Source organism: Gastrolobium bilobum, unplaced genomic scaffold (genome assembly GCF_033153095.1).
Source record: "Gastrolobium bilobum isolate Gb01-03AN ecotype WA unplaced genomic scaffold, APGP_CSIRO_Gbil_v1 utg6770, whole genome shotgun sequence".
NCBI classification, from domain to species: Eukaryota; Viridiplantae; Streptophyta; class Magnoliopsida; order Fabales; family Fabaceae; genus Gastrolobium; species Gastrolobium bilobum.
The window spans coordinates 38556-182734 of NW_026897575.1; the positions used below are offsets into that span (position 1 = coordinate 38556).

The window sequence follows — 144179 nt, forward strand, 5'->3', positions numbered from 1 at the left end:
ATACCTCCGTACTTTTCTAAATCCCTTGTTATATCCATTTTTGGTTGTTATGATTCATTGTTGTAGATTTACATATGAGTGAGCCATTGGGCAGAGTGATCCTCCAGAACCTCTGGGTTACTGAGATATATTTGTATATCTCACCGCGCGTTATGGGGCATTATTTCAGGTGGTTGTAGCGGGACAGGAGCTACAGGCAAGAGGCCCATTGGTTGAGCTATGGAGTTGGAGAGAATTTTGCATTTTGAGGCCACACTTGGCATAGGCTAGACTTAGAGCATGAACATTGTATATTTCATTAGGGATTTATATCATGTCATATTTGTTCATGCTTCATTTTGGCTAAGTTTAGTTGATTATACATCTTTTTGTATTTTGAGATATTTCATTGTAGTTATGTTTACCATTTGGAGAATTGTAATGTAATGCTTATGGACCTTGTATAATATTGTAAAGTATGTATGTGATGAAAGGGCAATAGACCAATTTTAGGTGATGATTACATGTCAATTGTTAAGAATGCATGAAATTGGACAATGTGATTGTAATGAGTTTAAGATTCAACTAAGTTAAATAATGGATTGTAAATTGATGAGAATATTGCAAATTGTTATGAGTTGTAAGAGCACCAAGGAATTGTTGGTCCTTGTGTGCCACCCTTGTCTATTAGGTACCCTTTAGGCTTTGAAACACACTTTTAATAAAGTGGGATAGGTTAAATAACCAAAGGAGGTGTCGTCAAAATTTATACTAAAATGATAGTTTTTAAGTTGACTTTGGGAGAGTATATCTCCCTTCATAGAGGTCCAATAGGGATGTGCCATATATAATTTTGAAGCTTGAGGTGTCAGCTATGTTGTGTCAAAATTTGATAGCATTTGAAGCTGTGTAGCGACCTGTAGGTACGTTTGAGTGGAGACTGCCCAAAGGGCCCTGCATAGGGGGTTGTTCGGGTCACTGGATTCCATAAATTATTACTCAAATTAGGCTCATGATATGTCAAATTAAAGCTTAAGGTGTCTAATATGCTGTATAAAAATTTGAGAGATATTGGTTGAGTGGTTTGTTCAGAAAAACAGCAATGGTGAGGTATGTTTGGAGTCCTGTTTTGGGTTGGCTGGCAGCTTTGCTTGTCCAACTTTAAACAGTGATAACTGGAGCTAGAGAGAACTTTATAAGGTGTGTGATACCTTGTTGGAAAGATAATTGATTATAAAATAATATACTAAAATATGAGAGGTTCGTAGCATGGAAATGTCGCTCAGCGTCCAAAAGACTGAAGCATGTTCAGTTGTAGAAAACTATAAAAGTGAGATTTATGCTAAGTGAGTTTATGGGAACCCCTTAGTGACTTAAAATAAGTAATGTATGATAGTTAGGCTTTTATTCTATTTATTCCGTGTTTAGAATTCAATTATGATCACAATTCATGTCATTACATTTTATTATTGTTTTAAACGCTTACATAATGAAAAGGAAAAGTTTACTCGTATTTTTTAAATGAACTGCTGCGATTGTAACTGCACTTAATATCATAATCAATGTTAACAATACCGATGTATAACAGGTTGTTACATTGATGCTTCTTATGTCAATAGTGGGGAAAAGTTATTTAAGCTATTGGATAACTTTGTGGAAGAGATTGGAGAGAAAAAATATTGTTCAAATGGTGATTGACAATGGGACCATTTATGTATTGGCTAGTAAGATACTAAGATTTTCTCATTTAATTTTTAAAGTTAATTTTAATTGTTACTCATTTTTGGTTGTTTGATTTGATCTTAGGGAAACTTTTACAAGCAAAAAGACTGTTTTGGACTACATGTGTTGCACATTGCTTAGACTTGATGGTTGAAGACATTGAAAAAATTCAAAAGGTTTAGGAAAGCAATACAAAAAGGCATCAAGCTTGTAGGATTCATTTACAATCATTTATTGGTATTGAACACAATGAGGAAGTACACTGCCAAGACTGAATTGGTGAGGCATGGGGTCACAAGGTTTGATACAACATTTCTGACGTTGCAAAGGTTGCATAAGCAAAAAAATTAACGTTGGAAAGATGTTCAGTTCTGATGATTGGGCAAAATCCAAGACAATAAAAGACCCTAAGGGTAAAGGGCAACTTGTGTGGTAAAGATGCCTTCGTTTTGAAATGAAGTTAGCTATTCTCTCAAGGTTATGGGGCCTCTTGTGGGTGTGCTTAAACTTGTGGACAATGAAAAAAAGTCAGCAATGAGTTATATATATGAAGCAATGGATAGGGCTAAGGAAGCTATTGAAAAAGATTTCAATGGAAATCATGATAAGTACAAGGATGTGTTTTCTATAATAGATAGAAGATGGGATTGCCATCTTCATCATCCATTGCATGTTACAGGCCATTATCTTAATCCCGAATACTTGTATGGCAATCTGACGTGGACTTTCGAACCCATGCAAATTACCGAGCTTTAAGATTGTAGTGATAGGGCAACTCAGATTGTCTCTCAAAGAACCTGCTAGAAATCAAAAACTCTCTGTAACAATAGAATATAAAAGGAAAGGGGGATTTTGTTGATTCGAAATTTAAATAAGAACAGAATTCAAATTGAGATTTAAAAAAAATCAGAATTAAAAGCAATCAACCTAAGGACTTTGGTTTCATTAATTTATTTCATCATTGGATAAAAATAAAATTATCAATTTGTGATTAACCCCAATTGAATTCGGAATCCTCAAATTCAATTGGAAATCCTCTTTAGACTATCGCCTGGCATTTGGTTGAATACAGTATTTAAACTATGCAATCGCAGTAACCTGTCAACTTATGTTCATCGGGTTAATTAATCTGACCATTAGATCTAATGATCAATTTTCCTTTATAGAATGCAATAACATTATTCAGTTTGAATACCTATAATCGCATGATATTCAATCTGAATTGGAAAAAAATGAAATTGATTAGAATGTTAAAACAGATCCTCCGAAATAAACTAACGAACCCTTAATCCTTAGATTGATTAAAGGTGTTTAGCCTAGCATCGCGAGGTTAAACATCATTCAAAATAAAATAAAAGGAGAAGAAGAAGATGAAGAGAAAAGAGTGCAGAATTTCGAATTCTAAAGAAAAACTCAAAAAAAAATTGTCTGATTCAAAATCTGACTGCCGAAGGGTTTTCTAAAGTTTCCCTTAAATAACCCACATTCAGAAAGGGTTAGGGTTCCACCACTTCGGCCCATACATAAAATAAAAATTTAATAAAACAAAATAAAACATTAAAACATGACCTTGGGCCCTAAACACATTGGATTCTAATTTAATTTACAAGTTCAAATGTCAAAATAAATTTCCACCAAAACACGTCCATCTTGGGCTCAGGTTTCGACCATCTTCTCGTTCGAATTGGGCTTCAGTAGCTGAAATAGCGATTGTAGCCCTTTCTGTTAATTGCAAAACGCAATAAGAACGGAGTCAATCGAACATCTGTATAGTGGGATATGGCCAAAATACGAAAGTAGTGTATATTTGGAAAATTCTGACGAAAATCAATTAAACCCAATTAAAATCTAGAATTCTGATTGATCCAAAAGACATTTATTTAACTCAAATAAATCCTAAAAATACTATCCAAGTATAATAAATAAGTGTAACAAAATATGCAATATCACAATCCAAGAATTGATGATAATGCAGAATTGATAGCGAGATTGTATATATGCTTTGCTAGGCTTAATGAAAATGTGGAAGAGGTGGATAAAATTTCAATGCAATTAGAAGCATTCAAGACTGCATAAGGCCTCTTTGGAATAAGTCAGGAAATAAGACAAAGAACTACAATGGCTCCTAGTAAGTCACTATAAGTCTTTAAACTTTTATATTTACATGAAATTCATGTAAATATTAATCATAATAACTTGTTGTAATTTGCATGACAGCTCAATGGTGGAAGATGTATGGAGCACGTGTTCCAAATTTGCGGGACATTGCCTTAGAGTATTGAGTTTGACGTGTAGTTCATCGGGTTGTGAGCGTAATTGGAGTACTTTTAAGCATATAAGTATAAAATTGAAATGGTTTTGGTTTATAGAGTTTCTTACATTGATTGTCAAACTAATATTTTTATGTTTTTAATTATATACTAGATTCATTCCAAGAAGAGAAGTAGGCTTGAGCATCAAAGGTTGCACGACATGGTCTTCATTAAGTACAACAAGCTCTTAAACAACATTTTGAGAGACGTGATTTGATTGACCCTATTGTTTTAAAAGCCATTGATGAGAGTAATGAATGGTTGGTGGGAGAAGAGGCTAAAAATGAAGATGATGAAAACGATGAGTTAGCTTTTGATGATGATATATTGAATAGGTCTCTAACATACACTAGGCAAAATGCAAGATTGAGGAATGAAGCTTCTTCTATGCCTACAAGCTCTAAGGAAGGGGAAAGGCACCTATGCAAGTTGAAGAAGAAGAAAGTAGGGGTGAAGAAGTTGAAGAGGAGGAACAAATCTATAATTTGAATATTAGTGAAGAAAGTGGGGTGGTGAAGAAGACTTGGAAGAAGAAATATTTAAGCTACTAGAATTTGTCTAGTGGTAAGGGGTTTGGGTAGATTATATAAATTATGTGTTCAATTTCCACTTGTATCAAAAAAAGAAGAAATATTTGATGATGATAGTGATTAGATTACTAGTGAAGAAAGTGAGGGTGGCGAAGAAGACTTGGGAGAAAAAATGTCCAATGATGATTTTGAATTTTTGTTTGTTTGGTACATATGATTTTGAATTTTTGATTAGTTCCTTTCCCTCCTTTATTTTGAAAGTGACAATGAAAATTTGTATTGACATTTTTAGATCCTTTATGTTCTTAGAATGTTTCAGTTAGTTTATTTGAATGAACTAGCATGTTGGTTGCTTCCTCTGTTACTTGAATTGAATCATTGTTTGGAATACGTTATGTCTTTTGTGTAGTTTAATGCTCATCCCTTTTATTTTGGATGAATTCCTATCGTTGAGCATGTATATGTGTATGTACTATTTAGTAAAAATATTAATATGGACTTTGCAATAGCAACTTTACCGCAACATGTATAGTGCTATACCATATTTTTGGGGTCGGCCATTACCAATCGTTATCTGCTATTTAAAACCTAGAAAACTATATACCATAAGTAGTTGAATCAATTACAAAAAATTCTAATATCGTTTTTTCAATTGCAAAGTGATTTTTTAACTACATATAAAGCACTCAAAAGTGGTTTTTTTAAGGGTGCAAAATGGTCACATTAGTTAAATTATATATATATATAGGGTTTATTTTTTCTAAAGTTACTTTAGATAACTTTATCTAATGTTCATCAAAACGACGTCGTTTTGAGGCAGAAATTATGGTATATTTATAATTTTAATTTATTTCGGGTTATAATAGTCTTTATGATTCTAATTTTTTAACTTTTCAATCCTAAAACGACGTCATTTCGATGAAGATTAGATAAAGTTATCTAAAGTAACATTAGATACTTTTTTCCCATATATATATATATATAGGTTTTATAATTCTAATTCAACATGGGAATTGAAATTTTTCTACACACCCTTCGATTTTCGTGCTGATATGAGTCCTACACATATTTTTTTTTTACATATAGGTCTCACATGCTTTTTGTCTCTACAACATAAGATTTCAATTCTCATTTAACATGAGAATTATAAAATCCTATATATAAATATATATATATATATATATATATATATATATATATAATAGTTAAATTTTTAATAGTGTTAAACATGTACATAAAAAAAATTACAAAGAAAATAAATGATAAAAAAATACGAGGCAAATAATTCCAAGGAAAATCATATGGGATGTTTGAATTTTTTTCTTTTTAAAGTATTTTCAGAATTTTGTCTATGCTCTCTATATATGATTCAATAGTAATCTTTTCCTTAAATTAAAATAAATAATATTTTTTTTTTGAGACAAAAAAAAATTTCAATAAGAGTAAAGGTATGCAAAAGTTTAACTTGAAAAATTATATAAAATGATAAAATTATATAAATACAACGTAACGTGTGTCTGTGCGACAGCAACTTTATTCATTTGTTTTGTAGATACGTGATTGATTGAGGACGTCATCATTTGATTAATTACACGAGACATTTTCGGAGGTTCCTCGGTGCTGTCGGTGACATGCTACCAACATATTCCACTCACCGACCTCTTTACAATTTTTGAATTTTAAAGTACAATGACAAGATGCCATCACAAGCAAAACAAATGAATATATTAATAAACAAAAATACTATTATTAGATGAGATAATTAATTTTATATTCTCTCACATCGAAAATGTCATCTTATTTTTTGTTGGAAAAAATGTTCTGCAGTTAGATAAGTTTTCTGTATTTATTTTCAAAACGACATCGTTTTGGTATTGAAATCTTTAAAAATTATAAATATAAAGACTATTGTAACCCTGAAATAAATTAAAATTACAAAAATACCATGATTTCCGTCCCAAAATGACGTCGTATTGGTTTACTGCAAATAACTTATATGCAGTAACGCTAACTGCAGAAAAAGCGAACTTTTTTTTTTACCCTTTAATAATAGATCTCATTTAACTCTACTTTCATATAAAATAATTGTTAATATTCCCTATAAATAAAGAGAAAATTATTTTTGCATCAACCGGAATTATCATTTATGCTGTTGCTGTCATATTAACAGGTGGTGCTATTTTCTTTTTTTTAAAAAAGTAGGATATTATCTCAGTGACAGAGATTTTTTTTTGCATCAACTATAGAAACGTAATGCCCAATTGCCCATTAATAAAAGGGGTTTGATTTTCTCATGTTAAATGAGAATTCAATTCTTATGTTGTAGAGATAAAAAGCATGTGGGACCCATGTGTTAGAAAAAATTATATGGAGGACCCATGTCAGCACGAAAATCGAAGGGTGTGTAGAAAAATTTGAATTCTCATGTTAAATGAGAATTATAAAACCCGTAATAAAAAGTATAAATTATCAAAATTACTTTCAAAAATATATCTCTTCTTTTACGGAAGAGACCAATTTTATCCTATATGAAAAGATACGTCACTTATTTTGTTTTTAATGATGGAGCCAACATAAATTTTGTAAGTGCAATATAAAATGAGTTAGGATATTTTGATTACTATTTTTTTTACTACCACTTCACTACCACTCTAATCACCATAGGATTAGAGGAAAAGTTGAATGAAGAGAGAGAAAAGAAAAATAACTTTTGATCCAATGATAATTAAAGTGGTAGTAAAGTAGTAGTAGAAAAAATTAGTAGTCAAAATATCCTACCTCATATAAAATATCTTGTCCAAAATATACCCCCAATTACTTTTCTTCTCAATTGATCCAACAAAATTTTGTGCCTCCCATTTGATTGACAGTCCACTTTCTTTTTTCATCCTGATTGAAAATGATGTTTTCGCATAATTTTTTTTATATTTTTCTTTACAACATATTTATTTAGGAAAAATAATAAAAAGTGTATTAAACTATGTATTTTTCTTATTTTATTACCAAAAAAATAATGTAAAATTAATTTAATTAAATAATATACAAATAACACTTTTCTTACATTTTAAATGCTAATAACATAATACATTTCCTTTAAAAAAATTGATAGGTTACTATTCTTTATATTTTACTTTTTATTATTGTTGCCCAATTATTGTACAAGATAATCGCTGGATTATTACTAAATCAAGTTTGGGTTGATAAAATCAAATAAAAGTACACTGTAAATAAAGATGTGTCCCTTTTTTTTAATAATAACTCTAATTTCTTCGCACATCATCTTGTTTGGTTTTTCTGTTTCAAACAATTAATAAAGCTCATCACCAAATTTGGCTTGACATAAGCATTATGCTACTTAAAAATTAAAATGCGAGTGAGATGGTCTATGAAATCATTGGCCAAAACACCAGTTACGTTCCTTTGTAAGTTAGTAATCTTACAAGCTGAGTAAAACAAAAAAAGAAAAAAAAGAAAAGAAGATAAGATAAGATAAGAAAAAAGAGTAATCTGACTAGTGCTAAGCCATTATCATTATCTTCTTGCCAGTTAATTTTTGCGACAAGTTGATCGTCAATTCGTCATCATTTACATTTGATAAATCTCTCAATACTTAATTTCAAAATGGACACATTGGAGGTGTAAAAAAGTGACCCCACATCACAGCAACTTTAGCTATTTTTTGAATCAAAACTCATCACAAGATGGATAGATTTTGTCACATTGGCACACAGCTTTAATATATCCCCAACGTCACTGCCCAATCTAAAAGAACTAAGCATAAAAGGTTCTATTCACACTCTCCCAAAATGTACATGCAATAGTAAAGAAGAGGAGACTGAACAAAATCAGCACCTCAAAAGCCAAGAAAACAAAAAAACATTTGCCTCCAGCCATGGATCTTGTAGAGTAACTGATGTCTAGATAACCTTGAGACAGAAAATGACATGCTGACTTTGAAACAGCCTAGGCTCCACAACCAAATTCAATCAAGTACAGTAAACATATGCGTTGTAATTGCTTTAATGAGTGTATTGAACAAATTTTTGGGCTAGGAGATCAAAATGGAATTGAATTATAGACTAGGTGGTAGCTACCCTTTGCTTCTCCTAGCGATGATATATCAAATGTTGATGTTTGCCGAGCCAAACAATAAGATATTATCAACATTTGTTATCATGAAACCATTATGGTTAGTGACATATCATGTTTCTTCACTCCAAGTATTTACAAGATCTGTTTGAAGCAAGAAACAAATGTATTCCTTCTATCTTCTTAACTTAAACTTTAATACATCAATATACCGCGACCAATCATCACAGCTTTAGATTAGCATACCAAAAATTTGAAGGGATTTTAAGGCAAGGAAAAAGCTTTAATCAATGGATTCAAATGAATTCAAATGGGGAAGGGGGGAAATGTCAGAGGAGAATACTGCGGATACCTTTCATGTCCTTTGTGTTTCCTTCATCCAAGGCAAGTCTGTGTTAAGAGAAGATGGCATGCCCATCTGAGGATTGGAAGAAACTGAAAATTTACCCTTCTTTGACCACAGCCAGATTTTGGAAACAGAATAGCTCTCACCTTTACTTACACTCCTAATCTTCTTCGCTTCAATATCCTCCACAACTGAAAACTTGTTGAGGTTTTCAGTTCCTTTCGCGAGGTTTACATCCCGACATTGAGGGTCATGGTTCAAGGTTATCTCAAGGTCAGAGTTGCCAAACACATATTGGTAAGATCCCATGGAGTAACATCTTCTTGCATCCAAATTACTGCTACTAGTCTCTCCTCCACTCTCCACTGCCTCCACATCCAGCCTTTTGAATTTACCAAGTCTTACAGGGAAAACCCCCTTCCCTACAGTTTCTTCAATTTCAACTGTTTTTTGTCTAGTATTGAATTCATTTTCACCATTACAGGGGCAGCCCTCATCTTCCCTCAAATCATCAAAATCAAATATTGGGTTTTCAATGGAAAAGCCTTGAGTAAGGAGGGTTCCCCTACAAAGTGGGCATGTTGAGTTTGATAGAAGCCAGGTATCTATACAATTGATATGAAAAGCATGGCTGCACATAGGAAGCAACCTGAGCTTATCCTTTTCAGAAAATTCAGTGAGACAAACAGCACAGTCAAATGCCTCCTTCAGTCCCTTTATCTCCTTATAATGGAAAACAGGAAGTGCATCAATAAAAGCCTGGTCCAGACCAGAGTCATGGAGATGGAAAAGCTGTTGCAGCTGTCTTTGAAGAGCATCAGAGTTAGAAATTTCATGGTGTCTATTAGATTGAGCAGATGATGAGGAAGTTGGGTTCTTTATGAGAAATCTAACAAGCAAGTGGAGCAGGCCCGAAATGAAAAATAGAACAGCCAGAATCACTATGATAAAAAGCACAGCAGGACTAATTCTAGCACCAGAAGCTGAAGGTGGCGAGGATGATGATGAAGAAGACATTGATTCTTTGTGGAAAGAACCCGAATATGGAGATGAAGTTGAAGGCAAAACCGGTGGTGGGTAGCTCATGTAAACCATCTTTTTGTTAGATTTGATGCTGAATCCAAACCATCTTCAAATGGGTATGGTCAAAAGACCACTTACCATACATGCTTTCAAAACATTCCAAATATCATGAATGCAGAACCATAAAGGATGCTTTTGCTAACCTCATCATACAACACAACCCTAGTAACATTTTGACACAACACACACCACACAAAATCACAGCTTTCGCACTCAGATTCCAGAGAAAATACACTACAAAGTAGTATTAATTCAGCACTATTAACTTTTTTTCTTATTTTTATATTGGGCAAATCATTTCAAATGAAAGGAAAAACCAGTGATGGTACGATAATAGGACAGAAACCAAAGCCGCATATGATGTTTTTTTTTTTTTTTAAGCATAATAATATGTGGAACTTAACTCACCCAACTAGTTCCGGGGGGGGTCCATTATTTGAAAAAAAAGCTCTTGAAACTGTGAAACTGATGGATAATGGTCTCTTCTTTCTTTGTCTTGAGGCTTCCAGGTACAAGAATAAACCCTAAGGAGCAGGCTTTTTGAGTTGCTCAAGCCTTAAATAGAGCTTAGATTCAGAGAATAGGAAAGCGAAGTGTGAAACGCTTTTCTCTTTGCTTTGTCTCTCGCCCCAAAGATATATCTCTCTCTCGTCCTTGTCATGTTTCTGGTTAGAGCCACAGAAGTCAAGTGAGAAAGTGCCACCAGTTCCCCAAGCGCAAGGTAAAACTCAAGAACAAACAAAAACAAACACTAAAATAATAATAGCACTCGCTATAATGGCGCGTGAATATCAATTCATTGTATTGCATCTAGAGTTTTCCGAATATTGAGTTTATTGAATGAGAAGATAAATTTATATTGTGTTTGGTTGATGAGAAATTTTTTTTAATCAGGTAAATGTAATTTTTAGGTAAACGGTGGGAAAGTAAATTTGGTATGGAAGTTTAAAAAAAGTTGTTTGGTTGACCAAAAAATTACTGGAGAAATTAAGTAAAAAATTATATGAATCTATGTTTGGTTGAAAGTAAAATATTGATGGAAAAGTTGGTATTAATGACCAGAATAACCTTTATTTTAAATTTTGCTGTTGTTACAAAAAGCTTTTCCTAGTGTTTCTTCAACAATTGCACCATTTCGCTATGCATCCTGAAATACACCACTTTTTGCCATTTTGCTATGCATTCTGAAATACCACGTGAAGATTGGTCAAATTGCACAGTAACTTTGCTTCCTTTTTGCACGCGAAAGACAGATGGCAAGGCAACTGTGAAAAGTGGATTTATTTTTGGTTCTCCTGAACCAAATGAAACAAACACTTATTCTCATTCATGGTTTACTGGGGATCTTCACAGATCTCCTGAACCAAATAGCCCCTTATAGGCTTTTTCATCACTGTAGCTTTTAATTAATAATTAGTTATATTTTTGTTCTTCTACCAAAACATATCATCCATGTGTCCCTGTTTTATTATTGACACCGTAAAATACTCGGATACATAGGGTTATCCGGGTATAATTCGAAAAAATAACACTACCCGAGCACTCAGGTGGGTTACTCAAGAATTGTTCATAATCTGATAAATGCTATGAATTATTTACCCGGGTAGGGAGGGGGCTACCTGGATAAATGTCGCGGGAATGGTTTTTTAAAAACCCAGCAGCTTCCATTTGAAGACCCACAAAAGGGTTACCGGGTAGAGCTGCTGGAAAGGCAAATTGGGTGATTCCCTCACCACATTGGTTGGACCATCTTCTTCTTTTACGATCATCCTTCACGCACCATCATTTCTTCCTTTAACTGATTGAAAACCAAGAAAGGTACATTTTTTTACTTTTTAATTTTTGATAAACCCTAACCTTGCATTCTGATTTTCGTTTGTGTACCACCTTTCAAGTGCACAAATATTGTTTAATCGTTGATTACATTTTGCATTTTGATAGTGATTGGACTATTTGCTAAATTAATTTTTGATTCTTGAAATTGACTTTAATTTTCTGTGTCCATGATTGATGTCTGATCTTTGAGTGTTAATTATTTTGCGATTGGTATTAATACATGTGTATTTGTGTTTTTTTCAGTTTCACATTATGACAAAAAGACTGACTGACACATTTCAAAGAAGAAAGGGGTGGATACCGAGAGGAGGACCAAGCACCGACATGATGGGTCATCATCCTCTCAGCCACAGGCTGCTATTCATCAAGCTCCGGACATGCCTTTTGGATATTTATTTGAGGATGACATTGATGCACATGAGAGATTTGTGAAGTCCTTCATGAGCCAAAAAATATGTGAGCCGAAATCGCTGGATTCGGCGTTCTTCAACTTGGAGCGGTTCGACATTGTGCCACTTCTAGATCAAACACATCTCCTAGTGCTTGCGGAGATAAAGTGCCCGTATTCAGAGGTTATGGTGAGGGCTTTCTACCAGAACCTTATGGCGAGTTGACTTCCTACGTCTGCGGGATTGATATTGTCCTTACTGCTCCTATCTGGACAAAGCTCCTTAGGTTTAACTTTGATGATATACCAGACACAGCCTTGTATGACTAAGACTCGCATCATATATTTGGTGGTTATGATCGGGAGGCGATTATTGCGGAGACCAAGAGAGCTAATGCAGAGGCTGGACATTTTGCTCATTATCCTGATATCAATTTATTGGTGTCTGCCCGCATACTACAATATGTTATGACACATATTGTTTTCCAGCGCGGTCATAATCACTCGAAGGTGCTAGAAGGTGACTTTGTGATTTTATGGGCCCTCTTGCACCATATTCAGGTCAACTGGAGGCACTACATATGCATCCTTATGTGGAAGGCTTCCAAGTCTAGGAAGGCTGAATTGCCTTTTGCATTCCTAGTACAGAAGATTTTGCACATATTTGGTGTGCCTATGGAAACTGAGACGCTTAAGACAGCCACGAGATAGAATGCCATATTGGTGAGTGTCTACTGAAGCAGTGTGGGATTATGCATAGCCGCGCGAGTGTGTTACTGGAGGAGGGCACCTGAACCACCTGAGGTCCCCCTTACCATGATGTTGAGATGGAGGATGCACCTGCAAGTGATGTTTGTGATCTTTAATATTTAATCAATATTTTTAACTTAACCAAATTTTAATATTTTATATTGTTGATGTGGATGCAGGCCTTGATGATGATGACGATGATGATGATAATGTTGCAGCAGATGAGGGACCTGCATGTCCTACCCGCATTCGGTAACCACCACCTCCTCCATTTCTTGAAGGTGGATGGACAGCTCCTGAGGGTGGATGGACAATTGATCATATCATGACGTCCATGTATAACTTCACATGTGACCTTGACGCCTTGACCGGTGAGTTTAGCGACTTTAGATAGAGAACAGGCAAGTGGCAGACTCAGATGGACAACAGGGTGACACGCTTGGAGGCTGACTACAGACAGGGTGCCGCAATATGGAGGAGCCTGTTGTTGCTGTTGAGTCTGGTGATAAGGAAGAGGAGGAGGATGATGACGGGGAAGAGATGCAGTCAGATTCTAGCCATTAGGTTTTTTTATGTACTCGGGCCCTTTTTGGATATCTTTAGCAGGGCTTTGGATGTTTTCATCCCTTTTTCGATGTATTGAGTGACTTTTTGGATGTATCGAGGCATTTTTGGATGTATTTAGTGGGGCTTTGGATGTATTTTGCTTCATGTATGTAGGACTTATTTTGAACTTGCAAGTGTATTCCACAAGTCCTTATTGTTAATGAAATGAGTATTTAAAATTTACATTTTTGCATCATTGTTGTTTTTCCACTACATGTAGTTCGAATAAAAGTTGTGTAGTTTAGAATGAGCAAACCTCGTACGTAGGACGACAGTTCATTCCCATCTGAACCCATTTTGTTGATAAAAATTCATCTGTTCCGTTACCTAATATTCATTTTTGCTACTAAAAGATGTTTTCCAAATCATGAGAACAAAAATACCATAAGGGAATGGATGTTGATATAATCACTGATAAAGGAAGGAAAAAGGGAAACAGATTGACTTATTTCTACACCTGTTCCACTAACCTCTCCTCTGACTCTTTTGTAGGAAAAGACTGAAAAGAAGCTTCTAAAAGTAGAGAGAGTTCAGTGATCAAACAGGAAGAAGCATGTACAACAGAGAAGGAAGAGTGCTCATTGGCCTAAAGAAAGGAAAAACATATGGGTTTCAGAATAAAAAGGCAAAAATTCAACCCTAAGCTTCTATTCAAGCAACTTGTTTCATCTGTCAGAGCAACAGTTCACCGCCTCTCCATACAATCACGGAACAGCTGAGGAAAAATTGCAAGATTACCATAATCTCCCTCAGCCTATAAATAGGAGAGTCTCAGACGAAGAAAATGATCGAATTCCTTAAGAAGAGATCATAGCCGTTATAGTTTAAGTTTCTACTTTGTAAATTATATAGTTTTAACAATAGCTAAGTGACAACAACCCTTTCCCCATTCTCCATCACCATTTGAGACTTATCACGAGCAGATTTTCATATTTCTCCATTTCATTTCTTATTGTTATAAGAACTGGTGTTTATTAATATACGTCTGTTATTTCTTTTCTCTTCTATTCTTTATCTTTAACCTGAATCTCGGGTGTATGGGATTTCAAATTAAAATAACTATGTTGGTGTTTTCAGCCATCAGCTAAGTTATTTTGAATGGAAAAATTGTGAAGTTCGTAAAGAACTATGTTCAAAACTCTTGCACTGAACCTTTTCTATTTTTATGATTCAAGTAATTTTAATTCTTTGGGTATCAATGGAAATTGAACGCAAAACTAAGAAAGGAACTCCCCTAAGGGAGGGATTTCAGACAACTTAATCATAGGAGGAAGGTAAGATTGTGAAAGCAATCTTACTGGTTTCCTTAGGAATAAGGGACCACCTCATTCCCTGAAGGTTCTGAACTTAGTAACTGTTTGAGTCAAGGGAGCCATAGGAATATAGAAACTTACGAGCTATTTAGTCCATAAGCTGAGGAATCAGAGTTGGCAGTGAAAAGACCTGAACAAATTCAGAATGGTTAAGTCTTGAGTTGAGAACATAGCTATTTAAGAATGGAACAATGGATCCGTTCTGTGTAAAAGTTGTTTTTGTCATTTCACCGTGTTGTACCTTAATTATTGTTAGTTTTACAATTTGCATTTAATATTCTGTTATCACAACACCAAACCTCCCATGATTTTGTCATTCCTCTTGAAATCAGGAAGGATTTAATATATAACGACGCGAGGAGTTGTTTAGAGTCAACCTGAACCTACTATCTTAAGGGAACGTCCTTAAGATACCAGGGAACAAAAGGCCAAAAAGTTCAAAACTGTTCTTTTATTCATTTCAAATTCTTTTAAATTAGTTCAAAATATTATTTAGAGTTACTATCCTCGTGTGAATGATAATTTGGGCACTAGTATTCTCACTTATTACTTGATGTGTGCACTCGCGCGACTGGGTCAATATCTTGAGAAGGGATGCATTTTCTCTTGATAGACTAAGTAAGGGAACGTTGTAACACCCTGTATATATCCGGTAATGTTATCATACTATCGTATTAAGCAGCGCTTAATTAAAAATGCGGAATATCTTTTTCTTTTCAATTATGATGTCATTATCATTACCAACTTGCTTATTAATCAATTAATAAAACAACGCCTGTATGTAATTGCAATAAAAATGATGAATCAAAGTGATGATGTGGATACAACGTATACTTGATGATTCCACGACAACATGGTTTTGATGATAACAAAGAGGAATGATTCAAAGACGAAGCAATATCCAAAAAGCAAATGTGAAAGCATGCACCAAGTCTCAAGCATCAATCCAAGTCCAGAATCTCAAATGGTATACTCATTTAGGACTTAGGATAAATATGTAAAGATGTATAGATACAAAGCATTGCATGAGCTCAAGGTCATTCATCAATCATATATTTCAAAAGCATGCATCCTTAAAAGAAAAGTCAAGACAAATGGTTTCATATGTACAATTTTGGTTTGGAAGAAGTACCTATGTGATACAAACTTTTCTAGATAATTTCCATAACCAATAACATGCATTACACGTCAAAAAAACCATTTGGAAAGAGTAGAAACTCAGAACACAAAAAGGCTGCTGCTATGAAATATCCGGATATTCCACTTTGAATATCCGGATATCAGATATCCGGATATGGAACCAAGAATATCCGGATATACAATATCCGGATATGTGCCTGACAAATATCCGGATATGTACGGATTACAACGGCTATAAACGACTAGAAATGGCTAGTTTTCCTAAGAGGTGTCATTATAAATACCCACATCAGCTGGGATGAACAGTAACGACCCTAGATCATTTATTGAAGCTTTATTACTCTTGCTAGCCATTTATTGCTCATTAATTACTCACTTTAATCATTGCATACACTTGAGCTCATCTTTCCTTTGAAGTTATACATCTCTTAGTTCTTCAATTTGTTCAATCTGTACTTTGAGAGTACTTAGCCACTTCTAATCACCTCAATATTACTTCTTGATTTGAGAGGGGAGTGAACCCTATGTTTGAGAGGTTACCAAATTCCTAAGAAAATTTGGAGTGAAAAAGTGTAAGGCATCAAGAGCCCGAAGTCTTAAAAAGTTGTAGTGGTTTGTCAAGCACCCTCAAGCTTGATAGTTAGTGAAAAGAATTGATCGAGCGGCTTCAGTCTGGACGTAGGTCACGGTGGTGGTGACCGAACCAGGATACATCTAGTTTGCAATTTCTCTAACCTTAATCTCTTTATTTAAGTATTAAAATTGCATCTTAGATTGTCTTTATATATACGCTTGCTTACTTTGTTGATCATTACACTTGCTTTTACAATTAGACATTTCCTTATTAAATCACTTTATTGAAGAAATAGTCTTTAAAACATCAAAGGAGGTACTTTGCGAAAAGATTTTGTAAAACTCAATTCACCCCCCCCCCCCTCTTGAGTATTGAAGCCACATGTCCAACAAGTGGTATCAGAGCTTGAACTCTTGTGTAAAGAGCTTAACCGCTTCAAGAGAAGGGATGACTTCTTTGAACCATGATATGCTCCTTGAGGGATCATCTAGTACTAGACCTCCATTTTTTAATGGTGTCGATTATTCTTATTGGAAGAGTCGGATGAAAATATTTCTTCAATCTAATGATTTAAGAGTATGGAGTGTAGTTGAAAAAGGATACACACCACCTACTATAAAAAATGAGAAGGATGAAGATATTCCTAAAGATATAGATAATTACACTGAAGATGAAATTAGGAAAGGAAATTGGAATGCTAGAGCTCAAAACTTGATCACAAATGCCTTAGGTCGTGATGAATACTTTCGTGTTTCAAATTGTAAGAATGCTAAGGAAATGTGGGATATTCTTCAAATAACCCATGAAGGAACGAGTGATGTTAAATTTACAAAATTAAATGCACTCACTAGAGAATTTGAAATGTTTGAAATTCATGAGAATGAAAGTATTCAAAGTATGCAAAAGAGATTCACACACCTTGTCACTCATCTAAATGCTTTAGATAAATCTTTTACTAACCTTGAGTTAATTGCTAAGGTGATGAGAAGTGTGCACAATAGGGAATGGCAACCCAAGTTGACGGCTATTACGGAATCAAAAGATTTGAAAACCATGGATCTTGCAACCTTGTTCGGCAAGCTCCAAGAGTATGAAATAGAGCTAACTAGAATAACCTTGAAGGAACAAGCCATCAAGAAAAGCAAGGGAATTGCCTTGAAAGCCTTAACACCAAGCAAAGAGAAGGATGAGGAAAAAGAAGATGGAGATTCCGAAAATGGTCTTGACGAAGCTGAGATGAGTCTCTTCGTAAAGAAGTATGGAAAATTCTTTAAGAAGAATTTTTCAAAGAAATCCACATTTCCTCCTAGAAGAATATCTAAAGATGAAGGATCCTCACAACTTACCATCACTTGCTATGAATGTGGAAAAACCGGTCACTACAAATCGGATTGTCCAAATATTCAAAAGAAAGACAAATATGAAAAGAAGCAAGGCAAGGATAGAAGAAACTTCAAGAAGGCTTATCTTGCTTGGGATGACGAATCTAGTTCTTCCGATGATGACTCCAAGGAAGAAGCAAACCTATGCTTCATGCAAGATGGGAGACCACTGGAGAAATCAAGCAAAGGAACTCAACATATATGTCTCATGGCAAATGAGGACAAAAATGAATCTGAAACCGAGGTAAACTCATCTTGCTCTACTCTTTCCCCTTCATATGATGAGTTGTCTGACATGTTTGAAGAAATGCTTAATGAAACACTAAAACATGTTAAAAATCTTAGAGCATCAAGGAAAACTATTAGTTCTTTGGAAAAACAAATTACATCTTTAGAAAAGGAAGTAAAAGATTTGAAAGATGAAAATGAAACTCTCAAATTACTTGATGCTAGCACTAGTTGTATCAATTGCCTATCTTCAAATGATCATGCATCTTCATCATCATGTACTTCATGTAAAAATCTAAACAATGAAATTGATGATTTAAATGAAATTCTAAGCAAATTCACATGTGGAAGAGATAACTTAAATGTGTTGCTTGGTAAACAAAGATGCATGTTCAACAAATTCGGTTTAGGCTTTGACACTAGCACACAAGAAAAATCATATAAAAACTTTTTCATTTCTCCATCCTATATGACAAGTAGTCCATTCATTAAATGTTTTCATTGTGGTGGAAAAGGTCATAGTGCATCCACATGTAAAGTTAGAAAGGATGATATTATTGGGCAAAAGAAAGTGTGGGTTCCTAAGGGAACTAAGCCCAAGACTAACACAGTAGGACCCAACAAGGTTTGGGTACCAAAGATTAAATCTTGACTTTGTGATGTAGGTTTGCTTGAAGGCTAAAAGCTCTAAATGGTACTTGGATAGTGGTTGCTCAAGTCACATGACGGGAGATGTAACTAAGTTCCAATCATTCACCAAGAAAGAGCATGGACACGTTTCCTATGGAGATAACAACAAAGGAAAGATCCTCGGTATTGGAAAAGTTGGTAACTCCTCCTCCGTTTCTATAGAAAATGTTTTGCTTGTTGAGGGCCTTAGACATAACTTGCTTAGCATTAGTCAATTATGTGATAAAAATTATAAAATTATTTTTGACTCAACCTCTTGTAAAACTGAAAGTCTAATTGATGGGCAAGTTAAGTTTCTTGGTCATAGAGTGGATAACATTTATATGATAGACTTAGATGGTATGCCTTCAAATGACGATAAATGTTTGATTAGTAAGGAAGATGACTCTTGGTTATGGCATAGAAGAATATCACACATTGGCATGGGTCAATTGAGCAAATTGATATCCTTAGACTTAGTGATTGGGTTACCAAAGCTCAAATTTGAAAAAGATAAAGTTTGTGACGCTTGTCAAATGAGAAAACAAGTAAAGGCTTCTTTTAAATCAAAAAATATTGTTTCTACCATAAAGCCTTTACAACTTTTACATATGGATCTCTTTGGACCAACTAGAACCATGAGCTTTGGTGGCAATTACTATGCCTTGGTCATTGTGGATGATTATTCTCGCGATACTTGGACTTTATTTCTTACATATAAAAGCGATGCTTTTAAATCATTCAAGAGACTAGCCAAGCTTATTCAGAATGAACAATCTTCAAATATTGTTTCAATTAGAACCGTTCATGGTGGAGAATTTGAAAATCAAGAATTTGAAATGTTTTGTGAAGAAAATGGTATTGAACATAATTTTCTCGCTCCTAGGACTCCACAACAAAATGAAGTTGTAGAAAGGAAAAGTCGTGTATTGGAAGAACTTGCTAGAACGATGTTAAATGAAAATAATCTTCCAAAATATTTTTGGGCGGAAGCCGTTGGCACCGCGTGTTATGTTATGAACCGTGCTTTAATTAGACCTATTTTGAAGAAAACTCCTTATGAACTTTACAGAGGAAGAAAACCCAATATTTCATATCTTCATGTCTTTGGTTGCAAATGTTTTGTTTTAAATAATTGAAAAGAAAACCTTGGCAAATTTGACTCTAAAGCCGATGAAGGCATATTTCTAGGATATTCACTTACAAGTAGAGCTTATAGGATCTATAACAAAAGAACAATGGTCATTGAAGAGTCTATTCATGTTGTATTTAATGAAACTAACAATGCCTTGCCTAGAAAGGAACTTTGTGATGATGATGTTATAGAAAACATGGAAAACATAAACTTGAATGACAAAGAGGAAAATGAAAGGCAAAAAGAAAAGGAAGCAAACAATGAAGAAACACCAAGTCAACAAACCAATGATGGAAACAATCTACCACAAGATTGGAGAGTAGCTAGAGGACACCCCATTGATGCGGTAATTGGTGATATATCCAAAGGGGTAACTACTAGAAACTCAATTAGAAATATTTGTAATCACTTAGCATTTGTTTCTCAAATTGAACCTAAGACCATAAATGAAGCAATTATTGATGAACATTGGTTCTTGGCAATGCAAGAAGAACTAAATCAATTTGAAAGAAATCAAGTTTGGGAACTTGTGCCAAAACCAAATGATTATCCAATAATTGGAACCAAATGGGTCTTTAGGAACAAGCTTGATGAAAATGGCATAATAACTAGAAACAAAGCTATACTTGTTGCTAAAGGATATAATCAAGAGGAATGTATTGATTATGATGAAACTTGTGCTCCCGTTGCTAGATTAGAAGCTATTAGATTACTACTTGCATTTGCATGTATAATGGATTTTAAACTCTTTCAAATGGATGTTAAAAGTGTCTTTTTAAATGGTTATATTCAAGAAGAAGTATATGTTGATCAACCTCCCGGTTTTGAAGATCTTGATTTACCTAACCATGTCTTTAAACTCAAAAAGGCCTTATATGGTTTAAAGCAAGCTCCAAGAGCATGGTATGAAAGATTAAGCAAATTTCTTTTAGAAAAAGGTTTTTCAAGAGGAAAAGTGGACACAACTCTTTTTATAAAGAAGAAAGATGATCATTAATCAAGCAACACAAGGATGGGATATTCATTAATCAAGCTAAATATTGCAAGGAGTTACTCAAAAAATTTGGAATGGACAACTCCAAGGCCATTGATACTCCCATGGGTACATCTTGTTCTTTAGACAAGGATGAAGGAGGTAAATCCATAGAAATTACTAAATATCGAGGTATGATCGGCTCACTTCTATATTTAACCGCAAGTAGGCCCGATATCATGTTTTGTGTGTGCATGTGTGCTACATTTCAAGCTAATCCTAAGGAATCACACTTAAGTGTCGTAAAACGAATTATCATATTTTTCTTATAATTTTTTGAGCATCTTTCCGGTACGCGCTTTTCAAAGCCAGTACCGGTTTCTAGCACCAGTTCTCATTATTTGAACTTGAAACTCGTTTTACAAGTCCTACATATTATTCTAGTAATTATCATGCACTTATTATAATTTTCCGGGATACTTTTTCGGTACACATTTATACCGACTAGCAGAACCGGTATCTGCACTTTTCTTCCGAAAAGCGACTTTCAGCATTATTATTCACTTACTATATTATGAAAGCCTCATAATAATTATTAGGGTCAATTATGGAATCATTTCCTATTTTCTCATAATTTATTAATTAAATTCCTTAATTAACGGTGCGGGTTCTTACAAACGTCCTTCAAAGCACCTAGCACCCAACAAAATGCCTACAACAAAAGGTCATTTCCATCATCATTAAGTGCCACAATGATAACCCATTTGGTTATCTAAACAATCATACAAACAAGTGATTCAACACTTACCAATATCCTTTTGGTCAAGGACCAAAGGCAATCCACAAGATTGAAGCTTTAATCTTCTATGATTTCGTCTGAGGGAGGAAACTTACAATGATCACATACACATGATCATCAATCAACTTGTTAACAAGTCATAATTCAAGACAACATACTCTCCCCCCAACATGTTTATAATTCGGCCATTAAGGCCAATATGCCCAACTCTTGTTGTTAATTTTATTTAATCATCCCAATGGTTTCCTTGGCCATCCACAACACCATATTAATCCCACAATTGCAACAAATCATAACTTAGTATAATTTCTCCCACAACTACCCTATATGGCTTAAGGTTATGTATCCAAGTGGCTAGGGAGTTTTCTTATATTTTCTCAAGATGCATTCCTATGTCCACCTTAGTTGATGCAAACACCCACTAATTCAATTCATCAAGCCAATCACTAGCTTGCACAATTTTTCTCTAAATCCTTCTAAATGGCCGAATGGATACCCTAGAGAAGCCAAGTGATTTTGCTCTCAATCCACATGCATTACACTTGAACACAATCCATTTGTACATGCTTAAAATCATCAACAAGTCCAATTACACAACTTTGCTCATATTTTCCCTAAATGGCCGAACCTACACACCACAATAGCCAAGGGATTTTCAATTGATTTTCAAATATCCAATGCATCATTCATCATGTTATTAACCATTCTTACTAATCCATAACTCAATTTCACAATTTTCCAACAATTCATTTTCTCAAATGTTCAAGCTCATCCATCAAAATTTTCACTAAGTTGTCAACTTTTTCACAAGAAATTTTATGAGTTCAATCATCATTAATCATCATTGTGAGCATTTAATTACAAAAGGACACTACCATTAAAGGTCCCCAACCACACATAGGCTTAGGTCACAAATTTTATGATCTCAATCAAAACTTAATAGAAATGATATTACATACCACTAATGGCTTCCTAAGGTCCAGGGGAATGATATACAAGCTTTCAAGCAAGCCCAACCTCCATTAATGGCCACACCAAGCTCAAATTTGTTTCCAAAGAGTGCCAAGGATCTCCTCACACAATGGTTTTCAAGGGAATTACACAACATGAAAGTTGTTCATTGGATGATTTGGATCAAGTTTCATGTAGATTGCTAAGTGTTTTGATCAAAGGATTGGAAGCAAGATTTTCTCCCCCCTTTGAAGATGATGGCTCGGATTTTGGATAGAGAATAGTGAAGAAGATGATTGAATAGTGGCTGAAGCACATGTGTCGTTGTTGCGACTCGGCAAGTGCACCGGTCGTTAACTAATAAAGTGTACCGGAGTACGAGATCGTTCCCACGAGGATTGGTTTTCAAGCATTAGTTCACTAATTGCGGTTTAGTTGGACAACCAAGATTGAGATGAAATTTAAATTAAAAACAATTAATATCATGTAAATTCAGAATAAAAAAACAAATTAAAAAGATGAGTTGTTTACTTATCAAAACAAGCATATTTAATGTTTCGATTTTCCCTAATTTCCTCTTTATGCTATGAATTAAACAGTCAAGAATCTGCTCTTAATATAATGCCAATCAATTCTTTCTAAGTTAATTAGGGCTGAATTCCTTGTTACCCTAAATCTATGTGATCTTAGAAGAACCCTAGTTCCCCGGTTATTCTCCAAGAAAACATGCATTAAGATCAAGAATTCAAAGATTGCATAATTACCCTATGTCTATCCCTAGATCATAAGGATTATGATAAATTTATCAATTCGAGGTTCATGCACCAACATTCCTATTGTCATACAATTCCCCTAAATCAATCTATAAGGAGCAAACTCATAGAAAGCATTAAAGACAGATAAATTTATTCAAATATAGAAAGAGAAGAATTCAAAGACAATTTAATTCAAAACATAAAGATTCAATTGGGTTCCATCTACCCCTAACTACATAAAAAATCTAGCCTATCATATTTAATTCAGAAACAATTGAAAAGAAAATAATTCTCCAAGACTCCATTTGTGTGATGTTGTCTTGACTCCTTAGTGCTCCAATACTCCGCAACAGGATTCTTTCTCTTGGTCTCTGTGTATCTTACGTTGTGTCTATCTCATTCAACTTACCCCAAGCTCCCTTTTTATAACCTTGAAAACAAATCTTATAATTCTTTACAGAATATCTCGATGATTCCATATCAAGTTGCAATCATATCTTTTTAATCCAGTTTTCTGTAGACTGGGCTTGTTTAGGCTCGCGTTGGGCGCTCAGGCGCACTACAGGGTCTTGAGCGCGCTTCCATGTTCAAAACTTTTGTAATTGACTGCCTCATAGCGCTCGAGCGTCCAAGTGACCGCTTGAGCATGCTCCTCGATGGGGAATTTTGCCTTTCTAGAGCGTTTGAGCGCCCTGAATGGATCAATTTGACTATTTTCACTGTCTTAGCGCGCTTGAGCGTCCTTCCTCACTCTTGAGCGCGCTCCTTTGAGTCTTGGTTTTGACTAAGATTGAGCTTCAACTCTATGTTATGATCCCTTTATCACATTTTAGCACCAATCACTGTGGGTTTACCTTCAAAATGAACAAAATATCAAAACGTTAGCTCAATCCCCAATCTTACGATTTTATACTGTAAATCCCTGAATTCCATGCAATCTACTATATAATTCTTGTATAATTTAACTTAAAAAAACATGGTAAACCAAGGGTTTATCAGCCGTAAGTCACTCAAGTGGGGTGGGTCCCATATGCCACCTCACACAATTCAAATCATCCACTTAACCCACTAATGTCCAATTAATTCATGAATTACCCATTAAATTAAAATTTTAACATTCACCAAAGTCCTTTAATTACCTTGAATAGATGAATCCAGAGTTTTCCGGTAATTCGGTGAAATCACTGTTTTAGCCTGATTTGTGCACCGTTGGCACATTTTCCTAAAATCCTAAAATCCATCAAATTTCACCAATAATCATATTTCTTGGTGCTAAGTACCTTTTCCAACATATATTCAATCCTAGAGCACTAATCTCACTTTGCACATTTTTCGGTGCAACTGTTCCGCAATATTTCATCCGATAAAACCATTATTCATCAATTTTTCAGAAACTTGCCTAACCACTCAATTTTTTGTTCTGAATCCATTTCCAGAGTTATTTTTATCATTTGAGGCCTAATTCTATTATTTTACAATTTAGGGTTACATATTTATTGATTTATCGTTTTACCCTTTTACGTATTTTGACCCAGAACTTAGGATTTTCACTAATCATATGGTGTTATAGGTTTGATAATTACCACTTATGACCTACATCTAGATTGTAGGTTGTTCAAATGTTTCTTCTCTATTGGTCAAACTTCACGGTTGCTTGACAAACCTCTACAGTTTCCAAGCTTCTGAGTGCTGGAAACCTTACAACCACCAAGTTTCTGAGTAACCTTTTAACTTCACAGGCTCTTAGATACTTTTTAACTTGTGAGTCTCACTACCCTCAAATACGTGATTATAATTTGGAAGTGTTTAGAATACAAATTTACACTCTCAAAGTATGGATATACAACTTGAAGAACTATAGGTATATAGTTTTTCACAATATGAGCTTAAAAATGTGTGATCTTTGAAAAAAATTGAAAGATATGTAATTGATGATCAAAATACTCTCAAAATATGCTTAAGATGTGTAAAAATGACGCCCAAAATATTTTAGAGTCGTTGGGAATGCATATATATTGTTTCAATTGAAAACTAGTCATTTATAATTGTTATACGCATATTGGCTAGTAAGGATTCAAATTCCTTTTGTTAGGGATTTGAATCCTTTTTTGAGGGATTGAATCCTTGCACAGGGATTCAAATCCTTCATGAGGAATTGGAATCCTCCCTTGACAACAATTGAAAGATGGTCATAAATACATTTTTTCACTTACTTTCATTTTAAAATGATTCCTAACATTATAGGAAGATATATTGGCAATATGTTTATAAGGTTAAAATATGTCCAAAACATATTAAAAATGTGTTGAAATAATTTTCCAAACTTCTTGACTCTTATACATGAATTTCACAAATAGAAATCAATTTAATTCAAAGAATCATTTCATGAACATTCTTGGCTCTTATAAAAATTATTATAATGTTTAGCATATGTATGTTACTTTCCTTTGTTAGAAAAGCATACCAAGATGATTTGTATAAGAGTCATGCAATTTTGAGAGATAATGCAATATTGAGTTCATGCAATGCAATTCAATATATACCCTTACAATTAAATCTAAGTCCTAAAAGTATAATCTATAAAAACAAGGACTAATTAGCTTCTTGCGTCGATTGTTGGATCTTGATCTTCACTTGAACTTGATTATTGACTTGTTGGTTTTGCAATACTTTGAAGCTTTGTTTGATCTTACCATAATTTGTGAGATTAAACTTTTCTTAAAGGTTGTCCATGTTTTACTGTCTTTGATCTTGATTTTGTTCCTTTTATTCTTCCTTGTTGCTCTTGTTTCATTGCTAGTTTTCTTTACAATTCATGCATGTTTTTCCCACTTTAATATTTCATTACTTCTCTTGTGTAGCTCTATCATATATATTCAATCTCCACATATGATTGATGTTTTTCACTCTTAATCAATGCACTTATCTTTTTGTTATTATCTCTTTATTATAATATAACATCTTGTATCCACAATTCTCACTTTGATTTCAAAATTTTTAAATGAGTTCATCGATTACCATCTCCAACTAGTTTGAGATAAATATAACGTTTATGTATAAATCTAAATTTATTTTAATTATCATTAAATAGGTAATTTAATATTTTTTACAAATAGAATATTAATATAATATCTTACATATATTTTTTTTATAAGACTAAAAAATATTTATTTTAAGTCAATAATTGAATATGAGTATTTTTAAATAATTTCTTTTATAAATATCGTATGAATTTACCTGCACGGGCTGAATGAGAATAGTTGAGAAGAATATCCACCAAAAAAAAAAAAGAATAGTTGGAAAAAAAATTGTATAACGACCATCACACGTTCAATAACCCAATCTCACATCAAGTGAAAACCAATAAATCATAGCCACCTGATTATAGCACTAAAGATTCATTTCACATCACATTTTCTTATTTTCAATAATGTTTATATTTCTTTTCTAAATAATAATTGCTTATACATTTTTTTTATATACAGTGTGAAGATAGATAAACAATTTATATTTTATATTTATATTATATTTCTAATATGAAAGATAATTAAAAAATAGGGGTAATAAGAATCTAATCTTAAACGATTTGATATTATGGAAAACACTTGACTCTCCCAAAAGTTTAAGTTGTTAGACGAAGAAAAATAAATTAATTTATATTTTATATTATAATTTTAATATATCAGATAGCATAATCAAATATAATAAGTTTAATTATAATAAGATAATAAAAATTTATTAAATATAAAATAGGAGTCCACTTCCATTTTTTCTATAAAAGATATATTATATTACTTTTATTTGTAAATTAAAAACTTGATAATAAAAATAATAAATTGAGTGACAAAAGATTTTATTATTTAATTTAAGATGTTTATAATATAATTATGAGAAAATATTTTCTCCAATTTCATAAGATAAGTCTCTCTCCTGTACTAATAAAATGGTGGGCCTTTTAAATTTTTTCTTTTCTTCTTTTTTTATAAAAAAGGGTCACACATGGTTTGTCTCGGTAAGATAAGACAAATTATCTTCTTGTTGTATAAGAATAGTAAACCCCTAAAATTATGAGGGAGAATATTCTCATTATTAAAAATTTTCACTATTAATTTACTACCTATTTAATCATCATTAGATCAAAGAGAGAATACTAAAAAGTTTTGAAAAAAAAGAAAATAATAATCCAATAATAATTATATAGATAGCAAATTGGTAATAAAAATTTTTAGTAATTAGAATATCATTTCTCAAAAATTATATACGATTGTTTTTATTGGAGAGTACAGAATCGATGGCGTGTAAAGTTTAATATGTGTTTAGCCGGCATTATTGTATCATTCATTCTCCTTGTGTTGTACGTCACCTGTGACTAAAGCACCAATAACGATGCCAATTGCCAAATGATCTCAACTTGGTACAGCCTTTTTAGCAAGAGGGCACTCGGTACTTCCCTAATATTAAAGAAATTTTTCTCAATGGAAATTTTTTTGGTATAATAAATATAGGTATATCTATACTAAAAAAAATATTTAAACTTACAAAAATTATAAAAAAAAATATGAGTTAAAATAATATCTTTTCTTTTTTAATAAAAAAAAATACCGAGTTCAGTATTCTGTATTATCAAGAAATTAAAAATAAATATGATTCCCGCTGAATGCATTCTTGGGGAGGGGGCTGAATCTTTAGCCATCACTGTTCCCCCGCACTCCGGATTAGTCCCATAGCCGGCTCAAAGAGTCGAAGCTCGTGGGGATACCGGAGGGAGCCAACTCGTCTCAAAGAGATAATTAGGGTTGGGTAACTCCAAAAAAAAAAAAAAAAAAATTAAAAATAAATCCTCTTATATTTAAAAAAAATTATTTGATTATATGAAACAATTATAATCATACAAAAATAAATCAATAGTTATAATAGTAACTATTTTTTTTAATATTTTTTCTTTCCTCTTTTTTATTATTATTAATCTATCTTTATATTGTTATAATTACCCAACTAACCGTATTATATCTTTTTCAATATGAAAAATTTCCCACAACTTGGCATTATCTTGAAAGTGATGTGACCAAAATGATCATTATCACACCCCACTCTCTTGCCAATCAATTATTGTCGAATTTTAAGCATTTGATGGTATGAACGTTCCTAACTCAAACCCTGTTTGGTCCCTAGCAACGTAGATATCAATATCAGTTACCTTAACCTCACTGAACTTTACTCTTATCTAGTGAGAAGAAGGGAAGTAAAGGGAATACAGGGGGATGGCAAAAAGGTACTGCTACAAGGATTTGCTTCCTTTTGGGGCTATGGTGACCATGGAATGCACCAACGTTGCCTTGAATACTCTGTTCAAAGCAGCTACCTTGAAAGGGATGAGCTACCATGTCTTTGTTGTTTATGCTTATACTGTTGCTGCTGTGGTACTCCTTCCTGCACCCTTTATCTCAAGAAGGTGGAGAATCATTTGATTATAAAAACAAAGACAGAATAAAAACATCTAACTATGGCAGCTACAATTGAATCTTTTTTTTTTTAATTTTTTTTTTTCATGTTGTGTTTCTTTGTCTCTTTGCAGATCAAGAGTGCTTCCTCCTCTCACTTTCCCCATACTATGCAAAATTGGTCTTCTTGGGCTAATAGGGTACACACTTAATTTTATAAATTTTGATCCAAGGGAATCACAAGACATGGGACTTTATTTTGCAATTCCTGTGTGATTTAGTTTTTTTTTTCTTTTTTTGTCAATGACTTTGATTGGTATGAATTGCAGGTGTTCATCTCAGATCATGGGCTACACAGGCATCAGTTTCAGTTCTCCCACTCTCGCCTCAGCGATCAGCAACTTGGTGCCAGCTTTTACCTTCTTGCTTGCCATCATTTTCAGGTTCCTCACCCTCTCATGTTATACCCATGTGCATGTGTTGAAGAGTCAGCGGCAAGAATAACGGAAAATATACAAAATTTATTCTAATACTTTTAAAAAGAAGCAATTTATAGTTATATTTATATATAAGGGGAATGTTATACTTACACCCTATTTTCCTTTACAATCTCTTACAACCAATATCTTAACTGTTGATTTCCGTTAATCAACGGTTAAGATTTTTGCAAATAAAATTTATTAATGAGTAGTTAATGAGTTTAAAACTTGGTAGGGATAGTTCTGCTGCCCTTAAGAGTCATTGCAGTAAAAAAATCTCAAAATTTATATAAGAAAAAATAAGCCTTATCAATTTTTGACATTTTTATTTGCGCATAATTTTGCATGTACAAGTCCACTGCTTTAATTATTACTTTTATACATTTACCCAATTTTTTCACTTTTGAATTAATTTTATTCGTGTAAAGAACTCTGGAATACACCACCCCAAAAGCTAGCTCAAGGGGTGGGAATGCCCAAGGCCTTATAAAGGCCATATTAGTTGTCCATCCAATCAATATGGGACTATATATTTCAACACGTCCTCTCACGCAAGAGCCTTTTAGGCTAGAAGCGTGGAATTTTTTATTTTATTTTAATTCCACTTTTTAAAACGGGGGACAGTGAGGCTCTGATACTATGTAAAGAACTCTGGGATACACCATCCCAAAAGCTAGTTCAAAGGATGGGAGTGTCCAATGTCTTATAAACTCCACATTAGTGGCACATACAACTAATGTGAGACTATATATCTCAACAATTCGTTCTTTAATTACCTGTTGAATTAGTAACAATTATCAAGTAATTACTTCTGGCATATTTCTTTTCCTCCAAAATATTTAAGAAACAGGTAGATCTTATATGGTAGCATCAAGGTTGTTAGAATTGGACCCAATCAATCGAATCCAAAAATCGTTGACCCAATGCAATGTTGAATATAAAACTTAATATTGACGCCATTTACTATTCGCCTTTCCTCACATATGACCTTATTCAAACAGTTAATGATTTTGCAGTGGAAATGGGTTTAAACTACTCATAAGTTTTATCTTTATGATTCAATGTGTTATTATGTTATGTATTCTCATTTAATATTTCTCTTGACATATTAAAGTATGGAAAAGGTGGTTGTAAGAAGTGCAAGTAGTCAAGCCAAGGTCTTGGGTACCGTAGTATCAATATCAGGAGCATTTGTAGTGACTCTCTATAAAGGACCACCAATCATCATTGCTCATTCACCTTCCTTTTCACTTCAACAAATTAACACTCTCAATTCAGTGGATGGAAATTGGGCCATTGGTGGCCTTCTTCTGACTGCTGAGTATATACTGGTTCCATTATGGTACATTGTACAGGTACACATTTTTTATGCTACAGAAAGATTCAATTAAGAAAATGGGCGAGCCTACAATAGTGCTAAAGAAAATTATTGTAAGGTCACGAATTCAAATTTCAAAAATAGTTTCTTTATAAAACTTAAAGGTAAGACTATTATAAAAATTGTCAGGGTTTAACAGGGAGTGAATTTTCTTTTCTTTTTTTACATAAAGCTTGAATTAATTAATTATCAAAACAATTTTTGATTCCAAACTTAATCCATTCTACAGGTGCAAATCATGAAGGTGTACCCTGATGAACTAACTGTGGTCTTCTTTTACAACTTATGTGTCAGCATCATGGCTGCAATTGTAGGTCTAATTACAGAGAAAAATGCAAGTGCTTGGAAAATTGGACTTGATACAGCATTGGTTTCCATCGTTTGCTCTGTAAGAAGCACACAGAAACTACTACAGAACTTTAGTCTATAGTATATTCTAATTATTCTAAAGTAACCTTATGATGATGCATTTCATATTTTTAGGGAATTTTTGGGTCATTCTTGAACAATGCAGTTCACACATGGGTGCTACGTATAAAAGGGCCTGTCTATGTTGCAATGTTCAAGCCACTCTCAATTGCCATAGCTGTTGCCTTGGGAGTCATTTTCCTTGGTGATACTCTGAACCTTGGGAGGTATGATTTATTACTTTATTTAATTCTAAATTCTCAATTTTCCTTTTAAACAAGCGAAACACATGTTCATGCACAAATGTATCTAACCAAACAAATTGCTATTCATAACGCAGACTTCTGGGATATATGATTTGTGTAACAATAATAAATGAAATCTTTGAGAAAATTGCTTCATTCTCATACAGCTCACCCTGATTAAAACACTTCTGATCACTGTGTGCGCGCGTTCTTTCCCCACACTCCATAACTTCGAACATCAAAACTCCCAATGCAGTTGTCAGATAAGTCTAATATATAAATAATTACAGTGACCTTCGCTTAACATCTTGATTTTTTAGGTGAGATGGTAGTTTAATATGGTATGAATGCGTGGTCATGAGTTCGATTCACGGTACCCTCCATTCATTTAATAAATATTTAACTGAGATATTTTTTAACACGGGTGTAGATAAAAGTGACCATCACTAAAACTTTTAGGTGATATGGTTGTTTAATAGCAGCTAAGTCAAATCTATTTATTATCTGTGATTTTTAACTGATCTTTGCACTTTTAATACGTTATTGTAACAGAGAAGAAACTAAGCAATTTAATGATTTAGTTTGTTGCATTGTTCATTTTCCTGAATTCTTTCTGTACTTTGCAGTCTAATAGGAGCTACAATAATATCGATTGGGTTTTATACTGTAATGTGGGGTAAAGCAACAGAAGAGGCGGATGAAGATGTCCCTGGCCAGGAATCACCAACTACAGAGAATGTTCCTCTCTTGCAAAGCTATCAAACGGATAGAGCTGAAAACAAAATGCATGGAAGTGTATAAAAGACGAACAGAACTGTTCACAACTCCTAACAATATAAAAAATCAGAGAGTACCAGTTTGTTGTCATAAAATAGCAAAGAATACATTACTATGAGGATCAAAAGCATGCTTTTGTTGTCCCACAAGCTGAACTTGTGATGCCAACAGCAGCATAGCTACCCCTCAAGAGGGACACTAAATATAAGACTAGTCTCCTTTCACCCTGAAGCAAGGAACTTGAACCAATCTTTCTACAGAGGAGGGAGCAACCTATCTGCAAGTTGACTATAAGACAAAGGAGCAACTTTTCTGTCTCTTGTAAAATGCCATCCACAATAGGTATTCAAAAGCTTCTGGAAAGATTCTACCAAAAATATGTGTAATGCCACAAAGTATGCTTAATCAGAAGATCACAAAAGTGCAGTAAGTAAATTAAGCTAACTGAAATGAAACGTAAGTTGACACACAACAGAATATGAAAAGCAAAGCATAGTCATTAGTTCCAACATAAGAAAGATGACATGTAAACAAATAAGATTTAAGGGGGAAGAAAAAGCTGAGGACAGGAGTTTTATTCTAGCTGGGGTCAAGGTCTAGTTTGGCCTTATTCAGATAGTTGATCATTGATAACCATGGCATTGTTCGTATGCTTCTCTCGCTACCAGTCTCTTCATGGTCATCTCTAGTTTGACATACCTTTGACTATTGCATGATTCTTTACTAATGCCTACATCGTATTAAGGGGGAGAAATTCGTTCCAATTGCAATCTGGCCCCATCGGACTTTACCTCGGTTCCAATTTGATCCGGTGGATATTGTCCTAGTTGTGAAATCAAAGTGGTGATTGTGGAACCATGCGCACTTGATTATAGAGTTTTTTTTATGGTACCACACCTTCATGATGTTTCGATGATTATAAACATGCTTGATGAACACAAGCAACATGTAAAAATGTTAAAAGGGAAGAAGAAGAAGAAGAAAAAAGCAACAGTCAATCCAACATAGTGAACAAAGAATGAAGCTAAGTTGAGCATCAAGTGAATATGGAAGATTCAAGAGCCAAAGAGTAAAGCTAAGTGCAAAAGTCCTGGTCAAATATATATATATATATATATATATATATATATATTTGGAGATATTCCAATTGGTTTGCTTTGTGACTAGTCCGACTCATGACGGGTTTCGGAATTAAGGCTTTAAACTTCTTCCAAAGACGATACTGAAAAAGACAGAACACCACGTACTCTCACCTCCTCCTAACGCCAACTGACCATCATTTAATTGTTCAAATATATCTTTAAGAATTTTTAGAGATGAATGCAAAAATATATGATTGATTCTTAATATAAATTTTGAATTGCATTGCTTGATAGTCTTCAAAATGGATATTTTGATGAGACATCCGGCCCAAGAGATCTATTGCAACTTCTGAGCGGATCAAATCACTTGTAGTAGGGCCAAAAAGTTCAAGGAAGGCCTAAATAATTTAGTTCGGGACTTATGGACTGAAATGGAGCGGGAATATTTGACCTAAGTCTTAAGCACCGTTTAGATCAATAGCGTGGCTGAAGGTTTCATATCAACGAGTTAGATTGTATCTTTCTCTTGCTAATTAGATTTGGGCCACAAATTTTTTTAGTTCAAGGTATTGCTTCAACGAACAAAATTGTACATTTATTTTATGAGGAGGGATATTCTTACTACCAAAATCTTCTACTACCAATGGTAGTAAGAATATCCTTCCTCTTATTTTATTAATTAGATTTGGACCGTAGTTTATTGGACTTAGTTCTTTTATTGTATTTGTTTAAATACACCTTTGATGGTTTGGTCAGAAGATAAAAATGTTATTAGATTAAATTTGGAGACGTATTCCCTTCTTTGCGTGTTTGTTTTTTTTTAATCCAACCCTAATTAATTCTTTGAGGCGAATTGACTTCCCACAATATCATCACAAATTTCGACTCTTTCAGCCGGCTACGAGACTAATTCGGAGTGCAAAGTGGATCAGGAATAAAGATATTTAAACTTCTCTCAAATGATGGCATGTGGGTATCGAGCTGAGGTCCTTTTCTTTTCACTTACTCAGCTCCCTTGCTATCAATTGAATTACCATTATTTGATTCTTTTTTGTGTTCTTAGTTCAACTAGATTTGTATTGGTTAGCTATCCATAAACTCAGGGCTTATCAATCAAGTTCCGAACATGGTTGTGGCAACATAGCTTAGGGCGTTAGTTTGTTTCTTTTGCAAGCAAGAGTTGTTGTGAAAATACCAAGGGTTCTTATATCATCGAATGCGGGGGTCTAAAGGTTTTCACATTCTATCCATCCAGATTTGATTTGTGTGAGTTTTCGGATTATGGATATATCCTTCTTACATAAAAAAAATGGCAATAATTGTTTTCTTTCCAAATATAGGTCAAACCAAATTTGGACCTACATAGGCCAATAGATCAAGTCAGACATATAATTTTTTACACAAGTCTAGCCTATTTCAGTCAAAGTTCAGCCCAGTCTAGCCGATTTACACTTTAATGTAAATCCCTCAAATTTCATACAATAGTATTTATTTAATTGAGTAAAAACATCCTTAAAATATATGGTTAAATTTATTTCATATGAAGCCAGTGATTTTGTGTTTCCTTTATTTGTCCTTTAACAATCATAACCATTATTGATAAATTATTAACAAAGCTCGCAAAAATATAATGCAATTATAAAATTTCAACAAACAAAGCTCCAAGAAATCTCACATGAAAATTCTCATTGTTATTATTATTGTGAAAATATTATTTAACTATTACATTACTAAGTTTGGCAAACCCATGACAAAGTTTTCCTTATAGCAAGAGACGAAGGAAATCATTTGCCATTGCTTCAAAATTATGAAAAAATTAAAGAGATAAGGGTCTTGAAAATTTTGGAGGAAACTCCACTGGGCAAAGGAAGAGAAAGAAAAAAAAGAAAAAAAAAATTAAGAGTGAGAAATATTTGTAAACAAGGAAAAAAAAAACACTATGGTAATTATAACTCCTTTCTTTTATGAAAATATAAATTAAATGTCAGTATTATTTTCGTTATTTTGTGTTATATTTAATTTGTAATTATAACTCCTTTCTTTTATGAAAATATAAACTAAATGTCAGAGTTATTTTCGTTATTTTGTGTTATATTTAATCTTTTTTTCCCTCTAATTGTTGCTAATGGAGCACTGCACTTCGGTTTCTTTTATGTGTTTTATTTATATTTTAGCACTTTATATCTTTGCAACTAATATTTCCGTACGCTATAATTTTATGTATATTTATTAATTTTTAATTCAGTAATTTATATTTCAACAATTTATATTTTTGTGAGTATATATATATATATATATATATATATATATATATTCAATTCAACAATTTATATTTCAATAAATTACATTTCTACAATTTATATTTTTGTACATTATAAAAATATACGCATATATATATATATATATATATATATATATATATATATATATATATATTCTAATTTGTTTCAGCAAAACTTACAATTTTGCAACTTATATATGTATATAATTATAACAAAATAAAATTACCATGGTAAATTTTGTATATATAAATTTCATATAATTTATATGTTTAAGATTTTTCATAGTAATTTAATTTTCCTTAATTCCTTATGAAGACAAATTTAAAGAATGGTATGTTATGTATTACAATTTTTCAAGAAAAATATGGAATCTTTCTTAAGGTATCCATGTGTATTGTCTACCTAATAAGTTTATGGGATTCCTACTAAAAGGTTAATCCAAATATTTGCATAATTAAGAAATTGTGTTTCTTAGGTCAAGTAATTCATTTCCATAGATAAGACACAATAGAGGTAAGTAAGGAACTCATGCCGAGGCCATTAGGCTGGATGTTGCGTGGTATTGGCATCGACCATTCTAGCTTCATCATATTTTTTCCTATGCTTCCCTATTTCACTAAATCCCTTGCTTTATCCCGTTTTAAATGTTGTATTATATTATTGATATGCATCGAAGTGACCCATTGGGCGGAGTATTCTCCGGAACCTCTGGGTTACTGAGATATATTTGTATATCTCACCCCGCTTTGGGGACTTTATTTCAGGTAGTGCCAATGGCGTGGGAGCAGCGGGCAAGAAGCCCGTAGGATGAGCTTGGACATAGGATTATTTTGCATTTTGTGGTCATTGGGCCTAGGCTAGACTTAGGACATGAACATTGTATGTGAGCTAGGATTATTATTTGTCATCTTTGTTCATGTCACATTTTGTCTAAGTTTAGTCGTCATTCTCATGATTTATTTTGAAGATTATGATTTTGTATATTGGTTATGCTTTCTGGAAGTTATTGTAATATTTGTAAAGAGGCATTGTAAATTGTATTATTGAGACCTCGTGTAATATTGAAGCATGTATATGATGAAAGGGCAATAGGCCTATTCTAGGAATTGATTTATGTTTTATGTCAAAGAAATGCATGCAAAGGAATTAATGTGATTGAAATGATTTAAGATTTGATAAGGTAAATGTTGAAATTGGAAAGTAAGCTTTGATATAAATTGTGAAGTGTTGTAAGAGCACCAAAGCATTGCTAGTCCTTGAGTGCCACCCATGTTTATTATGTACCATTGCTGTCCGGCTGGCTCGTCTCACGGCTCGTACTTGCGCATTAAAAATTGATTTTTATTAAATTATTTTATTAATTTTTTGCCCAGAATACCCATGTCCCTATCCGTTGCTTCCTTCCAGATTATTCAAACTGAAACATTGCTTCCCTCAAGATTATTCAAACCAGAACAATGTTTATCAGATTGAGGATCAAAGCATTTTCTCTAACCAAAACATTGCATTTTCCCTCCAGCATTTTTTTATTCATTCTGAAATTTTCGAAATTGAGGATCAAAGCATTTTCTCTGAAGCGTTCTTCATCTTGTTCTTCTTCTTTTTATTTTATTTTAATTTTTAATCATGTTTATCCTAGTCATGCTAGGCTAAAACCCCTTTAATCAACCTAAGGGGAAGGATCTGTCTAGAGGATTTGCGATCATTCTCTAACCAGATTCGTTTCTTTACCCTAACTCAGATCGATATCGTGCGATTGTGGATATTCGATCTGAGATTCGCGATTGCGATTATGGAAAAAGAATGATTATCAGATGTGATGATCAGATTATTTTCAATTGGGAATAAGAATTCTGATTCAATTGAGATTAATCACGAATTTAGTAATTTTTATCCAATGAAGGACAGCCTAGGAACCCTAACCTTAGGTTGATTAATTTTTAATTACGAATTTTTAATTCCAATTTTTATATTCAGCAAAAGCACGGCCAATTTCTCTACTAGAGTAAATCTCTACAGGGTGACCAACATACCCATAGTATCTAGGGGTATGCAAAATAACCAAAAAATTGAACCGAACCATGAACTGAACCGAACCGAACTGCCCCTTAAAATAACCGATTTTTAAAAATCAGTTCATAAACCGAACCGGTTTTTAAAGAACCAGTTCATGAACATAACCGATTTTTATGACCAGTTTAAGAACCGAACCGATTTTTAGAACCAGTTTAAGAACCGAATCGTTTTGAACCAAACCGAACCATTTCTGAACCGAACCGAACCGTTTTCAAACCGAACCAAACTGATTTTTATAACTTTATTTTTTAAATTTTAAATTTTTTGTCTTTTCAAAATAGGATCGACCCGAACCGTTTTCGAACCGGTTCCAACTCAACCGAACCGCTTCCGAACCGAACCATTTAAATCAATTTAGTTCGGTTTTTCAAAAAAACCGGTTTGGTTCGACCCATGCTGGTATCCTTCCTATAGTCACTAGACAACATTCCTTTCAATCCCCAGCAATGTGTATCGCACAGAGACACGGGAACCCTGTCTTCATAATCGGAGGAGACTCAAAAATGCTGTTACGGTCCACAGAAATGAATCCAAACCTTTTTTCAATAGCAACACTCTATCATTGAGAACAACAAAAGGATATTCCCCTCCATTTCCATGAAAGCATTTTTTTTATAACAAATCAACCAGCTCGTGAATATCAATTTTTTGCTGATCCATTATTCTACAGATGAAATAATACTTCCAACAACCCCCCCCCCCCCCCCCCTCTCTCTCTCTCTCTCTCTCCATCCATTCTTCAACAAGATTTGAATTTTTGTATTAAAAGGGGGGGAAAAATCGAAAATGATTGATATAATACCTTTCACTAAAACTTTCTATGTCATTAGGTCATCAGACATTGCAGAAGGTATACAATGTGTTGTGAGGATATCTAAGGCTGCTGCCTTAGCAGTGCTGGTCTTTAACACAACTATCTGCAGAAAAGGATATTCAAAATTTCAAATCAGTATTCATAAAAGCTAATATAAGACAAATTTATAGAACGAACCTCACTAAATTGATAAAATTAATTTGTAACATGCAGAGAAAGATTCAACTTCTAATAGATAAAACCAATTCAATAAAGATTAAAATAATATATGTAAACTCGTTATATATATATATATATATATATATATATATCATATATAGGTTATCGTTTATCAAGTTGTTGGACGTCTAGCTAGAAATCATAACCATAACCTTGAGAGAAATAATTTCATCTATATTCCCCTTTGATTAGTTTCACAAGATTTTCATTTGTGCAATGCCAAAAAAATAAAAAATAAATAAAAAATGCACAACTTATGCAATATGCATAGGGTTTGTCTTAATATTAAATATTAATTCATAATAGTAATACCTTACCTATAACAATTGTGTTACTCTTATGGACTGACAATATGAATGGTAATCATAATGAACAATTTTCTTCCAAATAAAATATTTTAAGGGTTAGACCGAGTAGAATCAACCCTTATCCCTAGCCTCTTGAGTCGGGACACTCTTTATGCACCGAGGCTTAGCCATCTTTTTTATTTGTTTATTTAAAATAAAAGAGGACATTTCTTTTTTCTATATTCTTTTTTCTTTTTTCTATGTACATTAAGGGGACATTTCTAGTTAACACGAGACAATGAACCAATTAATATGTCAACGAGAGAAAACCTGTTGGTATTCCAGATCAAACTTTAGATATTCATCATCACATCTCTCAACCATGCTGGCCAAGTTCTTCAGATTCTTCACAGGCTTACCATTGAAAGCAAGAACCTATATACATACAATGAACAAAGTTTAACAGACACTTTATTTATACAGAAATAAAATAACTACATAACATTATCTTACCTGAATGTTAACTATGTCCTCATATCCAATATTAATGTCAGACACCAGAACCTAACAATAAGGTAAATTTCAAGTATGAGCACATATCTCAATGTAGTACAAAAATGGTAATATATAAGCAAAAATTTTGGGGAAAAATCAATGCAAAAACCTGAGAAACAACAACAAGCTGCTCATCACAAGACTGTGCCATAGCATGTAGATGTTTGTCCAGAAGCTTGACTGGAGCATCAAATTCATATTCCTTACCATACTGGATATAAGTACAAAACCAGAAATTAAAATTAGCAATAATTATAAACTCAAATACAAGATAGTTTTAAAACACACAAAAATTCCAACAAGAAACCAAAATATCATTGGTTTCACATTCTTATATGCAATACAGCCATAAATATTATGCATAATTGCTAAAAACTTGTAATATTAACTATTTCAAAATTTGCACACAGCGAAAAATAGATAGTGAATTGGGAATGCAACCTTCAAATATGAGCACGAAACGACAACCATAAATGAAATAAATCCATGCATCCAATTTATAGTAAGGTAGAATTCCTTTAGGATTTAGTCCACATAAAATGCTCAAATAAACAAATAAACGGATCATGCCATCACCTAACCTTCCATTAAACAAAAGGAACCCCTCCCTAAGAGCTGTAAATTCAGGATAAGACCAAGTCAAACAAATGATTAGAAAAAACAGATGAAATGAAAAACATTAGATTTTAGAGCTTTTTCCAGTTTACATGCAATCTAGAAGTGCTTCCTCAAGGATCTTTAAATTGCAAAATAAATAAGTTAAACAAATTAATGGACCAAGTTTCCACTTTAGAATTTCAATTATTTCAAAATATACCTTCATTAATACTTAAAACCATGGTTGAAAAATTCACAAGTATGCTTGTAAGATAGGACAATTTTAAGAGTTTCACTCTCCCTCATGATCTTGCTCATACCCTGGATTGCAATTTGGTAGGATCAGGTGGGATTAAGTGATGAGGTGATCCCACCGATTATGAAAAAACCCAGACCCATGCCCACCCAACTGAAGAAAAAGTGTAAAGAGTAAAGACACATCATTTCTGTTCCTATTATGTTCTGAAGCCCTAAAACCATGTGTAACAAACAACTAATCTCACACAGCAATCAATTAAGAAATACTTCAGCATTTATATTAATTCAACAACAAATTCCTATAAATCGTATCTCTGTGAACAATAAACTGTAATGACTTGAATTGAAACAGCATGACAAAAATTACAATGAAATTGAATGACAGAATATTAAAGATAGTCCAGGGGAATTATAGAGCTCCTGGTCTCTCCCATTCACCAAGAAGGTGCCCAAAGTCCTAATTTCCAAAGATCCAGTCTTCGTGTATTTTTCCTCCTTTAAACATGCACTCCGTCGTATAACATTCTCTCTCCTCCAACCGCATGCACAACTTCATCTGCTGACTCAGCTCCCCCATATAATAGAATGGCACCAAATAATCCCCTACGGCACTTCCTATGATAAACCGTTAGTTTAGGAGGGTCTTTATCAATACTCCCTCCCAAAACAGACACCTTGTCCTCAAGGTGGAAGGTAGGAAATAGTTGATTGATCATAAAGGATTCCTCCCAAGTACTTTCTGTAAAGAACCTTGGAATACACCACCCCAAAAGCTAGCTCAAAGGGTGGGAGTGCTCAAGGCCTTATAAACTCCACATTAGTTGCACATTCAACCAATGTGGAACTATACATCTCAACACGCCCCCTCACACAAGAGCCCATTGGGCTTAAAGAGTGGATGATGCAACAGGTCCAGCCTACCTGTGCTAAGAAATTCCACAAGAGAAAGCGGGGACGGCGAGGTTTGAACCCGGAACACGAGGCTCTAACCCGGAACACGAGGCTCTGATACTATGTAAAGAACCTTGGAATACACCACCCCAAAAGCTAGCTCAAAGGGTGGGAGTGCTCAAGGCCTTATAAACTCCACATTAGTTGCACATTCAACCAATGTGGAACTATACATCTCAACACTTTCGAATTCCGGTAAGTTGGACCATTTAATAAGCACCTCAGTAGTGTGATGCAGAGATCGACGCCATTGCAAAACGGCTACTGGAGTAACCTGCAACTCCCAATTTTCCTGCAATACAGAAGGGATTGGTTGAGGTTGAAAAGGAGCAGAAACAGATTTCTTCAACAATGAGACATGAAACACCGGGTGAATTGTACAGTAATCTGGCAATTTCAATCGATAAGCAGCTGCCCCAACCCGTTCAATGATAGGATAGGGACCATAATAACGCGGGCTCAATTTTTCATTCATCCTCCTAGCCAAGGATTTTAACCGATATGGTTGCATTTTCAGATACACAGCATCTCCTACCTCAAAGTGAATATCCCTTCTATGCTTGTCTGCTTGTTGTTTCATGCGATTTTGTGCCTTTTCCAACTGGTCTCTGAGTTCAGTCAATACTAAATCACGCTCCTGCAATGGTTTATCTACCTATGCTACTCTCGACATCCCATCAGCCCGCAACAATGTAGGGGGTCACAGCCATATAAATTTTAAAAGGAGTCATACCTGATGATTCTTTATAGGTAGTATTGTACCAAAATTCTGCCCAGTGCAACCATGTGTGCCATTGCTTCGGTTTGGGGCTGCAAAAACAACGTAGAAATGTCTCTACACTTTTGTTGACAATCTCCGTTTAACCATTCGATTGAGGATTGTAAGTTGTACTGAATTTAAGATAGGTACCAGCCTGGCGAAGTAGAGCAGCCCAAAAGTGACTTTAGAAATACTCTATCGGATCAGAAACAATAGATTGAGGAAATCCATGTAATTTGACCACATTTCTCACAAATAAATCAGCAACTTCAGGTGCAGAATAAGGATGACATAGCGGTATAAAATGGGCATACTTAGATAATCTATCAACCACCACAAAAATTGTATCAAATCCTCCTGCTTTAGGTAAACCACCTATAAAATCCATTGAAATATCAGACCAAACCTGAGATGGGATGGGCAGCGGTTGGAGCAAACCGGCTGGGGATAAAGCAGAGGATTTATTTTGTTGGCAGATATGACATCCAGCAACGTACTCCTTAATTGCGTGTTTCATTCTCTGTAAAACACCAACTGCACAAGCCTCTTGTAAGTACGAAAGAAACCAGAATGCCCACCGGACGGTGACTCGTGGAATTCTTTAAGTAACAGAGGAATTAACACTGAATCGGAAGGAAGGATTAAACTTCCTTTATATAGCAATTTTCCATCCCGCAGCTTGTAATCCGGATAGTCAGAGCTTCCCATTAATAAATCTTGAATGATTTTCTTCAAGCCAGAATCTTGATACTGCTCATTTTCCAGCTGCTCCAACAATGGCAACGATACTGTGGTTAGTGCAGTAAACTGCATCTGCCGTGATTGAGCGTCGGCAACCACATTAGCTCGGCCCGGTTGATATTGTACTTCAAAATCGTACCCCAACAACTTCGAAACCCATCTCTGTTGTTCCTCCCCTAGTCCTCGCTGTTCCAACAAGTACTTTAAACTACGTTGATCTGTTTTTACTATGAAATGACGCCCCAATAAGTATGGACGCCATTTTTGAATAGCAAACACAATCGCCATGAGTTCCTTTTCGTAGACTGACTTCCCTTGGGCTCTAGTCGAAAAAGCCTGACTCACAAATGCTAACGGACGACCATCTTGCATCAACACTGCTCCAACTCCCTTTCCCGAGGCATCAGTGACTACCACAAAGGGCTTCACAAAGTTAGGCAAGGCCAAAGTAGGTAACTCACACATTTTCTGTTTCAACTCTTCAAAAGCAGTCTGCACCTCATTATTCCATTGGAAGGCATCCTTCTTGAGTAAGTCCGTAAGAGGTTTGGCAATTTTACCATACCCTTCCACAAATTTCCTATAATAGCCTGGAAGTCCCAAAAAACCTCTTAAGGCCTTGATGTTTTTAGGGACTGGCCACTCCTTCATTGCTGTAATTTTAGAAGGATCTGCCATCACTCCATCCTTGGTAATCACATGACCGAGATACCCTATTTGTTCACTGCCAAAGGAACACTTCTTTTTATTGGCAAATAATTTGTGACTACGCAATGTTGTTAGGACTGCCCTCATACGTGCCAAATGATCAACTCAGTTCCTGCTGTAGATGAGTATATCATCAAAAAATACCAACACAAACCTTCTCAAGAAAGGTTTCAATACTTCGTTCATCAGTGCTTGAAATGAGGATGGGGCGTTAGTGAGCCCGAATGGCATAACCAAATACTCGTAATGTCCCTCGTGGGTACGGAACACAGTTTTGGCAATGTCTTCAGGCTGCATACGAATCTGGTTGAATCCGGACTTCAACTCAAGCTTTGAAAAAATCTGAGAGACCCCTAACTTGTCTAATAACTCATCAATCACTCGGATAGGGAATTTATCTGGTACTGTCATCTTATTAAGAGCCCTATAATCCACACACATTCGCCAACTTCCATCTTTTTTCTTTACCAAAATAGCTGGGCTAGAGAACGGACTCACACTTGGCCTTATAAATCCGGACTCCATAAGCTCCTGTACTGCCTTTTCAATCTCCGTCTTCTGATAATATGGATATCTATAAGGTCGTATATTGGGAATTTCATTATCAGACTTCAGAATAATTGCGTGATCTTGTCTTCGCTCGGGTGGTAACTCCTTAGGCTTCTGAAAGACTTCTTCAAATTCTTTTAACAATTCCTCTATTTCCTCCCATTAGTTATTCTGCTCTGACATGGTCACATCTCCAGGTTGCTGCGAAATCCAGTACCCTTGTCCCTCATCTGCTAGTGCCTTCACCAAGGACTTCAATGAAGCTACCGCCTTGGATAAAGAAGGTTCTGCCTTGATTATGACTTCCTTTTCATTTTTTCTGGAAGCTCAAGGTTAAATCTCTGAAATTAGCTTTAATATTTCCCAACCCTTGCAGCCAATCCAACCCCAAAACAACATCAGCTCCCCCTAAGGAAAAGAGGAAGAAATCTTCTTGAACTTCGTTACCCTGTAAGAGTACCTTGACCTGTTTGCAGACCCCCTGACACTCCAGCACCTCACCATTCCCAACTTCCACCTGATATTTGGGTGTCGCCTCTACTTCCAACCCCAGCTCTTCAACAAGAGTGCATTTAATAAAATTATGAGAAGCACCACAGTTGATTAGTATAATTACCTGTTTCCCGTTGATCTCGCCCCACATGCTCATCGTCTTGCTTGAAGATAACCCCAGAAGGCTCTGAGTCGATAGTTGCAGTGGCGATACCTCCGGAAACTCTTCCCCGCCACCTACCATATCCCCTTGCCTCACGAGTTCATCTTCCTCTGCTCCGTCATCTACGATCAACAATTGTAGCTGGCGCGAACGGCAACGATGCCCTGGGTACCATCGTTCTTCACAATGAAAACATAACCCCTTCTTAGATCGATACTGTAACTCTTCTTGTGGCAGTCGTCTACTTTGGGTCCGATTATTACTCCCCTGAGATTCCTCTCGCTCAGCTCTTTGTGTTCCATTGGTACGACTTTGCAAAGGAGCCATTCCTCCTTCTGTTGCCCTAGATGGGTTTGTGAACATATTTCCGCTCTTCGGGTAATTTTGACCCGCTAAGGTACCCGAATGGTTTTGGGTAAATGAACGTGATGTTGGATTATAGTTGGGCCTACGGTTTAGCCCATCACCTTTAGTAACTTCATGGGTCAAGGCCCAATTTCTGCTCTCAATCCTCTGAGCCTTCATCATCATCGTCTCCAATGAATCTTCTGGAGACATCAGCAATTCCTCCCTGATTGAATCTACCACACCGTTCAACCATAATCCACGAAGAAAAGTTTCATCAAGCTGCCTCAAGTTGCTACTGATCTTCTCAAAGTCTCGTCGATATTCCAATATGGATCCTGATTGTTTCAATCGAAAGAGCTCATGGAACGGATCTCCGACCAATTCTGGTTGGAAACACCCCACTACCTCGTTGCAAAATCCTTCCCAAGTTGCATTTCGAGTCGTTCGTTCCCAACGTTGGTACACCAGTGGAGAGCTTCTCCCTCTAAAACGATCATCACAGCAGGTAATTTCACACGCTCCCTCATCTGATTTACCTCGAAGTATCGTTCTACACGAGCTAACCAACCCTGCACCTCTTCTCCTGAGAAAATCAGCATCTCTAGCTTCTTCTCTTGATTATCATTTCTAAGGTCTCTGTGTGCATCATTACCATTGCTTCCTGTCTCGTCATTTTCTCCCGAACGGCGATTACCCCTCTCCAAGCTCAGATTTTGTAATAGTCGGAGTATATCAGCCTGTCCTGACTCTAATCGACGGATTCCTTCTTCCGATCTATTAATCCTTTCTTCTACTGATTCAAAACGTGCTTCCATTTTTCTCGTCAATATCATATAATGCTCCCAGGGGAAGCTTTGATACCAATTTGTAACAAACAACTAATCTCACACAGCAATCAATTAAGAAATACTTCAGCAATTATATTAATTCAACAACAAATTCCTATAAATCGTATCTCTGTGAACAATAAACTGTAATGACTTGAATTGAAACAGCATGACAAAAATTACAAAGAAATTGAATGACAGAATATTAAAGATAGTCCAGGGGAATTATAGAGCTCCTGGTCTCTCCCATTCACCAAGAAGGTGCCCAAAGTCCTAATTTCCAAAAATCCAGACTTCGTGTATTTTTCCTCCTTTAAACATGCACTCCGTCGTATAACATTCTCTCTCCTCCAACCACATGCACAACTTCATCTGCTAACTCAGCTCCCCCATATAACAGAATGGCACCAAATAATCCCCTACGGCACTTCCTATGATAAACCGTTAGTTTAGGAGGGTCTTTATCACCATGTTGCTGCTCTTGCATAAGAAACATCTTCCTCCAAAAGTACCCAGTGTCTATAGGACAATATGACTCAATTGGGTAGGCCCAAAGCAGAAAAAGTGAAAAAAACTAAAAGCAATAAGATACAATGAACGAATCCTCAAATAGTGTAGAAAAAACAAAATCTAATTTACAATATATGTTATTTGTAGTGTATATATTCTATTATATCTATATAGTGGCTTAAATGATTAGCTAGAGTTATAATAGTTTTATGTTTTTTTTTTTTAAGTTTTGTAGAAAACAAAATCTAATTTACAATATATGTTATTTGTAGTGTATATATTTTATTATATATAAATAGTGGCTTAAATGATTTGCTAGATTAGAGTTATAATATTTTATTTTGGTGTTTTAGTTTTATGGTTTTTTTTTAGTTTTATGTATTTTGTTTATGAGATTGTGAGTTTGTGACCTCCATTAAAGCATAATTAAATTTTAGTAGTGATTTAAAACTTATTTTTCTTATTTATGTTATGCTTTTAGATATTTGGGATCAATATTGCAAAAGGGAGGGATAGATTGATGAGGATCTGAATCATAGAATCAAAGCAAGTCAGATGAAATGGCACAGCACATCAAGATTTTTGTGTAAGGAGTTGTTTGCCTACAGTACCCCATAAAGGAGAAGATGAATGAATCAAAAAGAGAAGAGATGGGGGCAGACAAATTGGAAGGGTAAGGATCACAGCAGAAGTGTAACAATATGTGTGAAAGATTTCTACTCACCTCAGAACGAAGATAGGGGACAGAAACAGCAGTAAAAACAAATCCAGCAATAATGTAGTAAGAAGGAGGCCTGCCTTTGATGTGTGCTGGAATAAGCCGCTTATGAGTCGAAAGTTTTATCTTAAATTCAAGTATCTTGGAATTACGGAGAACCTTTACAACAGCTATATCCCCAGTGTATTTCTGAGAGACAAGGTAACTGAAACCAATGCGCTCCCCATGCCTGAATGGAACTATAAATATATTCCAGAAATAGATGTTAGCTCTAAAACCAAGAAAGCAATACAAACAAAATTTCAAAAAATTTACCATTGAATGAGTATAATTAAACAAAACACAATAATAAAATCTACTAACATTCATAAAAAAATGGTCCTAGTAGATAGCAATAAAGACAGTTTATGTTAAGCCAAGCATCAACAAATCATGATGATATGCATTGAATGCAGACAAAACACTATCAGGTTTCCACCTAGACAATAAAATTCCAAGATAAGAGAAATCAGAGTAACCTTTTCAAATACTCTTATTGTGTCAAATTCAGGGTCACAAATGTCCCAAACCTGATAATAAATGTTAAGACTAAGGCTGACATTTGATGCCCAAGGGAAAGAAAATCATACAGATCAGCGGCATTCATCACATGTTACCCCTTGTTCTTAGTTATAGTTTTGGACAAGCCCGTTCATATCCTTCTCTACCCTTGACATCTGTTCTTTATGTTCCTGATTGTCCTTTTCATTTTACATTTGTTGGCCAATTAACTTGTTCTCTTTCATGCTCCATCAATTCAGAAATGGTGAAAAAGTTGGTGCATATCACTTATATGCTCCAGCTTCAGGGGAAAGTGATGGAAATAGTGATAGTGATTAATATATCATTTAGAATTGTGGAAGTTTATTGGAAAGATTAGGATCATAGGAAAAAGTTTAATCCTTTACTATTCTTGTAAATATAAAATGCATTTATTCTTTTATCTATATAAATATCAAGGATGCTAAGTACTCTTAATCAAGCAATTCAGAAATCTCTCCTCTACAATACCCACACTAAATCTTGAAAAGGTAGTCATTTGTTAGAAAACCTAATTTTAAAGTCAGCTATTAGTCAAAAAAATACAGGACAAAGCAAAAACCGCATGCATATATCATCTTAACGGGATAGTTTCCAAGTAAAAACATGGTATATTACCTGTTCCATCATTGGCAATGTTGACCCCGTCAAAGCTAAGAATGACATCAGCTGGCTTCAGAATGTAAGATTCTGGAGCAGTGGGTTCAATTCTTCTGATACGCACACCTTTCTGATCTGGTCCCATCCCCATTGACATTCTCAGATCAGGATTTTCCATCTTCTGCCACTCAACTCCAAGAATTGGAAATCCTGACAGGCAAGAAATTAAAGACAAATTTACTTAAAATCATTGTAGGAAAGACAAAGTAAACTAAGAACAAAATTGTAAAAGCCAGACAGGGGAAGGAAGGTACACTATGAACAATGTAATAAACAAAACATAACAGTCCAGCACAAATTGTCAATGAAGTTCTCCACTTAGCATGTATTTTGCAATGCTTAAATTATGGGAACGGTTTTTTTTTTTTTCGAAAGCTCTTTTAGAAAGCTGCAAAAAAATGTGTTATTTCCCCAAAATTAGCTAATACAAACACGCACTTAATCTCTTTATTTTACTGTTTTCCATCTATTTATTATTTTATCTCTTTCTCCTTCTTTTTTCCCCTAAGAAAGGAGGGGGCAATGATATGGACAAAGAAGTAAAACATCCCCCTTAGATACCTGTATATGCTCCATTATTTTCATAATCTTGGATAAAATGCAGAATAACAGGGGTGGGTATTACATATCCTATATTCTCCACATCTTCATTTTTCAGAGACTGGAATGCAATCCCAACACATTTTCCCTTATCATTAAAAGCAGGTCCACCAGAATTCCCAGAATTTATTGCAGCATCTATCTGTGGAGGAATTTGAATAGACAACAGCAAATTTTAATTTATCATATATAAATGGATAACTCGGGGTAAAAGGTTAAGAGGAAGAAGGACAACTTAGAATTTCCATCACCTGCAGTCCCAGGAGTTCAGTTGAACCATGAACATAAGAGAGTATCTCCATACGTGAAACAACACCACTTGTCACAGAGATTGTGTCACCTCCAATTGGATAGCCAACCACAGTTACAGCATCTTGCAGTGCAGGCAAATCGCCAAACTCTACAGGTGAAACTCCCTCCCAGAATTCATCATCACTCACCGTCAACAACGCTGAAGCATCATCAAAAGAAAAAAAAAGGCATGACAAAATAAATAATCAAATTTATGTTTAAATCAATATCTGATATGAATATTAAGGGAAAAAATATAAAAACAGAAACGGGATGGACTGAAAAATATTAGAAGAAACCATCCAAATCTCGACTGGGCGGCAGGTGCATCGCAATAAAAGAAAGAAGAAAGCTAAGAGTGGGCAGTATTCCCAAGGAACGTATTTCTTTTTTCTTTTTTTATTAACTTCTTGTTCCTTCCAAAAGTGTAAAGAAAGGAAACAGAATGGCAAGGTTTTAAATGAAATTGTATAAGACCTTTTTTTATCAGATTTTAGTCACTGATACGATTAAAAGTAAAGAAAGTTAAAAAAAAATAATGTTAAAATGGTAATATGATATAAAAGCTCTTCTTTTACATCCCATTCCATTGAGTATGCATATCTCAATATCTTTCCTGTCCCTGATATAACTATCTAAAATCTAAAAAAAAGGAATGATCATTAGTATCATTTCCATATTCCCATTCGTTACTTACTTCAGTAGGCGTTCAAAGGATCCCATACTTATATATATATATATATATATATATATATATATATGAGGTAGGATCCTTTGACACCAGTGTCAAGTTTGAATTTTGACATCTCATCTAGGAGCCATTAGATCAAAAAAGATCAATAGTGTCACATGCTTACAAATCAGAGTCGTTGATCTTTTTTGATCTAATGGCTCTCAGATGAGGTGTCAAAATTCAAATTTGACACCGGTGTCAAAGGATCCTACCTCTGTATGTGTATATATATATATATATATATATATATATATATATATATATATATATTATAGAATGGCTTCTGGCCTTGATCTTAAAGGAATCTCATAAAAATTAACAAACTGAGGGATTATGAAGATATATATATATATTATAGAATGGCTTCTGGCCTTGATCTTAAAGGAATCTCATAAAAATTAACAAACTGAGGGATTATGAAGACTCCAGCCTTTTGGCTGCAAGATGGCGGGGTGTCCTCACCGGTTCAAACCTCAAAGTGCCAAAATCAACACCCTTGCATGTTGTTGTAACTTATAACAGACACAAGCCATGAAATGAAGAACAATAGAACAAAATGTAATCTACCATATGATTAAGATACATTTGGCTTATTTGAATTATTTTAAGCATGTCATATAGGTTCCATCCTTCGTCGAAAACATAATCAATAAAATAATCACATATCCAAAAACATTATTAGGTTTTACCAAGTGAAAATTCATCAGATAGGAGAAAACAAAAATCAAATACCAATGTCGCACTCGGTCCCAATAGCCAGCACTGTTGCCAAGTATTTCGTATCAGAACCACGTTTCTTGAGCTTGACCTGGGTGTGATGCTCCACGGAATGCGCATTTGTAAGCACCCTCCGTCCCGCGATGACAAACCCACTGCTGCTGGAGCTGTACTGTCTCTTCCTCTGCCATGGCAGCGAGAAATTCGGCTCTGTGTGCACGCAGAAAACCTTCACAACGGCGTCCATGGACGGCACAACCTTCACCACGCTCTTCCACTTGGCCTCCATCGCCAAGCTCGTCGGAGCGCAATCGCCGTTCAACTTGGCGAGCCGAGAGCTCCGGCGCTCCGGTGATGCCGCCTTAAGCTTCATCTTCTTGGGTCGGTTGCGACAGTGCCCTGCGGAATCCGGATCGCTGGTATTAGCAGCTTCGGAGGTGGTAGGGACTGAAACGACGTCGTTTTTGGAGGCCGCGGTGGCGTTGATAGTGGTGCAGTCTTGGGGCACGGTTTCTTCATCAGTTGCGGTTTTGGGTTTTCGGCCACGCCTTCTCTTAGTTTCACCCATTTCCTTTTCGGGAGTGTGTGTTAGCTTGTTTTAGGAGCTCAGAAAGATGAGTCTAGGGCTTTGGTTATGGCAGGGAAAATTAAGATGCCACCATTTTCTTCCTTGCCAATCACCTACCAATCACCGACGCAGAGGAGAGCCGTGACGGTTGAGGAACAGTATTGGGCCTGCAGTTACCAGAAATCGAACGTGAACCAAGAACCCAAAATCATTTCTTGGTTTTTTTTTTTTTTTTTTTTAATTTACATTTCTTGATTTTCATTTCCCTCCCTTCTCTTATGTTAGCTGCCGGATCGACACAACTAAAATAGAGTAAATACTCTTTTTATCCTTAACAAAAAAATACGATCTCCGTTTTAGTTCCTTACAAAAAAAATTAGTCGGTTGGTCCCTACGAAATTCAAAGTAGACCCATTTTAGTCCTTTTGAGGGACTAATGTGGGTCTTTTTTGAATTTGTGAGAGACCACGATTTCAACTAAATGGATCCACTTTAAATTTGTTAGGGACCTCAGACTAATTTATTTTTGTAAGAACTAAAGTGGGAACTGTGTTTTTTTGTTAGGGACCAAAATGAGTATTTACTCACTAAAATATGATACAGATTTGAAAACAGGGAAATTTTCAATATGAACAGCTTGTTTTGTGTGATTTTACACAACACTATCAATAACTAATTAATCAGGGAAATGGATCTTCACATATGAAAAAAAAAATGACATGATTATGTAGAAAAATCACAATTATAAAAAAGTAAATAATTAATGGTTATGATTTTGTAACTACCTATTATAATATATTTTTCTCTCTCTTCCTTTATTACCATTAATTTATCTTTGTATGTGTTACGATATGATAAATCGATATGTCCAATCAGAGATTGGTATGTTAATATAGGATTTGTTTATCCTCCCTCAGGTACCTATAGGAGAGGAACCCTAAAGATAAGTGGATCACTGTGCACTATAGTATAACGACATAGTCAAGCATGGGGTGTGTGCACAGTGACAAGCTAAGAGACAGGGTTTAGAGTGTGTTTACCTTATTGGTTTAACCCCTTATTTATAGATGGGTTACCTGGCAGAAGTGGACTTTTGAGCCTCTTAGGAGTATTGGGGGTCCAATTGTTGATCAATTGCTGCCGTAGTAGGATTAATATAATTAAGGAATATTTCCTTAATTCCCTCTTAGCTGTTAGCCTTATTTGGGCCTTCTAGAATGTAGGTCTTTGTCAGGTCCATAACAGTTGCCTCCCAGCCCGGTAGTTTGGTTGTCCAGGCTGCCGGGGTGAATTGTCTTGCCTTTTGCTTCAGGTTTTCTGCTAAGCTGAGAGCGTTTGAGGTTTTGTAAACTTTTTGCATATATGTTCCTTACATCTCAGGCTTTTAAACTGGGGTCCTCATTGCCCCTTATCTCGGCGGGTTGATCATAAACCATGGAAAATATTTCACGTGTTCCTATATCGAGTTTGGGATGAATTTGAGTGGTTGGGATCCAACTGCCGAGTTGCCCCCAAGCATCATTCCATACGCACACGTCCTGAGCTTGTAGCTTTCTTCTGGAATCCGGGAATGATTTTCCCTTGTCAATTATGTGAACGGGTTATGCATGAACCCAGCAAGATATTCTGCATGTGTAATTGGGTAACGAATGTGCTTGAGTAGTTGGGATCCAACTGGCGAGTTGCCCCCAAGCATCATTCGCATAACCCGGATAAGAGTTGACATATACTTGCATGTAATAACAGTAATCTCTGCATTTGATTTTCAGGTTAGTAGTCGAATTCTTGCTTTGACTTGGCATCTTCATTTAAGCAATTTTCTTTGGGTTGGAACTTTCCTTGGCCAACTTAATTGGGTTAGCGATTGTAGTTATTATCTCTGTCATTTATTCAGCCGGTTTTGGCGAATCGAGTATTGAATATGTTATTTTCGTATTTCTCCCTCAACCTTTTTTGGCTGAGGTGGTAGTTTGGTGAAGCAATGTTTGCCTCCTTTCAACATCGAGCTCGGCTTCTCCTTCCGAGGATTTCGCTTTGAGCCCAACTTCTTGAATTGTAGCATTATTTATTCAGATTTATCTTTTCAGCATTAACTGAACAAAATGACCTAGCCATCATGGTCTTTCATGCAGATTCCGCTTTTTGCTTTTAACCCAATTTAGGTTTTCAAATTTGAGGCATCATGGTGACTTGATTAAGGTTGTACCAATCTGCCACTTATTTTTCAAGCCTGATTTCATTTGTCACAGCTTGTACACATGTTGTTTATTTTGACAACATTTAGGATTCAGAAGTGTCCTTCCGTTTTCTTATGCCTCAGCTAGAAGCCACAGTCCTGCAGTGTGCTTTATATTTTTAACCCGTTTTCTATCCAGGTTTTTGCACGTTGCTAGTCGTAGGTTTCCAATACCTTGGCTTTATAATATTTAACTCGGCTTCTTTCCAAAGTGTCATTTTTTGACTTTGGCTTATTTTAACTTTCCCATGCATTCTAGGCTTTGAATTTTTGGAACAGGGAATGGTACTTCATTGCCCCTTATCTCGGCGGGTTGAGCATGAACCCGACAAGATACTGCGTACATTCCATATAACCGGGTGATGAATGAGCTTGAGTGGTTGGGATCCAACTGGCGAGTTGCCCCCAAGCGCATCATCCTTGTAACTCGGCTTAACATTGTTGTGTCCAGGTGTCCATTTCTTGGATCCCGGATGTGAGTTTTCCGTTCTCCTTACCAACTTTCTTGTCAATAATCACGAATTGGGGTGTGATCCTTTTTTCCAGGACCACATCTCTCCAAACCCGTCTTCATTTTATCCCGGATTGGGGTGTGATCATTTTTCCAGGATCTCATCTCTCCAAAACCGTCTTCATTTAATCCATTGGAGTGCGATCCTTTTTTTCCCAGATCTCATCTCTCAAAATCCGTCTTCACTTTGTCCCGGATTGGGGTGTGATCCTTTTTCCAGGACCACATCTCTCCAAATTCGGTAGTCTGGTGTCCGGGGTGCATATCTGATAAGTATAGTTGGGTTGTTGTGCATTGCTCTTGATCAAATTTTGTGAATATTTTATTCTCAGTGCCTAGAAGTCGGCCATGTTCATGGTATGAGCTTTGTTTTAGCCTTTATTTTGTGGTGTATGGCTTTAACTATCTTGTCATGTTGATTCTTACTTCAGACATCCTCCTTTGTTTTCCTACCCGGTAGTTTGGGTGTCCAAAGCAAAGTCTGTTGAACCATAATCTTATTGGTCAAACTTCCGTGGCCAAGGGATCTATTGGAAGTAGGAAAGTTTTTCCCTTTGACCTTTTTCCCGAAGTTTTATTGATTCATTGATCCATGTTCTAAATCCATGGATTCTTGTCGATTTGTATTTCGGATTTATTTTTTCTTATTTCGTTCTTTCTTCGGTGCCGGGCTTCATGAGCTGAATACCGTGTATGCTATTTCAACATTTCTCCCTCAAAGTTTTTGGCCGAGGTACGTAGCTCGGACTAGTTGACTAGTCGTTTTAATTGTCTTAACGAGATCTTGAAGTATGAAGATTGCTGTTTTTCTCTTTTAATTTTGGATGCATTCCTGCACTTGCCCCCCAATCCGGAAGTTAGAAAATCTGGGTTGTTGGGCTGTATTACTTTAATCCAAACTGTGTATGTCGGAATACCGACTTTGCCTTTGAAATTTCTTTTTTCTGATTTGGGGATCTTTGAGCCTCTTTTTAATTGATATTTTCGGGCTTTGCTCCCGATTCTTTGCATGTTTCGTTTGCAGAGTTGAATTTTTCCTTGCTATAATTAGCCCAGTTTTATATATTGTAGCTTTATTTATTTGAGCTCGGCTTTGTCAGAATCTCGTTGTGATATCATCTTCTATTTCAACCAGGTTGTGCATACCGTGTCTTTCACAGATTTTAACTTAATCAGAATCATTCACCTTTTTGAGTCCGTCTTGCAATGTCATGACGTTCAGATGGAACAGGGTGAGACTTCCGCTGAATTCATGGTCGGGATGCCTCTTATCCAGTTCTTAGGCTTTTCATGCCTTTGAATGATTTTGCCTTTATACTCGTATCTTGAGTTTTATGCCTCCCTGATAACTTAGACATACTTTTCTAAGTATTTGAGGTTTATCAGATTCCAGATACTTTTCTAAGTATTTGAGGTTTATCAGATTCCAGATGCCTGAAGTATTTGTTAAATACTTCGAAGGACTTAGCATTCTCTTGATTGTGATAACAAGCTTGTATCCTTGTTATCTAGGTTTGTAACTTAGTCAATTTTCTAAGAATATCAAACCTTACTCGAGTTGTTCCTTATCCGAGACGGGTTATTTTTACAACTCGAATAAATTCTTATTTTCGCAACTCGTGCATTTTATGAGTTCCGATATATTGACCTGGCCGAGGTCAAAGCATTATACGGATTCCGCTTTTTGTCACTCTTTACCGAGAACTCACAGCCATCCCACTGAAACGCTACATCGCGATGAACAGTGGTAGAATCACACATTTCTCTGGTGGCGGTGGTCACCCGCAACGGTGGAGAAAGCACAGACATAGGTACCTCAAGCCCCACAGCAATCGGGGTAGCAATGAAGGAATGCGTAGCCCTGGAGTCAAACAATACATCAACCGAAGATCCACCAATAGAAACAGTACCTCTGACAAGGTTCGGAGCTCGGTCTGACTGCTGCCGATCCAAAGTGTAAACTCGCTCCGTGGCAGGTGGCACAACAGGTGCCGCTGCAGGTGGAAGGGGAACCATCTGTAATGGAACTGCTCGAACTGCTGCAGCTCTCGCCGTCGATGACGGACAATCTCTAGAGAATGACCCTCCTTGCCACACTGAAAGCATATCAACTGGCCTGAAGAACACGGCCCAAAATGAGTTTTCCCACACCCCGAGCATCTGGGAGCGGGAGGTCTCGCTGTACTCCCCTGAGTAGAAGTCCTCTTAAACTGATTTGGCGCTTGCCGAGTCGCCATCTGATTTCCCTTGCCTTTGCTCCCAAACTTAATGTCCCTCCAGGAAGTGGAACTACTAGTTCCCTTCGTCTCAGCAATCTTGGCCCTCTTGGCCTTACTCGAGTTGCAGAAGTCCTCGATGTCCCGACACTGCTGCACCAGTGTCCCGAAGTCTCTCGAAGCAGAACCATCGAGGTAACCAGCAATATCCTCATTAAGTCCCCTGTGGAACTTAGCAGCCAAGAAGATCGGAGTAGGCCTCTCCATCCGAAAGTGAGCGAACTTAACCAGCTCATTGAACTTTGCCAAGTACTCGTCAACAGACAACGAGCCCTGCACCAACCTGTCGAATTCCCCTTGCTTCCTCTCCTGAGCATTGTAAGAACCTGCACCGTTGATTAAGGAATTTTAATTAATTAATTATGCAAAATTAGGAAATGATTCCATAATTGACCTTAACAATTATTATGAGGCTTTAATAATGATAGTAAGTGAGTAACAATGCTGAAAGTCGCTTTTCGGAAGAAAAGTGCAGATACCGGTTCTGCTAGTCGGTATAAATGCGTACCAAAAAAGTATCCCGAAAAATTATAATAAGTGCATGATAATTACTAGAATAATATGTAGGACTTGTAAAACGAGTTTCAAGTTCAAATAATGAGAACTGGTGCTAGAAACCGGTACTGGCTTTGAAAAGCGCATACCGAAAAGGTGCTCCGAAAATAATAAGAAAAATATGATAATTCTTGGAAAAATGTGTAGTTTCAGATTCCAAATTTTGGGATTAAAATGCTAAGCGTAACAATTAAAGTTAATATTGTGTGTTAAGTGACTTAACTGCCTATATAAGCCTTAGTGGGCACTAAACCCTAGGTGCCACTATTTTCTCTACGTGAGTGTTGCTGAACTTGAAGTCAGCCACCCCTTTGTCACCCTTTCTCCTCCATTTGTGAGCCAAGTTGCCACATTTGCTCTATTTCTTCTTCCTTTTGGTTGAGTAAACACTTGGGTGAGTGTCTTGGGAGGTTGAGGTCCCATCTTCTGAGTTGTGGGAGCTGGTTTGAGTCAAGGTTTGGGGCTGAGTCCTTGTGTTGGTGTGGTTAGAGCTTTGTGTTGGTTGTGGGAGCTTCAAGGAGTGAACTTTTGTGTGAAAAGATCACTCTTGATCACCATTTTCGTGTGCCTTGAAGGTCAGACCTGTAGAGGCAGATTTGAGAGCTCCAAGAGCCTTTCTTCCTCTGTTTTGAGCTTTGGTGAGTTGTACCAACCTTGATCATGTGTTTGATGAGTAAAAGAGGTGTCTTGGTATGTTTAAAAGAGTTAAACAAGTAACCAACAGTAGTATGACCCTAAATCAGTATAAAGATGCATGCTTTAACGTAATTAAATGTTAAAAACCCAACCTTGGAAGGATATCTTCACGAAATTCAATTTCTGCATTCTGTCGTGAAATATCCGGATATCTGCCCGAGAAATATCAGGATATGTGATATCCGGATACGGGATTTGGATATCCGGATATTGGATATCCGGATACGGGAATCTGGATATCCAGATATTGTATATCCGGATATGTACAGTGAGATATCTGGATATTGCATATCCGGATATGGTCCCGAGGAATATCCGGATATTCTGGGATTTCGAAGAACAGTAGCTGTGTTGTGTGTACGGTAGGCTATTGGGGGTTTGTGGACCCTAGTTTGATGAAGTTGAACTTCTGTAATTAATGAACTAAGTCAGAATCAAGTGATTAAGGGCTTATGGCTTGGTATGGAGCCTTATGACGTAAAACGTAAAGGAAAGGCGTTGTCTTTAAGTTAGATGCCTGTGGTGCATTATTATTGATATAGTATTGGTCCATAACAGATTGTGAATCTGCAGTGTTTGGACTTTGAGCTGTGGACTCTTGGCTTTGGGTGTTAGCTTGCAAGGTAAGCTTTCGTGTCCTCGGTTTAGCCATGTTGTGGTTCCACAATGTCCCATGGGGGTGTGGTTATATGCATGCTGTGTTACATGCTTTGAATATTCGAAATGTTGTTGAGCTTTATGTGTAATGGCTTTTAATATGCATGTGTTGTTTCATCTTGACGGTAAGCCTGAGTATGTGGCGTCATACGATATGGTGATCCGGGGTGAATGCAAGTGGGTCTTGCACTATGTGTGGGTTTTTGGCGTATATAAATGTAATATCCCGAGCGGTGACGAGAGCAGGGAGTGATTGCCAGTGCGAAATGGCACAAACAAGGAGCGGCTCCTGGCAGGCTTCTAGGGACGGGGGTACATGAATGAATCAAATCAACACCCGAAAGAGAGGGATTCCAGAGACTGTGCTGGTATGGGATGGTACAGTTGGGAATGGCTTATAAGAATTAATTGGTACTACCTATACTAATAAGATGCATCTACTTTTCGGTAGCTCGGAACGGAAGAACTCCATAGTTAAGCGTGCTTGACTTGGAGAAATTTCGGGATGGGTGACCTCCTGGGAAGTTTTCCCGGGAAGTGTGCGAGTGAGGACAAAGCACGCTGAAAAGTCTCGTGTTAGTGTGTGGGGACAGTCGTTGATCCTTGTAAGTTGCTAGGCGTTACAAGTGGTATCAGAGCTGGGCCTCTCTTCCAGTACGGTATAGTTCGAGGACGAACCAGGCGGAAGCTGGTGGGCATGTAACATCCCGGGCGCTGACGAGGGCAGGGAGTGATCGCCGGTGCGAAAGGGCATGGTGCGAAAGGGCACAAACAAGGAGCGGCTCCTGGCAAGCTTCTAGGGACGGGGGTACATGAATGAATCAAATCAACACCCGAAAGAGAGGGATTCCAGAGACTGTGCTGGTATGGGATGGTACAGTTGGGAATGGCTTATAAGAATTAATTGGTACTACCTATACTAATAAGATGCATCTACTTTTCGGTAGCCCGGAACGGAAGAACTCCATAGTTAAACGTGCTTGACTTGGAGAAATTCCGGGATGGGTGACCTCCTGGGAAGTTTTCTCGGGAAGTGTGCGAGTGAGGACAAAACACGCTGAAAAGTCTCGTGTTAGTGTGTGAGGACAGTCGTTGATCCTTGTAAGTTGCTACGCGTTACAATAAATCCTGCATTTCTCTGGTCAGTAGAATAGAATTGACACACATGACATGATTATCTGCTGCATTGCACTGTTTTAGAAATGATATTGATGAACTTCTTTTAAACTTATATTGCACATGTAAGTGAGCTTGGGGTGGAAGATCCTTGAGGACCCCTTGTCTTACTGAGATTTCTTGTTTAGAGATCTCACCTCACGTTTGGGGAATGCTTATTTCAGGTTCAGGTAGTATGGTGACTGATGCCTCTGGCGGCAGCAGGCCAGAGCTTAGCTGATTATAATATTATGTTGTATTGCTGCCATGACTGGATTTGGATGCTGTTTATGTTTTCCTCTATTTATGATTATGTTGTTGTTGAGACTGATGTTGGGCGTGTTGCCTTATTTGAGTGAGCATGAGGATTGTCTATGACACTTTATGTTAGTACTTTTAGATTGGAGTTGTATAACCTGCTAGTTGGTCCGGCCTACTTGTGGTAGTTCCGTGATTTCTAGAGACACACTTTTATTATCTATGTTATGATGTATTTCAGTTAGCTGTTTTATTGCAATTACACACAGGCGATGTTTTATTAATTGATTAATAAGCAAGTTGGTAATGATAATGACATCATAATTGAAAAGAAAAAGATATTCTGCATTTTTAACTAAGCGATGCTTAATACGATAGTATGATAACATTACCGGATATATACGGGGTGTTACAAGCATCATATGGGAAGTACCGACCCAGAAAGCAATCCTCGAAGAATGGCCATGTCATAACATGACCCTGCATCTCAAAAGCATGAGAGGTGTTCATCCACCACTCATGGGCATCGCCCTCCAGCATATAGGTAGCAAACATCAGTTTCTGCGGATCTGTACACTACATGACCCAGAAGATCTTATCCAGCGCCTGTAGCCATCTAGCCGCAACAATAGGACCATAAGACCCATCAAAGAAAGGTGGCTTATGCTTGCGGAAAGCATTAAGCCGGCGATCAATCATATCTCTATCTTCAGCAGGCCCCACAAAGGGTTCCATCACCCCGGTCAAGTGACCAGTGCCCTCAACCTGACTCTGGCTCTCGTACTGCAGACTAGGTGGAGGCGGCGGCGGTGGTGGCGGTGGGAACTGACCAACAGCAGGACCAACTCTAATCTCCTCCAACATGACCCTCATCATGGTCATGTTCGCCAAACGGTTCTCCTCTAGAGCATCCTCTGTGGCCTTCTGGTTTGCCTCCCGAGCGGCGTCCATCATTGCCACGTTGGCCAATCTAGCGGCCTCCTACATCTCAGCTAATGCAGTCAGGATCGGGTCGGGTTAACCCTCAGCAGTCTCGCGAGTTCTCCTGGGTATTACCATGACTCTGCACAGTTACACAATTTATGAGTTGATCAGGCCCACGCAATGTGATCACATATGCATTATCATAATAAAACTCAACGGAGCAAACACACAAGACAAGACATCACAAAGAATCTTAAGCTATTGCAATACATACAGGCTTTTCCCAAGAAAGTGCTCTGATACCATAAAATATAACACCTCGTATATATCTGGTTTGTTATCATATCATCGTATTAAGCCACGCTTAATTTAAAAATGTGGAATATCTTTTTCTTTTCAATTATGACGTCATTATCATTAGCCAAGTTGAATTACTCAATTCATTTCATAAAACATCGCCTGTATGTAAATTGCAAAAGACAGCTAACTGAAATACCGCATAGAATGAATAACATAATTATGTCTCTAGTCACAGAACTACAACACGTAGACCGGACAACCCTGATAGTTTATACAACTCAAGCTAATAGTACTAACATCAATATGGCATGGACAAACCCCATGCTCACCAAATAAGGCAACAAAGCCCACAAGAGTCTCAACAACAACAACATAATAATAGCAAGCTAAAAGCATAACATCAGCAGATATAATCCAGCATCCAAACATGTCAGCATATAACATCAATATCAGCTAAGATCTGGTCTCCTGCCGCTAGAGGCATCAGCCCCCAAGTTACCTGAACCTCAAATAAGCGTCCCCAAACGTGGGGTGAGATCTCTAAACAAGAAATCTCAGTAAGACAAGGGGTCCTCAAGGATCTTCCACCCCAAGCTCACTTATATGTGCAATATAAGTTCAAAAGCATTTAACAGTATAAGTTCCAAAACTATGCAGTGCAATAGATATTCATGTCATGTGTGTTTTAACTATTCTACTGCTAGAGAAATGCATGACGTATGTCTATAACCCCACAATAAGTACAAGGAACACCGCTTGCACCTCATCCACAGCCTCACCATCTTGTATGTCTCCACATACTCAGGCTTACCGTATAGGTGGAACACCACATGTATATCATACATGCACTCGCATATAACAGCTCAATCGCATTTACCAAAACAATACATGAAAACAACATCATGCATATAAACCATCCCCCCATGGGACATGGTGGAACCAACAATGGCTAAACCGAGGACACGAAAGCTTACCTTGCAAGCTAACTATCCAATGCCAAGAGTCCACACTAGCTCAAAGCCCAAACACAGCAGAATCACAATCTGTTTCGGACCAACAATATATCAATAATCATACTTAACAAGCATAAGACACAAAGACAACGCCTTTTCTTTACGTTTTACGTCTTTAGGCTTCTCACAAAGCCACAAGCCCTTAATCACTTAGATTCTGACTTACATTAATCATTACAGAAGTCCACAGTAGCCAATCATGGGTCCACAAACCCAAAATAACATTCTGTATGAATAGTACCTATACTGTTCTCGGAAACCCAGAATATCCAGATATTTGTCAGGGGCATATCCTGATATCTGTCTGACAATATCTGGATATTCAGAACCCTATATCCGGGTATCAATATCTGGATATCCATATCCGGATATCAATATCCGGATATTTCCAACCCAATATACGAATATTTCACGGCAAAACCCAGATTCTGGATTTTCGCGAGATATCATTCCCAAGGATCCATTTTTACCGATTACAGAAGCTAACACATGCATTTCTAGGTGTGTTTAAGCTTACCCAACCTTAAGTTATGATCTTTAGCTTGTTACATGCATCAAGGCTTCATTTTTAGCAAATGAAACACAAGGTCATGGTTAGTGACACTTACCCAAGACTCAAACAGAGGAGCAAAGGCTCATAGAGCTCAACAAACAGCCCCCAAAGTCCAGACCTCAAGGGTGCACGAAAATGGCACACAAGACTTGGTTTTTCTTCACAAAGGTTGACACTTGGAGCTTCAACAACCAATATAATGGCTTCACACTCCTCAAACCAAAAGTCAGCACCAAAAACTCACCAAGGTAGTGGCCACAACCCAGAAACAAGTTCCACAACTCACCCCCAATGGTATACCTCACTCACATCAAGTGTTTAGGAGAAGATTTCATGAAAAAATGGCCTCTAGGCTCAAGAAATGGGGAAGGGAAGGAAATGGAAGAGTGGGGAAGGGTTGATCAGCCACCAAGTCGCGTAGGGATATTGTATGGACTAGGGTTTTGGGCCAACAATGCATATATATAGTACTTTAAGTCTTAATCGCACAGTATTGTGTTAATTGCTACGCTTAGCATTTTAATCCCAAACTTAGGATTCTGAACCTACTCATTTTACTAAGATTTATCATATTTTTATTTTATTTTTCGCAGCACCTTTTCGGTACGCGTTTTTCCATAGCCAGTATCAGTTCTGACACCAGTTCTCATTATTTTGACTTGAAACTTGTTTTACAAGTCCTATATATTATTCTAGTGACATATACACACTTTTTATAATTTTCTGGGATACTTCATCGGTACGCAATTATACCGAGTAGCATAACCGGTATCTGCATTTTTCGTCCGAAAAGCGACTTTCAGCATTCTTAATCACTTTCTATATTTATTTAAGCCTTCTCATAATTATTAAGGTCAATTATGAAATTATTTCCTAATTTCACACATTTAATTAATTATTTTCCTTAATTAACGGTGCGGGTTCTTACAGTAACCATTGAAATCAATTATTGATTGATAAGATAATCCTTGTATAGGTTATCATGTGTAAAGTTGTTCTGATTCATGTACTCCATATCTCCCTCAAATGAGATGTGTGAACTATCATTTTAAAGCTTAAGATGTCCCCTACACTATCCTAAAATATGGGACCATAATGTATTATATAGCATGCCCATTTTACAAATGGGTGAGGACTGCCTTGTTTTGCGAAATTCCCAACAGGCTCTGTTTTTTATTTTAGAAAATTCATATCTCATTCATTTATTACCTAAATTAGGTTTATGATATATCAAATTAAAGATCAAAGTGTCAACTAGAATATATTAAAATTTGGGAGCAAACATATTAGTAGGACATCTGCAGTTTCAAAAATATGAGGGAACTTGGTGAACCCGAAAATGCAGTGTTGACAGTTTTGAATACTTATCTTTCGAAAAGGGAATAATGCCCAGTTTTGACATACCCGAAGCATACTCTGTGCAGTAGAATGTAAAATTGTGAAATTTATTTTGTTAGTTTATGAGAACCACCTATCAACCTTAAATATACGTTGTATGATGTTAAGCAATTGAATTTATATTTCTGCAATAGTTTTTGAATTATGATAATAGTTTAGAGTTTTGTTAAATACGGTTGTTTTAAAAATGTAAACGCTGTCAAAAAAAGTTTTATCGTATTTTAATTAATTGTTGTGATTGTAACTGCGCTTAATATCATAATTGATGATAACACACTGGTCCGATAACGAGGTGTTACATAATATATCATTCACATCATGACTTATGAACTTGAACCCAAATTCCAGCAAAATGATTATACGAGTGCTATATCTCAAAATTACACCATGTCACTCTGAATACTCTAAGAGGGCTAAATGTGCTCTGATGGTCCTCAAGAGTTGAGGCCCATTAAGTGTAAATTGTTCCACAAAACCCATGTTTTGGTTATAAATCACTCCATTTAACCGTCTTCTTTCCATATAGAGCAACTGTTTTGAATAGTGGACCAGAGCAATACCGAAAGTGGGAATTAAGGACACCTAAGGCCCATCAGAAGGAACCACAAAATGAAGAGAGAAGAAGGAATGTTGCGCAGAAAGAAAAAAAAACCTGTTGTAGTACAACAGCAGTCAAAGGAAGCAATGGGAAGCCGCCACGTCAGCCACAGCAGAGAAGGTGGAGGTGCTACCTCTGCTACAGTACGGAAGCAAAGGAGCTGAGCAATCAAAAACAGCCACGTCTGCTGCAGTAGAAGGAGTGGAGGTGCCTCCCTGAATCCAATACTCCTACTCACAAAGGGAGCCAAAAACAAGGGGGACCACTTCCATTTAAGGCCAAGCTGGCAAAAAGCAAGGCTACCATTGGAGAGCATTTCTATTCGAAGCTGAGCTGGCAAGAAGCAAAGCCACCATTGGAGAGGATTTAGACAAAGCACGACCCTTGATGAAAGGAACAATGGAGATCAAATGAAGAACCCTATAAAAGGAACAAGCAATCCTCATAAAGAGGATCATCCGCGCTCATCCTAGGACTGGTTATCTCTTTGTTTTCTTTTTGTAAAAATGCTCACTAGGAGCTAACTTCCTCTAAGTAGGTGAGGGTTCCATAGAAGTAATCCCTTTTGTCTTAGGATAACTTTGTAAGGAACACATATTTTATAAATGAATTTTGAGTTGCTCTTTGGTTTAATTTATTGATTTTGTGAAACCCTTTGGGCTGGCAACCTCATCCCGGGACCACTCGGTTGATGAAACACTGACAAAGGCGTGTGGAGCATTATCAAGATCCTGGGGTAGTTTAGCCTGAAGAAAGGAGGGAGAAACACCTGAAATGGGGAGCACTGCCATGTGAATCCATGCTCTTTTGAGAAGGCAACATGGTTTCCTTGCATATAACTCCAAGTACTATGGAGTAACGTGGAGAGTAAGGCCTTACCCTCTGCTTACCTATAGCAAAGCAAGGGAAGGAGCAAAATCCACTTGTAAACTATGCTACCAAGCAGGGTTAACCAAAGGGATGAAAACATGGAACCCGTAACACCTACTTGACTTTTTCTGAAATTAATCTTAACTCAAACTTCTATCACAACCTTTTCCTCACGATAACTGAACTGCGTTTTACCAGCTGATGCTCTTACTTTCATTTCGTTGACTGCTCTTGAAGTTACTTAAATTGATGCCTTTTTATTCGATGACCGTACTAAGTCATTCACTGTTCTCATCTGGTTCAGAATGGTTAATATTGTTTAACTAGCTGCCCAGAGATTGCTCTTTGTGAAGCTTAGCTGAGAATAGTACTTTCTTTATTTGCTCCATTTTACAAATTATGTTTCCTTTAGCGCTTCTTACTTCACAACTGCTCCCTGAGGACGATAAATCTGGGGCTACAACACCCTATATTGCTTGACACGTACGCTTGCGTATAGTTGAAGAGGGTTGCTCTTAGTCAGAGTAGATTGCTCCTATTGGCAATCCTGATTATTACTCTACACTCTTGCTCTCTAAAAAAATATTCCCGAGCAGCTCTCGGTTCGACCAAGCATGCTCATTTCTTCTTGTTGAGCTAGTCCATCTTTCTTAGGAACCTGGAACATATCCCCAAATAGGGTGAGATATAAATCTACATAAGCTAAGAATTCTTGTAGATCATCCCACCCTTAAGTTCATTTTTCTGCATGAAAAGTTAGAACACAAGGCATAATAGCAACATATAAATAGAAGCAATACAAAATTGATTGAACTTGTGCACCTAATATACTATGATCACTCTAATAAGCCATTCCTCAAAGTGAGTATATGTATGGAACTTTCAAGAGTCATCATTCTTGACATAAATTCCAAATGGAAGTCTTTACACATGTTTAATTGGTCAAAGAACTAAATAATCAATTCATCACATTAAACATTCAATTGCATATTAGTTTGATTATTAATAATATAATCTAGCCCTTACTACTTGTCCATTGGTCCGTCCCCTAATGAACATTAAATTCTATATGAATGTAATTATACCATTCTTCTAACAATGCTCGTCCTTTTATGGGTGGATTGAATTGTGACATGACAAGTTAACACAGAAGAGGCTATCCATATAGGACTTTGTTTGACATCTAAGCCTAAAACAAAAAGTGTCATACATAGAGTTGACAATAAGAACTAATCTCTTAACGGTCCAATACTCTAAGGACATGGGCTTTTTTTTCTTCAAAAGCTATTTTTTTTAAAAAGCACTTATCGAGAAAAGTCTGTCTGAATGTCTGCTTCTAAAAAAAAGCAGAAGTCATAAAAAAGTCAAAAATCTGCTTTTTTCGGAAGCTAAAAATTTTAGCTTCTAAAAAAAGTAGAAGTCAAAAGTCAAATATTTTTTTAAAAATCTAAATAGCTGTAACTTTTATAAAATGTACTTTTAAAATAAAAAAGTCATAAAAAGAACTTTTTTGATAAGTCAATACAAATAGACTCAAACTAACTTAAATTGGTGTAGACTACATAGACAAATTACATATTTTAACCTCTATTTATTTTGAGTCACTTAATGTATCAAGTCAATATTTTAACAATCAAGATGCTAAAAAGTACAAAAGTAGTTTAATGAAACACACAAACACATTCTCCGAGTTGTGCTTGAGTTACAATAATTTTTTTTTTCTATAACAACTTTATTTTTCTCTCCACTTGAATGATGACCATCCCTTTCTTTACTGATCAATAGTAATTCGTAACACACTGAAAAGTCATTTCTATTTAATATTTCCCTTTTTCCCCTAGTTTTTACAGAATATTTCACACTAAGTAGTGAATCACTCACTCATCGCGGAATCAATAAACATACCAAATTATTCGGTAAAAAATTTAGACAAAACATTTTTGGTTTCTTAATATATATATATATATATATATATATATAGGCTTTAATGTTTCTAAAGTGAATGTAGATAAGTTGTTTACATTCGCTGCTAAAACGACATCGTTTTAAGCTAAAAAAATAAAAAATTATGATGAAAAGACTATTATAACCCTAAAATAAATTATAATTACAAAAATACCTTGATTTCCGCCTCAAAACGACGTCGTTTTGAGCTCAATGTAGATAAGTTATCTACATTAACTGTAGAAAAAATGAACTCATATATATTTTGGGAAAACATTTTCTCATGTTGCATGAGAATTCAATTCTCATGTTGTGACCCTTCGATTTGTGTGTAAAATTTTTCTTTTCTTTTTCTCATTTTAATAAATATGGGATTCACCACTAATTGAGTCACAACAAAAGAATTCAATTCTCATGCAACATGAGAAAATCAAACTCCATATATTTTATACCAACTCTAATTATTTTTTTTAGGTGAGTAGATTTTTTTGGATATTCCAACAAACCTCAACTCTTTGAAGTGATTAAGAAATTAATTCTTAGTGCAGGACATATCAAAGATTAAAATTTTATGCTTATCCCAAAATGATAACGGTGAGAATCGAAATAAGATATTTTTGTTGTTTGCCCCCTCCCAAGACAGCGTTGTTCTTAACATATTTCCATAATCATAAGGATTTGATGTTTGTCATTTTAAATGATGCAAGTTATGTCATTTTAAGAGAGAGATAGACACAAAAAATTATTATGTGTCTATCTCTCTCTTAAAATGATATAACTTTTATGTCATGGATTTGCTTTTTCTGCAGTTACTGCAGATAAGTTATCTGCAGTAAGCCCAATACGACGTCGTTTTGGGACGAAAATCATGGTGTTTTTATAATTTTAATTTATTTCAGTGTTATATTAGTCTTTATATTTATAATTTTTTAAGATTTCAATACCAAAATAATGTCGTTTTGAGAATAAATGCAGATAACTACTGCAGAAACATTTTTCCATTATATCATTTAAAATCACAAATATTTTTCCTTAAATATAATGTAGTAGAGTCTCCAGATAACCGTTGGTGAAAAAGGATATTCAAATGGAAATAGTTTCTCCATCTGCTAACCTATCCGTGGGCAAGTCGAGAAAAGAGGTCCACAATCAAGTAGTAAAATTCAAAGAGAACCAAAAGAAGAAAGCAACTGCATCATCTGCTAAAGTTCATCGGCTGGTCCAGAATGCTAATATTAGCAAAGGCAGATTAAATGCTTCAAAATATGCAGATTCTCAAAAGAATAATTTTAAACTTGATTCTCAGAAGAATATGTCGGAGGATTTCCAAGATAGACAAATTGTCTTGCACCCTTCTTTATCTAAATTCCAGAGGAAGACATCTCATGTGGTTAATGATCAGCAAGAGACTCTTCTTTCTTCTAGTGGCTTGGACAATGGAGGTAAACATGGAAGACCACCAGATGCTCTTACGTTAATGAGGAATTTTTATCACACTCACAAGGATTCTATCCCTTTGGATAATTTGGACGTTTTGGGTGCGACTTCGGTTTATACCAATGCTCTTTCTTAGGGCCGGTTTCTGTTCGGATAAATTTAAGATTGTTTTTATGAATGTTTTGACCTGGAATTGTAGAGGGGCTGGGAAAAGGAGTTTTCTGCCTCTGATTCGGGATATTTCTCATAGATACAGTATTAAAGTTATGGCTTTGTTAGAAACCAGATTGAGTGGTGTTATGGTGGATAGAGCTATTCAGCGTCTTGGTTTTTCTGGTCACTTTCATCGTGATGCTATTGGTTTTTCTGGCGGTATTTGGGTGCTTTGGAATACTGATGAAGTTTCAGTGGATGTTCTTTTTTCTCATTACCAACTTGTTCATACTAAAATTTGTTGGGTAAAAGAAAATAGAGAGGAGTTCATGACTTTTATTTATGCAAGTCCGCGAAGACAGAAACGTATTCAGCTGTGGGGAATTCTGTCTTCACTGTTTGATCAGTCCATGATGAATGCAGCTTGGGGGATAGCAGGTGATTTTAACACTTATTTGTATGAGTATGAGAAGCTAGGTGGTAATGGGCATAACTGGAATATCATGAGGGAATTTCGTGATTGTTTAGATGAATGTAGCTTGTCTGACATTGGCAATCAAGGTCCTATTTTAACTCGGCAAAGAAGAAATCTTCAGGAACGTCTTGATAGGGTTTGCGCTAATGATAATTGGAACTTGGTTTTCCCTAACCGTGTGGCTTTCAACTTGCCTTTCTTTGGCTCAGATCATCGACCAGTGTTATTATGGGAAGGTCAACCTGCTATTTATCCGAGAGGGGAGCGTCCTTTCCATTTTCTAGCGTCCTGGTTAACAGAGAGCACTTTTCATTAGGTGGTTAATGGATGTTGGTCAAACAATGTAAACTGGATGCATGCTATGGAGACATTTCGGATTAATGCTTCGGAATGGCATAGAAATGTTTATAGGATTGCTCTGAAAAGAAAGAATGATTTGCATGCAAGGATTAGAGGTATTGATAGATCTCTTAGTTATCAGTACAGTCATAGCCTTGAGATATTGCAAAAGGATCTATGGAGGGAACTAGACAAGATTTATCTTCAAGAGGAAATCACTTGGTTTCAAAGATCGAAATTGAATTGGTTTGCTCTTGGAGATAGGAACTCGCGTTTCTTTCATTCTATGACGGTTGCCAGACATAGGAGGAATGGCATAGATACGTTGAAAAACTCGGAGGGAGTTTGGATTGGTGATCAGCAGGTTTTAATGGAAATGGTTGTTTCTTTCTTTGAAAATCTGTACACAAAAGATCCATTACCTAAACCGGCTTTTCCAGTTCGTGGCTTTTTTCCAGTTATTGAAGCGCATGCTTTAGACACGACGAGTATTATGCCAAACAGTACGGAGATCAGAGATGTAGTCTTCTCTTTTGGTTCATACAAGTCGCCTGGGAAGGATGGGCTTAATGCTCTTTTCTTTCAATCTTAGTGGGATAAGGTGGGTGAGTCAGTTGTCTCTTTTGTGAAAGGTGTGTTCCTTCATCCGGATAATATCAAAGAGGTTAACCAAACTTTGATTTGTCTTATTCCTAAGATTGATGTGCCTGAATTACTTAAAGATTTCAGACCTATTAGCCTTTGTAATGTTATTTACAAGACTGTAACTAAGATTGTGGCTAATAGGCTGAAATTTCATATGGCTCACTTGGTTATGCCTAATCAATGTGGTTTTATTAAGGGTAGACAAGGAGTGGATAATATCATTATGGCTCAGGAAATCATCCATTCCATGAATAAAAAGAGAGGAGGTAAGGGTTGGATGACTGTCAAAGTTGATTTAGAAAAGGCTTATGACAAGATTTCTTGGGAGTTTCTGAAAGACACGCTTGTGGATGTTGGTTTTCCTGAGAATATAATTTCTCTGATCATGTGTTGTGTCTCGTCATGTACAATGAATTTGTTATGGAATGGATCAACTACGATAGAATTTTCTCCTAATCAAGGTCTTCGTCAGGGAGATCCTTTGTCTCCTTATCTTTTCATCCTTTGCATGGAAAAACTTGCTCATTTGATTAAGGTAGCAGTTCAGGAGGACGTTTGGAAGCCTATCAGATTGAATAGAAGGGGACCACTACTTTCCCATCTATTTTTTGCAGATGATCTTCTGCTCTTTACAAAAGCCACAGAAGGGGAAACTGTTATTATTAATAAGATTCTTGATTGTTTTTGCAGGTGCTCTGGTGAGAAGGTTAGCAAGGAAAAAACAAAAGTCTTCTTCTCCAGAAACGTTAATCATACCCGAGTGCATAATCTAAGCCAGTTGATGGGCTACTCTCCTACAAATGACTTGGGTAAATACTTGGGTATTCCTCTTCGTCATAGCCGAGTTACAAAGAGTACGTTTGGCTATATCTTAAATCGGATGCAAGCTCGTTTAAATGCCTGGAATCAACGTACTCTTTCATTGGCAGGAAGATCAACTTTGGCTAGGTCAGTTCTTACTGCAATTCCTCAATATCCTATGCAAACTTGTATTATTCCTAGTGGTACGTGTGATCGTATTGAGAGTGCAACTAAGAATTTCATTTGGGGATCAACTTGTGAACTAAGGAAAGCTCACCTGGTTTCTTGGGAGACGGTCTGTTTGTCGAAGAATGTAGGGGGTCTTGGTTTTTGTAAAATTAAAGAGAATAATATAGCTTTTTTCATGAAGCTAGGTCACCGTATCAAGACTGATCGTAATTCGTTATGGGTTCGGGTCCTTCGTAACAAGTATAAGGTGGAGGAAAGGCTCATTCCAAGTATCTCGGCTTCAGCAAATGATTCTGGTTTATGGAAGGCTATTGTTAAGTATTGGCCTCAAACTCTAGAGAATTCTCGTACCATTTTAGGGGATGGGGTTCATACGTATTTTTGGATGGATTCGTGGGTGCCAGGATGTTCTCAACTTGTTTCTCTGGCCGTTCAACCTATTCCTCCTATTATGACTCATTGGTCTACGTCTCAATTTGTAACTTGTTATGGTAATTGGAACTGACCTTTATTCCAGCACCTTCTTCCTACTTCAGTATTAGACAAGATTCGTAGTGTGCTCCCTCCTACAGTGGATCCTTCTCCGGACCGTGTTATTTGGGCAAGTAGCCAAGATGGGGTTTTTTCCAGTGAAATCAGCTTATAACTATCTCATGGGTACCTCGCATTATCATCAAGATAGGATTTGGAAGGTAATTTGGGCTTGGCCTGGTCCTGAACGTATTAGACAATTCTTAGGGCTTCTCTACAGAGGTTCTCTTTTAACTAATGTTCGTAGAGTGCATCGTCACATGGCTACAGATGCAGCGTGTCTGAGATGTCATTATAATCTTGAGGATAGTTTACATGCCATTAGAGATTGTCCTGGTGCCAGGGAATTATGGGAGCATTGGGTTCCTTCTAATAACCGTAGTGACTTTTTCTCCTTGGATCTTCACCTATGGATTCAGACAAATCTAGGATTAAAAGGTCCGTTTCAAACTGATCGAACTTGACCTTTGTATTTTGGGGGGATAGCTTGGTGTTTGTGGGGGGAAAGAAATAAGGCGATCTTTGATCAAACTAGCACCTCAAAGTATGGTCTCATTAGGCGCATTACCTACACTTGTGGTAATATTCAATTGGCTAATGAAACCCTTATTAAGATTGGTCATCAGGAGCTTAGAAGAGAGGAACATCTTATTCACTGGAATTTTCCCTCTGAGGGTTATGTTAAACTTAATGTGGATGGTTCCAGCATAGACAGTGGGCAAAGACTGCATGTGGTGGAGTCATATGGGATGCTACTTGGAATTGGTTAACTGGTTTTACAAAATTCCTTGGGAGTGGTACTTCTACTTCAGCGAAAATTTGGGGGTTCTTGACAGGTATAGATCTGGCTTGGCATAAGGGATTTAGGAGAGTCTTTGTGGAGGGTGACTCCAAGGTGGCTTTGGAATTTATAAGAAAAGGGTGTGACGTAAGTCATCCTCTTTCTGCTTTAATCATCCGAGCTCGTTGCATGCTTCAAAGAAACTGGATTATTCAGCTTAGTCATACTTATAGAGAAGGCAATTTTGTTGCTGATTGGCTTGCTACTCATGCACCTCATCAGGATGGACAACTGATTGGGCTGGATGTCCCTCCAACGACTTGTTTGGAATTGTTTCGTAATAACTTGAGGGGAGTTAGTCTCCCAAAATTATGCCCAATATAAGACTTTTTTTGATATTGCTTTAGTTTTTATTGTATTTCCAAAAAAAACAAGTCTCAGAGATAAAAAGCCGGTCATAAGCCCGTTAACGTCGGCCCGTACTGCCATAAATTTCCGAGCTCGGGCCCAATAATAAGTAAGCTTCATTTCTGCAAGTAGAGGTAGAAAAAAAAAGGCCTATGGCGGGAACGGGAAGTGATCCGCAGAGACAACTCTTGAGCCTCATCAGAAATTTCGCCACAGAGAAATCTCAAGGAGGTACCATGGTTGCGTTCTCTAATTTTCCTTCCCTGTTGTTTTTATTTTCCCGAGAAAATCGACTTTATTTCTCTCTGTCTCGTTTCATTTGATGCTTTGCTCCTTAATTTCTTTTGAAAGAAGAATTAACAAACTCAGCTAGCCTTTTTTTCTCTTGCTTTTGCCATAATAATGTTTCTACGGTCAAGAAACGTTTCTTATTACTATCTCTGAATTCCTTGAATGGCGAAGAACGAAGAGTGGTTAATCTGAGAAAGCAGATCGAGAAGCTTATATCCGATTTGAGCGTGGCTAATGCTGAGCTTGAAAATGCGAAGCGCTGCAAAGAACTCATCGAACAGGAGCTTAAAGGCTTTGAAGTTCAATTGTTCTTGAGTGAAGCTTCGGCTCAAACGCTAGAGGTCAGTTAATAGTTACCTGTTGCTACTTTCACTCGGTTTCATGTCATTTTAATAGAATTTCTTCGCGACATTTGTGTTTTCATCCACTCAACTTGAAAATGTGTTCACAGGCGAGGGTATCATTAATTCAAGATGAGATATCTGCTGTGGGAACTGATTTGGAAACTGTCAAGGTACTCACAAATCACAACCCTGTCTTTTGGTTTTCGATTCTTATGATGTTTGAACTTCTCATTCGACGTGTATCTTCTGGAAATTGTGGCTTCGTGACGGAAGAATGAAGAAGCAGCTTTACGGTAACAGATTGCCACTCTTCTGTGCTCATTTCAATCATTTTGGAAATAAAATCTGTTGGTTAAATAGACTTACAAGTCTTGCTAGCGTGTTCAGTTTTCTTACATTTTTTGCAGTGAGCAATTCATCCACAACATGATTGATCTGAATGTGAAGATAAGGTTCATCTCGTTGATGAAAATATTATGCATTTTTCAAATATATCATCGATTTTATGCTATTCCTCATAATGTTGGGTGGGGCTCATCAATAAAATAGCAATTATCAATTTTAAAAATCAAATTATATCAAAGTGTTTCAATTACTGTCTTCGTTTCTTGCCACTGTATTTTTTAACTTTTGATTATCTTCTGAACCCATATTGCTGATTGTTCGTGGGGTCTGAACATGTCTTGTAGGTATCCGTTAGTACAAATGTCTATTCAAATTCAAGTTATTAAGAGGTTGCCTGCCTAATATATAATGTGTGAAAATTCAAGTTGCTTTAACAAATCATGAGATTGCATTATCTTGTGATTCTTCCTTGTATGTTCTTAATATTATGATAGTTGTCTATTCCCTTGGCTGTTTACAAGAAAATATGTGCATTTGTCCGCGGAAAATTCTTTGAGGCCTTTGACATCAAATTTGCCTCAAACAAGCACGTTAGACCCCCCAAAACAACTTAATACTTCACCGATAAGAATGCACATAAAGTTTATTTTTGGTCATGATATGTTGTGAAAATCCCCGCACTAATTGCATATTTATTGAAATTTGGCCATATCAAAAACTTGATTGTTCATGAGCCGTGTTGTCAACTTATCTGATAACTTAATGTCGTGTATCTTACACCCAGTAACTTATAATATGTATTATTCTAGATATTCAATGTAGAAGTCGGAAGGTGTCAAGTTTAAAGTGTATCATTATAGATGCAGGTTTAACAACCTTACAACATAGTTACTAATCCCTCATGAAATGCAGGAAATTTCAAGAGAGCATCATTACTTGCGACATTGATGCTGTAGATTGTGCAACTTCTAGAGGTTCTGTGATTCTTTTCACTGTTATAGATGATCATTGTCAGCCTATGCTTTGTGGTAGTAAAAATATTAGGATATGAGCAGGGTGGAACTGGAAAATACTTACGTTGAAAGAGATGGAATTACTTTTTTACTTTGTTTCCGTTCCTTTTGACAATGTGCATTTGCTTTATGTGGACAAGATTAAGCAGTTTGTCATTTCCGGTACTGATTTTAGTGACCTCAGCCACTTTTTTCATTAACTAATCATTTAAAAATTAAATAACTTCTTTCATCCAAGTTTTATGCCAGTCTAAATACATGTTTTTATTACATAGAGAAGACATTGATACAGTAAACTGATAGATCCCAACCAGTAACAAAGATGAAGAAGAAAACAAAATAGAAACATATATTGATTAAATCTGAGCTCAAGAGAACTCTGTAAGTTCAGTACACTCAAAGAAGGACAATAGAGATGGAAACTTGAGATAAAAGCAATAAAATACATGAATGAGGCTCGGAACAATTAGAGCATAGTTATTAAATGCGGATTGCGGCCTGATGCGGCCAATCCTCAAAACCGCTATAACGTTATTGCGGGTTGCGGTTGCGGAAATAGCAGAAAAAATATATTTATTAAAAAACAAATTATATGTATATATATGTGAGTGTGTGTGTAACATAATAAATTATTAAAAAATAATAACACCTTAAAAAATACAAATAATTGAATCTGAAATATATTGTATATTCAAGTGTGTAAGTCTGTACAAGGAGGCTCTCTATTTATAGAGACTAAAAAGACCTAATGGGATGACCTAATGGGCCAAGCCCACAATCTAGACTATTCTAGACTATTCTAATAATAATAAAATAATATTATTTCTAACACTCCCTCTCAAGCTGGTGCGTATATATCAAAAGCTCCCAGCTTGTTACAAATATGATCTATTCGGGGACCTCTAAGAGCTTTAGTGAATACATCCGCAAGTTGATCATTGGAATTGACAAATGCTGTCTCGATCTCCCTTGACTGGATCTTTTCTCTAACAAAATGACAGTCAATTTCTATATGCTTGGTCCTCTCATGAAAGACTGGGTTAGAGGATATATGCAAAGCGGCTTGGTTGTCACAAATGAGCTTCATAGGCCTTTGTTCACAGAGATGGAGTTCCTTCAGCAATTGTCTCAGCCAGATGAGCTCACAGGTTGCATTTGCCATTGCCCGATATTCTGCCTCCGCACTGGATCTGGCGACCACAGTTTGCTTCTTACTCTTCCAAGAGATCAAATTTCCTCCGAAAAGAACACAATACCCTGAGGTGGATCGTCTATCTGAAGGAGAACCTGCCCAGTCAGCATCTGAATAACTAGAGATCTCTGAACTCCCTTTATTTGTATATAATAAACCTCTTCCTGGCGCCTTTTTAATATATCGGAGAATTCTAATAACTGCATCCCAATGGGAGTCACAGGGAGAATCAAGAAATTGACTTGCAACACTAACTGCGAAGGAGATATCTGGCCTTGTCACAGTAAGATAATTCAATTTTCCAACTAGTCAGCGGTAGCGACTAGGATCTGGCAGTGGCTCCCCCTGTCCTGGTAATAACTTAACATTGGGGTCAATATGTGTATCAATGAGTTTACAGCCTAACATGCCAGTCTCATCTAGGATATCCAGTGCATACTTCCTCTGACAGATGGAAATGCCCCGCCTAGACTGTGCAACTTCGATCCCCAAGAAATATCGAAGTCTGCCAAGATCTTTGGTTTGAAATTGATTGAATAAATGCTCTTTCAACTGATCAATCCCGATCTGATCACTGCCTGTAATGATAATGTCATCAACATAGACCAGGAGATAAACGCACTGGCCAGAAGAGCTATGCCGGTAAAAGACAGAATGATCGGCTTTGCTTCTGATTAAGCCAAAGGATTCAACAACTGAACTAAAGCGGCTAAACCAGGCCCGAGGAGATTGCTTCAGGCCATATAAAGATTTCCGAAGTTTACATATCATTCCAGAATTCTCCCCCTGAGCAACAAAACCTGGTGGTTGCTCCATATAAACTTCTTCCTGCAAGTCACCATGTAGAAAAGCATTCTTAATATCAAGTTGGAGAAGAGGCCAGTGATGAATGGCGGCAAGGGCAAGAAACAAGCGAACAGAAGCCATCTTAGCAACAGGAGAAAAGGTATCCCCATAATCAAGACCAAAGATCTGTGTGTATCCCTTGGCCACTAAGCGAGCTTTAAGGCGATCAACAGTGCCATCAGGACCAACTTTAACTGTGAACACCCATCGACAACCAACAACAGACTTCCCGGGAGGAGCACGAACAAGATCCCAAGTGCCATTAGAGTGAAGTGCCTGCATTTCATCAAGCATCGCCTGGCGCCACCCTGGATGAGATAGTGCTTCACCTGTGGTTTTAGGGATGGAAACAGAAGAGAGACTAGAAATAAAAGTAAAATGTTGTGAAGAAAGTCTGTCATAACTCAAGAAAGAATAAAGGGGATGAGGATTTCGAGTGGATCGAATACCTTTCCGAAGGGCAATGGGAGGAGTCTCTGATGGAGGATCCGGAGGAGAAGAGCCGACGGGAAAAGGCGATGAGTCATCAAGAGGCAAAGTCGGAGGAGGTGCAGGCTGACGACGCTGGTATGTGAGGAGAGGACGATCTGCAGGTATGGAGGTAATTGGTTGCTCCTCTGGAATAGGGGCACCTGCAGCTGGTAAAGACAAGTCAAGAAAAGGAACAAGAAGGACCTGATCAACTTGTGACACTGGAGACGGAGTAGAGTGAAAAGGCTGCTGATCAAGGAAAGTGACATCAGCAGAAACGATATAACGCTTGAGATCAGGTGAATAGCAACGATACCCTTTTTGAAAACGGGTATACCCAAGGAAAATACATTTGAAGGCCTTGGATGTCAACTTGTCTTTACCTGGAGTAAGATCATGAACAAAACAAGTACAGCCAAAAATATGTAAAGGCAGAGGATAAGAAGGTGCTCCGGAAAACAAAATACTGTGGGGAACATCATTATTTAGCACAGAAGAGGGCATGCGGTTGATAAGGAAACATGAGGTGATAATAGCATCTGCCCAAAAACGAAGTGGGACGTTCATATGAATGAGAAGAGTACGTGCAGTTTCAACTAGATGTCTATTTTTACGTTCAGCGACTCCATTTTGTTGTGGAGTGTGGGGACAAGTAGTCTGGTGTATCGTCCCATGTGTATCCAAAAATTTAGAAAATTCAAGAGACACATACTCTTTTGCATTATCACTGCGCAAGATTTGAATAGAAGCACCAAATTGAGTTTTTATTTCTGCACAAAACTTTTGATAAATTGAAAATAACTCAGAACGATTTTTCATTAAATAAACCCAAGTGCAACGGGAGAAATCATCAATAAAGGTTACAAAATACTGAAAACCCAAAACTGACATAGTCCGACTCGGACCCCAAATATCAGAATGAACAATAGAAAAGGGAGCAGCAGCTCTTTTATTGACTCTACTAGCAAAGGAAGAACGAGTATGCTTTCCCTGCTGACAAGACTGACAATTCAAAGACTTAAGACCTGACAAAAAAGGAACCATATGCTGAAGCTTCGAGAGACTTGGATGACCCAGACGGCTATGGAGAAGCTCAGGAGACTCTGTGAGAGAGCATGCAACTGGAGCAGAGGGTGCATGCAGATAGTAGAGACCTCGTGACTCACCGCCCGCTCCAATCGTCTTCCCCGTACTCGGATCCTGCATAGAAAAAGACTGTTTAGAAAAGGTGATAGAGCAAGAAAGAGAATGGGTCAATTGACTAACAGAAATTAAATTAAAAGGAATGCCAGGGATGTAATAAACAGAGGTTAAAGTCAAGAAGGGAGTTGGTTTGGCTTGCCCAATGCCACGAGCAGGAGCCTTGGTGCCATCAGCAAGAGTAACAGAGGAAAGATTATTAGAAAAGGTAAGGGAAGTAAAAAGATCCTTATTACCACAAAGATGATCAGTAGCACTTGAGTCTATTATCCAGGGTCCAAGAGACGATTGAGAAAAACAAGCAACATGATTACCAGTATCTGGAGCAGGTGGCTGAGAAGAACTCTTCTGGAGAAGGGCCTCATAGTCTGCAGCGGAAATAGTCACTGATCCGGTAGAGGGCGGCACAACATCTGTTTGAGCAAAGTTCATATGTGGTGGCTTCAAGTGAGGGTACTTTCTATAACAACATTCTTCAATGTGGCCCAGATATTGGCAATAATTACACCGAGGCCTTTGTCCTCGGCCACCCTGTCCATACGACATCGTCTGTCCGCGCCCGCCTGGGCCATATGAAGTCATGGGCCCGCGACCGCCTTGTCCGCGGCCACGACCACGACCGCGACCACCATTGTTCCAATTACCACGAGAGACTAAAGCAGCAGAATCAGACAAGAGAGCAGTAGAGTCAGTAGCTGTGACGTGTGCGGGAGCCACCTTATCTTGAAGATTCAGAAGGCGCTGAAAGGTCTGGGATATGCTGGGAATCGCAGTACTGGTTAGAATGTTCTCACGAACACTTTCTAATCCGTCAGGGAGACCAGAGAGAGTCACAACCGTAAAGAGACGCTCCACTTGCGTCCTGTACACTGTAGCATCCGCAACATGAGGTAACATAGCCAAAAATTCCTGCATCAAAGAACGAATCTTACCAACATAAACTTCCATACGAGCTTCGGGTGATTTGCGCAAATCCATCATCTGGGAGACAATGGAATAAAGTTGTTGAATATCATTGGTGTAGAGGTTTTTGGCTTCCGTCCACACATCATAGCAGGTCTCAAAAGGAATGAAAATATTGAGAAGAGATGAATCAATGGATTGCCAAAGAATACTGAGGAGCTGAGCATCAACTTTCTCCCATTCAGTCATCTGATCTTGGGAAATATTAGTCTTCTTAGTGGTGAGATGTTTGTCATGGCCTTGACCGGTAAATCAGATCTTAACGGAGGTAGACCAGGTCTTGTAAGTGGCAGATCCGGTCAATTTCAGAGTTGTGATAGATGGAATAGCACTTGAAATGATGCCGGAAGAATGTTTACTGGTTCCTTCCATCAGGAACAGCGATCAGACAACCAAAAAACTGTAAAAATTACGCGAAAAAGGAACAAAGTAGCGACTTTTGCACTAGAAACCCTCGAACGGAAGAGACCCACAACGATCGGTCACTGGATCTGGAAGGAGGAGGCAGAGGCGAGCCTGTCTGCCTTGGTTTGGTCGGAAAAGGTGGCCGGAACAGTGCACACGCGCCGGAGAGAGGTGGCGCGTGAGGCCCACGCGCATACAGCTGTGGTGGCGCGTGGAGGCGCGTGCGGCGGCCGTTTGGGACGGGTCTTGGACAGAAATGGTCGCCGGCGTGAGGGGATCCTGATCGCGTGGTTTCTCGCCGGAAAGGTGGCCGGAACAGTGATGAACAGTGACGGAACAATGTTTCTTGCGATGTGAACAGTGTTTTCTAGTCAAATAATGAAGGAGGATGACGATCTGAGATCGAAAAAAGGGTCTAACAATGTTCGGAGGGTTGAAAAAGGTTGCCGGTATGATGCACGACGGTAAAAAGGTTTGCCGGTATGATGCACGACAGTACAACGAAAGGAAAAAAAATATATATGCGGAAGCAGAGCCCTCAGATCGAGAGCTCTGATACCAAATTGAATCTGAAATATATTGTATATTCAAGTGTGTAAGTCTGTACAAGGAGGCTCTCTATTTATAGAGACTAAAAAGACCTAATGGGATGACCTAATGGGCCAAGCCCACAATCTAGACTATTCTAGACTATTCTAATAATAATAAAATAATATTATTTCTAACACAAATAATAAAAAAAAATAAAGATAAATAATAAAAAAAATTTAAATAAAGGTAGAGTTGACATGTTACCTCTTAGCAATAAGTGTCCAAACTTTAGCTATAGTTGTACTACCTTTAGTTGTAACTATACTTTACTGATTTATCAAATTTATCTTAGTTACTTTAGTGTTTTACCTTAGTTACCTTTTAATGATGCATTCTTTTTTTTTTGGGATATAGAAATAGTTTTACCTAGTATTATTATAACCAGGTTGCTTGTTTACCATGACTTGTGAATCACTTTTTTGACAAATGTACTTTTCTTTTCTTTGAATAAAGATAGATTAGAATCTCTTTCTTTCTCACTTTCTCTTTCATCCGTTCTCTCTCTCACACTTTCTTTTTTTCTCCTTCATCTGTTCTCTCTCTCTCTCACTCTTTCTCACTTTTTCTCCTTTTCTCCGTCATCTGCTCTCTCTTTCTCTCACTCAAAGCTTTGCTTCTTCGTTCATGGCTTCCACATTGAACTTCAATACTATAAGAGAGAAGTAAAGAAGGGAAGAAATGAGCGCGATAAAAAAAGCAAGAGAGGCAGTAGAGAGATGCACAACAGAGGCAAAAAGGCAGAAAGAGAGAGTGGGTTAGGGTTAAAACCATAAAAAGAAACTGTTGCAGCGAGATTTGGCCGCAAATGCGGCCGCAACGGTCGCTATTGCGATCTGGTGCGGCGCGGCGCAGATGGTTGCGGCGAAGCTGCGCAAAGCGCAACTGGCGCGGCTTGCAGTGCAATAGCGCCGCTATTGACTACTAGGAATTAGAGGGGTTCTGAATTCTCTCCCAAGGTCCAATTCCAGTCCCAAATATGCCTAAGCTATTCCTCCTTATCCTTTTTATAATCCCCTCCCCTGGATAACTAATCCCACTCTCACTTTGATGCCCCTTGGAATGTATGGGCAAGTTAGGAAAGTGTTGATCCCCTGTGGGCATAAGCCCATACCTATGATACACCATAGTGATGGGTGTCATCCTAACATAAATATCAAACAATGTTTCAGTATTTCACTTCACTCCAATTAGAAAAAATCTAATGCACATATGTTTTATGGGTAATATATTGTTATTAGAGCTTGAAGAGCGTGAGACTCGAGGAGTGGTAAGGTTGTTCATTTGTAATTGAAAGATCACGGGTTCAAATCGGGAAATTGTCTATTTGTAAATATGCAAAAGTTAAGTTGCGTACTAGGATTGCTCTCGTTGGTCAGGATTTATATGGAGTGATTTTTTATTGTTATTAGACTACAAAAAGAGGAATTGATTTAATCTAATAGCTGTTAAATCATCTGTTGGAAAGTATTTGTTATTTAAGGTTAATATATCCTATTTAGGGGCTATATTATTGATTTGGATTTTATTTGTATTATTTTTTTTTATGGGTTATATCTATCTCTTGCTACAAGAGAAGAATTGTCTCTTGTAGCAAGCACAAAATATAAGTGGAGCCCATAGACAAAGAGGAAAGAGAAAAAAACATTGGTGGGACCCACCTGTGATATGTGTCTGCATAAGATACAATTATCTTCTGTAGTAGGAGAGATATATAACCCTTTGTTTATATTCACATTTTCCTTATTTACTAGTTTTCTGATATTATAGGTTGTTTATATATATATATATAGGGAAAAATGTTTATGCTTTTAAATGACACAACTTATATCCTTTCACTCTCACATAGAAGTGGGACCCACACCTTTATTTTTTTTGTCAACTCTCTCTCCTCCTTTATCTATCTCTTTCTCTCTCTTAAAATGACACAACTTTACATCCTTTAAAATGACACACACTTTTCCCATATATATATGACAAAAATATTTCTCAAGCAGCTTGAGATATATTTATCTTCGTCCACCCCAAAATTACATTTTTTTGTTTATTTATTTCCTTATATTAATTGATTTACTTTTAAATGGTTATGATTCCCTTTTTCTCTCTTCCTTTATCACCATTGATCCATCTTTATATAGTATGATTTAGCAGCCGGAGATAAAGTTATCTCAAGCAGCTTGAGAAATGATAAGCCATATATATATATATATATATATATATATATAGGGCTTTGGATTTCTTCAACAACTGAAGATTATCGTTTTTCCTACAGAGAGTAAACAAATTGGGACCCACCAGATTTTGTAAAAAATAAAATAAAAAATGTTTGGCATGTTTCTCGAAGTATGAGTGACAGGAGATTAACACATTCCTGTTACATAAGAATTTATTTTGCCACACACATATATATATATGTAAAACAAGGGGTTTTTTGAATTGATACCATTTGATTTACACTGACAGGGGATTTCTTACAAGCGTAAATGAAAAAAAAGGGAAACAAATTCAAATTCCTATTAAAAGAAAAATAAATCTCTAATTAATAGGCTTTAAATCAGGGATATGATTGTATCCCAAAAAAAAGAGAAAAGATTCTAATTTTGATTTTCTAAACTCCCCCTCAATTTGGGGCGTAAATGTTGATAATTCCCAACTTGACAAGCAGGTCTTCAAAGGCTGGCTGGTATAGGCCCTTAGTGAGGATATTTGTAGTCTGCTCTTTGGTAGGAATATATATCATACACACACTTCCATCATCTAGTTTTTCTTTGATGAAGTGGCGATCAACTTTCACGTGCTTTGTTCAATCATGGTGAACAAGATTTTGAGCGATGCTGACAGCTGCCTTGTTGTCACAATATAGTTTTATTGGTAAGGAATATGAGATCTTCAATTCTCCAAGAAATCTTCTCAACCAGATTCCCTCATAGACTCCATGGCTAAAGCTCGAAATTCTGCTTCAGCACTGCTTCTTGCGACCATTGTTTGTTTTTTGCTTCTTCAAGTCACTAGATTTCCCCACACATAGGCGCAATAGCCTGAGGTAGATCTTCTGTACATTGATGAACCTGCCAAATTTGCATCAATGGATATTTGAATCATCCTATTATACCCATTTTCTAAAGAATAATCCTCTGCTTGGGGTGTTCTTGAGGTATCTGAGCACGGTATAGACTGCACTTAGATGTTTCTCCTTGGGTGAGTGCATGAATTGACTAACCATACTCACAACAAAAGCAATATCAGGTCGCGTGTGGGATAAGTAGATTAGTTTGCCACCAGTTTTTGATATTGCTCTTTGTCCACCTCGTTCCCATCTTCAATACCTAACTTGGTGTTAGGCTCCACAGGTGTCTTGGCCGGATTACATGCTAACATTTCTGTTTCTAGCAAAAGATCTAGAACATACTTATTTTGTGTGAAAGTGATGCTTGTTTTATTCCGAGCAACTTTCATACCAAGGTGATATTTAAGGGCTGCAAGGTCTTTTAACTCGAACTGAGCTGCTAGATACTCCTTCAAGGAGTTAAATTCCTCACTATCGTCACCTGTAAGAACTATATCATCCACGTAAACAATGAGAATAACGACTTTACCATCCTTAGAGTGTTTGTGGAAGAGAGTGTGATCAGTCTGTACTTGGATGAAACTTCTTCCTTTGACAGCTTGTGTGAATTTTTCGAACTATTCTCTAGGGGAATGTTTCAACTCATAGAGAGACTTCTTCAGTTTACACACCGATCCATCTCCTTTCTCAAAGTCAGGTGGGGAATCCATATAGACCTCCTCATGTAAATCACCATTTAGGAATGCGTTCTTCACATCTAAGTATTGCAGAGGCCAATCTAGGTTGGCAGCAAGAGATAAGAGAACTCGGATGGTATTGAAGATGGAAAAAAGTCTCATGATAATCTATCCCATGAGTCTGGGTGAAACCCTTGACATCCAATCTTGCTTTGTATCTGTTGATGCTATTATCTACATTGAATTTTATTGTAAGCACCCATTTGCATCCCACTGGCCGTTTTCCTTTTGGCAAGGTCACTGTCTCCTAAGTTCCATTTCTTTCTAGTGCATTCGTTTCTTCAAAGATAGCATTCCTCCATTTTGGATCATTGAGAGCCTCATGTATATCTCTTGGTATCTTTGTACTGTCCAACTTAGTGTTGAAAGCTTGGAACCCTGAGGACAACTTTGCATAGGAAATATGGTTAGAAATAGGTTGAGCAGTACAAGATCGAGTACCTTTTCTAAGAGCAATAGGCAAGTGTAGATCAATTGTGTTATGACACTCAAGTGTTAGTGTTGGAACTAGAACTCGGTTTAGAATCCTGGCAATGTCGAGGCTATGGGTTATTCATACTTGGAGGAGGCTTTTGTCTGCTATAAACTTGTCCCCCACTTTGAGGAGGCTCTCCTTGTCTCCAATGGTGAAGGTACTGTAGCTCCCCCTGTCTCCAATAGTAGAGGTAACACACTGTTGCGTAAATAGGTTCCCATGATTGATCTTCATCTGCTCCTATAGACTCCCCCTGAAGAGAAGTCAGGGGAAAAAAGGGTTGGGTCTCAGAAAATGTGACATCTATAGAGACAAAGACCTTACGAAGAGAGGGTGAATAACACTTATAGCTACATTGGGTAGGAGAATAACTAATAAAGACACATCGGAGAGACTTAGGATCAAGCTTAGACCGTTGATGAGAGGGAATATAGACGAACATGACACAACCAAACAACTTGGGAGGTAGGGGGAGATGCCCCAGAAGGAGGGGAAGGTGCGAAAAAGGCTAGAAATAGGAGATTGAAAGTTGAGAGTGTGATATGGCTTTCGATTGATAAGATGCGAGGTAGTAAGGACGGCTTCCCCCTAAAGGTATGTAGGGACACTCATAGTAAACATAAGAGCTCGAGTGTAATGCCCTGTATGCATCCAATTTATTAACATACAATATGGTAACAACAACGATGCATACTTGATTAGAGTAGCAGAAGACTCAATATAAAGTATCACGATAGTTCTTTGTAACTATGTGACATAACTTTTTCCTTTATGTTTACATTATGTACTTTGTCATGCCTAACCTATCTATCATTTATAATAAACTGTACAGTCTTATACCTGCACAAAATCCATTCTTGACAACCTTGACCATAATTAATGATCAATTAACTATCCAAAGATAATATCTAGTATTATTTCAGACAGAGTCTTACAGACAACATAATGGCTGAACATTGGACTTTCTAGGGATCAAATCCCACCATATATGTATCTTGTACTTGATATATAGAAAAGTCTCATACAACTATATTCATAAACCATCATATTCCTCCGTGCCATTACTGATGTCTGTTGAGATATATAGTCCACATTGATTGGATGAGCGACTAATATGACCTTTATAAGGCCTTGGGCACTCCCACCCCTTGAGCTAGCTTTTGGGGTTGTGTATCCCAAGGTTCTTAACATGGTATCAAAGCACAAGTTCAGTCCTCACCGTCCCCCACTTTCAAGTGGAATTAAAAAATAAAAAGCACAAAAAGGTAAACCAAAAATTGGGCCTGTGCAATTTCCACGCTTCTAGCCTAAAGGGCTCTTGCGTGAGGGGGCGTGTTGAGATATATAGTCCCACATTGATTCGGTGGGCGACTAATATGGCCTTTATAAGGCCTTGGGCACTCCCACCCCTTGAGCTAGCTTTTGGGGTGGTGTATCCTAAGGTTCTTATCATGGTATCAGAGCCTCGCCGCCCCCCACTTTCTCTTGTGGAGTTTCTTAGCACAGGTAGGCTGGGCCTGTTGCATTGTCCACTCTTCAAGCCCAATGAGCTCTTGTGTGAGGGGGCGTGTTGAGATATATAATCCCAATGTGGAGTTTATAAGGCCTTAGGCACTCCCACCCTTTGAGCTAGCTTTTGGGGTAGTGTATCCCAAGGTTCTTTACAATATCACATATCAGGATGTAGATAACTACATACACATAATCATGTCCTCTATGTACAAATATAGTAGGCTACATATGCCCTTCAAAATAGACATCAAGATATAATTGTATAAATGCATGATCATATACACATCATGCTATACAAAACATAGCTATACGATCCTCCAAAACATAAACTATAGAACTGCTCCAGCTGGATAATCTTGCTACTCTGCTCGGTTCCCTTGCCTCGAGAAGCTCACATACTACTGGAGTACCTGAAATATATATCCCCAATAGGGGTGAGATTAACCATCTCAATACGCTATGGGTTTATAGAGCAATCTTAACCCAAGAGCTCACTTCTTGCATGAAGGATTAGATAACATAGCATAGAAGAAATCATATATTCCATCACACACATAAGACAGTCATACATGAAGATCCACAGGCTTGTCGCCCATCGGATTATACACTTTCTGGCACCGTGAGTCCAATAGAAAGGTATTATACTTCCCAGCACCATGAGTCCGAATGGAAGTCATACGTAGAAATCCATAGGCTTGTTGCCCATTGGATCATACACTTTCCGGCACCGTGAGTCCAATGGAAAGGTATTCACATCATATCATAACATATACATCACATTATATCATAACATATCATTTCATATACATGATCTATATGAATGCAACTATACTAGTATCTAATATTTATTAGTCATACAATCATAAAACCAAAGTCCCACTGGACCATGGTGAAACAAGTTAGGAAATTACTCCTAAACAAAGAGCTTACCTGTAAAGCTTTTATATCACGCTTACTTAAAATCTTCAGAATCTTGATTAAGAATCACCGTATCACTTGATTCACATATGGTCTACCAACCAATAACAATGAATATATGCATGTCAACTTGACTATCACTTACTCCCATCATATAACAATACTTATTAACTTATCATACTTCACAGTTCATGCTCCAAACACAAGTCAGAACTAAAAACCCAAAATTTACCATTTGTTCACTTAAAGTTAAACCTACATAACAATATCACAAACTAAAGGTTTAACCCTTTCACAATACTTGCAATACACTCAAAATAGATTTCCAAATTTCATTCTTAATTAACATGGTTTCCCATTACACACACACACATGGCCGAATTATAACTTGGCCAAATCACCCATTTGCCAAGCTTTTATTCTACTATTTCATGGTCCATTTTAAGGTATTAATTATAGTTAAATGTAAAAGAATATGTTGTATATTGATCTGTGTCAGAGAGTTACAATATATAGAGACCCTTGTTAGAATATTAGATATGATATGATTAGATTTGATTAGATATGATTGGATTCTGTCTTATCCGTAAATAGTCTGACTGTATTCTGACTGTATTAGGATTAGGTTTGGATTAGGTTTGAGCCTTACACTTAAGCCCATTAGGGTCTCTATATATTGTAACTCCCTGACACAGATCAATACACAACGTATTCTTTTACATTTAATTTGGTACCAGAGCTATTTCGTTCTGGGAATCCTCGCTTCCGCTTAGAAATCTTGTTCTTCGCTTTAAAACCTAAGCCCACTGCTTAGGAGTCATCTTTTCTTTGCCGTGCGTCCTTCCGGTAAGACATCAAGGGCTGTAAGTCCTCTCCAGGCATCTTCTGCACGTGTCCACATCCCCAAACAGTCACCGGAGCACCATCAGCCACCGTCAGGCTGCCAGAGTACTTTTCTGGCGAGTTTTCAGTCTGGAACGAACCCTCTCCTCTCGGCGACCTGCTCTGTGGAAGTCCGGCCACCATCGGAGTTGTCACGCGCTCTCACGCGCCTCCAGTCTTCTCTGCGCGTGGGCTTCACGCGCCACCTTCTGCCGGCGCGTGAGCACTATTCCGGCGGCTTTTTCCGGCCGGTCTTGGACAGAGAAGCTCGTCTTCTCCTCCTCTTTCTGGATCTGTGGTTGGTTCTTTGTGGGCCTGACTTTTTGTGCGCACCTCTTCTTGATTGGTGATCAGGTTCGTTTCTCTTTATTCGGTTTGTATCTTTGTGATTTGATACTATGGCAGCAAACCCTCCAATTCATTCGGAGGTCAAGTCTCCATCTCCTCCTTTGAGAAATTCTCCCAATATCATCTCTACCAATATTGGGTCCATTACCTCTTCAAAATTGAAGGGATCTGTTAATTACAAGAACTGGGCCACCTCTGTTCGAGTTTGGTTCTTTGGACAAGGATATGGGAACCATCTCACAACTAAGTCTACTGATGTCCCTAAGGAGGACAAGTCTGATTGGGAAAAGATTGACAACCAGCTTCTGAGTATCCTCTGGCAATCCATTGATCCGATTGTCTTGGATATCTTTTATTCATTTCAAACTTGCAGTGAAGTGTGGGAGGAAGCAAAAAACCTCTACACTAATGATGTTCAGCAGCTCTATTTCATTATCTCTCAGTTTATGGAATTGAGCAAATCATCCGACATTCAGATGGAGACATATATTGGCAAGAGTCGCTCTTTGATGCAGGCATATTTGGATATGCTGCCTTACCCTACTGATGCTACTGCATATCGAAAATAGGTGGAACGTCTCTTTATGGTTGCCACACTTTCTGGCCTTCCCGAAGAATATGATAATGTTCGTGATACTATCTTGACTAGTGGGGAGCCTGATCTATCCATGACGTATCAACGTCTTCTGAATTTGAATAAGAAATCTGCTCCTGCATCGTCTTCTGCTGTTGATTTTACTGCTCTAGTTTCCCGTACTGATTTTCGCGGGCATATTGGAGGTGGACGTGGTCGTGGTAGAGGCCCAGGAGGACGTAGCCCACGAGGTCGTGGCCCAGGAGGTCCAGTCGGACGTGGTCAACGACCTCGTTGTCATTACTGTCAGCAACTTGGTCATTATGAGGAACGCTGCTACACCAAATATCCTCACATGCGACCTTCTTTTGCTGCTAATGTAGCTCAATCGGATACTGCTTCAAATGGTTCAGTCTCTCTCTCCTCTGAAGAATATGCAGCATTCCAGGCCCTTCTCAGGAAGTCCTCTCCTCAATCTCAGGCCTCTGCTTCAGAAACTGGTAATCCTGTTGCTTGTGTTTCTCATTCTGCATCACTTGGTCCTTGGATATTTGACTCAGGTGCTACTGATCACCTCTGTGGTAATAAGGAACTCTTTTCTTCCCTTACATATTCTAATAATTTACCCTCTTTTACTCTTGCTGATGGAACTAAGGCCCCCGTTCATGGGATTGGACAAATCTGTCCAACCTCCTCATTGACCTTGACATCTGTCTATTACATTCCTCACATCCCTTATAATTTAATATCGGTTAGTAAATTGATCAATTCTCTTAATTGTATTGTCACATTCTCAAACCATTCTGTTTCTGTGCAGGACCCGGGTACGGGGAAGATGATTGGAGTGGGCCATGAGTCACGGGGTCTGTTCTACCTTGATGTGCCGAGTCCTTCAGTTGCTTGTTCTCTCACAGAATCTCCACAGCTCATCCACAGTCGTCTCGGGCATCCTAGTCTTGCGAAATTGCAGAAGATGGTTCCTCTTTTATCCGGTCTTCAAACTTTAGATTGTCAGTCATGTCAGCAAGGAAAGCACATACGCTCCTCCTTTGCTAATCGAGTCAATAAACGAGCTGATGCTCCTTTTTCAATTATTCATTCAGATGTTTGGGGTCCTAGTCGTAGTGTGTCTATTTTAGGTTTTCGGTATTTTGTCACCTTTATTGATGATTTCTCTCGTTGTACTTGGATTTATTTAATGAAAAACCGTTTTGAGTTGTTTTCTATTTATCAAAAGTTTTCTGCTGAAATTCATACTCAATTTGGTGCTTCTATTCGTATTTTACGTAGTGATAATGCTAAGGAGTATGTTTCTGTTGACTTTTCTCACTTCTTAGCCACACAGGGTACTTTACACCAAACCACTTGTCCTCACACTCCACAACAAAATGGAGTAGCTGAACGTAAGAATAGACATCTCATTGAGATTGCCAGGACTCTTCTTATTCACATGCATGTTCCTCTTCACTTCTGGGCTGATGCAGTCCTTGCTTCTCGCAAGACTAGGATGCCCGAGACGACTGTGGATGAGTTGTGGAGATTCTGTAAGAGAACAAGCAACTGAAGGACTCGACACATCAAGGTAGAACAGACCCCGTGACTCATGGCCCACTCCAATCATCTTCCCCGTACCCGGGTCCTGCACAGAAACAGAATGGTATGAGAATGTGACAATACAATTGAGAGAATTGATCAATTTACTAACAGATATTAAATTATAAGGGATGTGAGGAATGTAATAGACAGATGTCAAGGTCAATGAGGAGGTTGGACAGATTTGTCCAATCCCATGAACGGGGGCCTTAGTTCTATCAATAAGAGTAAAAGAGGGTAAATTTTCAGAATATGTAAGGGAAGAAAAGAGTTCCTTATTGCCACAGAGGTGATCAGTAGCACCTGAGTCAAATATCCAAAGAGCAAGTGATGCAGAATGAGAAACACAAGCAACAAGATTACCAGTTTTTGAAGCGGAGGCCTGAGATTGAGGAGAGGACTTCCTGAGAAGGGCCTGGAATGCTACATATTCTTCAGAGGAGAGAGAGACTGTACCATTTGAAGCAGTATCCGATTGAGCTATATTAGCAGCAAAAGAAGGTCGCATGTGAGGATACTTTGTGTAGCAGCGTTCCTCATAATGACCAAGTTGCTGACAGTAATGACAACGAGGTCGCTGACCACGTCCGACTGGACCTCCTGGGCCTCCTGGGCCACGGCCTTCTGGGCCTCTACCACGACCACGTCCACCTCCGATATTCCCGCGAAAATCAGTACGGGAAATTAGAGCAGTAGAATCAACAGCAGAAGACGATGCAGGAGCAGATTTCTTATTCAAATTCAGAAGACGCTGATACGTCATGGATAGATCAGGCTCCCCTCTAGTCAAGATAGTATCACGGACATTATCATATTCTTCGGGAAGGCCAGAAAGTGTGGCAACCATAAAGAGACGTTCCACCTGTTTCCGATATGCAGTAGCATCAGTAGGGTAAGGCAGCATATCCATATGCCTGCATCAAAGAGCGACTCTTGCCAATATATGTCTCCATCTGAATGTCGGATGATTTGCTCAATTCCATAAACTGAGAGATGATGAAATAGAGTTGCTGAACATCATTAGTGTAGAGGTTTTTTGCTTCCTCCCATACTTCAGTGCAAGTTTGAAATGAATAAAAGATATCCAAGACGATCGGATCAATGGATTGCCAGAGGATACTCAGAAGCTGGTTGTCAATCTTTTCCCAATCAGACTTGTCCTCCTTAGGGACATCAGTAGACTTAGTCGTGAGATGGTTCCCATATCCTTGTCCAAAGAACCAAACTCGAACAGAGGTGGCCCAGTTCTTGTAATTAACAGATCCCTTAAATTTTGAAGAGGTAATGGACCCAATATTGGTAGAGATGATATTGGAAGAATTTCTCACAGGAGGAGATGGAGAATTGACCTCCGAATGAATTGGAGAGTTTGCTGCCATAGTATCAAATCACAAAGATATAAACCGAATAAAGAGAAACGAACTTGATCACCAATCAAGAAGAGGTGCACACATAAAGTCAGACCCACAAAGAACCAACCACAGATCCAGAAAGAGGAGGAGAAGACGAGCTTCTCTGTCCAAGACCGGCCGGAAAAAGCCGCCGGAATAGTGCTCACGCGCAGAGAAGACAGGAGGCGCGTGAGAGCGCGTGACGACTCCGATGGTGGCCGGACTTCCACAGAGCAGGTCGCCGGGAGGAGAAGGTGCTGTTCGCGTTCGTTCCAGACTGAAATCTCGCCGGAAAAGTACTCCTGCAGCCTGAACAGTGGCTGACGGTGGCTCCGGTGACTGTTTGGGGATATGGACACGTGCAGGAGAGGACTTACAGTCCTTGATGGCTTGCCGGAAGGACGCACAGCAAAGAAAAGATGACTCCTAAGCAGTGGGCTTAGGTTTTAAAGCGAAGAACAAGATTTCTAAGCGGAAGCGAGGGTTCCCAGAACGAAATAGCTCTGGTACCAAGTTAAATGTAAAAGAATATGTTGTATATTGATCTGTGTCAGAGAGTTACAATATATAGAGACCCTAATGGGCTTAAGTGAAAGGCCCAAACCTAATCCTAATACAGTCAGAATACAGTCAGAATATTTACGGATAAGACGGAATCCAATCATATCTAATCATATCATAACTAATATTCTAACAATTATCAATTCATACTTTCAAACACTCAATTATTCCATCACACTCTAATACATACAAATATCCCTAAATACCATTCAAATATTAAACATATTCATACTCATTCTTTTACATGGTGGCTGAATAGGGCAAAGGTAAAGTTCATAAACTTTTTCAACTAAATGCTTCAATCTAAATGCTTCAATCCACACTTTAGCTCATCATTTCCCCTATGAACAATGACATAGCCGAAGCATAAAGAGAAGGAAAATCAAGGATTTAAGGCTTTGTAGGATTACTAGTTATATGGTTTTGTTTACAAGACCACTAGCTATCCTTTTTGTGTTGGAACTTTGGTGAAATAATGGCTAGAAATCAATAATGGCAGAAGAGCAAGAAATGCATTGAATAAGAAGACATCTTGATGACTTGGCGAGTAAGCAATGTGACTTGGAGAAGAAGCCAAGTAACTTACTGATCAAGTAAAGAAACTTGGCAACCAAGGCAAAGAAACTTGGCAACCAAGACAACTTGGAGAATAAGACAACTTGACTTGGTGACCAAGCAAGGGGTTCCCAACTTGAAGACCAAGAAAGAAAATGAAGAAGCTTATTCAACACACCTTGTTAATTTTAATTAAAATCAATCCTATTGATTCTCATTTTATCTAACTTTGATTCATATAGCCATACACAGTTAAATCTAATAACACATTGATTCCCTCATTTTTGCTAAACAACTTAATTATATCATCTATTTTAAGTTTAAACCAAGTTTTGCAAAATGGTCCTTAAACTTATACATATTTACACTTAGACCCATAGACTTTTAAATAAAACTATTTGGGTCTTAATTGACTTGTTAGGCATGAATTGTATCCATATTCTCATTATCATGTGTATCACATTATTAACTTGCCATGAATTCCTTGAACACATACTTGATTTCCTTAACACTTGCTTGATTTCTTGTTTAACCTAACTTGATAGTGAGGGTTGTTATATTCACCCCACCTTTTTAAAGATTTTGTCCTCAAAATCGAGATCATATCTATCAAATAACTCGAGATATAGTTGGAGAATCTCGTTCTTCCGTTCCCAAGTAACCTCCTCAGGCGAGCCTTCCCATTATATCTTAATCATTGCAATACTTTTGTTTCTTAATCTCTTCACAACATGATAGCATCCATTTGAATGTTATAACTACACAGTAGGTATCCTCAACTCTTGTGAACTACCTCATAGGTATGTAGGGATTTGCCCCCAAAGGTATGTAGGGACACTCATAGTAAATGTAAGAGCTCGAGCAACTTCAAGGAGATGTCAGTTTTTTCTTTCAACGACTCCATTTTTGTTGGGGTGTGTCAGGACATGAGCTTTTGTGAAGAATGCCATATTGAGAGAGATATTCCCCAAGAACAGAGTTGAAATATTCTTTGCCATTATTTGTACGATGAATTTGTATAGCAACTTGGAAGTGGGTTTGGACCATGGCATGGAATTTTTTTGAAAGTGGATGCCCAACAAATTTGGGAGTGGTCATCAATGAATGTAATGAACCATTGGGCTTCTGAAATATTCTTTATTCAGTCTGGGCCCCATATGTCACTATGAATCAAAGTAAATGGGGAAGAGTCATGGAAAGCTCTTGGGGGATAATGAACACGAGTATGCTTAGCAAGTTGACAAATATCACAAGAAAACAAACTAGGACTTTTATTAATGAATAAGTTTGGTAACAACTTTTGAAGATAGGTAAAATTGGGGTGGCTTAACCTACGATGCCACAACATAACATCATTACAAGAATCAGAAACAAACATAGAATTGTTTTCCACGAAGGTATCCTCATATGTCACACTCTTCTCAATGTAGTAAAGTCCTCCATCCTTTCTAGCACTGCCAATCATCTTCTTCGAGTCCTACTCCTGAAAAACACAATCATATGCAAAGAATTTAGCAAAACAATGCAACTTAGAAGTCAAATTGCTAATGGAAATGAGATTGCAAGCCTAAGAAGGAACATGAAGAATTGATGTTAAATTAATCTACTCGGAAAGTTTGACTGTTCCGTGCCCAACAATCTGGGAGAAACTACCATCGGCGATCTTGACCTGAAAGGGTTCAGAATATGGAGTATAAGAACAAAACAAGGTCGGATTACCTGTCATATGGTTAGAGGCCCCAGAATCAAGAATTCAACGAGTTTGATTGTCAACATGGAAGGCTATACCTTGCTGAACCACATTACTAGTGGCCTTAGTAGGTTGAGTTAGAAGCCTCTGAAGTTGTTCAAATTGAGTCTTGCTGAGAAACATTCCATCAGAGTTAGCGGAGGCAAGAGGCTCATCAACCTTGTCATCTATAGAGACTTGATATGCACGGCCTTTATGCTGCCTTTTTGGCTTCCAATTTGCAGGTTTGTCATAGATTTCCCAATACTTCTCATGGGCATGACCACCTTTATTACAGTGTGCCACGGACAACCATCCTGTTTCGTTTCTCTAGAGGAATGGTCAACATCCCGTTTTGATTCTCCAGAGGAACGATTAACAATATGTTTGGCTGCCAGGGCAGATATATAACTAGACTTAGTCACATCAATGGATTCTTTTTCCCTTAGCATAACTCTCCATCGACTGGCTTTTCTCTGAACCTCAGCAAAAACATTAACAAGTGAGGGTAACGGTCGCTGACCCAATATTCGACCATGAACCTCATTAAGATCTCGGTTGAAGCTAGCAAGAAATTCATAAATTCGTTCCTTCTCCAAGTGTTTTTTAAATTGGGCATCAACTTCCAATCCTTTAATTTCAGACGCATAATGAAGGTCGAGTTCCTGCCACAAATTTATTAATTCAGTTAAATATGCAGCAATGGTCATACCTCCTTGACGCAGGTCCTTCAAGTTATTTTTTAGTTCAAATACTTGAGAGGTTTTCTCTAGATCGGAGTAATTTCGCTGAATAGCATCCCAAATCTCCTTATCGGAGTAATTTCGCTGAATAGCATCCCATAGAATTGATCAGCCACGCCATTACCAAGGAGTTGTTAATCTCCCAATCTTCATAACCAAGAGCACCTTGGTAGGTTGTTTTATCTTCCCTTCGAGATAATCCATCTTACCCTTTGCTCGGATGAACCACTTAACAGATTGAAACCATTGCAGGAAATTCTTACCATTTAAACCGGTGACTAGTGATTTGTATGGCTAAGTTGTCTCCAGAGGCCTGAGTATTAGAGGCAGATGGGGAAGCGGGAGAATGGAACGAGGAAGTCATGAACGAAAAGAGAGGGTTTGACCATAGACCCAAAAATCAAGTTATTCTGTTGGCAGATCTGACCCCTGGGACAAGTAAAGGAGGAGACAATGAGTGGTTCTTGGTAGGTCAACCGAAAGGGTGGCCCATGGGCCCCATGAGCTAGAGAAGGGCCGCGCATGGAGGCACGTGGGCAATCGAGCGGTTATGGGTCCGGCGGAAGTCATCTCGTCAGAGCTTTTTGAGTTGAATGGTCACGTCACCTTCTCGATTGGAGGCCTGTAGAGGTGTGTTCCAAGTTAGGCAGTGGTTGGATGGTGTTTTTATGGTACAGGGACACTTGTTTTGGCCTTGAGGATGGCTGATCTAGGGGAGGAACAAACCTGTTCTAATACCATATTGTAATATGTAAAATAAGGGTTTTCTGAATTGATTTCATTTGATTTACACTGGCAACAGATATTATTAGATATATAAAAAACCACTAAAAAGGCCCTCACCTAACAGATAAAGCTTATACAAGAGTAAATGAAAAAAAAGGAAACAAATTCAAATCCCTATTAATAGAAAAATAAATCTCTAATTAATAGGCTATAAATTAGGGATATGATTGTGATACGGACAACCTCACTGCTATTGCTCAAGAGAGGCGGAGTAGTCTTGATGAAGGCATGGCTGGTCGACACAGAGAAGGACAAAGGGTGAAGAAGAGACCACAGTGGTTAGAGGACTTTGTGACTACAGAAAGTGGCTGAATTAGATGTTTAGTAGGTCATGGGCCAGGTAGTGGTGAGGCCCAGCTCTATTTAGCATTTCAGATTAAAATAAAGATAATGGGCCTAGTGTTGAGAGGCCCATCGTATGTTGTGTCTTCAGCTGAGTTGTAATTTTGTTGCCTTTTAGTACTGGTGGTGAACCCATAGTAGGTATCGATTTCAGTTGTAACAAACTGCATCTTCTTCCTTTCTTTTATCTTCTACAGTTGTTGGCACCCTCAAATTTGCCGTTGATAATACAATACGTATATTTCAGTCATTTCTTTGGTTCTTAGATAGTTGAAGCTATCATTTTGGTACTCTCGTTGAGAGAAACTTCCGATCAGACAGAATGGCGGAGGGAACTCGCTCAGCAGTAAAAACAAACATGATAGAGGAGTGTATAGCAAAAATCGCTAGGCATGAAGAACAACTTAACACACTTGGAGAATTGCTACAGAATATGAATATGAAATTGACGTTTATGGAATCAAAATTAGATCAGAAAAACAAAAACAAAAATGAAACCAAAGGTGAGCGCAACAATGATACATGGTTGGGGACATTCTTTGGAAACAATGCCTACAAATCAGTGAAGTTTACTGTACGTCGATTTTCCAGCGGAAACCTAGAGCCATGGATTCACAAAATTCAACAGTTTTATGGATTCCACAATTTGTCCGATGCTGATAAAATCACATTGACGTCCTTCCTGGTGGATTGGGCTGCAGAAGAGTGGTTCCATTGGATGGAACGAAATCAGAGATTAACAACGTGGGATGCTTTCGTGGCAGCATTACGATCCAGATTTGGTCCTTCCAAGTATAGAGACTTAAGAGGATAATTGGGAAGGTTGACACAGAATACCACGGTGGAGGAATACCAGAAGTTGTTTGAGCAGCTATCCAATCAATTCATAGGAATTGATGACCTTACCTTGCAAAGCTACTTCGAATCTGGACTCAAATCAGAAATTCGGAAGGAAGTCAGGTTGCATCTATCTGACTCCTTGGAGAATGCTATGGAATTGGCCAAGGTGGTGGAGGATAAACTAAATGATCGAGCTCCGGCACACTTTGCAAATCCGAAGAATTATGCCAGCAACGTTGTTGTAAACCAAATAGGATTACTACCAACCCCTGCCAAAGGAATTATAAATAATGCTGGAATGTCAAAAAATACCATACCAATCAAGCGATTGCCAGCTGCAGAGATGATGGAGAAAAGAGAAAAGGGATTGTGCTACTATTGTGATGAAAAATTCAACCGGAACCATGTGTGCAAGGGGAAAATGTTCCTAATGTTGACACAGGATGCCGATGAAGATGAGAAGGATGCTGAATTAGAAGTTAATAATGAGAAGATTGGAGGTGAAGAGGAAGTACCTGGAATTAGCTTACACGCTATGGATGGGCAATATTCATCTAGTACACTGAGATTGAAAAGAGTTATTAACAAGAACCCTATACAAGTTTTGGTGGATGGAGGGTCTACCCACAAATTCGTGCAAGAAAGAATGGTCAGATTTCTGGGATTGGAGATAAGCCAATTTCTCAGTTTAAGGTATTAGTAGGCAATGGAGAAAGTTTAGGGTGCAAGGGAGTCTGCTGAAGAGTGAAACTGGAATTACGAGGGCATATTTTTTTTCCAGACCTGTTCGTTATCCAAGGGGCTGAGGTGGTGTTAGGTGTCCAATGGTTGTCGAAGTTTGGAGATATTACTACTAACTACAAAAAATTGGTTTTGAAGTTTAAGAGGGATGGAAAAATGATAGAATTGCAGGGGAACCGAAGGTACAAGTGGAACCCATTGAGTTGCATCAGCTTCGCAGATTGGCAAATTCAGACGCCATGGCCATTTACTATCAGTTGAAAGCCATGAATCATGAGACCCCAAAGGAGTCGAAAATAGAGGAGTGCCACAGTTCATTGATTCAACCAGTGCTACAGGATTATGAGGATATATTTGATACGCCCCAGCAGCTACCTCTTTCTTGAGTGGAGGATCATCAAATCCACCTAGAACCTGGTACAAGAACAGTAAACGTTAGGCCATACAGGTATCCACATTTTCAAAAGGCTGAAATTGAAAAAATGGTGAAAGAAATGCTAAACACAGGAATCATTAGGCCAAGTTTAAGTCTTTTCTCCTTTCCAGCTCTATTAGAGAAAAAGAAGGATGGAACTTGGAGGTTTTGTGTTGACTATAGGGTCTTGAACCAAGTCACTATACCAAACTGGTTCCCAATTCCAACTGTGGACGAGATGCTAGATGAATTGACGGGGGCAGTGATCTTCTCCAAGATGGACCTACGTTTCAGATATCTTCAAATCAGGATGGCACCACCAGATATTTACAAAACAACTTTTAGAACACACCAGGGACATTATGAGTTTGTTGTGATGCCCTTTGGGCTCACTAATGCACCAGCAACCTTTCAAGGCATTATGAACTCAGTACTGAAGGAATTTCTGTGCAAGTTTGTTATCGTCTTCTTTGACGACATCCTGGTATATAGTAAATCAGTATGGGAGCATGTAGAACACCTCCGGAAGGTCATGGAATGTCTGAGACAACACCGACTGTATGCTAAGAGATCGAAGTGTGCTTTTGCTCAAAGAGAAGTTGAATACTTAGGCCACATAGTGGATACAAACGGGTTAAGACCGGATGTGGGAAAAATTCAGGCAATAATGGAGTGGAAACAACCAACCGCCATTAAACAACTGAGAGGTTTTCTTGGGCTCGTAGGGTATTATCGCAAGTTTGTTCGTGGCTTCTAACAAATTGCAGCCCCCTTAACGGCTTTACTGCATAAGGATGCATTTGGTTGGAATGAAGGAGCTGAGAAGGCTATGTTAGAACTGAAGAGGACTTTGTCGAATCCCCCAATTTTGGCCTTGCCAGATTTTAATAAGACATTTGTATGACCACCGATGCGTTTGGAGTGGGAATTGGTGCAGTGTTAAGTCAGGACAATAAGTCTATAGCTTATTTTAGCAAGAAACTCAACCCTAAGATGCAACAAGCTTCGACTTATGTGAGGGAGATGTTTGCTATCACTGAAGGAGTTGCTATATGGAGACAATACCTATTAGGGGACCTTTTTATTATCAGAACTGACCAGAGAAGTCTCAAGGAGATGATGGGGCAGGTTATACAAACCCCGGAACAACAACGCTTCTTGGTCAAATTACTTGGGTTTGATTACACCAATGAGTATTTTTCGGGGGCGGAGAACAAGGTAGCAGATGCTCTTTCAAGGAAACCCGAAGATGAACCACCGATGGTAGGGGTAGAAGGATTTGCAATGGTCATCACCAAGGTGAATAACAACCTGATTGATCAAATTAAAAGAGAGGTTCAGACTAATAAAGAGTTAATCTAGTTAAAGGAGAATATTGAGAAGAGAGCTGAAGGCTACGAACACTACAGTTGGCAGGAAGGACTTGTGCTCTTCAAGGGGCGAATTGTGATAGCTTCTACTTCAGAGCTTCGTATTGCCATTCTCCATGAATTTCATTCATCCTTACTCGGAGGTCATGGTGGAGTTAGAAAGACCTTGCATCGAGTGCTGGACCAATCTAAAGCGTGATGTGCAGGAATTTGTGACCTTGTCCTGTTTGTCAGGTGACTAAATATCGGCCTCTTTCCCCAGCGGGATTACTCCAACCACTCTCGATTCCGCAGGTGATTTAGGAAGATTTGTCCATGGATTTTATCATTGGACTACCAAATTCAGAAGGGAAGACTGCAATCATGGTGGTGGTTGATAGACTGTCCAAATATGCTCACTTTATAGCCTTGCCTGCAAATTTCACAGCCACTAAAGTAGCTTCAGTGTTTGTGGACAATGTCTGCCACTTACATGGGATTCCTCGTTCTATTGTCTCAGACAAGGATCGCATCTTTGTAAGCAAATTCTGGGCTGAGTTAGCTCGATTAAGCGGCACCAAGCTCTGCTACAACACGACAAATCACCGGGAGATAGACGGACAAACAGAGGTGACAAACAGAGGATTAGAACAGTATTTGCGTTGCTACACTATGGAATCACCGAAGCAATGGGTACAATACTTACCTTGGGCTGAGTTTTCCTATAACTTAGCGTACCACTCTTCGATTGGGGTATCCCCTTTCCAAGCGGTCTATGGACGACTTCCTCCTGGTGTCCAACCATATGACGGCACCCCAACCCCTGTAAAAGCTGTTGACGCCCTTCTAACTCGTCGGGATGAAATACTACGTCAGCTCCGAGAGAATTTACGCCGGACACAACAACGAATGAAGGCTCAGGCTGGCAAGAAACGCTGTGATGTACAGTTCGTGTTAGGAGATCTAGTACTCGTTAAGCTTCAACCATATTGTCAACTTTCAGTGCGCAACCAAAGCTGCGCCGCCGCTTATATGGTCTTTTTTCGGTTACTGAATGCATGGGCCTGATGGCATATCGGTTGCAGCTACCCGAACAATCCCGTATCCATCCTGTGTTTCATGTGTCGCTTCTCAAACCGTATCGGCAAAATCCAACCTTTCACTCTGCTCCAGTTCCGCCTGTGAGCTGGGACAATCAACCAGTCACCAAACCCGTTGCTGTCCTTCGGACCCATGCTTTGCAATTGGGAAAGGAGGAGACTTTACAACTTTTAGTCCAATGGGAGGAACTACCGTTGGAGGATGCTACCTGGGTTTCTTACTTAGAACTTTGTCAAGCTTTTCCAAGCTTCGATCTTGAGGACAAGATCGTGTCTTTAAGCGGGGAGGGAATTGATACGGACAACTCCACTGCTACTGCTCAAGAGAGGCAGAGTAGTCTTGATGAAGGCATGGCTAGTCGACGCAGAGAAGGACAAAGGGTGAAGAAGAAACCACAATGGTTAGAGGACTTTGTGACTACGAGTTAGAAGTTTAGTAAGTCATGGGCCAGGTAGTGGTGAGGCCCAACCCTTATTTAGCATTTCAGATTAGAATAAAGATAATGGGCCTAGTATTGAGAGGCCCATCGTATGTTGTGTCTTTAGCTGAGTTGTAATTTTGTTGCCTTTTAGTACTGGTGGTGAACCCATAGTGGGTATCGATTTCAGTTGTAACAAACTTCATCTTCTTCCTTTCTTTTATCTTCTGGAGTTGCCGGCACCCTCAAATTTGCCATTGATAATACAATACATATATTTTAGTCATTTCTTTGGTTCTTAGATAGTTGAAGCTATCAAATTGTATCCCAAATAAAAACAGAAAGATTCTAATTTTGATTTTCTATTCGACGGCATGACTCGCTTAATATAGGCTAATCCCATCCTCAAATTTCCTAAGACTGCTATAACTGGCATGATATAGGCAACAAAAATCATGAAGGTGAATTACAATGACTCAATGAGAAACATACCCCATTAGCATGCACATAACGTAGCAACCAGCCCCTTTCAGCATCTCTCGTAACGTGTTATACGCTGTTGAAAGCTAGGTCCACATTAGGTGTGTAATGCATAGATTAAAAATTGCTAGTCACTATCGGAATGACTAAACAAATACCAGCTAACGAACTAAAGCTCCGCCGGTAACTAAGATTGTTCGGGTTGGATAATCTATCAAATGTTGATTAAGTGTGGAGGATATAAGATTGTTTAAGAAGAGAACCGTTGGTCCCTTATAGTCATTTTTCCGCCTAATTCAAGTGTACCTCCGTGCTAGTTGCTCGTGCACATCTTCCTCCTTTGCTCTTTCTATATTTTTTTTGTATTAAGCTTTTCTATTTGATGTCTTTGTGTCTGAAAACTGAGGATGCACTTTGATTTTGTTTTAGATGCACCACTAGTTTGTCTGGAAGAGGATGATGCTGGAATTGCTTTAAGGGCCCTTGAAAGTATGCTTTCTGCGATAATTTCTCAAACAACTAAAGAGGATGAGGAATACCAAGCAGAGCAAATTTTTTATGAGAACGTAAGTTGAGAATTAAATGCTGGAAGGTCCAGATTCCTTCCTTATATCTTTATTTTCTTATATTTCACCATTTCTGAAGGTAAGAATAATCTGCAGGTCCAGCACGAACTGATTGATTGTGAAAGAAAGGTGTCTTTAATGAATATGATAGTCACAGAAACAAAAGCATTGCAGGATCTAACCTTATATCCTTATAAATATTAAGCTGGTGCAGTTTTTTTAATAGTCTCTGCTTTGCAGGTTACGCAACCTAAATTCTTAAAATAACTTCACTAATAGAGAAAAGTAGAATCCCAATCCCATCAGTATAGAGGTGATGTACTATAGACAGGTACAACACATAAAGCACTCCTTTGAAGATGTATATGACATCTGTCAATTTCATGGTTATGGTTGATTAACATATAAAATCTATTATTTGATAGCATGCCCCGTTCTTCTAAGCTACTACTTTGGCATGCTTCATGCTGAGTGGTATACCTAGTAACTGGAAAAGGGGAAACTTGATCAATGTAAGAATATAACTACCCAACATCTAGAGGTTCAGCGCTAGATTCTTGATATTCTGTGAATTTCATCAAAATAGAGAACAGAAGAAAAAGAATTTGTAAATTTTAGTACAAAAGAGAAGTATGCTTCTATTTGATTCCCCCTCCTCCTCCCAAATTGTTTCAGTTCAAGTTACACTAGTTCTTGACTTCTTGTTATCTTTAGTACTATTGATGTAGATTAAAGATTTTTAATTGATTAGCATCATCGGTGAAGCTGAGTTATGTCCTTAACTGGAAACAAGCAGTCTTCTAAATTAGAAGCAACATACAGCTCACTTGGTGAGGAACTTCAAAGAAGATGCATGTGTCCTAGTTGTCATCTGGACCATTTGGAGGCTGTCAGTGAACTTCTTCTGGCAGACAAGGAGAACTGATGTGATGTAAGTGGTCCACTTCTTGACCAATCATTAAGAATGTTGATATCATCGCATTGTAATGATACTGAACATTGGTCATATTGTGTGGTTTAAACCAGCCTTGCATTCTAGCTAATAAGACGAATATAAATACCTGTTTTTGTATAGAAATAGAAAACAAAAAAAATGGAAACGCATTATACTGATTGTTCTTTCTTATATTTGCTTCTCAGTAGATTGTATTAGCTACCGAGCAATGGCATCTGTAAAATTAACAATTTCTGTACCGTATTGGTGAGACTTTTGCACAAGGAACTAAGATACATCTTGATTCTAGGCAGGGATAGTACTTAGTATACCTACACAGTTGCCATCTAATGTTAACCTTCCAAGATCTCACATCCCAACAATGTTGGTTTTATAGAAATTTAGGAAAGAAATTATGTACCATTTTTCTGATAAACCTAGTCTCGTTGACATCCTCTTTCGTCCTGTTAATGCATATTAGTTATGTGTTAGCACTTAGCAACCTTCTACATTCTTTGTTAACATTGATTGCGTCGTAGAGTTTCGCTCTTCTCCTTGGTTCGTCCCCTGCCATAAATGATGGGAGTCATGAACTTAGAACTAGGAATCGACTTCCAATTAAGACGGTAATATGTTGATATGATTAGGATTTCTTCATAATTTTGTTTCTTGGATTTCAATCATAATTATCAAATAAGCAGAGAAAACTTATGATACAGTACAATGTCGGTGGCGTAATATACTAATATTGTGCAGTGCAACAAGTTATCTCCTTGATGATTTAATTTCAGCATGTGATGAGCATAGTGCAGAAACAGGGCGATGGTCAGAAAGCTCGCTTTTATTCCTGAAAAGTTAAGGTCCTTTTTTTTTAGTTTTTTTATTTTCAAGAAAAAAAAAATATCAGTTTGATAAGGGCTGTTTTGTAAAAAAAAAAAATTTAAAAATTATAACTGTTTATTTATTTTTAAAATTAAATTTAAAGAACATGTCTGAGTTGTTTTTATTTTGTGCTTTCATTTTTTATTTTTAAAACCAAAAAAAGTAAAAAACACTGAAAAGACTTATTTTCATATTTATTCTACAAAAACAGTTTTAAAAATAAAATAGTCAGAACACAATCAAAATCAAACAGACTCTTAAATTTCTCTACTCCTTCCCGCATCGTAATTTGGTCATACCTGCCCCTGCCTCCGTAATTAAAGATCTGTTTAAAATCTATTTTAAAAATAGTTTTTTGATTTTCAGAAAAAAATAAAAATAAAAAATGGTTCTGTTAACTGTGAAAATGTTGGATATCCTGGTTCGAGGATTTAAACCATAGCCTATACTTGTTTAGACCCTTTCGCTAGGAGGGAAAGCAAGATGCCATGGAATGGGTTTGCAGGAATATAACCAGCTCCTGAAATGACAAGCCGTAGAAGTCATCGAGGGTTTGGAAGATAGTAACATGAACAGGTCGGGTAAAAATATGTATTCGATTCTTCACAATATTATTTTTTTGAAGGTGTTTAAAGACTTAATTCCGAGATCCGCTCTGAAAATCGGATTAGTCGCGAAATGATGAACTGATTGGAATATTTAAAAAAAAAAACAAAAATCCTCCCCTACATACTCAAGTAATTAAATGAAATCCTCCTGGAACAATTTTTTTTTTGGGGGGTCTCGCATAGAGGTTTTCATCTGACCTTAATTACAAAGGAAATTAGCTACTCATGGCAAAAGCAAAGACAAAAACCATAGAAATTTTCCCAAACTCCATCGCGATAAGTGTGTGGTGGATCTCTACAAATCCTAGCTTGATCTTGCTTTGAATGCGTCTCCGACTCTCAAAAGCATGAACCTTTAGCGACTCGTGATCCCGGAATGTCAATTATCTCTAGCAGTGTTTTAGAAACCGACTCGGACCGGCCAGGTCGATTGGGGTCTCGGTGACCCGGTGGGTTCCCCGGTCCGAGCGGTTGTTTGGACCGGTTCTGTAGTCAATTCGAAATCGGTTGACTTGGCCGAGACTTGGCGACCTGGTGACCCGGGTTAGACCGGTTGACCCTTTTTTTTTTCTTTGGTAAATCTTTTTTTTTTTTTTTATTGTTGAGAACTCTTGAATTAAATCATGCTAATATTTTGTGGTGAAAATGATTAAAAAGTAAGGTGAAATAAGAAGGTATTTTGGATTAGTGCAGTTTGTTTATGTAATTTAGTTGCATCTTATAATGATCTCAAGAAGTTAAGCGAGGATAAACACTGATAGTCTCATCTCAATGATGAACACTTTCTCCTTAGTGTATATTTCATGCCTACCATTTGTTATCATAATTTAGTTTATCTGTGTTATGGCAAGACATAAAAGGTGCATTTAGCTTACATTGCAATTTTAATCCAATGTTAGGATATGGTCTAGAGCTAGAACTAGAAGTATATAATATTTTGAGTAAATACCATTTTTGGTCCTTAGCAAATTTTACGATGCCCGCTTTAATCCCTAGCAAATAAAAAGGCTATTCATGATCCCTAAAAAATTCAAAGTGGACCCATTTTAGTCCTTTTGAGGGACTAACGTGGGTTTTTTTTGAATTTGTGAGGAACCACGATTTCAGTTAAATTGGTCCATTTTGAATTTCTTAAGGACAACGAATAGCCTTTTTATTTGCTAGGGACTAAAGCGGGCGTCGTGAAATTTTGCTGAGGATAAAAAATGGTATTTAATCTAATATTTTATATCATTGGACGGGCAAAACTGGCCACCTGAGTGGGCAACTATCGATGCATTCTACCACTTGTGCACCTGAGCGGGGGAAAAGGGCCACCTAGGCAGACAACAGTGGCTACTTTCAGCCACCCACATGCTTGGACGAGCGGTGATGGCTACCTGAAGGTAGGCTGTTGTGCACTGTTTCCATATTTTGATCATAACTTTGTCTTGTTGGAAAGATAATGTTGTGCACTGTTTCCATATTTTGATCATAACTTTGTCTTGTTGGAAAGATAAAGAAATATTTACAATTTTATGAAGAACATAAGATCCAAATCTATCATCTTTGATCAATAATTTACCCGTATAACAAAGTTAAAGAGATTTTCACTAAATCATTGCTCCTCGTTTATTGTTTTAAGTCCTTCTAGATCAATCATTGTTCCAATTTAACTTGATTTTCCCACAAAATAGAAAGGATTAATGTTTTCTAACCAAATAACGCTAAGTTTTCTTGCTTTAGGAAAGATTTAAGAATTAATTGTTATGATTTTAGCCATTTAAAATATAATAAATTATGAGTTTATGATAAACTTAGTCGAAGAAAATTTTAGGTGGTTTACCTAAGGAGTGAATATAGATGAAAGTGTTTGGTGAGTAAATTGAGATAAATCTTGTTTTCACTTTGTAATTGTTAATCTTTTAAGGAAAATATTAGTCTCGGAGACTATAGGGCTCGTTTGGTGGACATGATAGGATAAGGGTAGGATATGATATAGGGCTGATAAGGGTAGGATATGATATGAGGCTGATAAACCTATATCATGTCTTGTGTTTGATGAGCACCTGATTAGCAATCTGATAAAATTATGTAGAAGGAGAAATGAGAGATAAAAAACAAAATATAATGCAATAAATACAAATATATTGAGTAACGTGGGGAGATATTGGGCATCCAATATTGGTATCCTATCCTGTTGAATCTTAACCCAGCTCCTCCCATAGGATAAGAAATTATGTATTGGATAGGATAAAATGAGACAATAGGATAAGCTAATCATATCCTATTGACCCACCAAACAAGAGATAAAAATAGGATATGGTAAGTTATCCTATCATATTTTCTTTATCAGGTGCTCCAAACATGCCCTAAGTCTCTCCTACACATTCAAAAAGATGTAGGACCCGCTTCAATTTTTTTTTCTCTTTTCCTATGCAATGGGATCCACATAAGTTTGTGAGTGTAACATGAAATATCTTATCTCCTGTTGCATAAGAAAATATAATCCCATCTTTTAAAGATCCTAGCACTAGATTGATCTTGTACAATTTTGTTTTAATAAGTTTTGCTGTTTGTGTTCAAACTGATTGAATTTGAAGTGATGGACTTATTAATTGTTTTCTGGGGTACAAAGAAACTAGTAGATCAATTTACTTTTATGTGAGTGTTATAGCTAATGTCTAATGTTGTAAGGCGGTTTTATCTGTTGCATTATTATTGTTTTTTTAAATGTATTTCATACATTAATTTAATTTGCTACTCAATCAAGTGCAGAGAAAGTGAAGTTTTCCAAATTAATAAATATGATATTGATCTTTACAAATTATGAACAACTTGACAACACTAAAATTTTTCGAGATTCTCTTTCTAGATAGACAACTAAAATCATAAAACAGAGAGAAATTTAATAAGGGAAAAATGTATGTCATTTTAAAGGATGTAAAGTTGTGTCATTTTAAGAGAGAGAAAGATATTACAAGATAAAGGAATAATCATCTTTTCATTGATTATCACTGTTTACAAAAGAAATCTATATATATGCAGAAGATGGAATGGAATAACCGTAAGCAGAAAACACACCTCATACCCGTGAAAAAGGGGCCAGAATAACAAACTCTAACAAACCTCAGGTATTCTAGAAGCAACTAAAAAACTAATTGAATAAAAATAATACCAACAACTATCCAGACCTTAAAACAGAATTAAAACTATTTATTCTAATACTCCCCTTCAAGATGGAGCATGAATATTGAGGATTCCCATCTTGCTTAGTAAGGTCATAAACTGATTTGGATGCAAGGCTTTGGTAAGTAGGTCAGCCAATTGAGATTGTGAAGATACATGTAAGGCCTTCACATCTCCTTTCAAGATTTTTTCTCTAACCAAATGGCAGTCAATCTCAATATGTTTTGTTCTCTCATGGAAAACAGAATTTTCAGCAATATGAAGAGCTGCCTCATTATCACAGAAGATCAATGCTGGTCCTTGATGCATAAACCCAAAATCTGACAAAATCGCACGTAGCCAAACTAATTCAGGTGACATTGGCCATTGCTCTATACTCAGCTTCTGCTGAGGATCTGGAAACTGTTGGTTGTTTCTTTGATTTCCAACTAATGACGAATTTCCCAAGAAAACACAGAAACCAGTCACAGATTGTCTGGTGTCTATGCAAGATGCCCAATCCGAATCTGAAAAGGCTTTAAGTTTCAGATCACCAGAACTAGAATAGAAGAGTCCTTGACTAATGGTTCCTTTAATATAATGGAGCAATTTGTATGCTGCATTCAGGTGAGGAATCCGAGGTTGAGCTAGAAACTGACTTAGTTTATTTACAGCATAGGAAAGGTCAGGCCTGGTGATGGTTAGATATAATAATCTACCAATTAGTCTTCTGTAAACTATTGGATCTTTAACAAGGTCTCCTTTCTCTTGTGAAAGTTTCAAATTGGTTTCCATGGGTGTTGATTTGGGTTTACAAACAGTCTGTCCTGCATCAGAAAGAATTTGCAAGGCATAGCTGCGTTGGCAAATACTGATCCCTTTAGTTGATCTAGCAACTTCGATTCCAAGGAAGTATTTCAAGTCACCAAGATCTTTGAGCTTGAAATGACTATTCAGAAGAGTTTTCAAGACTTGAACTTGCATATTATCATTGCTAGCTATCACAATGTCATCAACATAAACTAGAAGAGCAAGGAAAAACTCACCTTGTGTCTTGATAAATAAAGATGAATCAACCTTTGATTGCTGAAAACCATTCTCGGTTAGAACACTGGAAAATTTCAAGAACCATTGTCTTGATGCTTGTTTGAGGCCATATAAGATTTGCTTGTTTGAGGCCATATAAAGATTTGTGTAGCTTGCAAACAATATTTGAATGTATAGACTCCCCTTCATGGTGATATCCAGGTGGAGGAAGCATATAAACTTCCTCGGTGAGGTCACCATGCAAAAAAGCATTCTTGACATCCAAGTGAGTGAGAGACTAGCCCTTAATAGCAGATAAAGCTAGAAGGAAACAGACAAAAGTAATCTTGGCCACGGGGGAGAAGGTATCAAAATAGTCGATCCCTTCTTGTTGGGTAAAACCTTGAGCAACCAATCTGGCTTTGTATCTCTCTAAAGAACCATCTGCATTAAGCTTGACTTTGTAGATCCATTTACTACCAATTGGGCGCTTGCCATGAGGGAGAGGAACCAGAGACCAAGTCTTATTTGCTTCCAAAGAAGATATCTCCAACTGCATAGCAGTGCACCAGGAAGGAATTTTATTTGCCTCATGAAAGGAAGAAGGTTCAGGGTGCAAAGTGACTGAATTAATAAAACCAGCATAAGAGGGAGACAACCGAGATGCTGATATAACAGAATGGAGAGGATAATTGATGGAAGATGCTACTGAGGAACAGAGGTAGTCTTTGAGGTAAGTAGGAGGATGTACAATACGAGTAGAGGTCTTCAAAGGAAGAGGAGGAGAATTATGAGTAGGCAATACTGTATCAGAAAAAATATCAGTGGAAGGAGATGGTGGTAGGTGGGTAAAAGGGAATTCTGTCTCATGGAAAATGACATCACGAGATATAAAAACTCTGTCGGTTGACAGATCAAGTACCTTGTAGGCCTTGTATCCAGGAGGATATCCAAGAAAGACCACTGGGATGGCTCTGGAAGAGAACTTATCGCGATCACGAGGCAAGGTGGAAGCATAACACAAGGATCCAAAAGTGCGCAGGTGATCATACAGAGGAGGTTTTCCCATTAAGACCTCAAAAGGAGATTTATTGTCCAGCAAAAGAGTTGGTAACCTGTTGATCAAATAAGAGGCTGTGAGTACACAATCAGTCCAATAAGTAAGAGGAACATTTGATTGAAAAAACAGTGATCGAGCCACATTAAGCAAATGCTGATGCTTCCTCTCAACCACAACATTTTGTTGGGGACGATCCACACAAGCATGTTGGTGAACAATACCATTTCCCCTGAAGAAGTCAGTAAAATTGAATTCAGGGGCATTATCTGATCAGACAGATTTAATATGAGCATTAAAATGAGTAGAAATCATAGTATAGAATTCAGGAAACACTCGCAAGACATCTGATTTAGTCTTGAGAAAATAAATCCAAGTGAACCTGCTGCAATCATCCACAATTGTTAAAAAAAACGGAAACCATCAACAGAAATGGTGGAAAAGGGCTCCCAAACATCCAAGTGAATTAAGTCAAAAGGTAAATTTGAAGTATTATTATGAGAAACAAAAGGCAATCGCCTTTGTTTGGACAAAGGACAAACAGGACATGTGTGAGATGCATCAGAAACTAATGATAAGCGTAATACATCTTTTAAAGCTTGTAAACGGGAAAGGGAAGGGTTACCAAGGTGTTGGTGCCAGAGAGAGCAGAGATTATTTGACAAGACACGAGCCTAATGACTAAGAGGTGGTCCAACCAAAATATAAAGATTGCTGTGTCGATCAGCAGTCCCAATCTTGTGCCCCGTAGTAGGATCCTGTAAAACACAAGATGAAGAGGAAAAAGAAAGAGTGAGGTTAAAATGAGAGGTCAAGGCACTGATGGATAAGAGGTTGTAATGAAAAGCTGGGACAAATAAAACAGAGGAGAGGGTAATATGTGGAGATAAACGAACGGAACCAATGCGAAGGACAAGAATGGATGTACCATTTGGCAAGTTGACAGAAAAATCAGTAATAGGATGTGAAGATAGGAATGAATTGAGGTCACAACAGACATGGTGTGTGGCCCCTGTGTCTAAGATCCAAGAAGAAGAAGAAATTGTAGGGGACTCACCAGACACATGGGCAACAGAGGAAACTGACGCAGACGAATCTAACCCAGATTCGATGACGGTGGGCAGACGGTGAAGGAGACTGAGACAAATGGAGAAGGGCAAGCAACTGAGAGACTTGCCCTGGGCTGAGGGTTTGAGTTGGGCTGATCGGCCCAATCGAATTAACACAGCCAGCTTTGGACGGGTGGGGATTGGAGTTGTGGGCTGGCCCAGATCCTGTTGAGGTTCGTTTTCCCTTGTAACCGGGTGGGTACCCATGGATTCGAAAACACTTTTCAATAGTGTGCCCATTCATGTTGCAATTGGTGCAATAAGGACGCCTCTGCTTCCCCAAAACCTGTGCCGCCGTCGTCTCAGTCACAGGAGCTGCATGGACGGCATTCATGGTAGAATCACTGGAAAGAAAACCAGAATGAATGTTTCGTTGTCGTTCTTCCTGAATCACCAGAGAGAAAACTTTCCCAAGAGAAGGTAACAGTTCCATCAACAATATTTGGGATCTGGTAGAGGAAAAAGATTCATTCAAACCCATCAAAAATTGTAGGGAACGTTCTTGCTCACGGTAGAGAGTCCATGGTTTCATGCCTCCACAATGGCAGCTGGGAACGGGTTCAAACTCCTTTAATTCGTCCCAGAGAATTTTCAGACGAGTGTAGTAGGAGTTGACGTCAAGAGAACCTTGGACCAATGTTGTAATCTGAGATTTCAACTGGAAAATACGAGGGCCATTACCCTGTTGAAACCGTTCTTTGAGATCGATCCAGATGCTGGCTGCCGTGGGTGTGTAGAGAAGGCTGTCTGCAATCTCACGGACCATTGAGTTCAGCAGCCAAGAAGTCACCATACTGTTGCAACTAGTCCAGAAGGAGATAAGTAAATCATCCGGATCGGGTTGAGGAATGGATCCATTGATGAACTGAACTTTGTTTTTGGCAGTGAGGGCCATTAACATGGCTCTGCTCCAAGTGTGATAATTGGTTCCATTGAGAAGATGCGTCACAAGCACAAGTCCCGGATGATCTGCGCTATGCAAGTAGTAAGGACTGGACACATCCTCAATGGCAAAAGACGATGAGCCACTAGGTGGCTTGGGTTGTTGGCCTTTGGCCATGACAGAGAGAAATCAGAGGATAAACGAAAGCAACTTTGCTCTTGATACCATATTACAAGATAAAGGAATAATCTTCTTTTCATTGATTATCACTGTTTACAAAAGAAATCTATATATATACAGAAGATGGAATGGAATAACCGTAAGCAGAAAATACACCTCATACCCGTGAAAAGGGGGCCAGAATAACAAACTCTAACAAACCTCAGGTATTCTAGAAGCAGCTAAAAACTAATTGAATAAAAATAATACCAACAACTATTCAGACCTTAAAACAGAATTAAAACTAGGGAAAAGTGTGTATAATTTTGAAGGATGTAAAGTTGTGTCATTTTAAGAGAGAGAAAGAGATAGATAAAGGAGGAGAGAGAGTTGACAAAAAAAAAAAATAAAGTTGTGGGTCCCACCTCTTTGTGAGAGTGAAAGGATGTAAGTTGTGTAATTTAAAAGTATAGACACTTTTCCCTTAAAACTATTTATTCTATATGGTATCAGAGCCTCGCCGTCCCCCACTTTCTCTTGTGGAGTTTCTTAGCACAGGTAGGCTGAGTCTGTTGCATCATCCACTCTTCAAGTCCAATGGGCTCTTGTGTGAGGGGGCGTGTTGAGATATATAGTCCCACATTGGTTGTATGTGCAACTAATGTGGAGTTTATAAGGCCTTGGGCACTCCCACCCTTTGAGCTAGCTTTTGGGTTGGTGTATCCCAAGGTTCTTTACATGGTATCAGAGAGAGAAATTTTAAAGGATGTAAAGTTGTGTATGTCATTTTAAAGGATGTAAAGTTGTGTCATTTTAAGAGAGAGAAAGAAAAAGATAAAAGAGGAAAGAGAGTTGACAAAAAAAAATAAAGGTGTGGGTCTCACTTCTTTGTAAGAGTGAAAGAATATAAGTTGTATCATTTAAAATGATACACACTTTTCCCATTTAATAATGAACAAAATGAAACTTAAAACACTTGACCAATTTTAGGGAAAGCTCATTGACTGAAGATGGAGAGGGAGATGTTTACCATGAGTTCACCAATTTATCAACGACGTCAACAATTTTAACAAGAAGAGTTTATTAAATACAATTCTGGAGAAATGCCACTAAAATATACAACAGAATATGAAATAAATATTTTAGCAAAAGAAAAAATAATATAAAATAAATATCATAAAGTGGCAAGAAAATTTGAACTAAAAAATTTCCTACAAATCACGCTAATCAGTTCCATGATATCTATTTTCTTGATGGGCTTTCTACTAGTGGGGTACTCCATATTTAAGCCATATTTTCATTTAGCCATAGGCGTGGGCTCATTTACTGCTTCCATTGTACCAGCATCCATTGAATTCATGCTTGCACCAGCATCCCTTGAATTCATGCTTGCACCAGCATCCATTGAATTCATGACCGCAGCAGCTTCCGGATTCTTAGATGCATGCTTGGCTATTTCTCTGTCAACTCTCTCCCCTGCCCTTGCCACGTGTAGGTCCATTGCTGCTTCAGCCTCTTTTGCCAACCTAACCTCGTGAGCTATTTCCTTTCTGGCTTTCGCAATATCCTTCTCTGCCTGCATAAACATAACGAATATCCATATCTGAGTGTGTTTTGAAAAGTTTGAAGTTCACAATAGCCGCTTTTTTTTTTTTTCAAATGAAAAAATAATAGATTAATGCAAAAGACTAATTACAAGATTAAATCGGTACTAACCCTAATAGTGAAAATTATAATTTTTAATTTCGTTCATTGTTCCATCAATTAATATAAGGGTTGAGTTTGGTGCACAAGGCTATTTTAACTTGTGAAGATAAGGATGAGTGTTAATTGTATCCAACTTTATCCTTATATTTTATAAAAAGACTATTTTCTATATTTAAACTCGTAATCTTCTGATTTTAAAGAACAATCTTACGGCTGCTGCAAAACTCGTACTCTATTATGCTCGAAATATATGAGAATGTAAATCCTATATTTTCCTTCAATAATGCTTAGGTATAAAACAACTGAAAAATATTTCTGCACCAGATAAGTTATCTGCATTTACTTTCAAAACGACGTTGTTTTGAGATTAAAATAATAAAAAATTATAATTATAAAGATTATAATAGCCCTGAAATAAATTAAAATTATAAAAACACCATGATTACTGCCTCAAAACGACATCGTATTGGGCTTACTGGAGATAACTTATTTGCAGTAACGGCATAAAAAACGAATCCATAAAACAATATTAACATTCACAATTATTTATTTCTCTCTCTTCATCACAAACTTAAATAACTCCACCAAAACATTTACGTGTCTCCGTCCAAATTTACGTGGCTTCACCTGAACAATTGTGCAGTGTACCTAAGAGATGTGATCTATCATCTTAGATGTATATGAACAGAAAAGGTTAGTGCTTGAAAAGATTTTTCTTTTTCCAGAAGAAATTGCAGATAAAAAAGGACAAAAAATAATGAAGAAAAAAAGGGCTAAATTATTTGAAGAAGAAGAATGAATGGCGCTCCAACTCCATGAGTTATCCATTTTAGCTCCTTTTTCGGTGGACACGTACATTCCCTTTTCATCTCCTAATTAAGCATTATGAGCATTAAGAATATAATCTTTTAAGTACCTTTTCTTCGGCCCTTGCTTCGGCCTTGACCTTACGCATGGCATTCATCTCATGTAGCTTGTCTTTCACAGCCTGCATTTTCACTAATTTTCTGACCTTCCTATTTCTCAATGTAACAAAATGACACTAGAAACTAATGCTATTTATATGTATACTAAGAAAGCCGACTAGCTATATAATTATGGGTTCTCATTGTCTCTCCCTTTCTTTCTCATTTTTATGGCTGTTTTGGGTACAAGTGTCTTCTATAAACACGTTAGGACAATTTTGTGGATCATACTCAATGGAAGTTAGGGTCGTTTTGTGGATCACATTCCTTTTGTACCATCTTGTGGATCATAGTAAACGATTTAACTTGAACAGTGTCCAAATTTAGACACAGTATAGTTCGAATATCCATTAATACCAGTGGAAGATTTTATTTATTTTAATGTCTGGCAAAGTATTCTCACTGACATAGCTATGAGACCCCTTTGGTACTACTGCAACTAGCTAGGAGGCCCTCCTAGCAATTATCTTCTCCTAAGTTAAACTTTAGAGTGCAACTCGCTTAATTATCATGTATCGAACCCTTGTTAGTTACCAAACCTAGATTTGAGACACTTTTTGTATTTAACAACTCATGTGAAAATATAATATAGATTGAGAGAATTCACGCAGCCAGTCTCACCGTAATAGTTATGGCACACATAATTGTTTCACATCTTATTCACTTTTTGTTGGGTTAAGGAGCTTCACTCGAAACAACTCATATTTGCCGAAGCAAAATAAATCTATCGCAAAATGGAAAAAATCAAGAAGTACAAATCCACATATAGAACACAAGGAAAATTTTAATGTGAAAAACTCTCACAACGTGAGGAGTAAAAACCACGTGACTGATAGGTCCAAAAAAGCTTCCACTATAAAAGTATGATTACAAAGATGATCTCTCCGGCATAAGACTAGACATTTACACAAATACTTCACCCACTAAGGATGGTTTACAACAATTTTATCTCTCACGTGGAGGATTTCTTCTCACCTATGTGGTGGAACTCTATTTCTCTCTTGTAGGAGGAACTCTCTCAAATGCTTGCTTGGTGCTACAAGGATTCTCTTCCTTCTCTATTTATAGATGAACTTTGGCTCAATTTTTCTAAGCCTAGGTGATTAGGGAACAAACCAGGTATAGGACTTTTGACCTAAGCTGTCATGAGCCATGTGCACCTTGAGCCATGTGTAGCCTACCTTTAATTAAGGAGGAGAAATCTCTAACAAATCTCCCCATTTTCAATTTAATTAGATGAGGTTATCATGCCAGCACCTTTGCAGCAGTCTACGAACTTCCTCGTCTGAACAACCATGGTCATCATGTCAGACCAATTCAAATCGGTGTGAACTTTGTATAGATGTAGTTTCTTTCCTTCTATCACATATTGGATCCAGTGACATATACTTCAATATGTTTTGAGAGAGAATGATAGGTAGAATTCTTTGCTAAGTGTATATTGCACTCTGCTTATCATACTTCAACATATGCCTTTCTTGTTTGTGTCGGCCGTCAGTGTATTATCACACTTAAGCGCAACATATTTAATCAAATATATGTGGAAGTTAAACTTAAAGAATTACAATTATTCCTATGTAAATACGTGACTAAAATTTTTCCTTTCCTATTGTATTACATTGCACTATTTATTCTTGGGCCAAATTCCAGCAAACTGGCGCGACCTTGCGCCACAACGGCGCGGTTCTGTGCCAGTTTGCGGGAATCAACCCCTGTGCTTTAAAAAAAAAAAAAAGGCAGTTCTTCTTAGGCCAAATTCCAGGGATTCAGCGCGATCTAGCGCCACAGCGACGCGACCTTGCGCCAGTTGGCAGGAAACAACACCTCCGTGTTTTATATAAAAAGGGCAGTTAAATACCGGACCATGTTCGGATAGGTAGAAAACTTAAAAGTGAGGTTCTAGCTAAGTGAGTTTATGGGAACCCCTTAGTGACTTGAGAGAAGAATACAGGATATGTAAATAGTTATTCCGCAAAGAGTCTACAGTTACGGTCACAACTTTATTTATTATGCTTTTTATTGTTTTAAATGCTAGCGTAATAAACAGAAAAAATTTACTCGCATTTTTTATAAATGAATTGTTGTGATTGTAACTGCGCTTAATATCATAATTAATGTTAACAATACCGGTGTACAACGGGCTGTTACATTTTATGGTATCAGAGCAGTTTCTGAAAGAAAATGGCCTTGAAGGCCGTAGGCATGTGAGGATGAAAACAAAATTTTCAAAGCGGAATTACACATACCATATCAAGAAACATGCTTTAGGACATGGATGTTACCTTGTTTTCTTTCCAAAACTTGAAGATGATCAAGGTGAGGCTTGAAGATACAAGCTCTCTAATGATGATCCACACCACCCTTTGTCAAGACGGAAGAACTCTTCTTCAAGGCCACCAACGAACACCAAGGGAGGCAAGCTAGGCGTCCCTAATGGAGAGGTAGGAGGCAAGGTTTCAAGGTGTTTAGTTGAGTGAATTTTCAGCAAGAAAAAACACAAAAGTGGCGCATGGAATTCACTTAGAAAGTGCTAGGTAATTTTCAAAACTCTCTTAAGAAAAACCTCACAAAAGGAAGACCAAAGAAGATGAGAGAATGAGTGAATAAAAATCTAATTTCTTCACTAAAAAATCAGCCTTATGTAGTGCACACTAGGAGAGGAATGAGTGGAGTTGTTGCAAATCAAATCTTACCAACAACCTCCTATCATATCCTCATGATATCAAGTGCATATCTCAACAAAAATCTGACTTAACAACCATCATATGGCCAGCCATATGGTGCGCCCCATTTAGTCTCAAAACAGTCCAGATACGTTGAGCAGTTGCATTCAAACTTGAGCCAACTCACTCACTTATTCTCTCAACAAACCAAATCTGATTGGAGCTCATTTGGTTGATCCTATGACCATCACAAGACCCCAAAATCAGCGCCCCAAATCAGCCTTGGATGATGCCCAAAGATCTCCTCTTGATACTTGGGATTTGTTCCAACAAGATCTTATCTTATTCTTTTGTTATGAAACAACTTTTCATAGCCAATTCAAATTCAAATTCAAATTCAAACATTTAAATTCAAACGTTCAAACATTAAATTCAAAATTCAAATTCAAAATTTAAATTCAAAATTCAAAATTCAAATTTCAAAATTCAAATTCAAAATTCAAATTTCAAATTTCAAATTTCAAATTCAAAATTCAAAATTCAAATTCAAAATTCAAAATTCAAAATTCAAAATTCAAATTCAAAATTCAAAATTTAAATATTTGATAATTAATTTAACTAATTAAATTAAGGGTTCGTTTTTTCTGCAGTTACTGCAGATAAGTTATCTGCAGTAAGCTAATACGACGTCGTTTTAGGACGGAAATCATAGTGTTTTTGTAATTTTAATTTATTTTAGGGTTATAATAGTCTTTATATTTATATTTTTTTAAGATTTCAATACCAAAACGACGTCGTTTTGGAAATAAATGCAGATAACTTCTCTGCATTAACTGCGAAAATATTTTTCCCTTAAATTAATTAGTAATGTCTTGGACCATCCAAGCTCATTACATGATCTATGCGCCCTTTTCCCTTTTGGTGGGCTTCCAAACTTCTTCTTGGGCTAACAACCATTATTAGGCCCAATACCTTTAATGCTATATTATCATGACAATAAGGTGTTAGTGTGTGACCCATTAGGCCCAACATAGCCACTGACATAAATGGGCTTGGGCCCAACAAGCTCACAACCCATGTAATGACAACACAGAGCACTAGCAATGCTTTGTTGCCCCAGAGCTAGTTAGGTTAATGACATAATCATCTTATTACACATATTTGGTTGCCGTATGTATTTCCTTTCGTCTCGGTTACCTTCCTCATTAAACCTAGGGTAAGGAAACGTATCAACCCTTGCAATTTAGGGTAAGCTTTATTCGAAATAGGGAATCTTCAATTTACTGACTCTAACGGCAGATCATCTCATGACCTCTTTTACTATGCATAGAGTCCCGAGTCCTTGTAAATGTCATCCCGATTTCTCCGGTTTACAGATAACCTAATCTCTCACAGAGATTTGACGAATTCCTTCAGCTTATCACCCTAGCCTTGTGCTCTTTCAGGACAAGCCCAACAGTGTACCTATGAGTCTCCATGTTTCAGGCAGACAAGATATACAGTCAAAGCGTGCCTTCTAGAACACAACCTAGGTAATAACTTCTGGTCTAAGGAAAGACATACCCAAATATAAAGAGACTACTCTAATGATACTCTCTGTGAGATTTCCTCATAGAGTCTCTTTGTGGGTCTGTTCAGTGCGAGCTATAGCCTTATAGGTCCACCCACGACTTTAGCTAAGACATCTCCATATCTGTAGCAGATGAGGTCTTTACCTTGTATCCAAATACAAGTAGATAAGTCGTGCTAGTCTTACCCGAGATCACTGATCCCCATTCTTAGTGTCTCTAGACTAGGAACATAGAATTAGGAATAAACGTGCGGAATCCTCATAATCATGATCTCATCACAGATACTTAAGAAATACCTGTTCTATTCCAAGGGGTTTATCCAGTTTATTCATAATATATTAACAATAATATCGAGACAAAATATGAAACAGGATAAAGAGTGCTTATTATTTATTTGCGACAAAAAGGTCCACATCTTATGTCCTTATTTAATCAAAAAGATTGTCTCTAGGACACCCATATACTAACAGTTTCTTAGGGAACTCTGATTGTTGTATGATTGTGGTAAGTGCTGTATAGTTGTACGTAGACTCTTATTGATTACTGCACATGTGATTCCTTAGTGTGGGTCTGATCAGCCCATTCCTTCGTGTTATATGTGTGGTCATTATAAGACGCCTTCGTGGCAACCCTGAAGCACCTAATGCAAGTCGTAGGCTTGAGGTTGTGGCTGCAGTGTTAACTGCTCCACAGACAGGGATGTGGTAAGTAAATTATATGTAGTTGAGGACTTAGTGAGAACCATTTGAAGGTATGTCTAACCCTTTGAGGTAGAATTCTACCATAAGTGGATGTATGGTCTTATGGTTAATAAGTATGATCGAAATGAGTTGATATTATGATGATAGTGTTGGTGAATATTTCCTACATGTATGGAGTAGTTAAAATAATTGAGTATATATGGATTTAGTGGTGTAACTTTGACATGGTGGGTGACTTGGAACCCCGATGAATCCTTGAAAATTTGAATAGGTATGCGTATATGTAAGCCTAGGTACATTGATGATAGATAAGGAAGTATAAGTCCCTAATAAAGGGCACACACTTTATTGAATTGAGATGTTTGAGCGTAGAAATAATTTGAATCTTTAAGATCGTATGTTGGAGAAGGTGAGTACCTTAAAATAACTATGACAATGATGTGTTAGGTATTTCAATGCTAAAATATGGAAATTGACTCCATGACGATTTAATGTTGATTGGACATAAGTGAGGATATCATGATTTATAGAAAGTACAAAGTAAGAAGTTGAGAAAATTGCCAGGGATGGCATTGAACAAGGTTCATTGAGAGTATGATTGTCAATAATGAAATATTGGTTTAACTGGAAGGATATGCCCTGAAGGAAACAAATGTGATAAGAGAAAGTATGACTAAATGTTATGCACTAAGAGTATAAGTATGCTTTTATAATGTCGGATAGTTGTGATTTTGTTATGATGTGAACTGATTATAAGTGTGCATAAATGTGCGGGATTTTACTTGGAAATGGCTCCTTGGTAGAGGTTCAGGTGGTATAATGCATAAGAGAATTGACCCATAATGGATGTCTCTTGGAAATTCCAAGGGGTGAATATTGTATTTTGAAATGGCATAATTGCTAAGGGATAATTGTCATGGGTAGTGAATAATACATAATGGCTTGATGGCCTGCATACTTACTCTGATGAATAGATGAATGGCAATCCTGTGTATATATATACACTTTGTGAAGGCCTGAGCGCCTATATATATATATATATGTGTTGTAATAAATTATTAAATTCTTTGGTAAAAGGATATTATGTTGAATGAAATCCCCTTTGATGGGAAGTATTTGAAGAGATTGTCTCTTGGGAGTGTCATTGGACGCTCAATCTGGTAAGGGATTCATTATGGAGTCCCGGTGTACAAGTTACACAATGACATACATGTGTGTAGTAATGTGACAAATGAAATTGTCCTGGGCTTTCCTTTCTGGATTGGATCCTAAGAGGTGTTGATCTTGGAAGTCCCAGGCGTGCACTGCTCTTGGATTGGATCCTAAAGCCGATGAAGGCATATTTCTAGGATATTCACTTCCAAGTAGAGCTTATAGAATCTATAATAAAAGAACAATGGTCATTGAAGAGTCTATTCATATTGTATTTAATGACACTAACAATGCCTTGCCTGGAAAGGAACTTTGTGATGACGATGTTATAGAAAGCGTGGAAAACATAATTTTGGATGGCAAAGAGGAAAATGAAAGGCAAAAAGAAAAGGAAGCAAACAATGAAGAAACACCAAGTCAACAAACCAATGATGGAAACAATCTACCACAAGATTGGAGAGTAGCTAAAGGACACCCCATTGATGTGGTAATTGGTGATATCTCCAAGGGGGTAACTACTAGAAACTCAATTAGAAATATTTGTAATCACTTAGCATTTGTTTCTCAAATTGAGCCTAAGACCATAAATGAAGCAATTATTGATGAACATTGGTTCTTGGCAATGCATGAAGAACTAAATCAATTTGAAAGAAATCAAGTTTGGGAACTTGTGCCAAAACTAAATGATTATCCAATAATTGGAACCAAATGGGTCTTTAGGAATAAGCTTGATGAAAATGGCATAATTACTAGAAATAAAGCTAGACTTGTTGCTAAAGGTTATAATCAAGATGAATGTATTGATTATGATGAAACTTATGCTCCCGTTGCTAGATTAGAAGCTATTAGATTATTACTTGCATTTGCATGTATAATGGATTTTAAACTCTTTCAAATGGATGTTAAAAGTGCATTTTTAAACGATACATTCAAGAAGAAGTGTATATTGATCAACCTCCCGGTTTTGAAGATCATAATTTACCTAACCATGTTTTTAAACTCAAAAAAATTTTATATGGTTTGAAACAAGCTCCAAAAGCTTGGTATGAAAGATTAAGCAAATTTCTTTTAGAAAAAGGTTTTTCAAGAGGAAAAGTGGATACAACTCTCTTTATAAAGAAGAAAAATGATCATCTATTATTTGCACAAATCTATGTGGATGATATTATCTTTGGTGCCACTAACGTTCATCTTTGTGAAGAGTTTGCTAATTTTATGCAAAGCGAATTTGAGATGTCTATGATGGGTGAGCTAAACTTTGTCCTTGGTCTTCAAATAAAGCAACAAAAAGATGGGATATTCATCAATCAAGCTAAATATTGCAAGGAGTTACTCAAAAAGTTTGGAATGGACAACTCAAAGGCTATTGATACTCCCATGGGTACATCTTGTTCCTTAGACAAGGATGAAGGAGGTAAATCCATAGAAATCACTAAATATCGAGGTATGATTGGCTCACTCCTTTACTTAACCGCAAGTAGGCCCGATATTATGTTTAGTGTGTGCATGTGTGCTAGATTTCAAGCTAATCCTAAGGAATCACACTTAAGTGCCGTAAAAAGAATTATTAGATATCTTGTAGGCACTTCACAAATGGGATTATGGTACCCTAAGGGTGCATCATGTGAGTTAATAGACTATTCTGATTTCGATTTTGTGGGATGCAAATTGGATAGGAAGAGCACTAGTGGCATTTGCCACTTTCTTGGTTGCTCTTTAGTGTCTTGGCATAGCAAGAAACAAAATAGTGTGGCTTTGTCCACGGCCGAAGCCGAATACGTGGCGGCCAGTAGTTGTTGTGCTCAAATCATTTGGATGAAACAACAACTCAAGGACTTTGGGGTTGAACTTGATCACATCCCCATAAGGAGTGATAACACTAGTGCCATAAACCTCACAAAGAATCCCATAATGCACTCTAGAACTAAACATATTGATATTAGACATCATTTCATAGAGATCATATGCAAAGTGGTGATTGCATCTTGGAATTTGTGGAATCTTCAAAGCAATCGGCTGACATCTTTACCAAACCACTCCCAAGGGAAGTATTCTATAACTTAAGAAGAGAAATTGGTCTCATTGATCCATCCTACATATGATTGTATCATTACTTGCTAAATCACTTCAATTTGAATCACGCTTAATTCAACTAATTTTGCTTTTGAAAAATTATTACATATTTTAATTTGAATCATTTTTCATGTATAAAATTAAGGATCATATATGTTATATGTCGCATGGAACCCCTCTCTTCTTTACTCTCTATTTCGGACCTAAAATCCGCCTAGAACCCTTTGGAAATCGATTACCCATCCCTTGGTAACCGATTACCACGAAGGGTAATCGATTATCAATACGTTGGTAATCGATTACCATTCGTGCTGAACGTTTTAAAATCTGAGGACAGAACTGTTACTTCTCCCATTCGTCTGTGTAAGTTCTCTTCGAACCAGTGTGCGTTCTCCTCTGGTCCATTTGTGTCAAAAGCTTTCAGACTTTCACCAACTCTCCAAGGTCTGTTTCCATCGTTCCATTTCATCTTCAAGGTATGCTTCAAATTTTCTTTTCTTCATGCATTCCGATTCTGCATCCGTTCACTGGACTGAAGTATGCCCCATTCTTTTTGTTTGTTATTTTGTTTTCCTCTCTGTTCTGAAAATAGCCTGATGCCATGGTAGATGAACTTAATTTCTCTAATCACTTTGTGAGTTTAGGGTTTCGATTTCTCTCCTTTTCATCTGTGACCGCTCATTTAGGCATCAGTCTTAGACCCATTTGATTTTCGTTACTGATTTGGGGTTCTCGTTATTGCTTTTCTTGCGAGTGTTAATTTTTCTTCTGATCTTTGTGACTGATTTGAAATTAGACCCTTTTGAACTGCATTCTGTTTCATGATCTTTACTGATTCATTATGGGTTATGATGCCTCTCTCTTTGCTCCTGCATAATTTTATGATCTCAGTTGGTCCAAATATGTAATCATGATTTATGGCTGTATAATTTTAGTTCTGTGATCATTCCATTTTGAATCCACTGTGAAATCTTTTTTCTTTCCTTCGGTCAATATTTTTCTTTGCTTCCTATTTCCTGACCGCAGTGCTTCAAGAGGGAATGGAATCAAGACTGAAATTTTTTTTTGGTTCTCCCTCTGTGAATGCAATATTTCTTTGTGACTGCATCCATGTATGCTAAAATTCCCCCAATTGCTAGCTTCCATATATGCTAAATTGCTCGATGAATGTCTCACTTTAGTTTTGAGTAACTCTACTTCGAAATGTTGCTCCAATTTTGTTTTTCATGGTTGTATCTATATTGGTTTATTATCCTAAGATATGTACCTTTGGGATCTACCTTCATATTATTTCGCTATCATTTTATATCTTGAACAAATTTTGTTTCCTTTTTGTTTCTCTTGTCTAATCTGTTACTCATGCCTCATTTTTATAGAATCAATCTCATCTTATTGATACTATGCATATCTACTATTCTGTCCTCACTTAGTTCTATTAATATTGTGTTATTCATCTTCTAACTTGGATGGTGACAGGTTCCATTACTCTGAGATATTTTGTTTTTGGAATCTAACTTCATGACATTTGTTGTAGGATTTCCATTTGGCCCTTGCTACTATCATTTGATTCCATGGCTTCATCATCTGCTCCTATTCGCAAGAGGCCCCGAGGTTCTTATCTTCATGGAAAGTACTTCTCTACAGCTGCTCAGTATGCCACATTCAAGGAACATTATGCCTCCCGCCAAATCATTGATCCAAAATACTTGGATATACATTTCCTAAGTGACGAGGGCTTTGAAATTTGCGATCTACTAGCTCGCGCTCGGGTCCTACAGTTAGCCCTCCTAAGTCATAAATATTCAGAAAATATGGTTAGGGCCTTCTACTGCACTGTGAGCCTTGCAAATGACATCCTGAAGGCCGACATTAAGGGGAAGTCCATTTCTGTGCCTACTAGTGAATGGCCTTGTATGTTTGGTCATGCCTATACCGGACACAAGTATGGTGAGTATGATTTTCCTGAATATAACAAATACACCTTTGTGCAGTCTATTGTGGAACCAGGACTCATAGTCACTCAATCCAAGTTTAGCGTCTCTTCATTGACTATGAACAACAGGATCTTGCATTACGTGGTTACTCACATGATCTCACCACAGGCATCTAATTATTCTCGTGTGCTTGATACTGATCTCTTTCTTATGTGGGTCATACGTCATGACATTAGCTTCAATTGGCCTTACTACATCTGCTCTCAGATAATCAAGGCTAAAAATTCTTCGGGTGCACTTCCCTATGCCACTGAGATTATTGAGATTCTGCGTTTTCAACAAATTTTTGATGATGGTGAGATTCTGTCAGATAATTTGCACAACTTCGGATTACATTTGCTGGCCCAGATGAAAATTAAAAAAATTAATGGTATATGATGTAAAGCGACTGCTACTCCTGAAGCCGGAGCAGCCCCTGCTGACATTGCTGAGGACCATCCTCCACATGATCCTCCGACTGTTGATCCTCATGCTGACTCTTCTTCCTCAGCAGATCATACCTTGGCTTCCTTCTCACTTCTCTTAATCGATTAAACACTACTGTGGAATCGGGCTTTGCTTCTGTAAACTCCAGGCATGCTAATATGGAGTTACGTCTGAAGAGTATTGAGGATTATCTTCACACTCCTCCTCTTCCATCTCTACCACCACAGCCTCCACTTGACTTTGATGACTTTTAGTCCCTGATCTTTATTTTCTATGCTTTTGGACTTATATTATGCTTCTATTTTGATATGCTACTTTGGATATTTTGCATCTCTAGGACTTTAGCTTTATGGACTATGGTTGATTAGATTGTGGACTATTATGAACTTTTATGGATTATTATGCTTTCCTTCTTGCTTCTTGCATGGATTGTTTTACGGTTTCTCTTTATACACTTATGCTTTTTGATGTTGCCAAAGGGGGAGAAAGATATGTAAATTGAGAAAATCATAGGCATATATTAAGGTAAAGAGGGGGAGAATGAAATTCAAATATAAAAGGGAAATTACATGACACCTAGATTTTCACCTTGTATATCAATCATATATTAAGGGGGAGTTTCAATACTACATTTGTCTAAATACATGCTATACTAATCATTTTCTCAATTTGTGTTTATCATCATCAAAAAGGGGGAGATTGTGAAACCAATGCACTCTACGTAAAAAATATAAAGGTTCAACGATTTTGATGATAACAAACAAGCATGGAAAGAAAGCTTCAAGGTGCTACCATAAAAAAGAAGTCTAAACAAGATCAAGACTCAAGCTTCAAGAGAAGTCTCTAAGTCCAAGCAATCTCCAAGCAACATCAATTTTCATTGCATGAACATTGAGTGAGCCATTGGGTGGAGTGGCCTTCCAGGACCCTTGGTTTACTGAGATATATATGTATATATCACCCCACGTTTCGGGGGCCTCTTTTAGGTACGTCTGACCGTGCAGGAGGAGCATCGGGCAAGAGGTCTGCTTATTTGGATTCGAGCATAGGGAGTATGATATGATATGTTGCATTTACCATGCCTAGGGTTATTCATCCTCTTGTATCTATGTAATTCCATTATGTATTGTATATTAAATTGTAATTGAAGGCAATGATGTAATAGTTATATTTTGAGTTAGAAGATGTAATTATCAATTATATACCTATTGAGGATCTTGAATATGTAATTAATGATGTATGTGATGGAAGGGCTTTAAGCCTATTCTAGGTAATGATGTTGTTTCACTATGGTGAATGCATGAAAATGAATAATGTGAATGAAATGAATAGTAACTTGTAATATAAGCAATTATGGATAATACCTTGGATATTAAGTAATGATCTTAATTGTTGTATATTATGGGTTGTAAGAGCACCAAGGTATGTTGAACCTTGTGTGCCACCCTATGGTCAATTAGGTACCTTTTTAATAAATTGGAACACACTTGTATAAATGGGATTAGTTAATAAAACAAAGGAGATGCCGTCGAAATTTCTAAGAAAATAGTCAGTTTTATGTCTTACTTTGGGGGACCATATCTCCCTCCACACTTGGCCAAATCAGATGTGCGACCCATCATTTTTAATCTTAGGATATCCTCTACTGTGTCTTAAAATTTGAGGTGATTCTGAGCTTTGTTGCGTCCTCTAGGTTGAGTTGAGTGAAGACTTCCCTGTCTAGCACTGTTGGTGGCAGCTTCTGTCTTTTGTTTCCAAAAATTCATATCTCCCTCCATTCTTACTCAAACTAGGCTTATGGTATATCAATTTAAATTTCTAGGTGTCTACTACATCATATTAAAATTTGAGAGCAATTGGAATTGTAGAACTCCTACAGTATTGAAAACAGTGAGGGATGTCAGTGAACCTGTTAGAGCTGTGTTGACAGATTTAAAGGATCAACTTACGGTGAGCGTATCCAGAGTTATAGAACTTCGTTTGAGGCGTGTGATACCCTGTTGGAAAGCTAGAAGAGTCTAGTTTGACATACTAAAATATGAGAATTTATTGATATGTGGATCATGCCCATTTTTAAGAAAACTGTGACCTACTCTAGTTTGGAAAATGTCAAGTTGGGTATTTTTGCTTTGTTGGTTTATGGGAACCACCTAGCAACCTTAAATAGGTGATGTATGATAGATAAGCTTTGGTTTTTATATCTCCATATTAGTTTTGAGTTACGATCACAATTTGCAAATTGTTTAATACAGATGTTTTCAGAAGTGCAAGAATAATTGTAAATGATTTTAGAAGAAAAAGTTTTTCCTATTTTTAAATGAACTGTTATAATTGTAACTGCACTTCATATCATATGTGATGATAAACATTACCGGTACGTAACAGGGTGTTACATATATACTAACAAACCTATGCCAGAGCTCCAAACTTGAATCATTTGGAACAACTTTTGTTTGTTCGCTGCTGACCTTACCTTGCATAACATACAAGGATCCTTTAGCAAATTTCCATTTGCCTGCACCAAAGTACTTCACTAGTCCGACTTCATCTAGGTTTTCCTGCCAAGATTAGGTTGAGATGCATATCGGGAACTTGTCTCACCTCTTCAGAATCAATTTGCATCCGATATCTATTGTCAAGGTGACTTCTCCAATTCCGACTATTTTGTTGGTAACCTAGTTACCCATCTTTGCAATACCAAAATCGTCACTTTGATACGATGAGAAAAACCCTTGATGTGGAGTGACATGGAAAGATGCTCTTGAATCTACCATCTATGAATAGTCATTGTAACAACCCAAAATTTATTCAAGAAAAAAAAAATGGAGTCGCCACCAATTTTATTAGATTAGGAAAATTTGGAAAACCATTTTATTGAAAACTCATCTTTAAAATTTTAGATCGAGGTTCAGGAGTCTAATTATGTATATGGAAGGGTGGAAACTTTATCCCACTGCACCCTCGATACATCCATTTAAAATGATTACCTTAAGTCAACAGTGTAAATTATAATAATTTTTAGAAATATTTTCTTTATTCCTAAAAAACATACGGTTATTTAAAAAAAGTAAAACTAAACAATGAGGAATTCAAAGTTACGTCGTTCTTAGAAAATATGTACGTGGGTTGGTTAACTTAATTTTTTTAAAATGATACCTTAGTTTAGAAGATTCATTAAATTTGGCCATTTTGAATCATCAAACTGTCATAGATAAAATTACTCCAATGAATGTCATAAAGTTAGCAAGACGTCACGACTAAGCCACTCATTTAATAAAGAATTTTAATATTGTTATATTAATGCAAAGTTCACGATGAGTTTTGGATCACTAAGCTGGGCAATGGTTGTGGGAATGGGCTAGGCTCGTGGGACAGAAGCAATGATAGAATCTCCTTCATCAACACCTATGTGATTCGTTTCCCTTGCATTATTTGGTGGCTGTTGTTGTTGCACTCTTTGTTGCAGTTACGGTGGCTATTGCAATGGCTGGTTGTTGTGCATTATGTTCTACATGTTCACTATAATTGGATGGGAATCGTGATTAATGTGGGATCTAAATACTAGCAATATCTATGGAGGAGACAGTTGCGAGACATGGCAGATCATTATGCTCAAGATAAGAGGCTTGAAGACAATAAAGGTAGTGCATGCGAACAATAACAATAAAGAGAGTAGGGTTTTTTAAGTGTGTATACCTTTGAAGTTTAATCCTTTGTTTATAGTGAGGGTTTACCTGAAGATGAAAAACCCATATTTGATAAGGTCAGTGAGACCCATTATGTGAGTACAAAACAATATTCATGATTTAATCTTCCATAACTAAAAAACATGGAAAAAAAGTATTCAAAATTAGTATTAAAAAAGTATGATAAACACAATTATATATTTTCACATTCATTTACAAACACATAAATATTTAATGTAATATATATTTACATACACGATACATTTATGCATGTATATGTGAAACTAGCAGGCAACTAACATCATTGACAAAATAACATACAAATACAACCGCGGAGAAAACTGAAGACAGAATTTCGCTGCGTTTATTTCAATATTTAAATATATATATATATATATGCTTCTATGCTATAACTTTTTTATATCTTTTTTTTTTCTTTTCAGAATCTATTATGTTCAATTTTCTGTGAAAAAAAAAACACTAAAACAACTTTGTTTCAAGTTCTTCAAAAAATTACAAATAATGTGCCTTTAAATTTCATTAATTTACTTGCCAATTATGACTTCTCTAACCAGATATAGAATTTCCAATCAACAAAATGATAGTGAGAGATGCTTACGAGGCTATAACAAGTTTATGCTACCTTAGTAACTGGCTAACAGCTATTTACTTGGAATATCAAGAGAATATGTCCAGTATATGATATTCTTGTCACTAAAAATGAAAACTCTTTCCACTTGGGTGTAGAGACAATTAAGTAAGGGCATGAAAATAAATCCAATCAGTAAGCATTCATGTTCAGTAATGAGAAGTAGGAAACTCTAGATGAATGACTTCCGTGCCTCCTTGTAATGAGCAAAGTGCTTGCTCAGAGCTGCCACATCAACAGCAAAACCCGTCCCCTATAATCCCATGACATACAAAGCACAAACACATTGATAAGCATGCTACAATCTTCATCAAGAAAAACCAACATATGGCTGATTTTTATAAGTAGTTCTTGGAAATTTCCTAAGTTAAGAACCTTAACACTCAGATAAATACCAGAACAATTAAACGTAATAGATAGTCACAAATTAGAAAGTAGGACACAACGTGTAAAATACGGGTGTTACTCATGCACTAAGGCAAAAAAATTAAAATAATGTATTTAAATTAAATAATTACGCATTTAATGCTGTTTCGTAAAAAATTACACATTTACTGCACAATGTGACGCCAGTTTTGGGCGTCACATGTGATGCCCCATTGGGGCGTCTCTCCTATGGATAAGACGCCCCAATGGGGCGTCACATGTGACGCCCAAAACTGGCGTCACATGTGTTCTCTATATATTTCCTCACCCCCTCCATTCAATTCACACCTCTTATCTCACTCTTCATATCTCTCTTCTCCACCAACATTCCTTTATCTTTAATTTAGTATTTGAATTTTAGTTGTAATTCTATTTAAAAATGAGCTCAAATCCTGATTCTGTTCGTGTTGTGTTATATTACAATGGTAGGAAGGTAGAAGGTAGACGAGGTGTCATATTCGAAGGTGAAAAAAGGCCGACACGTATCCAACGCAACACAACCATTGGCGAACTGCATCAGAGAATTCGACAGAAGTTAAGTCTTCAAGACAACCAATGTATCACTGAGATCACGACAAGGGTGTGGTAAAATGATAAATACATTAGTTTGAAAGTGTTTGACGATGAAGACTTGGAGATGACAATGGAAGAATTTTGCAATCAGTCAAGGACAGATTTTCTAGAGTTGTATGTTGACATCGTCGCAACGGAGAATGCTCCCATACCGGTGAGGTCAGTTTATTTAAGTTCTCCCCGTCTTCCAGCTTCTCCTGCCGCTCATGCGTCTCTAGTTGGTAACTTTTCTGAGGGAGATGAAAATGATCCGACTTGGGAAATGCACGACGAAGATGACGATGAAAATATGGCAATGGAAGAACATCTTCTGGCGGAGGATGCTAGTGCTTCAGAAGGAGATGAATCTCGTGAGATGGGTGCGTCTGAAATTCCAATATTCCATCAACCAGTCGTCGCGCAAATGCCGCAGTTGAATGACGTTGCGTCTGCTCCGTTTGGTATTCCACAAGAAGGTAATTGTTCCCATTTGTATACTGCGTGAATAAATAACTGATTTAATACCTGAATTAGTAAGTTCGTATTAAAAAATTATAATCCACAATTGCAGGTGACACAGATGTTATTCCTTTTTGGGAAGGAATTCTGCATTATTCTTACATTGATTGGAGTTATCAGAGCGAACAAGAATCATGTACTGATGGTTCGGTGTCTGGATCGGCTTCAATACAAGGTCCGTGGCAACTGGGTGACATGTTATTTGTCAATCAAGAATTTGCGACAAAAAAAGATGTCCAAATGGCACTTAAGCACAACCTTATTAGGGAGCATCAAGAAGCCATTGTAATTGAGAGCACGCCTGCAAAGTTGTCCATGAAATGTTGTGCGTACGATCAAGGTTGTCCGTGGCGCGTAAGGGCGATCAAACCGGTGTTCGGTGAAAATTGCAAAATAACGAGATGGGGTGGAAAACACGAATGTGTGAATGAGCACATTTCCCAGGGTCATAGACAGCTCGATGCGGACGTTATTGCAGATCTCGTGATAGGTACCTTTTTGTATTTTATATGTGTCATTGAACACAAATGTGTGATTAAATTCGTTCGATGTTATCGAGGCACTGATATCCTCTTCAATGCAGGGATGATAATAATAACTACGTAATAATAATATTACTATATCATTACAACATTCATAGCATGACACTAAATTTCTAAGTGACTATCCTAATGTTCCAAGTCTCTAATATACAATCAATCCTAACATGTATTACTAACTAGCACTGTAATTTAAATGTATACATATGAGGTATTATGACCTTACCTACGTTGGCAGAGCTTCGCTACGAACCGCGGTTAGAGAGAGGTTAGAGAGGTAAATGAGTAAGGAGTGAAAAAAGGAAAGTGGGGTATATATAGGTTGCACATGAGACACCCTCTTTGGGCGTCATCTCATTGTGCAACAAATGTGTAATTTTTAACAAAACAGCATTAAATGCGTAATTATTTTAATTAATTACATTATTTTAATTTTTTTGCCCATGCACTAATGAAGATAACGAGTCTTTGAATGAAATGTGATAAAAAGTTTCAAGTGAAAACAAATGCACAACTCAAATTGAAGATCTCATTCAACATTAGACTGCACATTGCTGGGAGGGGGATAAGACAAACCGTCATCCAGGACAAAATTGAGCAAATTTTCACTTGAAGTTAAATCAGAAAAACAGATTTTAGATTACATACTCCATAGACCATAAGGCATTTTTATGTATGCCTTCTAATACAAGAAGAAAGGACTGAAAGAAAATTATCAAAACCGGCTTTAATAATTTGTGGAGCACATAGGTAGATCAACTAAATTCATTTGACCATCTAACTGTGCACTGTGAAAAGGTGAATCCTTCCCACTGATAGGGTGATATTTAGAAATCACCTGTTTTATGATGATCAGGAAATCATTCGGAGCTCATTGTCAAGTCATGAGTCTCATTCCTATGCTCTGGATCTTCTCTTAAAATTTGTTGGGGGCAAAAGGACCAAAATCTACGGCTTTTGAATAGCCACTGGGTTGCTGCTTCAAGATTCCATCATTGTAAGTGTTTTCCAAGTCATGTGCCTTATTATAAACGTATGACCTTTTCTTTTGAAAATCCGGATCCATTAAAGAATCTGCTTTATTCCTCTTTAAACTACAATTCGTAATTTCAGCTCCAAACACTCTTTTCTTGGAAGCATTCTTATCCAAAGCATCATCAGATCCTGTAATGGCTTTCCATCCCAACCACCTATATGCTGTTTTCCTATGCCCAGGACTATTAGTCTGCAAAATTTTGAAAAACAAAAATCACCAGTAAAAGCTGTCATCATGAATTAGGTCCGTCATTTATTTTCATTTTTGGAAGCTTATGAATTATTGGTAGACCGTATGCATTACCTTCTCAATCAGATTGATGGTGGAAAGGACATTGGCGATATCATATAGGCGTCTGATTTTTGCTGCAAAATAATGTAGGAATGAACCATGAAAGTCATTACTTCATTTCTTTATTTTTTACTCTTTAATAATATAAAGTTAAATTCACACTCAAGTTGAAAATTTCGTTACTTCTGAGAGCAATTGAATTCCGGGAATCGCCTGGCATTTTTGTTGCAGCATCTTCAAGCAAAACTAACTCCACCTGTAGAAAGAGATTGTAGCACTGAATCAATTAAACAACTAATGAATAATATAAGAAGAGTGTGTTGATGAAAACCATAAAAATTTTACATACATCTGAAAAAAGGAAAAGCTTTATAAAATTCTGTGTCAGAAATGCAAGCGATTTGTCTCTTCTGCAATCTATAGATAGGAATACTTCAAGTTAGTAACAAAACTCATATACAAACAAGATTGTTAGTTAACCAGTCCACGACAAAAATTGAAGCATATTTAACCGCACAAACAAATACAAATAAACAATATAAAATGCTAGTCATTCATATTGCAACATCTAGTGTCAGAGCAAGGAAGGATAAGAGGTTACCAGTTTGAAATGATGCCAAGGGATTGTTCTTGGTATCAATTTCAGACCCACCATTTTCTTTGTTATTCAAAGCCTGGCAAATATTTAACTTAAATGATATAATTTTCTAGAAAATAGAAATGCAAATACAAGAAACTGGTAAAATCAACCGATTTGATCAAGTTTTTTTGAAAATGTTATTAAGTTTATTTAAATTATGTCAAAGATGGCAACACCTCTGTCGCATTCTTTGAGTGGATATGTGGATAGTATGCTGCATCTAAATTTTCTCTCTGAACCTCCTCCTGTGTAGACAATACAGTACACATCATCTCCCAATTTTTGACAAGATTCAAACAAAACAAATGATAAGAGTGAAATGTTTTTCTACCTTGAGCTCTTCTAAAGCCCGAGGAATCTCTTTGAAACCTTTCCATGAATATATGTTCCTAGCTTTTCTTGCTACAATCTAGGGGTCACCAAAGACCAATTACAGTAAGATAAATATCTAAAAAAAAAAAAAAAACTTATGGCAAAACCAAGAATATAAAAGCATAATTTACCCCAACGCTCTCCAAAATGTTGACTACATCATACATGCGGCGACGCTGAACACCTGAAAATCCAAAATGGGTTGTTCATATCAGAATCAGAAAACCAATTGCACAGGAAAAAGCAACAACGACTCAGAATAAGGTTAAATCTTTCTTGCATTTTCTCAGCAACCAAACAAAGAAAATGAAACAGATCGAAATTCAAAGAATACAAAAACCTAGTCGGGCAGCAGCATCGTCGAGTTCAATCATCTCACTTCCTTCGCGATTGTACAACTTCAAGAAGCTGATTGCAAAGAAATCATATTTACATCAACATAGAGAAATTTGAAAGCTTAGAAAGAATATTAAAAAAGAAAGATCCAAATTTTCTTACTTGGAGCAAAGCAATCCGAGAGACTTGTCTTTTCGGGAGTAGATCTGTGGCGGCGCTGACTCAGATTCTTGACTAACAGAAGTAGACATGTTAGGAACAAGAACCTTGGAACTTCGGGAAGAACAAGGTGAGGCAAAAGGGAGAAAAAGAAAAAGTGGTTCTTTGGCGGGTTTTGAATTTCGAAAAATTGCTGGGGTTTTGGATTTAGTATCCCAATTGGATTCTTATTAAACTATGGTTTTAATATGCAAAACGCATTGCATGATTCGACAGTAAAACATATCTTTGTAACTACAGTATGATTCAAAAATCAAAATCATATAAAAGTAACACAGCAAATGACATTTCAGCAGCAATGAACTGCAATAGACCAAAATTGAAGTTAAGATCTCTTTGACTGTTATGCAGTATCTTGCATGTTATGTTGAGATTTTGTTGTTAGAGGGACTAGCGTGTTACATGTTGCTGGGTGCGCGCGCTATGTAATAGTGAAGGATGGAAAGAGAATGTTGATTAGGGAAAAAGAAGGACGGTGAAATTTGTACGAGAAGAGGGAAACATTTGGTGATGAAAAAAATTAGACAGAAAGGCAGATTTTGGGGAAGAGAGAATGTGAATTTTCTGGGGGGAAAAACTTAAAAAAATAAAATAAAAAAGCTATTTATTGATAATAATAACAATAATTAATCACAATTATGTTAATTTAAGAATAATATTAAGAGATTATAAAAGTTTCTTACTTCATTCTTATTGTAATTATATATATAGTAATGATGCAATCATTTGTTTAAATGATGTGATTATTTCTTAATTATGATATTCAATATATGATTCTATGGGTGTTTGATTATGTAATATCCCGTTTTAGAACTGAATTATTAATATTATTAATGATATTAAGTGCAGTTGCAATCATAGTATTAGAATTAAAGTTACAAATAAATTCTTTTCATTTTACTTTCCTTTGCCTAAACATGAATTCCATATTTCAATAATTCAATTATATTTTTGCAACCTATAAATCATGCGGAACTATTTTACATTTAGCCTAATATTATGCACCCAGTAACCCCCATAAACTTACAAGGTGATCAAAATTAAGTATCTAATCCAAACGCTGCTTGCTAATATGCTTGCTTAAGCGAGCAAAATCAGCGAGTCGCACCCTTCCTCGCTAAGCTGCTTGCTTAAGCGAGAAAGGTAGGGAGCAATTAATTTCACAAACCGAAGCTAGTGCCATCATCAGGGGCTTGCTCACTGGATTGCTCACTTCAGCGAGCATACCCTATTTTGAAAAAAATAACATCTCCCTTTTACACCACCAATCAAGGAATACATTATCCCACTTCTTTGCTCCAAAAGTACCTGATTGACCATTATAGTACTCTCACCATATACACCTATATCTCAAGATGCCTCATCATAGTCTCAAATACATCACCAAACCTAAATTACACATGTGTCCCCATTACATATAACGTGTGTACATTTACAAGTCATAAGCCTTATGCTTCATCATTTAACAATTGTAAACTAAGGCTTATACAAAATAATTACATCAATATCTCCAAAATAATACACAACTCAATGTCTCTTCCACTTTGACATAAAATACATACATGATCAAATATGCAACTCTCCAAAGTACAAATATGCACTATACACATAGGGGTGGCAATTCGTGTCAACCCGACCCGACCCAAATTTTACACGACACGAAAAACTTCAACCCGAACACGACCCGATTAATTATTCGTGTCAAAATTCTCAACCCGAACACGACCCGCTTATTTTACGGGTTGACACGACACGACACGATTAACCTTATAATGTAACCATGACCCATTATTACACATGTTAACACGACTCGACCCGACCCGATCTGACACGAGTTTTAGAATGCTCACATTCAAAACATGTATTTCGGCATTGATTTTACATCCAATAAAAGCATATACATCCAATAAAGCCACTACTGAGTGAAAAAGGTTGTTTGAAACCCTAAGTTCATGTTATTTTTTTTATATCACTCACTAAAATGACTATAGTAACCTTATACAAAAATTATTTGCAGGTCAGAGCGGGTTAACGGGTTGACCCGAACCCGACACGAATTTTTTCGTGTCATTTTTCTTCAACCCGAACACGACCCGAACAGTAAACGGGTTGACCCAAACACGAAAATTTCGTGTCGGGTCCGGGTCGGGTTAGCGGGTCGTGTCAGAAATTGCCACCCCTATATACACATAAAATATGATCCTAGCATGCTCTTATGTCAAAGGGGACAAAATCCAACATATAAATGTTATCACTCCGTACTCGGGATTCTTACAAAGGAAAGCATCAAATGTGCCACTTGGGGTATCTAAAAAAAATCCCTATAACACCTCATGTATTTGAAATACACATTTATAATTAAATTGAGGGTTAAGGGGTATGATTAGTGAAAATCCTAAGTTCTAGGCCAAAATACGTAAGAAAGGTAAAACGGTAAATAACCAAATACGTAACCTTAAACTATAAAATGATAGAATAAGATCTCAAATGATAAAAAATAATATTGAAAATGGATTCAGAACGAAAAATTGAGTGGTTAGACAAGTTTCTGGAAAATTGATGAATAGTGTTTTCATCGAATGAAATATTGCGGTTAGGGGTGTAAATGGGCTAGTCGTGTAACAGCTCGTTACGTACCGGTGTTGTTAACATTGATTATGATATTAAACGCAATTACAATCATAGCAGTTTATATAAAAATGCGAGTAAACTTTTTTCTTTTCATTACGTAAGCATTTAAAATCAATAATAAAACGTAATGATAAAAGCTGTGATCGTAACTGAAATTTAAACGCGAAATAATTAAAATAATTACTTAACTGTCAAACATTGTTTATCTTAAGTCACTAAGGGGTTTCCATAAACCCCCTTAGCATAATTCTCACTTTTACGGTTTTTACATAACTGAACATGGTTCAGTAATCTGGACATTGCTAGAGATTAAGTGGTTACAAGGCTCTCGTATTTTATTATATTATTCTAGGCTTAATTACCTTTCTAACAAGCTATCACACGCTCCATAAAGTTCTCGTTTGCTCCGGTTATCAGCGTTTGAAGTTAGACAAGCAAAGCTGTCATCCAACCTCAAACAGGGCTCCAAACAGCCACTATCATTTCTGCGATTCTGATCAAACTAATCTACCAATTGCTCTCAAATGTTTTATAAAGTAAATTGGACACATTATGCTTCAATTTGACATATCATGGGCCTAATTTGACCAAGAATTGAGGGAGAAATAAATTTTCCAAAACCGGTCTCCCGTCATCCCTTGCAGCAAGGCGTTCTGAACAGTATGGACTCAAATACCTCTACAGGCCTGCGTACAACTCCAATGGCTACCAAATTTTGACACAACATAATTGACATCTCAATATTCAAAATAGTGTATGGAACGTCCCTATTGGACCTCTTTGGAGGGAGATATTCTCTCCCAAAGTTCACCCAAAATCTGCCATTTTATAGAAAATTTGACTGCATCTCCTTTGTTCATTCAACTTATCGCACTTTATCAAAAGTGTGTTATTATCCTCAAATGGTACCTAATAGACAAGGTGGCACTCAAGGACCAAAAATGTCTTGATGTTCTTACAACCCACAACAATTTATATCATTTCCTTCACTTTGCAATTCATTACTTACATTGTTAAACTTAAACCATTTCAATCACATTATTCCATTTACATGCATTTTTTGAACATACACATAATCATAACTTAAAATAGGCCTATTTCCCTTTCATTGTGTATCATGCTTCAATATTACACAAGGTCCAATATTTACAAATTACATTTCTCCAATGAAAAACATAATCAATAAGTCCTCCAAGATACAACATAATAACCTCAAATACAACATGATAAATATACAACTAGACATAGGAAAAACATGGCATGAACAAATATGACAACATGAATAATCCTAAATCCATATACAATGTTCATTCCCTAAGTCTAGCCTATGCCAAAATGGCCTCAAAATGCAAAAAGTGTTCAAATCTCTATGTGCTCATCCTATGGGCCTCTTGCCCATAGCTCCAGCCTCACTGCTACTACTTGAAATAAATGCTCCAACACGGGATGAGATATACGAATATATCTCAGTAACCCAGAGATTTTGGAGATTACTCTACCTAATGGCTCACTCAGATATAAATCCACAATGTACTATAACAATCAAAGAAGGATAAAGCAAGAGATTTAGTGAAGTAGGGATGCATAGGGAGTAAAAATACGATGAAGCTGGAATGGTTAATGTGTAACAGCCCATTGTACACCGGTATTGTTAACATTAATTATGATATTAAGCGCAGTTACAATCACATCACTTCCTTTATAAAAATGCGAGTAAACTTTTTACGTTTATTACGCGAGCATTTAAAACCGTAAAAAGCGTAATAAATAAAAGCTGTGACCATAACTGTAAAATCTTGCGGAATACTTGTTTGAACTATTTTTATATCTTATTTTAATTACTACAAGACACTACGGGTTTCCATAAACCCACTTAGCTAATTTCTCAATTTTACGTTTTCTACCTAATCGAACCTGGTTCGGTCAGTAATTTCCTGCGGACACACCGCACAAAACCAAACCTTCAACTTTAGTTATCTTTTTTTTCTTACTTAAATACCTTCCCAATGAGCCATCACATGAGTCATTTCGATCTCGTTTGCTCCGGATATCGCCGTTTTGAAGTTGGACAAGCAAAGCTGCCAGCCAACACCAAAACAGCTCCAAACATCCCTCACTAAATGAATTGGGGCACTTACAAGGACCAACAATGCCTTGGGGCACTTACAACTCATCACAACTTATTTTACTTATATAATACATATCACATTGCTTCTTGGATTTATACTTAATACGTTTCAATCATCAAAGTCCAACTGCATGCATCTTCCAAACATACACATAATCATGTTCTTAAAATAGGCCTATTGCCCTTCCATCATATTACATGCTTACATATTACATCAAGTATTCAGGTACAGTTTACAATCTCCATATGCATATTACACTTTACAACTCAAAGTCTTCAAATACAACATAATATAAAAACCTCAAATGATATATGTATTAGACTTAGGCAAAATGACATGAACAAATATAACAATGAATCTCATCCTACATACACATGGAATGTTCATGCCTTAAGTCTAGCCTAGGCCCAGTGGCCACCAAAATGCGAAATACTGCAAATACTCCAGCTAATCATCCTGCAGGCTTCTTGCCCGCTGCTCCTGCACCATTGCTACCTCCTGAAAGAAAGCCCCCAAGACGGGGTGAGATATACGAATATATCTCAGTAACCCAGAGGTTCTGGAAAATACTCCGCCCAATGGCTCACTTCGATGCATATGAATAATATAAAATAACTTCTTAAAAACAGGATACAGCAAGGGATTTAGTGAAAACGGGGATCACAGGATATAAAATACGACGAAGCTGGAATGGTAGCTACCAACGTCCACGCAACGTCCTCCCATCCGCATACACCCGAGACTTCCTAGTGTGCTCCTATCCGGATCACACACCACGACCCTAGGTCAACTGGAACTCCCTCTCGGAGACCTATCCAGTGGAAGTCTGAAATGCCCGAAGGCAAAAATGTCTGTTGGCCAGAGACTCGGTACATATGTACCAACATACATCTACATGCATGATCATGTTATTCTACACTACTCATATACATATCCTACCATCACCCTCAACGGGTATGGTGGAACACATAAGGGTAACAAGCCCCAGTACCAAGAGGTTACCTCAATAAGCCTTTTCACTTAGCTCCACAGCAGTATTTCTCGAGCTCGCTATACAACAGAAATGCCTACACAGAGGATATTCTCAATTAATTATTGTTCATATGAACACATGCAAGTTACTAATTCTACAAGCATGGTTCCAATTACTCACCTCAATCTCACTTAATCCAGGACCAAGGGCAATCCACTAAGCTCACGGTTTGGGGTTCAAATCAACGTACGACAACCTACAACAACCATGTACGAATCGTCAATACACGGTAATTTTGTCAAAATACAAAAAAAACGTCAAAACATCATCTTAACTTATAGAAACCAACATCCACTTCCACCTAGAATTTTATTAACATACTGTTTACACAATTTTCTCCTCTTGGCCGAATTGGCCAAGTTCAAAGTCCATGATTTTCTTTCAAATATAACCATGTTTTTGCACTTCAATCCAAGGAATTCATCAACCATCAAGCCATAACATATTTACATGAAACTCCATCCAAAGTCAGCCCCTTGGTGCGCATGATATATGATTGGAACTCATCTTTTATCATTTATCAAGAAGGAGAAATACAAGGTTATGACCACAAGAACACAAGGATTCCTTTTCTCAAAGTATTAAGCATTTTAGGGACAAGAAAATACTCACTAGCTCCTCTTAACTCCCTTGGGCCGCTACGGTTTTAGAAGAAAGGATTGAGCTGCTTGAGGTCTCCTTGGTTGTACGGTTGAGAAGAAGAATTTCAGGTGCTTGATATCACAAGGAGAAAACCGACTCAAACAACCAAAGGCTTGTCTATTAGTTCCCTTTTTGTATTGCCTTATTCTCACCTAATTTCTCCTTGGCCGTATGCAAAGAAATAAAACAAAACAAGGGCGGTCATGTGTTTTGAATAGGAAAGAAAAGGACCGACTAAGGTGTATTGGGACAAGGGAGAACCGACTTGGATGACTTAAGAATTCAGAATTTTACTTGTTTATTCCTTCCTTGGCTCCACCTCTTGCTTGAATTGCTTTCCATTTGCTCTTTAATTTCCACCATTTGGAAAGACAATGAAACCGACTTGATTGTTTAAAGCAAATTAGAATTCTTTTCTTTTGATTATCACTTGGAAGGCACAAGAAGCCGACTTGGTTTAAGCATGACAAGGATTTTACCTTTTTACTTCTTTCTTTTTGGTCCCACGCTAGACACAAGGTTGCACCTTGTTGATTAATTTCCACCGCTTAGAAGGACACCAAACTTGCCGACCTTATTGTTTCCATTTCACTTAGGATTTTCTTTCTTTTTTATTCTTCTTTTGGTCACCGCTTGAAGGGAATTGCCTTCCACCACCAAGCACTTGCTTCATTTGTTTATCAATTCCCTTGTCAACTAATGAAATCAAAGGCCAGCTGAATCCTCACCATCACCACCTAGGGAATTCAAAGGGGTTTGTTATCTCACTTAAGACAAGGCAATGAAACTAACAGTGAAACACCAAAAAGACTTAGAAATTGATTTGGAAATGAATCACCTACTTGGGAGACCAAAAATATACCATTTAGTTTATATTTCCTCTACATACTTTAGTTTATACTAAGTAAAATTAATTGGTAACAAGGTTAACAACAATTTGTCAATTAACCGTTTTACGTATTTCGACTTTCTTTTCAGGATTTTCGCTAATCCTTCTCTTTAATTCTCATTTAACATATTAATATTTAAACTTAAAAATGTGAGGTGTTATACAATGCCAAAACCACGCAACATTCGGCCTATTGGCCTCGGCATATAACCTACAGGTTCTCATCCAAGGAAGTTTTTCCAGAACAACAACCAAGGCACCCAACACCAATACACCCGAGACTTTCCTAGAGTGCTCCTCAACAGATAACAACTTCATGAACCGGAACTCCCTCATGAAGACCTATCAAGTGGAACTCTGTAATGTCTGAAGGCAACTATCTACTGGCCAGAGATACGATACATCCTATGTACCCAATATATATACTTATGCATGAGCATGTTATAATTACACTATTAACATACACCTCCAACCACTACCCCCAAGGGCATGGTGGGCACAAACAAGGATTAACCCCAGTACCAAAGGGTTACCTTGTTGAAGCTCCCTCTCTAGGTAACTCCAATGCAATGTACCATCGAGTTTGGTCCAACCAGAAATGCCTACACACAGGTCATTCTCATTTCAATTAAAAACCACATAACCACATACACTTGGTTATTCAAGAATTCATGCACTTTTCGTAAGTACTTACCACAATCCTTTTGGTCAAGAACCAAAGGCAATCCACCAAGTTCACCGTTCAACGTTCACGTCCGTGAGAGGTAATCGACAATGACCACACAAGGATCATCAATACCATGCAACTCAAGTTGAATTACAAGACAAAAAATTTCCAATCCCTCATACATAGCTTCGGCCATTTGGCCTCAAGATACCTAACCATGTTGTTAATTTTATTACAATATCCCAATGGTTTCCTAAGCCCACCATAACACCAATTCAAGCCCTTAATTCCATTCAATCCTATCTCCACACCATTTTCCTTAACTTACCCCATTATGGCCGAAATGCACACACACACACACACACACATCCAATGATTTTTATTTCAATTCAACTACATCACACCAACGCACAACCTATTTAAACTTAGCTCCAAGCCTCACAATACCAATTGCATGGATTTTACATCATCCATCCTTATCTCTCCTCACATGGCCGAATTGTTCATGTCCATATACTTAGGGGTATTCAATCTAATTTCACACTTCCACACATCATACAATCCTATAATTAACTCATACAAATACTCCACAACTCAATTACACAATCCTACAATCATTCCATTTCACAAAGTCTTGAATTTCTATCATGGATTTTGCCTAAGTTACCAAATATTTCATCAATAATTTTTGTGAGTTCAATCACTATAAAACATCATTCTAAGACACTTTTATCTAATACATATTTTCAATTTGAGGTCCCCAATCCCATCAATCATGTAACAGCCCATTGTACACTGGTATTGTTATCATTGATTATGATATTAAGCATAGTTACAATCACAACAGTTCATTTACAAAAATACGAGTAAACTTTTTCCTTTTCATTACGCGAGAATTTAAAATAATAATAAAGCGTATTGTATATTTTGATATAAGCTTCTTATTAGTATTTTATTTATTTCTTATATAATGTGAACTCTGCCCATCATAGTTTTCATGATAATGATG

General features: G+C 37.1%; 5 protein-coding genes and 1 pseudogene across 6 annotated transcripts; 3 read left to right on the plus strand and 3 right to left on the minus strand.

Annotated features, from left to right (window-relative positions):
• Positions 1–8293: 8293 nt before the first annotated feature.
• Positions 8294–10565, minus strand: LOC133308232 (RING-H2 finger protein ATL46-like; annotated as a pseudogene).
• A 7156-nt stretch (positions 10566–17721) lies between these two features.
• LOC133308229 (uncharacterized) lies at positions 17722–20673 on the plus strand. Its single transcript, XM_061508836.1, has 4 exons — positions 17722–18294; positions 18944–19106; positions 20091–20428; positions 20662–20673. Exons 1-4 carry the CDS (start codon positions 17722–17724, stop codon positions 20671–20673), a joined length of 1086 nt encoding a protein of 361 aa, XP_061364820.1.
• An 8043-nt stretch (positions 20674–28716) lies between these two features.
• Positions 28717–32755, plus strand: LOC133308227 (WAT1-related protein At3g28050-like). Its single transcript, XM_061508835.1, has 7 exons — positions 28717–29012; positions 29136–29201; positions 29331–29444; positions 30595–30835; positions 31088–31246; positions 31342–31493; positions 32138–32755. The coding sequence occupies exons 1-7, from the start codon at positions 28822–28824 to the stop codon at positions 32310–32312; spliced, it is 1098 nt and encodes a 365-aa protein (XP_061364819.1). The 5' UTR covers positions 28717–28821; the 3' UTR covers positions 32313–32755.
• A 5695-nt stretch (positions 32756–38450) lies between these two features.
• LOC133308231 (protease Do-like 9) lies at positions 38451–51607 on the minus strand. Its single transcript, XM_061508839.1, has 9 exons — positions 50821–51607; positions 49316–49515; positions 49026–49206; positions 48423–48614; positions 47232–47464; positions 39713–39814; positions 39562–39612; positions 39379–39483; positions 38451–38645 (listed from the first exon to the last, which is right to left on the minus strand). The coding sequence occupies exons 1-9, from the start codon at positions 51371–51373 to the stop codon at positions 38547–38549; spliced, it is 1716 nt and encodes a 571-aa protein (XP_061364823.1). The 5' UTR covers positions 51374–51607; the 3' UTR covers positions 38451–38546.
• Positions 51608–73222: 21615 nt separating this feature from the next.
• On the plus strand, positions 73223–103956 carry LOC133308234 (uncharacterized). 2 transcript variants are annotated; one of them, XM_061508841.1, is made up of 9 exons: positions 73223–73307; positions 73539–73708; positions 73819–73881; positions 73985–74004; positions 74119–74163; positions 74969–75030; positions 102721–102857; positions 102954–103042; positions 103650–103956. In XM_061508841.1, the coding sequence occupies exons 1-9, from the start codon at positions 73229–73231 to the stop codon at positions 103780–103782; spliced, it is 798 nt and encodes a 265-aa protein (XP_061364825.1). In that variant the 5' UTR covers positions 73223–73228; the 3' UTR covers positions 103783–103956. The 2 variants fall into 2 exon arrangements, with proteins under 2 accessions (XP_061364825.1, XP_061364826.1); XM_061508842.1 differs by lacking the exon at positions 74119–74163.
• Positions 103957–133011: 29055 nt separating this feature from the next.
• LOC133308236 (E2F transcription factor-like E2FF) lies at positions 133012–135357 on the minus strand. The gene is made up of 10 exons (XM_061508843.1): positions 135123–135357; positions 134965–135032; positions 134756–134808; positions 134584–134661; positions 134429–134497; positions 134214–134286; positions 133962–134029; positions 133796–133868; positions 133625–133686; positions 133012–133510 (listed from the first exon to the last, which is right to left on the minus strand). Exons 1-10 carry the CDS (start codon positions 135209–135211, stop codon positions 133202–133204), a joined length of 942 nt encoding a protein of 313 aa, XP_061364827.1. The 5' UTR covers positions 135212–135357; the 3' UTR covers positions 133012–133201.
• Positions 135358–144179: the final 8822 nt, after the last annotated feature.

What these genes read in the sequence shown, in the direction of transcription:
- LOC133308231 (XM_061508839.1), bottom strand. Translation starts at nt 51,373, where the DNA reads ATGGGTGAAACTAAGAGAAGGCGTGGCCGAAAACCCAAAACCGCAACT. An exon ending in AAATAATGGAGCATATACAG is followed by an intron (nt 48,615 to 49,025) that starts GTATCTAAGGGG and finishes CTTGCCTGTCAG; the next exon opens with GATTTCCAATTCTTGGAGTT. An exon ending in AGCTTGTTGTTGTTTCTCAG is followed by an intron (nt 39,613 to 39,712) that starts GTTTTTGCATTG and finishes CCTTATTGTTAG; the next exon opens with GTTCTGGTGTCTGACATTAA.
- LOC133308236 (XM_061508843.1), bottom strand. Translation starts at nt 135,211, where the DNA reads ATGTCTACTTCTGTTAGTCAAGAATCTGAGTCAGCGCCGCCACAGATC. An exon ending in CGATGCTGCTGCCCGACTAG is followed by an intron (nt 134,809 to 134,964) that starts GTTTTTGTATTC and finishes TTGGATTTTCAG; the next exon opens with GTGTTCAGCGTCGCCGCATG. An exon ending in CTTGGCATCATTTCAAACTG is followed by an intron (nt 134,030 to 134,213) that starts GTAACCTCTTAT and finishes TCCTATCTATAG; the next exon opens with ATTGCAGAAGAGACAAATCG.
- LOC133308234 (XM_061508841.1), top strand. Translation starts at nt 73,229, where the DNA reads ATGGCGGGAACGGGAAGTGATCCGCAGAGACAACTCTTGAGCCTCATC. An exon ending in AGATTGTGCAACTTCTAGAG is followed by an intron (nt 75,031 to 102,720) that starts GTTCTGTGATTC and finishes ATTTTGTTTTAG; the next exon opens with ATGCACCACTAGTTTGTCTG. An exon ending in AGCAAATTTTTTATGAGAAC is followed by an intron (nt 102,858 to 102,953) that starts GTAAGTTGAGAA and finishes AATAATCTGCAG; the next exon opens with GTCCAGCACGAACTGATTGA.
- LOC133308229 (XM_061508836.1), top strand. Translation starts at nt 17,722, where the DNA reads ATGGATCTTGCAACCTTGTTCGGCAAGCTCCAAGAGTATGAAATAGAG. An exon ending in AAAATGAATCTGAAACCGAG is followed by an intron (nt 18,295 to 18,943) that starts GTAAACTCATCT and finishes TTTGTGATGTAG; the next exon opens with GTTTGCTTGAAGGCTAAAAG. An exon ending in CCTCGGTATTGGAAAAGTTG is followed by an intron (nt 19,107 to 20,090) that starts GTAACTCCTCCT and finishes ATAATTGAAAAG; the next exon opens with AAAACCTTGGCAAATTTGAC.
- LOC133308227 (XM_061508835.1), top strand. Translation starts at nt 28,822, where the DNA reads ATGGCAAAAAGGTACTGCTACAAGGATTTGCTTCCTTTTGGGGCTATG. An exon ending in GCACCCTTTATCTCAAGAAG is followed by an intron (nt 29,013 to 29,135) that starts GTGGAGAATCAT and finishes GTCTCTTTGCAG; the next exon opens with ATCAAGAGTGCTTCCTCCTC. An exon ending in TTGCTTGCCATCATTTTCAG is followed by an intron (nt 29,445 to 30,594) that starts GTTCCTCACCCT and finishes GACATATTAAAG; the next exon opens with TATGGAAAAGGTGGTTGTAA.